Raw genomic sequence first — 104995 nt, forward strand, 5'->3', positions numbered from 1 at the left:
TGTGCTGAGCACTCCAGGTCAATGAAGGGTTTCTGCACTGCCTGTTTGTTATTTTTGCAATAATTGCAACTTAAGAATTGCAGCATTGATAACATTGCTTCTCTTCACAGACTAAACAGACTGCAGACATTTTAGTGCATCTCAGAAGGGCCCAGAGCAGAGGTAGCTGTACTTGAGTTCCATCACTTACACCTTTAAGCAACACCAAACTATTATCTTCTTTTAATATGCTTACCATTCTTAACTGAAGTTATGGATTTGATACAGGAACAGCAGGTGACATCCATCCATCCATCCATCCATGTTGGGTGGGAAATCAGACAAGCTGACTATTACAGCCTCAGGAAAATAAAGTATTGCTTACTTTACTTACTTTTACTGTTGCCCAAAGACATGGGTAGCAATGATTGCCTATTCAAGATTGCTATCAAAGGCATTTCTAGTCTTCCAACCAAAGAAAAATCTTTTGACTGTAGCAAAAAGAAAGCATCAAGCCCACCCTATACTTCAGCAATGGAATAAATACTCCTTTAAAAAGTACAACACATATCTGCCCATAAGGATACTGCACCATGCTAGAACTCCACCTTAAAGAGTATCAAGTATCCTAATTTGTTTTCTTTTTCCTACTCTATTCTTGGCATCTGTAAAACTACCCCACCACACACACCACCAAGGCCTGAAGGAGGTGGCCATAGAGCAATATTCTCCCCTTGGATTTTAACTCCTGATTAATAAAGCAGCTCATACCACAAAGTTGGAGCAAAGAAGGAAGGAATGTGGAAAAAACAAAAGTGGAATTGTTACTTGGCACAAATAATCAAGAACTTCTGGCAAAACCGAGCTATTTACAGCACTACATGTTAAATTTATTTTTAAGTCATCTTTACACTGTAAAAGGAAAAAAAATACTAAAGATGTCCAAGGAGATCTTAAAATTACCAAGTCTTGCAGCTGGTTTGTAAATGGTTTTACTAAGAGCTCTGTAACTGTCCTTCCCTGTCTCTGCCAGTACCTATTTCCCAGCATCAGGAGGGTGCAATGCAGGGCCTATCAGCCAACATTCCCACTAATTCCCACAATGACAAAGGATAACAGATTTCTTTGCATTTAAGGTTCATCTTTGCAACATAATTCTGTACAAAACCAAACCTCACCCACTTCAGGATTCCAAGTTTAGAAGTTTTAATAAACTGTTCTCTAGTTGCAAACAGAGAGGTCATGGGTTACCACTGAACACTTTCACCAACTCAATGCTGTGCTGATTTCTCACCTGCCTATTGTGTGCTTAAAATCTCTTGAGGAAAAAGTAGTGATGAGTTATTTAACTTACACATGAAACCCTGCTCAGGCATGTACCACAACCGGACACATACAATTCCAAGTCAAAAAAAAGCAAACAAGCTGGTAACACCAGGATAGTTTTTATTTGCTCCCTGAATTAAATATTGGCAGATACAGAAAATTCAGATACCAACTATTTCCCCAACATTTACAAGACTGAGTTTGCAATGTCAGAAAACAAGGACATTTATGCACAATCCTGGCAACTGATAGTGTGAGTGCACAAGATGGCCCTGCCTGAACATCAGTTTTTTAGAGGCAGTATCCCTGGTCTCCAGCATCCAATGCTGTCCCCTCACTGACAATTGTGGCACCACGGAACGGCCAAGTAAATATCCTGAGTGGGCAGCTCCAGTGCATTTCCCCCTGCAAAGGATTTATTCCATGCTCCTCCTGAAGGGGCAGAGGCAAGGTCAGCACATCCAACAAATAACCCACCTATGAAAACAAGCTGATGCTTGCTGTACCCTTTTCACTGTGTTCTTTGAGCAGAGGAGAACACAGCACAGTGACACTTCCAAGTAAGCTGTTCTTAATCGCCTTGCTGCAGCCACACATTGCCTGTGCTGGAAGCACACTCACTCCCTGCTGCCTGCCGAGCTGCTCTGCAGCTGCAGAGCCTCACAGTGGGTTTGCAGCACTTTCCCTGCTGTCTGAGGGAAGTTTTCAAATAAATAAACGGCCATGAAGTAAGCAAGCTTATATAACTGGAATCATGTGGATACACAGACCACGTGCTGCTGAAGGAAATACCATTCGCTCCTTTTCACACTGGAGCAGAACTTAGGAACTTGCACTCTCCTCAAAGCAGCTGGTGCAGTCAGTGCCCCCAGGGCAAAACACAAGTGTAGTTGGTGCGGCAGGAAGAGCCAGGCACCTCTGCTCCCTTTTCAGAAAAAAAAAAAATAAAGAAAAAGACACTTCTCAAAAACATGTCTGCTAGGCTAGGGGCACAGAAGAACAATCACATGCAGGATGTGGTGATCCATACAGCTGCCCACCATCAGCCAACCCTGTGGGGGAGCTGAGCACACATCACCCCCAGTTCTACAGCAGGGGAAACACATGGTTTTACCAACTCCACTGTGCAACCTTGTGTTAGATCCTAGCATGGCAGATGGCAAGAGATTTTCCCTTTTGGAAAGATCACAGAAGTGCCTTCTAGGCTGCAAAATGCCTTGGGCATCCTCAGACAACTGCATCTTCTTCAGGCACAAGAACTGAATTCCAGTCCTGCACTCCAGATCCTAATCCACATGCTCTTACTCACCAACCTTGCCAGTGTCTCTTCAGCAGGAGTTCCCTTAGCTCAAGAAGCAACGACTCCAAATACCTTAGCTGTATGACCTTTCTCCCACAACCCTGATGGTTAGATCTACAAGGGCATCATATGCATTTGCATCTAGTCTCTCCCTTTGGATTAGTAACAACGACCTCCCAAACAATAGCTTATAGTACATCATATCCAGGCTCCAGAGGGATGTTAGGTATCGCCGCCTCCTGCTTTTCCCTTACTGTTTTTACACTGGGTTGCAACATAAGGTGCAAGTGAGGGAGAGAGGGAAGTGGCAAAGTTGGAAACACACAACTGAATTAATGATGGGATTGTCAGTCACTTTGATGTCAGGCCCCACATCTACACACCATGCACTGGCATTGATATTGCCCTGCCCACTTGGCCCAGAAAGGCAGTGAGAGCCTCTTCTCATGCTGAGCCACCATGTCAGTCTTGGTCGCCGTCAGACGACTCTTCCTCTGCCTCTTCCAGCCACTGGATAAACTTCTGGAGCTGCAGAGAGAATGAAACGTAAATGGGTAACAACTGACACCTAAGAGATGCTGGAAATGCTAAAAAAATACACTGTGTGAGTGAGCATCACCATCATGCACAAGAAAGAGAAAGTGTTTCCAGGAGAAACAGAAATGGAGGCAGATTGAGGGAGAGAGAGACAATTAGCTGAAAAAACAGCTGGGATGACACAGACAAATGTAGCCTGATTACATTCCTGAAGGAGATTCCTCCAGTGAGACAATCCCCCCAACATTCAGCAAAAATGCAGAAGTTTGAGAGTTTCTCAGAGCTTGGAGCAAAGAGATGGCAGCTGCACCTTAGCTAAGAAATGTTAGGAAAACTCTGGTGGGAAAAAAAAAATACTACCTCAGAAACTGCTATTAAAAAGGCAGCTCATTTTACATTTTAACTGTGCTTGAACAAGCAGCTGAAAGCACTGCTGACCTATACTAATAGCTGACTTTGCAAAGGTTTCAAACAAAGTTGTTTTTCAGATGGCTTTTTTTCCTCTACTCCTCTTCCAGATCCAGGGAGGAGGACTGGAACAGGGCTCAGCCAAACTGCAGCACAAAGTTCTGCCTGATGGAGGAGGGAAGTTTATATGCTCCTTGCAACAGAAGCCAAATGAAACCACTCAGTACAGAAAACACATAGAAATATATGTGAAGGGACTGCTGAGCCAGGAATGAAAGCTTCAAAGGAATTGCATGGGGCCAGCACACAGGGCATTGGCTTAAAGCCCATTTCAAATGGGTGTTGGCTTAGAGAAGCCATGCTGCTACTCCAGAAAGTGCTGGCCTCGTGCTACAGAGAACCCACTAAAAACAATCCTCATACCACCTCCATTCCTCATCCAAACAGGATGAATGTGGCAGAATGCACAGAAATGCCTGTTCTAGAGAACAAAGCTGTGTTGCTTAGTGTTCAGTGCACTGGTGTGTTTCTTGGCCTACCATGTGACAGCAGCTGCTCCACAGAAGGTGACAGTGACACCAAACTTCACTCAAAGTTTCTTTCAGCAGCTGTTGTCTCTCTCTCTTCTCCCACCCTGGCCTCTCCCAATACCTTTGGGACTCACCCGTTGGTTTTTACGAAGCTGCTTTCCTTTGTCAGACGTGTCCCGCAAAGAGAACCAATTGAGAATTACATCTTCATCCAGAATTTCCAGCTGGTAAAATGTCATCAACACCTGCATCAATTAGAAAAGAGCAACAGGCTCTCTATAAGCTCTTTTGGGACTAGCTCACGTCCAAGTACAAAGTTTGCACGTAATCTGTGTTTCTCAGCTCTGTCTTCACCAGAAGGCACTCAGTCTGCTTCATTTTCCTTTTACTGTTAAAAATAACTGTGCTTCTCCTACCAAGCCTTATGTTCCTGACAGATGCTGTGACACATAATGAGTCAAAGTTCAAGCCCCACCACCTTCAGCTCTGTGGATGCTTGGTATGACTGAGAGCAGTGGGCAACAAGGGGTCACAGAGGACATCAGTTCAAGACTTAAGTTCTCTTTTTAAAGCAACCCAAACGCCATCCCCAAAGCAGATCCAACAAGCAACTGATGCAGGCTCACACACAGTGACACGTGCAGAGGAGCATGAAGCTATCCAGCTCTGCCCCAGGCTCCCTCCTCCTGCCAGCTCTCTCTTTGCAGTGCCTTATGGCAGGTGTCAAAGCAATTGGTCATTCATCAGCTCAAGGCCCTGCCCCGTGAGCAAGGGGGAGACACGATCAGGCTTTCTCAGGGTGCCTTTGTGCTCAGGCAGAGCAGGCACTTTGCACTCAGTCTCCTTGCAGCAGAGCACTAACAAAGCTGGCTGCCAACTATGAATATAAAGTGTCACTTCAATTCCCAGCCTCTAGGGAAACCCAGGCCCCTACAACAATGGACACCTGCCAAACAATTGCTGTAATTCAAGGACATTTTGGCTCACCAAACTGAAGGCTTTTGGCTCCAGTCCTAAGTGCTTTGCCATCAGCCAGAAGCACTGGTAGCAGAAGTTAGGATTACTCTTTCTTGAAGAACCAAGAGTTAGCAGGCTCTAGCAGAGCTCTTCCAAAAGAAGCAGGGGTTTCTTGCGTTACTGCTAAAGGAGACTTGCAATCCAAGTAAAATGCTCTCCACGTAATAAGAAAGACAGAATTCAGGGACAAAATATTTGGGAAGGACGGTGGGAAGGAATATATAAAAACTCTCAGAAGCAGGGAGACAGGTAATAAGCCACATGTCAGGTTCCTTTTATTCCCAATTTCATAACTAGCTCAGTCTGAATAAAATCCCACTTTTATTCCCAGCTTTTTTGTTTTTCACTCCAAAGTAGGACAAATCATTTAGCAGTTACATCCCAGGGATCATGGAGAGACAAATGAAGTAAAGCTCTTCCTAGAGCAATTCTCTGACCTCGCCTCTTCCAGCATCACACAAGGGCATCTATGTTGGAAGCTGCAAAATAATAGCTCCCCACAGGCTGCAGGCTGGTAATTAATACTCACCCTCAGCTGTGCTCCCACAAAGGCACAGGCAGACATAGAACTATTTTTTTTTTTAAAAAGAAATCATTATAGATGAATTTTCTACACACCCTCTCCACTGAGACGCCAAAACTCTCTCCCCTAAAGCAGAGAGGCGATGATGCAAACAGGATGCATTCCACTGTGAATCTAGCAAAAACAGATTTGGGAGCAGATACTCACTTTAGCTATCGATGTGCAGAGGCTGTCGTGCTCCAGGAAGAATTCCTCAATGGCACATAAGGCATTCAAGTGATCTGACGCTCGTTTTATGTAGTTCTTAAACAACGGGGTCCAGTTCTTCAACAGCTGCAGGGGGAAACACAGAAGAGCTCCTGAGCTGAGATGGATGGGTGCACTCAGTCCTGTTTCTCAGCTATGTTACACCAAGAAACCGACCCAGGGAAGCATTTTATGAAACCATTCAGCTGACCACTTCAGGTATTTGACTCTCTCAGTCCGTGAAACAGATGCTATTAAGTCTCACATGTGAGGACAGAATCTGGTTTTATTAAGGAGTTTTCAGGATATCCATTATCTTTCTTGTTTTTACCTCTCTATACAGAATACCAGATCATAACAATAAATGTGTTCAGTGGAGTCTGGCATTCAAACAAAATCTCTTCACTGCAGACTGATAAAGAGAGATAGCTACATGCTACTCACAGCCTCCCCCCACAGAGCAGCTGACATTTCAGTGGAATTTTCCTTCAGAGCAGAAGGATGAATAAGAAAACATAGAAAAAGATAATGCCAGGTTAATTACCAGCTGAGTAAAAGTGAACAGTGAAAAACAGCCACCCCTAAAACAGGAACATGTCAGAGCAGCCCCTAAGTGCAAATCACACATTTGCTGTGTGCCTAGAGGCTTGTTTGGATCCTGAAGCCTGCTGCAGGGAATGGGTGGGAAGGATGAAGGGCAAGAAGTTGTTAGACTATTAGCTGTTCTCTCCTCCAAGCCTTATTTTTCTTCAAGTCTTAAGTTTAATGATTTTAGTGTTGCCTCCTCAAACAATATTTCTCTGAGTCCCCCACAGCTTTCACTTGTACATATCTGGGAAACAAGCAGCAGGGAGCCCTTCAAAGCAGCACAGACTGACCTGAATCTGGGATAGGAGGTAATACTCAGATCCCTGCCCATAAAAATTTTAAAAGGTATCAGAACTTGGATAAGATACAAAAATTCTTCATTGGCCACATCATGACCTGACCATCCTACAAAAACACTGTAGGAAATTAAATCAGTTTCACATCTTTTGAAATTGAGTAATTCAACAGCAGACAATCCTGGAACTACATCCCTGGCATGCCTGTACAGACACACTGGTTTGCTGTGCTTTCAGCAGTGTCTCCTTACAGAACACATCTGGTCTGTTTTGAAGGGAAACTGGCAATTCACAGGGGCTTAGGGTGTGACGAAGAAGGTTTGAGCCACCTAAATTCAAGGTTAATCAGCATTATTCTGTCCAGGGTAACTGTTAACAGGCAGTAGCCCTGAGAGAGGGAGAGCCCCAGGACATACAGTTGAGCTAGAACCCAGGCTGTGGAGATAGTCCAGGATAGTGTGGACTACCAAAGGCAGCCTGAGCTAGGAAACTGCTCATCTACTCTGTAGTACTGCACTCCATCACCTCTTCAAACACATTTGCTATGCAACCATGCTGGAATTTGCATGCCTCGAGCAGAAACAAAGAAGTGGATTAGTACAAACAAACTCATCTGTAGAGCAGTACATTGACTGGCTTAAGGAACAACAGTAACAGCACAGAATGATCCTGGTCATCATGGTACCACAACAAAACAACTGAGGATTCTGTGAGGATTCGGTGGCATGTTTCCAGGAAACAAAAAGGAAGCATTTTAGTGTTTAGCAAAATGCTTAATCCTATTACACTCTCCCCTCCTCTACAACAATCTTCTGCATTTTTATTATTCTTCGGAATTTTCACCTCAACTGCAGTAAAGCTACTGGAAAGTTCCTTCCAGGCTAGGAAACACTTTGTAATACCTTTCTATTAAAGCCTTTAATCATAAGCAGACATAAATCTAACCAGAAGCTATTGAGTTTCTGAAAGCAAGTTACTTATAAAGGAAACACTCACAACCCCAGGACTCAAACCATACATCGTAACTATGGCATTCCCTCAATTTCCCCTCCTGAGCTGTCCAGGACTGCTCTACCCTAGGTTTTACACAAACAAGCCATTTTATTTCAGCATCTCTTGGTCAAAGTTGAGATACAAAGAGAGCGAGAAACATAAAACAGGTCTGTAAGGTTCAGTGGACTTCCGACACCCATCATTCTCAGAATGTAACCACAATCTCTCAACAAAGTAACACTTTGCCATAACTAACTCCATGGTGAGCAGCTCTCAGCCCAATACTGCTATTGCCCAGGGCAGTTTTAGCTGCACACCTCAGCAGCAACTGTTTTTATTATGTACTAACCTCTGCCAAGCCAATGCTTGGGATTCATTTGGTGTAAATAAGAATCAGTAAATTAATAGAATGTACTTTTTATTAACTAGGGAATCTCAAGTTCCAGAGAAGCCACTGTTTCAGATGCTATACATCTTCTGCCCAAAGAACTAGTCTTTTCAGAGCACTGCTGGTTATTACTACTTCTCACTAAAGGGGAGTTGATTTGCTCACTCTCTGCTAAACATGAGCATTAACTTTCCTTTGATGAAAAATATATGGACAAAGTTACCCAGAGAAACTCTTCACATACTACCATTGTCTTCAGCTTCTAGGGGTTTGGGACAATTACACAAAACTTCATGCATTTATATGCTTCATCCCAGACTAGAGCATGTTCTGACTGAGTGCTGCAGTGAAATTCTCCTGTCCCACTCATGATAGATTATGACCCTAATCTGGGAGACAAAGAGATACCATATCCCAGTTGGAATAAAAACCCCCCCATACTATACAGATACCAATTCCACACAAGCTGTTGTCTAGATATACTGCTTTCCACTTAGAACCTAACACCTGCTCCAATATTTTCTTCAGTCCTCCTTCAATTCTCTTTTTCTAGGACAGGACATGCTATTCAAGAAAACGGTCTGGAAAAATGAACATAAGCAAGCAGAATTTCAACAGAGTGAGTAGCAAAATCTCACTAAACCATCTGAAGAACAGATCAGTTTACATGGCTGTTTTCTGCAGAAGGCATCTCCACATATCCAAGAGGCGAATTAAGTCTCATGCTTACACCTACACAAATTAGTTTTCCACCCTTTCCCATCAACTGAAAGCACATACTTCCTCAGAGAAAGGATTATGAGGAAGTCTAGCGTTCCTCTTAAACTCAATCTCCTAAAAAAAAAAAAAAGTAGTCTTAAAAAAAATTGAAGTAGTCTGTCCCAAACATATGTCAGACCTACTCATTCTGAAAGAGCATCTTCATAATCTGCAGTTTGTAAAGTCAAATATGTAAATGGACTGCACCAAGGACACAAAAATACTACAATGACTTCAGCTTGGGTGAACAAAACCATTAAGAGAAGATTGCCTGCTTTTAAAAACAGATCCTACCCTATTTTGTCTGCCTTAAGGCAGGAAACTGAAGTTGGTACACCCAGGTATACAACCCATCTCCCTAGAGACAAAGCAGAACTTTATCTTTGCATAAACGCAACAATATTGTGCCCTTGCATTTGGCTGAAAAAAAAAATTGGCACCAACTACAGTATGCAGACAAACAAGACCTTGGAAAGGATCCCACTGGGAGAGGAGTGCTCCCCACTGCCCCAGGGATAGGACTTGAGATGGACTGGAACTGGGTTTCCAGAATGCAAGCCTGTAAAGACACTAACAGACCTTCTCTTTTCTCTTTTACAAATAATGCACTTCTACTGTCTCACACAGGAGCAGAAACAACCACAGGTACTGACGCAGAGCTCCCACACCTAGTCTCAGCTCTGCCAAGCTCTGCCAAGCAGGTACAATAGTTTCAGTTCATTTTTACTTCTATAGAAGACAAAGAGGCTCATGAACTCAAGGAGCTCAAGTGGCCCCAGGCTTAACCAAAGAGACTTCTCAGGCAGGAACTACCTGGGGCACACAGAGAGACTGATACACACTAGGAGACAAGACCAAAGAAGAGTCAAATGGAACAGGACTCACAGGAAGTAACGCTGAGAAGTAGTTCTGGGAGTCCAGGTTTGCATCCAGCTGCTGCAGTGGGAACTCCAGGATCACTTTACTGAGCACCTGCATCATCTCCTTCAGGCCAATGTTATAGGCATACCTACGATGAAAAAGGAAAAAACACCTCAACACTTCACACTATCTCATCTCTGCAGACTGTGGCTATTCACAGAGACAGAGCAGAAAATCTGATTTTCATCTTCTCAACCTATTTTTTATTTGTTTGGTTGGTTTTCCAAATATTCAGACCATAAAACCACCTTGCATTGCATCAGGCCCTGCATAAGGCCATAAGTCCTGAAAATCTGCTATCACAATGGAACAAGCTGCTGCAGGGTCAGCACCCTCACATTTACCAAAGTGCTGTAGGAATGCTCTTGCACAAAAGAAGGCAAACAGGTTTGGATTTGAGAAATGCTAGATAAAAGGCACTCTGATTATGCATTCTAGACTTGCTGCTGTAAAAACACTGTGGACAAGCCACACCACAGCACAGACCCAGCTGCAGGCAGCTGGCTGAATGCTGCAATGCACAGAGCAGCAAACCCTGCATGAACTTCCAGGCAGTCGTGCCAAGAACTGGCTAGTTCTCTCCAGTCCACAGTTATTTAGCAGCAATTCAATCTCTTGTTACAGAGCTGGGGCAGGAAAAGCCAAACCACCAAGGATGCTAGAGATGCAGCTGGTGCTCTCCATCAACTCCTGTTGTCATTCAGTCATGATCTTTAAGCTGCATTTCTCATGCTCTATACTGAAACAAATGTCTAACAATGGGCATCCACATGGTTTCTCCTCTTCTTTTAACATGTCTGCTGTCAATCCCAACTGTTCAGCATAAGGGACAACATCCCTAATGGAACACTCACTTGAGGGAGTTTATTTCCAAGACCAGGTTGTCACAGGAAATGTTTTCTTCTTCGCCCCTTTGTAATGTACCCAGAACCTCATTCTGGAAAACTAATGAAAGAAAGAAGAGGCAGTTAGACATGAGGGAAAAGCACAGATTCTTCAAACTGCTCATTACTGAAGGAATTATGCCCTACACAAAAAAAGCATTCTGACACAAATGTCTATTTGTTCTCCATAAGCTGACACAAGCCCACAGCAACTACACTTACAAATAGTGGGATATAATTCAAACAAAGGAAGCTACCTACTAGATATCATTGATCTATCCACAGAAACCAGTACAAAGCCATTTATCTCTGCAGCCTTTTAGAGCAGTTTCTATTATACTTTTACAATCTTCCCTTTTCTATTCAGACAAACCTCATCTTCCCATAACTAAAGATATGAATTCAAACCTATACTTTATTGGTTTAATTTCCTTTGGGGAGATATTCCAACATGAAAAAGTTTTTAAGTTTTTCCAACTTGGCTTCAACCTCCTTCAGATCCAGGTAAACTCAACAGAACAAAACAGAATACAAAACATCTCTGCTAAAAGAGGCAGCTCCTACAAGGACATTTATTTCTCCAGCATGATTACAGCACTCTGTCCATACAGCAAAACTTGGCTGGACCTTCCCATAGTCTCTAAATTTAGGCAATGACACTGCCATTTAAATAGACAACTTAGGGAAATCTTTTTCATGAAGGTCCAGTGATGAGGAATGAGAAAGATGGAGGCTCTTTGTCTAGTTTGTTATCCTTGACTGGCCTACGTTAACCTAGCAGCCATACAGGGAATACTAAAAAACTCTGTAAAAAATGCAGGAAGTGAGATCAGGAAACAATGTATCCTAGACCTGCACAAATTTTCCAGTACAACCAGAGAAAGCATCACAAACCTCACACACTGCATTATCACTGCAGAATCACTCTACTTCTTCAGAGCCCATCTCTCACCTTTGATGTCATCCAGCTGAGGAGATACTGCCCGACTGTCTGGCTCCTCAGAGCCCATGCTCAGGTCACTGTCAGATTCACTCTCTTCCTCTGAGTGCACAGCTGGGCCTGAGGAAGTAGAAGATGCAGCATTCAGCACTCAAAAGCTGCAAGTATCATATGGATAAAGAATCAGGTGTCCCAGGGACTTCCCAACCAAGTCAGCAACTAATTGTCCTTGCAAGGAAGCTTCTATTTACAGGTCCAGATGATTAGATTTGCTGCAGAGGGAACACTACAGCTGGCACTAGGATAATGGGATTTTTTGAGAGTCTGCAGGCAGACAACAAAGGACAGAAGCAACTGCATTTTGTGCAGACTGCTGACTCACAATGGAGCAATGTCAGCATACACTGTCACTGGCAGGAAGAAAGCCAGAGCACCCAGAACAGCCAAAGCATATTCCCTCTGAGGGAGGGCCTGGTGTCTCATAAAGCAGCATTCCCAGCACAAACAGCTCTGTATGCTAGTGCAAGGCAAATATCTAATACACGCCTTTCACAGAGCACAGGAAGAGAAAATCTGGTCCATGACCTGCTTTTACCTCTCACCTTCCCTCCACACATAGCTGTTACCTGGAGCCAGTCTGCTTCACAAAGCTCAAGTCTTGCTCTAGACACAATTACCAGCATCCCACTTGGCCAGTTTCCCCAACACACACCTGTCTGTTCACCCCCAGGTGATCACACCAAATTTTTCCTCACCCCATAGGCTTTGTCTCTGCTCTTCTTCATCCTCTTCATTCTTGTCATCTGCTTTCCAGAGATAGCCTCTGCCCTCTGAGCCAACGTCCTTTTTATTATAACCTGAAAAAGAATCAGCAGAGTGTGGATGTAGTGGATCTGCTTACAGGCAAACCTGAAAAAGACTGGTATAACCTGCATATTACTGCCCCTAAACAGCCTTCATCAAGAGGGAGCTGGGATCCCTGCAGATACATACGGATTTCAGCTTTTATTTTCTCACTTGCCTTGACAAGTGACTGACTTACTCCTCCCTACAGCAGCAACATTTGGCAGACCATGTTTAGATCCCTTGACAAACACAGACTGTAGAAACAGTACTTCACAAGGACAAAGCCCTTGGACACAGCTGAATATCCTTGCTTGCCCTGATGAAAACACACAGGTTCCAAGCTGAATGCAGCACTAAGCTCCACCCTGCCACTCCAGTGTCTGCAATGAGGCAGGGGAAGACCCTAAAAGATCATGGAAGACAAAACCTTCTGCATAGCTTTAGTGCATGGATACAGAGACTCTCATACCTTTCAGTTTCACTTTGCTCTCCTCTTTGTTCACACCAGAATCATCACTGAACTGGTCATCATCCTCTTCCTCCTCATCTGGGGGATGCAGAGAGATCACTGTGCCCTCAGAGAGAGTGATGCCAGGACCTACTACCACCTGCAAATGTGTGAAATATATCTTAATAAAGAATACTCTGCTCCCTTGTACCTCCGCCAGCAGCTCCAGACAAGTTGCCACTAACAAGTATAGCTGAAGGCAGCACTGCTACACTCCATACCATATTGCCCCAGCCAAACAAAAGGAAGAAAAAGGTTGGAGCAGTAGCACAGCCTCCACCTTTGCAAGAAGGCTTGGGGCAGCCCTGCATTCTGGAATTGTCTAGTGTAAGATTAGTAATGCGCCAAGAGAGGCAGAAAGCAGAACGGACATAAATCAGCTCACCTGAGAGGAGAGGACACAGCGGGGCTTTAGCTTTACTTTCTCCTTCACTTCAGCCTCATCACAGATAACAGAATGGTGGATCTCCACGTTATCTGCTATGTGCACTCTGTCCCACAGAACAGCTCCATCCAAAGTGACTTTATCACCTGTTATACATCACCAAGGACAAGTATGTTGAGCAAGGTAGTCTGCTGCTGTCCCACACTGCTGAGTCCACTAGAAGGCATCTTACTGACTCCCAATGCCTTTGACGCTTGATGGATGTTAGATGACAGGGGAAAATTTGCCTCAGAGGCCTACGGTCACTTTTTACCCAAAGCTGAAAGATGAGTTCATTCTCTACAGAGACTTGAGAGTAACAACTGACATCTCAGTTTTGGACAAACACAGCCAAATCACAAAAAAAAAAAAAAAAAGAAAATCCAGCCAAGGCTAAGAATGAGTGAGCTAGGAGGGAGCAAGGCTAGGAGTTGCAGGATGTTTGTGGGTGATAACTCTGTATCAGTACTGGTCACACATTCTCTACTGCTGAAACAACTTATTCGCATGAAGTACTTTCCAGCTTCATTATGGTACCCTGAAAACTTCAATCCATTTCCTCTGCTGGAAAACCAAGCTTTTCTCCATTCTTCCCATCAACAGTCAATCAGCACCCTCCTATCATCCTCCCTCAGTGCCAAACACACTTTAAAAACTGAATCCCAACAATGTGTGCCCCGGCCCAGCAAGGCTGGCACATCCCCCATTCTAACACTCACCTATCCTGCAGTTCTGCCCAATAACACTATTGGTGATGGAGCAGTTGCTGCCAATGACTGTTCCCTGCCCGATGAGCACGTTCTCTTCCAGCACGCTGCCGTGGCCAAGGCTCACATCCACCCCTCGGTAAATGTTGTGTTTAGAATGGGTGTAACTCTGGTTCTTGTCATCAGTGAAGTTCATCTCTGGAGTGAGAGGATAAACCCAGCGCCGGATGATGTCAGAGCACACAGCTTCATACATCAGCAGGTTGCATATGTGAGCACCATACTCCTCTGTCGTTACATGCATATGGATCTGGTTCCCCAGGACCTGGGAGACAGGCAGGAACACGTCAGAGGGCTCTCTAAGGCAAAGTAAAAGGATCTCCCTTGTAACAACCCTCTCCTTACCTCCTCATTCACCAACAGACCACGCACAAAGTCATCCCGTGTCTGGTAGTCAAAATTGTCTGTGAATAGTTCAGCCACCTGCCAGGAATAAAGTACATAGAAATAATATAGTTAGAGAAAATGTTTCCAGGGAAGCCAGGTAATTAGTGGCTGTTGAGTGGTTCTCAGAGAGCCAAGTTATACAATATAGGAAAGTGATGCTCTTGCCTTGAATAAAGCTCTGACTCCTTCTGCTAGGAATGTTGACCTTCCCATCTCCTCCTCCTCCTCCTCCAGAATCCATGAACAGATTCTGGTTTTCAAAAGGGGCAAGACATTGCTTTATCATTTCAAAGCAATTTGCCCAGCCTTACTTTGCAGTCTCACCCCCACAGGAAGGCTGTAGACAAGCTTTAGCAGATATGGAAGAGATGTTAGCGAGCCTTAGTTGCAATAACTCTGAATGTTACCCTAACACAGTACCAGCTTGCAAGTACTGACACTTCTGCATAGCACAGCCACCACCTCTGGTCCACAGATGCTATTATACCCAAAGTGAACTCGCTTATTTTCTGAAATAGTTTCATTCTGTGACAAATCAGCCAGTCTCTGGATGTATCCACCATGTAGTTCTGCCTGGACTCGAGCGGTGGATGCCAGAAACAGACTGAGCCCCCATACGTTCCACAGAGCAGCACCACATGACCATCCAGGCCCTCAGCTCAGCCAGTTCTGTTTTCCAAACCTGGTACTCAGGCCACACACAACCCTTGCAGAGCAGCAATAACCAAGGGGGCAGACTGAATTTTGGACCCTTGGAAGGGCAGGGCTCACCTGCGGAGAACAGATGCTGATATGACAATCCAGCAAATCATGGCGCACCTCGACATTCTCAATAGAGTTCTGGAACAGACTCTGAAAGAGGAAAAAATTCACATCATCTGAGTGCCTCACACAGTACCAAACCCCAAAAGCCTTCCATAAAGGTAGGGGAAGTATTCACTGAATTATTAAATGATTCTGTGAAAATGGTCTGTGTGCGGTAGTGGTATATGGACCCCAACTGGGGAGCCTCAGCGATAGCACAAATAATCTCCCTCCCTTGTTTTACATCATGAAAGAAAATAAAGGGAAACCTGAACTGTGAGAAATACATCTGCCCCACGTTCAAACTGAAATGAGTCCCAGCATGATTTCACCAAGCCTCAAATAAAGATTAAGGGAAAAAAAAAGACAGTTTACCACAAGTTACTTCCTATCATCTGCTCCTCCAAGAGGAGCAGCTAGGACAGTTCCCCAGCCCTCACTAGAGGGGTATTTCCTCCTTGGATGGGCTGCTTCACCACCACAGCCCATTTCCACCTGCCAGCTTCCACACGCACCATAGGAAAGCGGAACCTTTTCAGCCCCTGGGTTCTCTGGTAGTGAAGCACACGGTTTGTGGCACTGTCCATAGCAATAACAATGTCATCCTCCTTGCATCTGGCATGGTGGCCAGGCGAGGACTCCTTGAATATCATCGTCATCACCGACACATTCTTCTCCATCTTACGACGTAACCTGAAAAAGGAGGGGAGAACTGTGAGAACACTCTTCAGAGAGATATAGCTTGGAGTCTCAGCACACCAGGCAAGCATTCACTCTTTCAGCACCTACTTGTGCTCTTCCAAGGCTTTGGATATATTGAAGTTGGACACCACATCGCCAGTGACAAGAATGAAGTCGGAACGAACAAGGGACTTGGCATCCACGTCTCGCAGCACGTCACCAAGGGAGCGGTACAGGTCCGAAGTGACAAAACGCACCGTGTTGGGAGACGTGTGCCGACACCACTTGGATTTTCTAGAAGAAGAAAAAATCATCAGGAAGGCATAAAGAAGCTGCTCCTATAGACACACTAAGATACAGTGTCCCAGCGCATGCCACATTTGTAAGGGGATGTGAGGATCCTGTGACATGAGCCCACTGTCTCAGGTACACTCAGAAGGTAAACTGAGGAGCAGCCCCACAACACTCAACTGCTTTCATACATTGCACAACCACCTTTCTATACAGGAGGAATGCTTTTTTCTAAATCACGCTGAAAGGAAATCTCCTGCAGTTTTCATTAGAAGGATCAGTGAGGCCTTTGAGATGGTTGGAAGGCAGAAGAATACTTTCCATGATGAAACTAAAAAGAAGAGATTCTTACTGCAAATGCTCTTTTATCTCGGCTGACTTCCAACAGCAGAAAACAAAGGTTTCTTCCACGCCAGTTGCTGTTAGGAATTCCAAGGTATAGTCAATCATGGCCACATTTGCCATAGGTAAAAGAGCCTGAAAAACACCCAAAACCAAAGAACATATAGATAGTTGAACAAACACTCAGTACTCCAACATCAGCAACAGCCCCTTACAATTTGCGGATACAATATCATCAATAGAACTAGAAACATAACACAAGTAACTGCTCCACCAGCATTCATAAAAATATTTTAGAGCTGATCCAAACTGTAAGAGTTAATTTCTGATTTGCTAGGGCCAGATCCTCAGTTTGGAGAGGAAGGCATAAAAAAGTGAAGTTATCACTGAAAATTCTTCAAGAAGACACAGATAAATGACAGAGACAGGAAAAAAAGTGCTGATTCCCTGACTCAGGCTTTAACTGCTTCAAGAAAAACCTGTCAGACATGAATGATGAAGCCACAGGAATATGAGTGTCCAGAATTAAACATGGTGGAAAAAAAACCACCTAAAGTGAAGCAAGTACTCTCTTGACTTGAGATTCAACTCACACTTTTAAACTGAGTTACTGAGTCACACCTGAGTGATGGCATACCATTCTTTAATTCATTTTTGGTGCTGTTTCATTTCAGGTCTGTGCTCATGTGTATAATTACAAGCACCATAAACATTTAATCAGCAAACGAGGTAAGATAATTGTTCAGACCCAAATTTTCCAGAAGCTTCTTATGTTCCTTTAACACACAGCCCTTTTTGAGCTGGATAATTAAAGTGCTTCCCCCATCCATTTTTCTGGCCATATTCTTTCACGCATTACTGCTGGCAAGTGCCAAGATGTTGGTTTTTTTTCTTTTATCAGAAACAAGCCTGTCCAAACCCGCTGCCACTCCTGCACCAGCCACAGACGAGGAGCCAACAGCGCAGTTCGCCACGCCATATGGAAACGGGGACAACACCAACACAGCAATGAGATCCTCGCTGCCTCTCCAGCGGGGGACAGAAACTCCTCCGGGCGAGAGCTGTCGGAGCGCAGGAGGGCGGCAAAAGACGCGGCGGGGGCTGCCCGAACCCGGGGAGCCTCGCCCCCTCCCCACGCAGCCCGGCCGCTCGCCAGACCCGTGCCCGCCCCGGCCTCCCGGAGCCGGTGCACCAGGACAGGCGGCCCCGAGGCACCGGCGCGGCACGGGCGGCAGCACCCAGAGGGGATTTCTCACCCGCGGCCGGTCCTTGGAGATCGGGAAGAAGCGGCGGTTGAAGCTGTCGGCGACCAGCACGGCCTGGAGCGGCGGCGGCGGCTCCTCCTGCGGGTCGGGGCCGCGGGCAGAGCCCGCTCCCGCCCCGCGCCGCGCCGTGCCGCGGGCCGCCATCGCCGCACGCGGCCGCCGCCGCTTCCGCTTCCGCCCGCGACGGGAGCGGCGACGGGAGCCCGGCGGGGACACACCAGCGCGGGGCGGCGCGCCCCGCCGGGAGCGGGGCGGGAACGGGGCGGGAGCGGGGCGAGCGCTCCTCGTGGCCTCCCCATCATCTCTGCCGTGGCGAAGAGCCGGCGTTGCTCGGCCTCAGGAGCGCGGAGAGGCGTTTTATCGCCATGCCCCGGGAGGGAGCGGGAGTAGAGCAGCACAGCTCCCTGCCGTAGCCGGGGACGGCCGGGACCCGGCCTGGGGAAGGCCTGAATGTGCCCTCACAGGCGTCCCCAGGTGGCCTCGGGGTGTGTGTAGTGCTTTGATGTGACCCACTGATGTCCATTTTTGGGAGCAGAGATGTTTTCTTGATACGTTTCCTAGAAGTGATGTGGTTGTGCTGAATTTTCAAATGCCCAGACGCTGCTTCTGCGAAGGACAGCCTTGATGTGAAGCACCCCTTCGGCACACAGCTCACACCTGCCATCAAAAAGCTGTCCCCAAAACCCGCATCCCCTGAGGGACCCCTTGGAGCCCACTCAGAGACCCATTCAGAGCTGAGAAAAGAAAAGAATACTTGGTTTCTGGGTGTGGGGGTGGCGTTTGTCTTCCCGCCAGCTTGGTGAAGCAGCTGGGATGCTGCAGTGGTGCTGTCTGGCTGTCACCCTGCTCGGACACTGTCAGTTCCGCCGATCCTGATCCCCTCCAGCCGCTCCTGCCCCAGCCCAAGCTCTGCCCTCGCACAGCTCTGGTTGTGCTTCAGTACTGTTCTGGTGCTCAGAAAGGGATGGGCTGTGTACAGCACAGAAAACGTGCTCTCCTCCGCTGCCTCTCCTGCCGCCAGTCCCAGGGTGACAGGACTTACCTGGCACAGCTCACACAGCACTGCCACCTGCTCCTTTGTCACCGAGGAAAAGCTGTGTGATAACCCTGCATTCAAAACCCGGGAAACAGGCTGAAAGACATTCCTGGGGAGGTCCTAAGGGGATGGCAGCAGAAGGGCTGTGGGGAATCTTGAGCCTGGCGGCAGGAGTGCCCTTTCCAGCGCTGGCTGCCGCAGGACCTGGTGCTCGCTGCCCTGCCCTGTTGGTACACTCGAGCCCTCTCCACGTGGGACAGGCATTCACAGCCCTACTCTGCCACCTCACCAGCCTCTCTTGCTGCCCCTCAGTCCCCATAAACTGACCCACTGTGACACCCAGCTCTGGTCCTCGCTGCTGTCATCTGTTACTGTGTGACAAGCCAAAGACTCAAAGAGTCTCAGATTCAGTTGTGATCTGAGAGAACACAAGGCGTTTTCTGTGGCATTTCTGTGACAGGGCCTCTCCCAAGGGCAGAAGGTGGCAAGCTCTTATCAGCCCAAGGCACACAGCATGGCCTTTCCATCCTGAGGGAGGGACGTTAAGGGAGGCACCACTCAACCACAGACCTACAGCACTGTCCAAATGTCACCGGCAGTGCTGTGCAGCCCCTGTGGCATTGCTGAGGAGACTTTAGTAAAGGGAAGAAAGCTGTGATAGGCAACATGCAGTATTCCTCCCCAGCAATTGAACTGCAGGTACAGGACTGATATAGCACAAAACAAAGTCTCCTCTGTGTCCTGAAGGACTCTGCAGCATTGGGTATTCCCTGAAATTTCCCTGAGCAGTTGAAATGTTCAGGTGTCACTTACGTGGTGCCATCTGTGCCCAGTGACTTGTGACTGAGCCCTTGCTGTGCCGCACCTTGCGGCTGAGTCGCTTGACCTTAGCTAGTGGTTTGGAAAAAAGCAGCAAGGATGGACACAGCAAGAAAATAGAAAAGAGGCTGCCCATGGCAAATAAATCATCCCCATCCTTTTCAAAAATAGGTATCTGCATACCCTTGGGAATTCTGGTGCCCTGGCAAAGGAACTAACCCCGGAACAAAAGCTCCCAGATGGTTTCAGCTCAGGGGTTAAAGCCTGAGGAGTGATCCAAGAGGTGGATTTGACATTGCCTGAGGGCAGGACAGCATCTTAGTTCCTGCCTATGTAGCACCAAGTGCATAAACAGCACCAGAAATCAGGTCTGATCCAGCCTGCACAGCCACTGCCTGTGTTGGGACCGGGCACAGAGAGGTTGACAGGGGAATCAGCAGATTATCTGGCTAATTACATCCTGTTCTCTCCAAATGAGGTGAGTTTCCAAGACGTTGCCCTGGTAAATTGGCAAGAACAGGGGAAGACAAATCAAGGTAATTGCTAATGAACTAAAGTCAAAATCAGCTTGGTAAATATTCCTCAGGCTTTGCACACACATTTCCCTTTGGTCTCACTGGGAACTTGCAGGCCAGCAGCACCCAGGCCAAACATTTTCTGAAAGCAATGTAATTCCAGAAAAGCTTTTAAAACTGAAATTACCTGGGATCACCAGATGCTGGTGGATGTTCATCCCATGTCTCTGGATACCACACAGGTATGTTAAACTGAGCAGGTTCCCCATGGTGGCACAGTTCTCCCTGGAGGGAAGGAGACAGCAAAAGTGCTCCACTGCTTACTTAGGGAAGGGACACCCATGTGACAATCTGTCTGCCACTGACCAGCCCTGCCTGGAGCCCAGGAACCTGAAATGAGAGGGAAAGCACAGCGAAGTCCCAGGATAAACTTCCCTCTAATTTGCTTCGTCTTGGGACTTTTCCTGGTCCCAGGCTCTGCCCTCATAGACACAGACTGAGCAGTATGATATACTGCCCTGGATATTTTAGATGAGTTTTCAGTCCTTTACAAGCTTTGTTCCAGTTTCTCTTGCTTGGAATTTTTTTCTTTCTCCACATGGCCTCAGCAAGCAAGAGGTCCTTCCAGATTTCTTAGGTAGATCATGGATGAATTCTGTGTGATGTAATTCATCCTTCAGCACACTGCTTCCATTATCCCTCACCAGCAGCTCTCCTGAGAAGAGACACCAGCCCCAGAGTGATGGTGCTCATGTCCAACTAGCAGACATGGTCTTGCACAGGTGACCATGGTGCAGATGCAGGAGCACCTGTGTGCTCACCTTCTGCTATCTCTGCTCACGCTCTGGCTCCATCCTCTGCTGATTCATCCCTCTGGTCACTCTCAGAGACTGAGGAGGCTTTGAGCATGGCAGGCACAGGCTCCTCAGTGAGCTCAGTGAGGACACCCTGTCCAGGGGTGGAAAATGAGTCAGCGGCCACTGGGGCTTGGCATGTGCTCCAGCCACAGGGACAGAAGTCCCTGGAGGCAGCCACCCTGCGTGACCCCAGAAGCTGCTTAAGCCTGAAAAGCACAGCACATTTCCCGTGGGCGACAGTGCTGGAGCAGTCACAGGGACCAGCACTCGCAGTCATGTGGGGACTGCCTGAGCACGAACACCCTGGAGTGAGGCTCCACAGTCTGCAGAGTAACACTTCTGCTTTTTCTGTGTTCCTTATTCACATACAATTTTTTGCACAACTGCTGCACCAGTAACACCTCAATCCCTGGGGTCCCTGACCTTCAAACCCTACCTTAGTCTAGGGTTTACCCCAAGCTTTGTGCTCCTGTTTGGCTCTTCACTGAGCCACGTGAAATTGAGTGGCATCCTCTGCGCAGATTCATTTTCCCAGTTCAGTGGTGCATAAGGTGGGAAGTAGCAGAGCTGCCTCCTGTTTTCCCAGCTAACCCATTTCCAGCTCTGATATGTGTGCACTCCTGTAGCAAGAGAAGCTGGCAATAACCCTCCCAAGCAGGTATGTCAGGGTAGCCGAGAGAGGCTCGTACTTCAGTAATCTCTTCTAGGAAGGGATCTGTGGGCTGAGCCAGAGAGAAAAAATTGTGAGGCTGGGTAACTACAACCTTGGGACTGTGGAGATGGGCAGGGAAATGCCATGCTGCAGAGCAGTACAGGGACAAGACCTGGTGTCCCCTGCATCATGGGAAGGGAACCCATGATGCCAAGTCAGGGCTGCCAGGGACAAGGAGGCAACTCCCTGTTTCTAAACAGCTGGGGCAAATACCCAGGAGAAGACTGGCTGGCCATTCTCTGACTCAAGCCTTCATTTCCAGGTCAACCTATCTGGCTCCAGTCCATCCCTCCTCCACTCCCTCCCACCTGGGGGCCTTATGTCCCCAGCACTGAGCAGGCATCAGCCGGAATTGTTGCTCTGTTCCTGCTCCCTTGCCCTGAGATGGGGCTGCTCCTCTCCTGTGCAAGGGCAGGGTTATTCCTCATCCATCAACCAGTCCAGAGGACAAAAAAGGCTTGTGCAGTGTTCCCTCCCAAAGCAGCCCCAGCTTTGCCTGGAGAAGATGCTGAAGGAGGAGGAGTTCATCCCTCTGCCTTCTCCCTGCTGCTGGCCCCAGATGCCTCATTTCAGGAAGGAGACAGCTCTGCTTCCCACTGCCTGGTCTGCCAGAAGTGAGGGGGAGCTTTGATCAAGGCACAGCTATCTGTGCTCTGATCACTGCCTTTCCTGCAAGGGCCCTGTTCAGAGGAGAGGGCACATTTCCTTTAACCCTTCTCTGCCTGCAAGCCTGGAGCTCCACAGGAAAGCCACACTTTCCAGAGCTTTCAGCCCAAAAGGCTTCACATTTCCAGGCATGCCTGGGAACTGAGTGATCTTCAGTAAGTGCACCTTCTCAAGGATCCATTCAGTTGTTCATGCACCCGGGGTTTTGGTTTAGAAAATTTTTGTGTTGAGGCTGCCTGCAGATCTAATTAATAAAGAGAATGAAGGGAAGCTTTCTCAGGGGAACTCCGTGGCCCCCTTGCACCCCATCAAAGCTGCTGAGAGATCATGTTATCTTGACAGATGTTGTACACTACAGATCTGGTTACTGAACTTATGTTTCCCATGGACTCATTCCAACACTTCTTTTAATTTGTCAGGGATGTATTTCAAAGTGCAATATGCACATGGTTGCAGAAAAGTTGAAGGAAGTTGCTGATTAATGACCTTTTTCCTGGTAGTGTAGATGTGCTCATTCCAGCTGTAGTAGATACCAAAGAAAAGGTAATACACTGGAAAATAGAAAAGATAAGGTCTCTTAGATTAGCAGTTCCTTTTTCTCTGTTTCTTCCAAGTCAAAGCAATTAATAATGCTGTAACACAATGTGCTCAGCCACGTGAGGAGGGTCTGTACCTAAGATACACCAAGGAATTAATCTCAGTGCTCCCACCACTTTTCTGTCACATCAGTGGAAGTGTTAGGCACAGACAGTTGGGATGCTTTTTCTCTGGGAACATCTTCCCAGTCTCCACTTGTCTGCAGGTCTCTCTTTTGAGTGCTGGCTTGGGTGCCCTAAACAGATGTGTTATTTCTACTTCTTTTCACCCTTTTGCAGTCAACCATAGTCAAGCACTTGGTGACACCACTAATCACAAGGTTTGACACCTGCTGTCTTGTAGTTATCAAAGTTGTTTCTTGTCACAAAATGGCAGTCACCTGAGATGAAATGAAATTATTAGCTCCACAGGGCAAGAATACGCCCTCTCCTCTGTATTCAGACAGCTCTTGACCCAGCCAGGCTTGATGCATGTTGTCAGAGCCAGGCTAGATTGCCTCTGGGGCTGTCTGTCCCCATTGGAGGGCCTCTGCTTCCAAAGAGGGACTTCAGACACAACTGCAGTGCCAATACTATATATGGGAATAAACACACTTAGCAGGATCAGTTCTCAGCTTTGATCCTTGGCTCTTAGGGATAACCCAACAGCTCTGATCCCTGCAGTGCAGAGGGTCACAACCTCTTGGGTAGGGGCATCTGTAAGGACCTGCCTTGGACTTTGAAGGGGTGCACCTCAATGACATGAGGTGCAGAACAGGGCAAAGGTAAGCCCAAAACCACCATGACTGCAGTAACTGCTCGGTGCTGATGCAAGAAGAGAGTCCATTGCATGCAGCTCTAAGTACACAGGCAGGGCCTATCTCTTCCCCACACAGCTGGATGGTGCAGGAATCCTCCCTGCAGAGACAGTACCCAGGCCTACTCTTACCTACAGCTGACACAGGTGTTCAGCCTGAAAATTGATCTAAATTGTATTTCTGCCTGCAACCGGGACATCAGAATGTGATCTGATTGATCTGATAAATGCCTGCAGTAATATGTGTTTTAAAGCATCTCTGTGCATCACTGCAAACATGCTGAGTAAACAGAAAAATGACAAATCAACTCTGAGAGTTGAACTTAATTAATACCAGACTGTAGCCACAGTAAGAGTACTGCAAAGAGCAGGGCCTGGCTCTTTTAAAGACAGAGGAGGCAGCAGTAGGATTCACAAAAGCTGTGCAATGCTGGAGCTCATTTTTCCCACCCACATGAGGAGCTGCTGTATTTTCAAGTCAGGAGGAACTGGTGATTGATGGTACATGTGCATCACTTCGAAAAGGAGCTTGGTCTGAACAGTGTATGTTTCATTAGTTCAAACTGGTTCAATCTTTCTTCTTTAGGAGGAAGCCAGATGCTGCTTGCTCATGGGGAAGATCTTCTGCCCAGCAGTAGTTTGAGACCTTGCTCTGCTTTTTGTATTGTGACTCTCCTTTGCCTCTATCACATGGTTTCTAGAGGTCACACATTTTTTAGGAGGAGGAACTGAGCCACAATTTGAAGATGTGGTACAGTTGCGGTCACAGAACAAGCTGCTGACCAGCCCAAGAATTCACCACTGTCTTCCTGCTCTCACCCTGTAACTGCATTCTGGAGGAGGTGGTCCTGATGCTCCAGATTTTTACATGCCTCAGCTTCCACGTGCTGCACTCCCAGACCTGGGGAGAGGGCAGGGGGAGTCTGGAGGCTGGGCTGTTTTCTGATTGTCAGTATTAGGCTGTCTTTGTTATTCTAAGTGTTGTGGGGCTGTGCTTTGAGTTAACCAGGCTGCAGACCCTTGAGCTGCTTCCCACTCCTTGAGCACAGTTCTCATCCCTGCAGCCACAGCTGGGAGGGTTCCCGTCCTCTCAAGTTGATATGAGGAGCAGCACACAGCAGCTGGAGTGCTTTGTTTCCAGTTGACCTAAGCCATGATTACACAGGGGGCTTTTCCTATTTGTGGCTCAGAACAGCTGGGGGATTGTCCCTGTCTGCAGCACATGGGACAGGCATGTGACATGGCTCTGTGTGGCAAAACAAACCTACACCAGACATATGCCTTCATTTTCAGGGATTGCTGCAGCCTTAACAGACAGCTTCAAGGTTTCAGACTGATCCATATTTCCTTTTGGGGTACATCTTCACCACAGGCTTCACCATGACTAACCCAGGCTGTTGCCTAGGCTTTGTCCCAAATTTTTTGGTGTCCCACAACGGCTGTTCCCATAGTCCTGCTGGTTGAAGCAAAGAGAGGAGGTTTGAGTGAGTGCCATGGCCACCCAGACTGAGACCCAGCCTCCTTTCACTGTGACTCTAATCCATTGCTCAAGGGCCAAGAGTCCACCAGGACACATATGTTCATCCACCACTCACTGCACCAGTCCCACAGAAGCCATGTGGGGGCTAGGGTTAGCAATGTTCTGAGGGGAGTGTGGAGCTTCTGAGGGGCCTAGGGGCTGTGATGGCAGTGCAGGGTGGCTGCTGGTGCTCAGGCAGCACTTCCCAAGGAAGCAAAAGCAATTAGCTCAGCAAAACAAAATGTACACAGGGGGATTGTCTGATGAAGCCCCAGGAAACCTTCTGCTCTTCCTGGGAGAAGAAAGCAGGAGACAGCTGTCTCTTCTGCTTTCTCCCCCAGCAGCAGAACAGAGCAAGTCTCCCAAGCCCTGATAATTACTCTCTGCTCTCTAGAGTTCCATCTTGCTTTCTGAACACAGAGCTGCCTGCCTTCCCCTGCAACCCCAAGCAGGAGTCTCCAAAAAACCCCAGCTTCTTGCCCCCATTACCCCTGTGTGCAGCAGGGCACTCTCCTGGAGCTTGGCCACCCTGAGACATGGGAGAGCCCCAGTCCCAATGGCAGCAGCAAGGACAGAGCTGTGTTTGACTTGCAGCTTCCCCTTTTTCCTGGTTTTTAGCCGCACAGCGACAATCCCAGAGGCCCAATGCTCTCTGACCTTGGCTGTCCTCATTTGCTTCTAAAACTGGCTGATCACACTGGCGAGCTCCAAAATTGGCATCCCAGCCGGCCTTTTCTCCACCACGTGGGATTCCAGGCAGCGCCAGGGGCTCCCAGCATTTTTAATTATTTTTCTCCTATTTTTGAAGCCCTTTTTGTTCATGCTGTTTATGCTGTTTCCAATGGGACAGAGTGGCCCTCTCCCCACAGGCTGTTTGCTGTGTGCTTGCTGAGGCTGGCTCATCCTTCCCATGCACCCCAGAGGACACCTGAGAGCATGGAGGCAAATAGAAGCTGGCTGTATTTCCACTGTGGAAAAGCCCCAGGGTTTGAGGATACATGGGGAAACAGAGACCTTGACTCCAGTGGTAGTGGCAGTCCCCACAGTGTTGCCTTCCTCACATTCCCACTGTCAGGCACCAGGCAAGCACCCCATCTTCCCAGGAGTGGGGAAGGACACAGATGTGAGGTAAGTCAACAACATCTCTGCAGAGGAGGAGAGCAAGTGTTGAGAGAGCTGATGGCACCCATGAACTGTGTCCTGTGGGAGGAGAGAGCAGAAAAGGAAGGTGTTGGATGTCACTGCTACGCAGCACCACCAAGACCCTTTGCTGGCAGAGTCACTTCACAAAAAATAGGAAATGGGGAGGACTTGGGGAAATGGGAGGGAAGACATGGCTAGTGGCAAGCTCATCATCTGCTGGAAGATGAAAGGTGGTGTCTGTCCATGTCTGATGTGTAGCTCATGGAGCAGGAGCTGCTCAGAGGAGCTGCAGCGTTGTGGGTGCTGGCAGAGAGCAGCAGGAGGCAGCACTTTGCTCTCTTCCACAGGGCTGTCACTGCTGCATCCACACATCGTTTTTCTGTGGTACATCCTGATGGTGCCCATCCAGCAGGCCCTGCACAGACACATAAACAACCAACTGAAAGAAACCCACATCCCAATACAGGCCAGCCAAGTGACCTTGCTGCTGTCCCTGGCCCTGCTGTTTCCGTGCAGCTGGAAGCAGTCACACTTTCACCTCAGTGCACCCCCAGCTTTGTTTTCACAGAGGCAGGTGAGGAGCGGACAGAGGGTGTTTTGCCCTGGCAGCAGACTGTTACTGTGTCCCTGGGAGCCAATGGGAAAGTCGTGCTGCACCATGCCCTGGCCACCACCTCTGGGTTTGTGAGGTTTAAACCAGTTTCCCCTGCCACAGCCCACATATGGCCCCAGCCATGGCTGCTTGACCAACCCAAAAGCAGTTTCACAAAAGCAAACTGAACTGAACATACCACCCTGACATGGCTGTTTCCCTTTTCTATGGCCTGGCTTGGGGACAGTCCTGGGCTGCTTTTGGAGAGGGATTAGAGGAGTTTTCCTTGCATGCTTCAGGCTAACCAAAGCCACTGCTGCACATCTGCAGAGCAGGGGTCCAGCTGAAAGGACTGAACTCCCAAAGTGAGAGTGGTATAGTTAGAATGCATCCCAGCCCATTAATGCTCATCCAGATACCTCTCCAGCTTTTTTTATCACAGCATTGTTTGTCCATTCCTCTAATTTCATCAAGTAACCAGCCATACAACACAGCCAAGTCTGCTGTGGTAGTGAGAGCAGGCAGACTCCAGCCTGACCCACGCTGCTGATTTCTATCGATTACTCATTAACCGTGGGTGTGTGCTAGGCGTAGGAATCACGAAATTCCTACCCCTGTAGGTCTGCACCGGCTTCTGGTCCCTGGGCAGTGTTTTGTCCTTGAATTGATCTTGTCCTCTGAATCATCAAGTTTATGGAAGAAAAATCGAACAATCAGTCCAGGTATGAACTGCCTTGAACTAGTTTTCTGGACTGGGTTATGCTTCAAACGTTGCAAGAGCTTTGAAACCTTCTTGCTTTTCCCTGTATGAAAAAACAGTTCTGAATAACCTGCTGCTAATTGTGTTGGGATACTTTTATTTGTATCCCACTCTCCCAGAACCCAAAGAAGGTAGCAAGTGAAATAAGATACTTTTTCAGTGCTTTCTCCTCCTGACCTGACTGATGAATTACAGCCCAAATTTAATCTGTGTGATACAGCACAGCATTGCACCTTTTACTTCTGCGCTTTTACAAGCATAAATGCGGCAGAAAGAGGGCAGGATGATCAAAACCTGACAAAAGAGAAATAACACCAAAAGACATTTGTTGCAAAAGGGTGGCTATTTGTAAAAGCTATTGAGAACAAGAGTAAAACACCGTTAGCTTGGCTAGGAAGGTTCATCCTCCCACATGAACTGATGGGAAGGCGATGGGTGGTACTGCTGTAGCCTGGAGTGGTATCTCTGCCTGGATCAGCTTAGGAGCCTCATCCTCTGAAACACAATCACCATGCGAACGCCCACACTGCCAACAGCTTTGCACAAACATCAAGCAGGCACAGTTTGTTTCCAGGAAAGCCAAATGCACAGGTGTATTAAGATATTAATGAACTCCTTCTGCTAAAAGAGGTCAGGAGGAAAATGAAAGATTCCTCTTTTCTCTAGGTCCAAACATATCATATCCCTCTGGAATATTTTTCTGGGGAAAGGGCAGGGAAATTCCGGCTCTCCTCTGTGCTGTGTGAGCTGGCCTCCACTCTCACCAGTTTCTGATCAGTAACACAGATTGTTCAGCACTGAATCAACATAAAGCACATGAACTTGAATGCCTGTATGAGTCATTTGCAGAGCTGTGAGCACAATGAGACTGCAGTAATGAAAAAGTGGGAGCTCAGAGAGTGTCCATTCGGTGAAGTGAGGGATTCCTGGGGTGTTGATTAGGTCTTGAACTTCCCACAAGGTCCTATGCCTCACATGCCTTGAAAATCAGAGCAGCCACATGGAAAAGGCTGAGTTCCAGGAAATGGTTGGCTTGTGGCACTGGGTCTTTAATGCTCTGAATCAGCTAACCCCTCTCTGTGCAGCTATGGCTAGGGCAGTGAGAAGGTTTTGGCACCAGGATCTTATAGGGATGTTGTCAGCCCCATGCTGTGGGCTTGGATGGAGCCAGGCAGGCTTGGATTCTGTATGGTGGTGTGTGCATAGTCTTGTGGACAAGTACCCATGTCCAGCAGAAATGGAGATGCCTGGCACAGCATGGACAGTTGTGTCTATCCAGGAGTTCCTGCAGGCAGCTTGGAAGGCTGTGCTCATGAGCCTCTCCAGACCCTGTGCACAGCAGCAGGATATTGAGGAAGACTCTGATACTAGCAGCACTAAATATGTACAGGGAGTTTTAGAGCCTCTTGTTGTTCTTCAGTTGCAAGCTATGACCACATCCATTAGATACCATAACTTTCTCGAATTAAAAACAACCCTACCCAACTCTTGCTGTAACAAGTAATGACTTATTATGCAATGTTATTGGTGAGTATTGACGTCATTATTTGCAGGAAACTGGGCTGTGGTTTTCACGTGACAAACCCAGCCCACTGATGTCCTGAATTGTTTGTTTTCTAGTGAGATTGAAGAAGTGAATGACTGAGCAAGGCATGGCAGCCTGTGACAGCTCTGCCACAAGTACCACACTGACTTCTGCCCTCCTCCCTGTCTCCTCAACAGGATGCTAATTCTGCAGACTAATGACAGATTAAGAATGACTACCCTCAGTGATCTTATTGATGCTTTTGCCACAAAAATTTTGGGTTTTGGCAAAAGAAAATGAATATCAATGTCTCTGTACCCTCCAGTTGTTGGCAACCTATACCTACCTATGTGGGAAGCTTTTTTCAATCTGCCAAACTGCCCACATGGTGGGCTCTTGTGGCCCAGCTGAGGCTAAATTATTGCTTTCCAAAAGAGTGACCTGAAATAGTTGCACTGCAATGGGAAATTTTTTTGACTGCTCTGAGAGCTCAAAGTCCTGAACAGGCTGTGTGTGGGAGGAAGACCTGGACATGATGGACAATAAAAGATTGGCCACTGCACAGAGATAGAGAATCATGAATAAGCTGATCATGCAATCTCTTCAGACCTCCCTATTTCTGGACTTGTTACCGTTTGCAGTGCTACAGGCTAAATTTGGTCATGGGACTTCTACTTGAGCTGTCCAATTAATTTGTGAGTTCTGCACTTCATGGCTGAGAGCTCTGATCAGCGAGAGAGTAAAAAAGCACTAGCAAGCATAACAACTGTCAGCACGCTCATCAGGAGGGACACTCAGGAAACTCATGCTGAAAATGCAAGTGTCAGCACCCTGGACCAAGCATCCCAGTGAGGAAGGGTAAGAAGATGATGTCCTCTATGTATGAGGTACATAGGAAATGGGATTTGGGAGAGGGGAAAGAACTTCTCAGTGGTGTCTGGATTCGTGTCAAATTAAGACACCTCCTCAAGGACTGTCCATACTGACCAAAGCATATTGTGTTCCCCAGCCATCTCACAGAGCCCATAGGCCTAAGAGGAGGCACATCTCGTGGGCAGGTGGCAAGTCTCATGTGACAGCTCTCCACTCCTGTTAGCCCTCTTGGTACTCTACATAATTCCATGGACATCACTCCAATCACATTGTGCTGCTTCTTTGGGGGACAGTTTTTCCTTCAGGGCAAAGAGACCAGCTGTGTTACCTCAGTGCCTCATTGCAATATTTTACCAGTAGTAAAACACTGGCTGCACCATCCCGTTAGACCCTCAGCCCACCTTTGCAGCCAGGGTCTTCTGGGCTCAGCAGACATTTGCATCTCTTGAGCACACAAGCAACACTCTGCTTCCCAGTCCTGTGTTTAACAGGGCTTCACATGGCTGGTCTTAATTGCAATGAGATGGACCTGAACACTGAGTACTGAGAGCGCCCATGCTCCTCAAGCTCAGATTTCCTGAGAGGTCTGTCTCTCTGTTTCCATCCAGGGTTCAGCTCAGTTTATTCACGTGGGCAGTATGTGCTTCACTTCCCCAAAACGCAGAAACAGCTTGTCAGATTCTATGGGGAAGATGTATCAGGAGAGATAGACAAACGAAGACCAACATTCCCACAAACTAAGCCTTGGTTTTCCTGATCAGTCCGAGATGCTCCATTTTCAGCTCCAATGGCTCAAATCAGTTTGTTTCAAGCATTGCTTTAGATTTGTTGCTAATGTTTGTTTTGGGGTGGAGGGGAGCAAATTCTGGACACCTCTAAGAAAACTAATTGTCAGGTGTTTCTTCCTTGTCCACATGGTCTGCAGGCCTTGGCTTTGAACTGCCACTGGCTCTTTGGTCTGTCTCTGCTTTTCTTTTGCAGTCAGGGCTGATTACAGCAAATCCCAGATCCTGAATCAGGGCAAGTTTTAATACTGTACAGGCCTTGTTTATGTAACAGCTGCCATCCCTCAGGGATGAATCCAGGACTCGCAGCACTAAAAGCATTAGCTGCTGCCACTGGAGCTAAAGATGTAACTCCTCCGACTGGTAGCACCAGTACATTTATAGCCTTTAGAACAAACGCTGGAGGAGACTTGTGACACACTAAAAAGTGGGTTATGCCTACTTAAGCATTTCATCCCACCGTCATACTAAGGGAGTATGTACTCATAGGACCACAGGTGTGAAAACACTCCTGGATGCTGCTGCCAGCCCATTGCCCAGAGCTAGTCTGAGTGCAGTGTACACATCATTACTTACCAGTGGTTTTCTACTAGCACTCATGTCCTCCCTTTCACTCTCAGACCTCCTCCAGCGCTGGAGAAATAGAGGACAGAACAAGTGTAGGCAGGGCTCTGGCTCTCTTGGCTTAAACAACAGTCTCTGCTCATCTTTCTGAACACATTTTGTAATGACTTTGGCATAATGGAGGTTTTTTGTTCTTCTTTCTCTCCAGGCATGTGATGCAGAGCCTTTGGGCTTCAACATGATTGGAGCCCAAAAACAGCCAGCTATCTCCAAAAGCAGCTCTGTTTGCCTCCACAGCCCAGGGGCCAAAGACAGGTTCGCACTCAGAAAAATTTCAGGTCAACACCCTAAAATATCTGTGATTCACCTTGAAGCTTTAACACAATCGAATTTTCCCCATCATCCATACTTTGTCCTTTCTGTTTATGCTGTTTGACTGCATGGCTCAGTATTTGGACATCTCACCCCTACAATCCCGTGTGTTTGGTGCAGACAAAGGTCAGTTTAATGACTGTTCAGGGACTTACTCTAAATTGCCTCCTGGCTTCTGTCTTAAAATTCACATTTTGCTAGGATATAGTATTTATAAAGCGTGAAGTGAACCCTGAGCTTCTTCCCCAATAAAATGCCAGTGAAACCAACCTGAAACTGCATGATTGTGAGTCCTGGGGAAGACACTGCAGAAAAATGCAGCAGCTACATTTGTTCTTGGCTGTTGTAGCATGGCAAGGTATGTCTGTCTGTCTGTCAGTTCCCCTGTCCCAAAATGTTAAGAACACCTGCAGTAAACTGATACTCATTTTTTCTGGAAATAGAGTCAGAGGTCTGCAGGATGTGTGACCATATGTGTCAGGGAGCTCTGCAGGGATTCTCTGGTGCCTTAAGGGTGTCCTTGAAATTTTACTTGTATGGTGACACCTTTTTACCTGTACTGCTGGCTTATGGGCTTGGAGGGAATATTCTGGTCCACTTTTATTTCCAGATTCCTATCTCCCATCTTTACCTGAGTTCATTTCAGCATTTCTATCAAACTGACTCTCACAAACATTCCTGACAGGAGAGCAAGGACTGCGGTGCAAACCGGCACTCGTTACATAAACCACTTAAATGAGACATCAGCCAAATCTGGCTGGTGGAAGGAAGATGTCAGCTGAGGACAGGGTATTTAAACGCAGCAGGGGAGAAGCTACAGCTCAGGGTTTGTTAAGGATATTTACAGCCCTTTGTGAGAGGAAGCGCAGCTGTGTCCATCTCCTCCTTCACTGACTCCCCTGAGGCGGGGGCCGGACACCCTGTGTCACACTGTTTTGGGGACGCAGGACTGCTGGCCCTCAGCCATCACCACACAGGGACACACAGCCGCAGCTTGCAACCCCTTCAGCGAGCAAAGCCTGGCTGTGAAAGCCCTGGGACAAGTTCGCCATCCCTTTAGGTGGTCTGAACAGGAGCTAGAGGGGCATGGCAGGGGCTTGGCAAAGGAATCATGCCCGGCTCGTTGGGAAGCTTGTCGCAGGCCTGCGGCAGAGGCTGCCGGGGTACGAGCGCTGCGCACAGGAGCCGGCACTGCGGCCCCGGCTGCGGCCAAGGTTAAGCCCCAGATAAGGGCACATCGCACTTTCCCCGGCCAGGGGCTGTAGATAACCAGCAGCGAGTGACAGCCCGGTGCGAGCGGCGGGCCGGCAGGGAGGGGCGCACACCTCCTGCTCTGGCCGCCAGCACGGGTCGCCGCTCCGCCTCTGCAAACCGGGCAGCGCCCTGCGGCAGCTCCCGCCGCCGGGAACGCCGCGACGGGGGGAACCGAGACACCCCTCGCCCTCCCGGCACGGAGCAGGCTGTGTGTGCGCTGTCCGAACACAGCGGACCTCGCTTACTACCACCAGCAGCAGCTCGGTGAAACAACCCGTCCTTCCCGCACGGCACGGTGCCGCTCGGTACGGCACGACACGGCTTAGCACAGCACTGCGTTGTGCTGCGTTGCATTGCACTGCACTGCATTGCATTACCGCCCTGCCGAGCGGTGAGGTGAGGAGCGCAGCAGGGAGATGCCGTGCCCCGGTGCGGTGCCGTGAGCGACACGCCGGTACGATGCCGTGAGCGGCGGCCCGGTGTGCCCTCCCCGCCTGAGGGGCAGCCCCGGCGGGCGGCGAACGTTCCAGACCCCCCACGCTGCGGCAGCGGCGGCGGGACGGGGCTGGGCGGGGCGCGGCGGGCCGGGGGCGCGGCCGAACGGAGCTGGCCCGCGCGGGGGCTTGAGGGAAACGTAGTTCGCTGTCGCAGCCAGCGAGTGGCCAGCTCTGAGGCGGGGACTACATCTCCCGTGGGGCGTCAGGAAGGAGAGGCCGCCGCAGCGCCCGCCCGCAGGCGCAGTGGGGACGCCGGAACCGCTATAAGCGGCGTTGTTTGGGTTCTCGGCCGCGGAGCGGAGAAGCTGCAGCGGGGCCGCCGGCGGGCGGAGGTGAGCGGGGCTGGTCCCGGGGCGGGCGAATCTTTGTGTGGTGAGGAGGCGGCTTTGCCATCCCCTCTCCTGTCAGGAGCGCGACCGAGCAGCCCCCTCACGTCGCCCCGGTGAAGGGCTGCGCGGCACCCGCTCCCCTCCCCGCCGCGCTCCGTCCCGCCCGGGCTGCAGCCGGGGCACCTGTGCCTGGGCGGGGCGGCTCTGTGTTCGCGCCAGTGCGGCGGAGACGCGGCAGGCGGGGGAAGAGCGGAGGGGGGCTCCCCCCGGGCTGCTGGGGGGTCCGGCCGGGGGAGGCTGTCCCCATCCCCGCCGCGGGAGAACGCGGAGCCCGCGGGTGCGACATCCCGGCCCCGCGCTGTCCGCGGCGGGCAAGGCGGCGATGCTGCAGCGGCAGAGCTGCTGGTGCAGTCTGACCAGCGTAGCGCAGCCAGGCGTCTCCCATCGCCTTACTGGAAGGCAGGTGGCAAAATGCAATAAAGCGGAGTTATAAAACACAATCTCGCAGTGGGGAGTGCTTTTGTCTTCGGGACTCTGATTCTCCTGACCTTTCAGTGCAGTTTGATAGACTGAGTGGAAACCTGCAGCACTGAAGGTGTGACTCATTCCTGGGCATGTCTGTACTTAATGATAGCTCAAGCCTATGGAGCAAGTGAGCAATGCAAGAGAGGGGATGTAGTTTTCTCTAGAGTGTTTGTGCTGACTAATTTTATCAAGTGATTGCTCTAGAGAGATGAGGTTTGCAAAACTTTGTACTGATAAGTTATTGGATATATGCAATTTCAGACTATGACAGAAGATTTTGGGGATTTGATCTTCCCAGTCAAGTTTCTCAGGGTTTCAACTAAGTGCCGTGGCTATTACTTTAATCTGTCAGATTGCATAATTGTATTTCAGAGATCTAAGGGAGGAAGTGTGACAGCACTCCAGTGCATTGAGGATCATTGTGCTATTTGATTACCTCAGGGTATGTTTAAACTAGGTCATGAGGTGTGAGTCTTGTGTGGACTTCAAAAGTCATGTTATTACAGTCCTGTTGTGATAGAACTCTTTTGCAGTTGCTTACTGATTTTTATTTCAAAAATAAACTTTAAAAATAGATGATTTAAAGTAACTGGTGTATTGGGTACAGCATGTAATGAAGGGGAATTTAATTATTTTTCAGATACTTGAGGTGAAAATACACGTGTAAACCCTGGCGTTTACAGAAGATGAAAGACATCGACATAGGAAAAGAGTACATTATACCCAGTCCTGGGTATAGAAGTGTGAGGGAGAGAGCTGACTCGGTGCAGCATGAAGACCAGGAAGAGTCTAGTTTTCAGCATTCTAAACTTAAGGTCAGTTTATTTTTTCATTGTTTGTTTTTCAGTCTTTATGCTTATTAAATTGCGTGCAGCAGCCTTTTTGCTGTGCCAGCTGGATATAGATTTGCTGCATTGAAGGTCAATAATGAGTATTGCCTGTTGTGTGGAAGAGGTCATTCCAAGGGGTGCTCTAGCTGTTTTGACAACAGGTCTGAGCACCTAGTAAGAACTTTTCACTTTCAAATGTGGCTTTTCACTAACATTTGAACAGAACATACTTTTTTCTAGTATTCAGATGTTGATGCGAATCAAGGAAACATTTTAAACCTTTGTATTTTAGAGAATCGTTACAACTAAGCAAGAGCAGTGAAGAAGTTGGCAAAAATCATGCACCATTTAGTGCTGGCAGCTGAAAAAACTCTTAATCATGTCATGGTTGTTTCAAGGATTAATTTTCTAAAGCAGATGTCTAGCTTGCTCTAGTAGCATGACTTTTTTACTTTTTCCCTCAGGTGGAAGTAATTAGTATCAAACACTTTCTTGAACATCTGTGTATTTAACATGGTGAGGTGCTGTCATAATTTCAGTTTATTTTGAGAGCTGGGTCTTGAAATAACCACTGGCTTAGAGCTAGCCTGTCATTGTTCTGAGCTTCTAATTTTTAGAGCTTGTTTTCACTGGGAAGAGTGCATATACTACCAAGTGCTGTAGGGAAAAAGAAGCTCAGATAACTGGAAACGCCCACGCTGGTGAAAGATATGGTTGGAAACCAATAACCCCTGCCAGCTGAAGAAGGTTAAAGATATTCCAGTGCTCGCATTCAGAGCAGCTAATATTTTCTTGCATATTGTGTTTCTAACCTTTCCTGAAATACTCCATGGACTGATATATCAGTATATCTATCTGTATATGTGTATATATACACACACACACACAAAGTAGATTTTTCTGAAGACAAACAAAGTTAATAGCGCTTCTGTCTCATTTTTGCAATGATGAATTCCTTGCTGATATGTTGCTGGTCATTCCACATATATTGCCTGTGACAGCGCTGGTGGGAGGGGGTTGGAAATAGGGGAAGTTGCTGTATTTGTATGGAGGAATTGTGAAGACTCGTAAAAAGGCTTAATCATTGCTGCTTTGTAGTAGACGCTGAGATACTCTGTATTTCAGCTGAAGGCTTACCTTGTTTCACTGGGTGTGAGGGGTTTTGCCAGCTGTATGTGTGGTCTCCAGTGCTGCACTGCTGTGTTTTGGGATTGGAGAGCTCAGCTCTGCAGCAGGCTGAGTGCAGCGAGCGCTCTCAGGCCCTGCAGCTCCAGTGTCCCCACAGGCTCTATGACTCAGCACAGTGCTGCTGATGGTGTTGGAGCAAGGTAGTGTCTGATTGCATTAGAGCAGGCACTGATGCAGAACCAAGAGCCCTCCAGAGCCATGGTGCAGATTTTTAACGGCCTTTATTATGTTGATATCACAGGCTTGCCACCAACCCTACCCTGTCCAGTAGCAAATCTGCTCTGTCAAATTGCTGGTGACAACAGTGAGGCTATTGGCAGGCAGCTCTGTTTCCTGACCAGTGGAAATGGAGTTCAGCAGTAATCACTGCACGTTATCTCTTCCTTTTGGTCTGCATCATCTAATCGGGATTTAACTTTTAAAGGAAACAATCCTTATCTTACCTGTAAATTTTTAATTAAATGAAATAATGAAGCCAGCATATTTGTTGGTTTGGTGGGTATTTTGTTTTTTTTTTTTTTCTTTTGTGGAGACTGAAAGTAAGCCAAGACCTGCAAGTCTGTACTGCCTGGCATAAAAATCTCTTGACTCTGAGGCAGCTTCAGGTCAGCTTAACTGTGTTGCTGATCTTTTTTACCCTTGTACCACTACCATTTGATATGCTGCCTATGACTACAGGGTAGTACACACAGGTAATTGATTGCAAAACAGCAAAACAGGGGTTCTGTGAACTTGTGATTACTGATTTAAAAAATGGTTTACCCAAGTTCATCCCTTGAACTTTATCTGGTTTGGTCTCTTTGAGTAGAAGATTGAAATTGCTTGTCTTACTAATGGAATCTTCTGGTTCTGATAGGTTGCCCACTTTATGTGGTAGCTATCTTGTTCAGTATACCAAGGTTGAATTAACTTGTAGCTCAGACATTGGTACCATTTTTGTTTTGCTAGACCTGCAGCTTGAGTCTATACAGTCCACCAACACACACAGCTCTGAATTTGTTGCTGCATGCCAGTGAGATTAAATCCTGCTTGCTTGCAGAATACTAAGGTTAAGTAAAAGGGGCTGTATTAATAACATCTTATCTAGGTTAGACATTCATGTTTGTGTACCAAGTTTTTCCCTTTCTAGTTGAAACAAGCTCTGGTTTCAGCAGTGTACTTGGCGTAGGGAAGAGCAAAGATTTCCCTCTCATAAGGCTGAGCTTTATTTGGTTAAGCACTTTCCCTCTGCCTGTAAGAAAAGGGTAGAAGCTGTAAAGAAAATGTGTTTCAAGGGCAGAGAAGGGACTCTGTCCTTTGCTACTGTGTCTTTTACAGAACCTGGATTGGGCTAGATGCTTAAACTGACTTGGCACAGCTGGCGGCAGAACAGAACGGAGGGCTGATGTGATGAGGAAGGGTAGCACCACAGCCCTTCAGATTGAGGGATAAGCTGTAGTGGAACTCTGTCATGTGGACAACAGAATCCAGTGTGCCATCAGTAGACATGTTGTGACTCTTAAATTTCTTGTAGAAAACCTGGCTCAGGATTTGAACTAGATTGACCAGAAAATGACAAAGCTATAAGCATAATTTGTATTGCCAGGAACAAGCTGCAAGCAGATGAAGGCTGTTATTTCACCACTAACTTCAGATTTCTGTGGAATGCAGGTTTGGGACTGTTCTGCAGCAGACTTGCACTGCATGAGGTAGACTTCTTACTAACATGGTGCACAGGTTCCTTCTAGGGTGAGGTAGAATCCTGTATGTTCTGAGGATAGTAGTCAAGGACCACTGGTTTATGGCCAGTGCTGATGACCACTTCTGGCAGGGCTACAAGTACATTTGGCTGATCAATAATATGACTCATTGAAAGATTTTGTTGCCTATGTTGCTGCATTTTCTGCATCCTTCTTAACTTGAAGCATACAAATCTAGTTGATTTTCTTACCATGATCTTTAAAGGTGAAAGACCTGTTTTACTATTGAGCCGAGGTCAGAGAGCTTTTTTTTTTTAATGTCTCTTCTTTGCGTTGCATAAAGGTTATATTCAGCTTTCCATTTTCTGTCCTGAAACCTCAATTCTGGTGTTTATTTCCTGCTGAAAGGATGCTGTAAAGTGTGTTCATGACAATAGTGAAAAAGAACTTGCAGTTCTTTCCTTGAAAGCTTAAATGCTTCTTGGTCACAGCTTGAGAGATCACATCTTTGAAAGACAGGAGCTTTTCAAATAGGCTTCCTGGAATCATAATTGAAATAATTCTGCAATATAAGTAGGTCTAATCCAACATTTCCTGGTGCTTAATGGGAATGTTGCTATAGAAATATGGACCTCTGAAATAGGCAGTCTGGGACAGAAATTCAAGAAAAAATTTATTCAGCTTGTGAATACATATATTCACCTCATGAATAAGTGGCTACAGTGTGTTCTGATAACAATTGATTTTTAAGTCTTTGGAGACATTAATGTAGTTTACAAAACAGGGTCTTAACTACATGTTCCCAGTGCATAGTACCATACTAATTGGGCTTATTGTATGTGGGGTCATGGCTCTGCTGGGGAACTTGTGGGTGCACTTGCTGCCTAGCAATATAGTGAGTAGTCTTCACCTGTAAAAACTATTACGTGACCAGTGAGTAATAATTAAGGAATGTTTTAAAATATTGATTTGTACTTATACCTTTAGAACTTTCTGTTCTCAGAATGCATCTGTGCCCTTCAGCTTGCAGCTGAAGTAATTGCATGTGGTTTTTCTCAGGGAAGCAGTGTGTCCTGGGGAGGACAGACTCTGCTGTGTCCATGAAATATGCTGTAAAATTACAAATGAGGAAGAGAAATAATTCATGCTTGAAATGATTTTGGAATAGGCTCTTCTTAAATGTAGATTTTGTGTTTAGTTGATGGAATAGCAGGCAATGAATTTTGCTTGCCTACCCCATTACATTCACAATGGAGGAAGATATGAGATCAAGCTGCTTTCTATGATACACAGAGCTGATGAGAACTCAATTCTTGGAATTAGAGTTCCTACATTAACAATGTTAAGGTACTTATTTACAAATTTTACTCCAAGCTGTAGTTGGTTCTGGCTGAAATGTACTGTTCAGGATTAGGTTTTTGCTGCTGAAGGATAATGACAGCATCTGGGGTAAATCTCAAGTGCAAATTGCTGCATTTTGAGGCACCAGACAGGGGAACTGTAGAGATTGCTTCAAACATAGAGGAAATGTGTTGCTAACTTTAGCTATCAGAAGCCCTACTAATGCTCCCATCCTCACCTTGGTCTCTTGTTTTTCAGGTTTGTCTCTGACATCTTTTGCCCAAGACAGCAGGGAATGTGATCAGAACTTGCTGGAGTTGATGTAAATCCTTCAAGCACTGATAGCTTTGAAGTGATTTATCACTGAGTATTTAAATAGATCAATTCTGTCTCAACCTCTCTGAAGCATCTGAGGTATCTGAATCAACTGAACAACAGGTTAAAAATAGGGGTGTGAGTGTGGCCTGGGTACTACTGTCTTTGTACTCCATGCTTAGAGCAGTCCTAGACAGCTTAGCTGTAAACTTTTATTTGTATATGAAGCTGCTCGATGTGTCTGCATTTTTCCAGAAGATCACATATTTTCATAACCAAGTAAACATTCCTTTTTTTACTTTTTCAAGTCAAATGAAAGCAAAATTTTAAAATCTGTTTTGTCAGCAGTTCCATGATCTTTGAAAACTTTGAATGCAATTAGACTAGGTGCAGTAACATTCATGGTACTTTCTAAAGATGCATTAATTCCATGATATCCCCAAAGAACTGAATATATTGGTTACAATCATGTTCTGTTAAGTTGTTTTACCATTGAGTTTCTGCTAATAAAGCACTCACTGACAGTGACCTCAGAGAATCAAATGATTCTGTCACAGATCACTTGATAGAAGATTCTAGAATTGTTTGGTGGACTTCAGGATGTTTCTATAACCACACTGAAGAAGGGGTATCTCTGCCTTGTCCTCCATGTTTATATGTAGAAATCATCACCTGAGAAAGGAGCACATCCACAGCCAGTTGTGTATCAAAAGTTTATCTGAAACTTGGAGGGGGTTTTGTGGTATCAGAAACCTTCCACTTAATAGGAAGGACAAAAAGCTGAAATCCTTGACTGGGCAGAGACATTTTCTAGAGGAATATTGATTTTCAGGATAATTCACAGCTTTCATGGGAACTTGACTGCCTTCCTTAATGCATTAGCCATCTTCTGAGTCTTAGCCGTGTTATAAAACCTCAGCTCTGACCGCTTGCTGGTGTTGTCTTTGACTACCTTTGGTTGTTGTTCCTTTGTTCAGAGCAGATTTCTAAATCAGCCTGCTCATGTCCAAAAGTGTGTAAGGAGTAGATTAGCTATCAGTGAAGGAAATCTTGCCGAATCTTTGCCATTGTAGTGCTCTATATTAGTGCTGGAAACATTCTGCCCTATGGCTGTTTCAGCAACTCAGTGTACAGCTGCAAGAGCTGCCAGAAATACTTACTGCATCTATCCCAAACTACTCGTGAACTTAGCTTGAAGCAACTTAAAAATCACATATGTGCAGGAGGTTCTGATGCCTTGGGACACTGAGTTGGTTATTAGTTTTTGAAAATTTGTATCCTAGTGATAAGGAATAATCAGTTGTGCTCTGAACCACATACTGCAGACAGGCTGTTCCACAAACAAAATCTGTGTTTCAGTTGTTTTTGAGGATGAAGGTTAACAAATTTGAAAGTCGACATGCTTAGAGCCCTGAGGTATTTAGTTGGAGTTTCCTAGTTTAGTGTTTGCTGTTTGAGTGAGGTGCTCCTTGTTTTTGGAAGCATCTGTTGGTACAGGAAGGTGAATTAAATACAAGATTGTTTTATTTGGCTTGATAAATGCTGTGGTGTCAAGGCTTCTGCTGTCACTCATTGGTGATTCCACTCAATAGAAATTTAAGTTCAAAGCCTCTCTGGTTACTCCCAGTGTTGTACAAAATTCACCTGTGTAGCTTCTACAGTGACCTGGTTTAGGCATGGCCTGAGTAGAGGTTGTTACTGAAGAACACCCCCAGCACATGGCAGAGTACCAGGGTGGTTCAGGATAGCAGAGCTTACCTGAGCAAGCCAGGAGCCAAATTCTCAGCCTGTGCTGTGTTATGTTGATCTGCTTAGTGAGGAGTTGGTTTCCCCTCTTTGTAGTCTTAGACATGTAGGGTGCTAGTTCTAAAGCTGGCTATTCCCAGTCCCACAGTAGTCTGCTGTCACTGTGCATGAGCTATGTAGCTCCAATGCTGGATGATCAGTGTGCAGCCTTAATTTTGAATGAATCCTAAAACCTTTGCTTACAAGATCATGAATACTGGTTTTAAGGTAAAACAAAAGACAGGGATTCATGGATGCTACAAGCTTAAGCACATAAACAGCTGTTTATCAGATGCATGCATAGCAGCTACAGTTGCAAGATCCTAAAATAAACACTTCATGCCAAACTTTATATTTCTTGGATTGCAGGAGTAAGTGGAATTGCTAGGGAAGAGTTGAGATCATGTCACCTCAATGCTGATGCTGGCCAGAATTCAAGGGCAAGGTAAAATAAGAAATATTCCTTTAAGAAGCTGGTATACATGTTCTCACCAAGTACCTCAAGTGAAAGTGCTCAATATATGTGACTAAACAGATCAATGCCTCCTTTCTCACACCCACTGTCTCTGATCTAGCCCAGTGCCTGCTCCTTGCTGCCTCAGCGTCAGGGAGACAGCTGGTAAAGGTGGATGATACACCAAACTAGTCTTAAATAGGCTTGTGTTTTAATCAGGCAGGGTATTATAAAGTATCCTAGCTACAGAGAAAGCTGGGAGCCTAATGCTGCAAATCCCCTTGTTAATATTTTTGTAGATTGTGTACTGTAGCAAGTCCAGTGAAAGGAGAAGAGAATTGTCTTAGTAGACTATAAAGTTCATGGTGCACTTGCTGCTTCACTAAGCAACTGCAGACTTGACAATGTTTGGACCTGCAAACTTATTTAATTTTCTAGTGTTCCTGGGTTTGGTGGCTTGCAGTCTGAGAAACAGTGCTTTAGGGGTTGCCTGTGCTACCTGCAAAAGCAGTGTAAATGCCCCTTACTACTTTTAAGTGGGATTATGCTTGGACTCAGAGGAAGTTCTGGTAAGAAGAATGTGTTTACAACTTCAGAGAATCCCTTCCTAGACTCTTGTTTTATTTTAGTTGAGCTTAAGCTAAATAGAACAGTTTATTCTTTTCTTTCCCAGTGCATACAAACTAATCTTGTTTTGCAACACCAATCCTTTAATGAAATCTTAAATATTTAAAGACTTAAATATTTTGCTCTCCATCCTGGAGTTGTAATATGGAGAATGCTTTAAACACTGAGCAGAACTGGTGATCATATAACTCTTTCTCACCACATACCCACCTAGTTCTGAGCTTTATTGTGCTGGTCTGTAGGTTTCCCATTTGCCTCTCCTTGCTGGGAGCTTGAATAAGAGGATGAGGAGGCCTGCTGAGCTCTGCTTGCTAAATGCAAGAGGTGGGAGTTCTGTTCTGCAGTGTTGCCAGCTCAGAGTCCTTTACTACTTAAATCAAACATTTTTAACTTTATGTAATAATAAGTTAACCACAGTAGCTTTTGTATTTTATGTCAGCTGCAAGGATTAGTAAAGAAGCATTTATAGGTCTGTTTTCATTTCCTGTCAGCTGGTGGTAGGACCAGAAGAGATGCAGTTTCTTCCCTGCTGTGATCTGAGCCCTGGAAAATGTTCTGCCTTGTGGAAGAAGGGACAATAGCTGTTTGGTGGGTGGGGTTTGTGTTGTATGTACACATCAAATTCTTCCTCTGCAAGATGAGTAAGGAATGGAAAAATCTTTTGCTTTGCCTCTGGTCTTGTCTGATTTGCAGTTGTATGATGTTACAGTTTTCAATTCAATAAATTGCTACCTTCTCTTAAATAGGAAATTGTGATAGGACTGTGTGAAAGGCTGAAATCTCCCTGGGTGGATTTTTGCTTCTAGAGTACCTGACAGCTGCCTCCTTCCTCTTCACCTGTTCCCCATTCTCAGAGATAAATGCCCATGTTGCCTGCTTAGCAGTTTTTCAGGAGTGTGCATGTTCACACATTTGAGTTTGCTTGCCTTTCTGAGTAAGGTTTCTCATGCCCTTCTTGCTTCCTGTGGAACTTCTGACGTCATGTGTGTATGACAGCTTTGTAGCTTGGCTCTTAAATTTTCTGTATTTTCATGACCTCAGATTGTGGATTTGGTATGGCTGTCTCTAACTTAATGAGCAAATAGCTTCCCCTTGCCCTTAAACCACTTATTTTCCTCACCTCACTCAGACTTTCTGTCATATGTCTTGAGCCAGCCATGTAATCTTTCTGACTCAGTCATTACTGTATGTGCTTACCATTGCTGCGACCAATTTTTTGACAAGGAAATCATGCTAAAAGGTGCTGGTAGGGTTTTGTTGTTTTCCTAAAGTGTACAAAGTCAGATGGGGCAGGTGTGCTCTGTGGTAGCAGCACCAGCTGTGCTTCTTTCTCTGCCCCTCTGTGACCTACCCATGGAGGAATATGATGTGTGCAATGATTCTTCCTCCATACTCTCCCTACTCTTGGGGATTGCTCTCAAGATTAAGTGTTTAACTGTTTTCTTAATCTGTTAATTCTTATAGTCATCTATTGAATTGTATCAGTCTGTACTCAGGTGTGTCAGAGCTTCATGGCATGTGGGCTTCAGAACCATTATGCTCTGTTAGGAGATGCCTATGGCTGCAGAAAATTTATTTGGAATCCACCAGCTATTAATAAGATGCTGGATCAATGATTGTACTTGCCTTCTGTCATGTGTTTAAGTCATGATATGCTTATCCAAAGTGAGTTTAATTCTCCAGTGCTTAGTCCATTTATGCATTTGAACTTTACAGTATCCTATGATAGAGAATTCTAAATTTAAGTGTGCCTTCTTCTTTTGTTGCAAGAGCAGTTGGTGGTCACTTTCTAGTTCTCTTCCTTCAGGCTTTATGAACCTCTCAAATACCTGTACCTTTATTCCTTTCTTCTATCCAGCTGAAAAATCTTAAGTTTGTGCTATTCCAAGCCCGATTGTTCTCATTGCTGAAGGAAAGTAAGTTTAACATCCTTTTTGAACTGAAGGGACAGGGGACAGAGTCTGTGTTTGAAAAGGAGGCAAATCCTAGGGTTTAAGTGGTATGGTAATGTTTTCTGCTTTATCCTTTGTATTTTTTGTAACAATCCTTCATTGTTTTTTTTGACCTTTTATTGATGCTGAGCAGTCATCTGCTGTTTTTCAAGAAATGTCTGAATGATTCTTCTTAGCAATATTAGCAATATCTGGTTTAAGTTTTTGTTTCTGTGAACATTTCTTTGGAGTTATTGATACCCCGTTGTATTGCTCAGTTCATTGCTTGTATTGGCATATTAAAACTTTGATGAATTAGAAAAAGTGTATTTTAATTTCTTTTTTATGTTTATTAGACATTTATTTCAATAGCAGAGCTAGAGCCTTTTGTGGCACATTAGTAATGACTCAAGGCATTGGTTTCCAAGAAAATTATACATACATGCAGGCAATCAGGAAACCTAATCAGAAACCTAAATTAACAGTGTTGGGGTTTGGTTTTTTTACTTCAGTCTTTTGTTCCTGAAGTGCATTGTAGAACAGCTTAGGAGCCTCACTTTTTCCTGATAAACTCTGCTTTGAAGATTTTCTAATCTTCAAAGAACTCCGCAGAACTGTAGAGTAGTTCTTAGAATCTTAATTGTACAGTGGTGTGTTGTTTCTTGATAGTTTTGCATGAGGGATTTTGACAACCTTGCAGAGATGGAGATGAGCAATATTCCTGACTCGGGGTTTGTGCTTTGTTTGCTTCTGTGGCAAGACATTATAGATACCTTTCAAAAGCAGTGCCCTAGTCTTTATCAATGCAGCTTTGCCACCTTTGCTGAGAGAATTCTCTTAAGCAGCTCTGGAGAGTTTAATTATTTTTCACAGTGATTGAGCATTATCTTTGGACTGCCTAAAACCCTTGCAATTGTGCTTACTTATTAAAAAGCTATTCTTGTTTCTAAGTGGTCAAAAGCTGCTTTTATGCTAATAAACATAGTGTTTTCTATTTTGGAAGACTTTTTTTTTACTTATAGGCACTTTTTGTGTGCTCTGAAAAACAATGTTTCTGGAGTTTAGTTTATGGCATCACTTAGAAATGAGTGTGTTATCAGCAACAAGATGTTTGGGCAGATCTGCCTGGGGCCTCTTGCAAGGGTAACACAGCAAACCAGTTAAGAATTCTTCTGCTGTATCCAGAAAAGCAGCAGTGCAGAACTCTTCCCCACTACTGACTCCTTTGGGATGTTTATGACAGGTCCCTTACTAATGCTGGTTTGCATAGATTTAATAAGGCAGTGTTGCCTCAGTGAGTCAGTAATTTAATAAATTAAGTGAGAAGTCTTTTAATTCAGATTTCAAGTGCTGTGTAGTTTTGAGTCATTCCATGTGTCATAAGGCTTTAATGTTCTTTTGGTTTTGTGTTATTTGGCTATCTTTTGTTACCATAGCTTTAGGTGATAGCTTAGCAAGTATGGGCGTTTTTTTCAGATATAACCATGGATTGTTGACAACATGCTTAGGCATTATTTAGGTACTTCAGTTAAATAAATAAGGGACAGATTTATGACACAATCAGTTTCCTGTTCTTATCCTTCATGTGGGTTGAAGCTGGGTGTCCTAATATGCTATATTATTACATGTTAACATAGTATAGACAAAGTCCATGATAAATGGTGACATTTCCAACAAAAATTACATGATGCAGAAGTCAGGAACCAAGTCCTAGCATTTAGTGGTTTGCAGATACTATGTTTTTAGGAGGCTACAAAGCATTGCAGTTGCTTCTTTTAAAGGAAATGAGGTAACTTGGCTCTGGTAAGGCAACTAATAAAGGTAGAATCATAGTATCTTTGTAAGACCTCCAGGAAGATTTTTTTACGCTATAAATTAGGGTTTTTTCCACAAAGTAGCCCTTTCAATAAACTAAAATACAAGCAGGTAACATAGCTCTGCAAAAAGTGGCACATTAAATTAGCAGAACCAGTCGAGGGCCCTCTGCCAGCACAGATAACAAGCTCATCTCCTCATGTAGTTTTGCCACATCTGGCTGCTCATCAGAAGATTTATTTGAACTCTGCAACATTTTGACTATCCTGTATTACTGTGGTTTCCTTTCTCCCCCTGGATTAGTATTTAAGTCTGCCTTTCACTGGGGCTGTGAGAACTCACTCCCCCAAGGCTGGTGGTTGTTATTAAAGTTGCTGAGCCATTGAGAAGCTGTGCCTGGAAGCAAAGAAGATTGTCATCTTTGTTCCATTTGGATTAGGAAAAAGAGAAAAAACAAGAAGTATGATAAAAGGAAGTACAATTCTGCTTAGTGCATGGTTTTGTTTTTGTTTGTTTTTAATCTAATCTAAACTCTTTTTGAAGAAGGGACTTAAGTAGTGTTCTGAAAATACTTTTTATTTTCTGTATCTATAACCATCTCTAAATTATACTAAGAGGGTGTTAAATTAATCAAGAAAATGTCTTAATTTCATTGCGTAAACCAGTAATTGATTTCCTGAACTGATGTCATAGGTACTTGATGATGTAATTTTTCCTTATCATATTTCCTGTGGCAGTATTTGTCTGGTCTATCCACTTATCCTTTGAATGCACAGGCACAATACTGGTACTAATTTGCTTTACAAATGCAGCAGTCTAATGCAGATCTAGAACCTGTGCCTTCCATGGCTTGTCTGCCAGGATGAAGCCTGTGGTCTAAGACATTGAAATGACTGTGATTGTTGCACAATAATTTGCAGAAGACAGAGGTGCAAAATTGCTGGAGTTGGGAGTCATGGACTTCAAATGTAGTTTTGAAGTCTGAATGTGTTGTCTTTCTTGTAAAAGCAGATTGAATGCCAGGATGCCTTGGAAGCAGCAGCTCGGGCAGAGGGCCTGCCACTGGACACCTCTGTGCATTCCCAGCTGAGAATGCTGGATGAAGAGCATCACAAGGGCAAATACCACCATGGTCTGAATGCACTGAAACCCATACGGACCACTTCCAAGTACGTCTTTAGGCTACCACAGAACTGATACAGCATTTGCTTTTCAAACCAGTCACAGAGCAGAATTTAGATGCAGATGTAGGTCTGCTGACTGGTACTGGAAACACCAGAATTTGTTTAGCAAGTGTGGCTGGCATGGACCATTTGGTACTCTGAGTGCTTTCAATGAGAGGAGGCTTTGTTTTTCTTGAAGATTTAAATTTCCTGTATCCTTTTTCATTTGTTTGTGGGTTTTGTTTTTTAATTCTTTTAGGCATGAGCACCCTGTTGATAATGCTGGGCTTTTCTCCGCCATGACCTTCTCCTGGCTCACTCCTTTGGCCCACAGAGCATACAAGAAAGGGGAATTGTTTATGGATGATGTATGGTCTTTATCAAGGCATGAGTCTTCAGATGTCAATTGTAGAAGGTAAAGACATCTCGTTTCTTATTATTTTCTTGTTTCCATTTGTTACATGGTAGTTTGCAGGCAATGGTGTCGTGTTTCCCTAGAAAAGCAGCACTGATATTTTGTTTTGCCTTTCTCAGAATGGTGGAATTCACTTTCATCCTTCAGAGACCGCTTTCTCATGCAGTACAGTTTCTGTAGCCTTGACAATTCCAGTGAAATTAGAGGATTATATCTTCGGGAATATTTTGCAATTCTTCTTATTTTGCATATCTTTAATCTGTTTTTTATTAAAACTTTTTTCTCAAGGCTACAGTGAAAAAATCTTGTGCTAAAATAATGAGAAGTAATACTGTCACTAGCAGGGTGATTTGAATGTGGATCAGATCTTCTGATCAGGCTAACCTTCTATGGCTAATGAGAATTTCTGCAGGTTTTGACTCTGCAGCTCTTCTGTCACTTCAGCAAGGAAAGGCTGTGATAAGTCAGTATATTAAGATTGCCAAAGAGACTCCAGGCAAAGAAAAAATGTTTTTCATCCCTCTGTCCTATGGAAGTGACACAACATAGATAATTCTCTTTACTTCATAGAATGTACCATATCTTTATTTCTCTTGATATTTTTTGTTGTTCTGAGCTAGGAAGCACTTGGAGTTTTAACAAAGAATTACCTCTGAGTCTGTGCCTTCTCACATGGTGAAAAATTTATAACAAGCCTTCTGTTTTGATTAGGCTGGAGAGATTGTGGCAGGAAGAACTGAAAGAAAGTGGGCCTGATGATGCTTCTCTCCGGAGGGTTGTGTGGATTTTCTGCCGCACCAGGCTCATCCTTTCCATAGTGTGTCTGATGATCACGCAGCTCGCGGGTTTTAGTGGACCAGTAAGTAATATCCATCCTTTTTTTAACAACCCCAGAGGGCTCCATCTCATGGCCAACTGTAAAATCTTAAGGTTTCATTGCAGAATCACTTAAATGTTTTGACTAGTTAGAAATTTTGGGGCAAAATTCCAAGCGATTCAATAATCCAAGATAGGACTCCTACAGCTGATGGATCAGTTGCTGAATACCCAGGCAAGTTCATGGAGAAGGGAGGGGGAGTTTAGGTATCCTGGAGGAAATGGACTTTTTGTTTTTTTCTCTTTGGTTTTGAGTATAGTTTAAAGTTCTTCCTTAATTCCATGAGCTTAACTGCATAACTTCTTTTTTGTGTAAGATTCTTATGTCCAGGTCTTCTAATTCTTTTTCTCTTTGAAATTCTGTAAATTTATCTTGGAATAAGATTCAGTCTGATCAGATTCTAATTTTAAATTATTGGCATTAATAACAGTCTTCAAGAAGTGGACCGAAACAATTCTGTGAGAGCACTGCTTAAAAACTAATGTGAGCAGGTCTCAAGAAGTCTGTAGGCATAGTCTTTACTGATCCTACAGAGAATGGCCAGACAGGTTTCGTGTAGAAGTATTAGAAAACGTTGTTGCCTCTAGGAACGGCTGCTGTTTGTTGCTAAGGGTCGTATTGAAGATAACAACATGGGACTTGACATTCACACCATTTTTTGTCACCTGTTTGTTGCACATGCTGTGCAGATTTAAAGTTGAAATTTTGACTAAATTTATTCTCTACACATTTCCCTTGAGGAGTAGGAGCAGTATTACTGCTAGTAGTACACGTTTCAGTGTGCTGGTAAGCTGAAGGTTCATTTCTGGGGTAAGTACACTTGGGTGCACTGTTAGGTGAAATGTCTTTTTAAAATGTTTTCCTGCTTTTAAATGTCTTATCAAAATGATGTTCTGTTTTTTAAGTCTTCTTAAAGTTTGCCTTGTTTCATGTAATATGAACAACAATAAATGTTTCTGTGGTATCGTTTTCTTTGTAATATTCTATAGTTGTCTCTATTATAAAATATATGAACATACTTCGGTAATTAACAATAAATCATGATTCAGGTTTTAACAGCACTAGCTTTTCCCAAGAAGAGCTTCTGTCATTGTTTCACTACAGGGCTTGAGGAGCTGTTTTTATCTTTAGCAAAGACCTTGCAGCAGGGTTACCCCTAATTTCTATAGTGCAATGTTCTCAATTTGTCTCAGCAAAACTGCTGAGAGAGAGAGTGAGAGGGGAAAGGAAAAAACAAACCAGCTTGATTAGGTTGGGGGCTACTGCTGCAATTGATGCTCAATATGGGTAACTTAAAATTTTACAGACAGTTGCCCATTTACAGACAACCTTATTCATTTCTCTGAATAAGGCACAATTCACTTTTGGTTCCACCATCTGGCATGAAAACAAGTCTTTACCATCCCTCCTCCCTATTTTTAAAAATGGCATGCCTCAGGGATATGCCTATGCTGTCTCCTCAGAAGTACCAGTGCTTTCTTGACCCTTTCAGTCACCTGAAGCTGAAAAGGGAGATCTGGAAAAGCACTTCACTTGACCTCATGTTTTGGAGGAAAATTATAAAAGTGGAGTTAAACACTATTTTGAACTTCGAAAATTTTAATTGAATGTCTATGATCTTGAAACACCAGCAAACAGACGTGGCTTTACTAATGAGCATTGTGATGGTTATAACCAGAAAAGAGTTGTTTAGGACTTCCTGTATGGACTCTTGTTTTGGGTTTTTTTTGGTGTCAGATCCTTCAAGGGTCTTCCTATTTTTATTTTGATAAATTTTGCATCTGGCACAGAATCTAAACCTATAATCTGGTGAGTCAGTTGCATGTGTCAGACTGCCTTGTAATAACCATCAGAATGTACTAGTATAGGTGATACTATTTATCTCCAATAAATATTTGCTGCTATTTGATCAGCTACCAAAACTTTAAAGTTCTGGTTGAGGAGCAAAGAAGTTTTTTGATTATTAAACATAATCAGTTTAACTCCAGGTCTGAACAATGTACCTGTTTGCAACTGTTCAGAGCCATTCTTCCCATTTGGGAGATGGGGAAACTTGCTATCTTAGTGGAGCACAGCTTGACAGTTTGGTCAGTTATTGGAGGGGGGAGTGGTAAGCTACTGGAGGTAAGTTTTCCAGTTTCCCAGTTGGCTCCAGCTGCAGCCTGCCCCGTGCTGTGGCGCGCTGGCTGCAGCAGGGATGCCGGCACTGCAGTGGGACCAGTGACAGAAGCTGTTCTTCAGCATTTTCAGGATGGCTGTTTTCTGCGTCAGGATGAGGCATTCCTGCTGGGCAGAGCCACCGCCAAGAGCAAAGGTAAGGTAATGTTTATTCCATGGGAATGCTTAAGACAGCCAAGCAGCTTGTACCAACCGCTACGGTAATAGCTACAGGAGCTCTTTTTCCCCCCTTAGCTTAGCTTATATACTGTAATGTTTTTGTTTTGTAAATAACTTTATGCTGGATTGTTTTCATTAAACTAATATGGATTTGAATAATATTTGTTCAGATGTAAATGTTAATTTTCTGTGACTTTTCCCCCTCCCTTTTCAAAATTCTTTAATCTGCTGTTTCCTCTTTTCTTTCTTCTGGAAAAAAAAAAATTGGGGTATAGTGTAAGCTGGTCTCTATTTCATCATGGGAGATGCTGAATCTATAAAATAGTGCTGCAAAATGGCACTAAAGTTTTGGGAGGAATGAGACCCCAGGAAACATCTGCTATCTTTATACATCCTCTCTTGGAGACTTTCAGCAATGCTGTGGTGTGTGAGAAAGTGCTTACAGTCTGCGACCATGCTGAGTTACAGCTCGTGAGGAAAAAGGGGGATTTTCACCCCAATTGCTCAGTGACTCGGTTGCATATGTTGGATTGAATACTGGAAAAAGAAGTCAGTAATCTCCACAGTAACTGCAAACCAACTGTATGCAGTTGTGATCCAAACAGTCGATGTAAAATTAAATCCAATCAGGATTGGAATGCAGTAGATCTGTGAGTGTGAGCTCCTCACATTTGTTCAGTGATCGGTATGTAAATTTTCTCAGTGGCCATTCTAGAACCTGATGGACATCTGGCTTTAATTCACACCTGTGAAAAAGAGCAAAATTATTTACAGCATGTTTCCTTGGTTCTGATGTGCAGAATTATTTTCCTCTGAACAGATGAATTTGATCTCCTTTTTTTTTTAATTTTTATTTGGTGCTGGGCTGTAGCTATCAAAACCTTTGCTGGAGTAGTGGGATTTTGGTTTTTCCCCCTTTCTTCAAACTGCACAGAACTCTTACTTGCAAAACATTATTTAGTCAAGAGGACTTCAACGGACTGTGATGTGAAAGGCTTCTCAAATATTTTCTTTGGTCTCAGATTTTTCTTGTTGATTTTTTTGTTATGGGCAAAGGTGATTCTCTACTCTGTACTAGTATATCAAAAGCACCAGTATCTTAAAACATCATTTGTTGAAAAGCTCTCTAGGAAATCTTTTGCTGTCTGTGAAGCCTTACTGTAGGGTACTGTTGAAACGAGATTTCAGAATTTGTGCAGCCTCGGAAGCCTCCTCTGTTGGTACCTTCAAGTTTGACTTCTTTTGGACTTCGTGAACAAATACCATTCTGTTTTTGTATCTTTATAATGTTGTGTGTAGTTTCAAATCTAGTTTATGTGAGAAGCTAAGACTGACTGTTAGATATTAGCCCTTGATAATTATCTTGTATGTGCAGATTGTATGTTTATACAATGCTCTACCTGTTGTATGAGTGTTTTTGAGATGTTACCATTTAAGATGACATTTCATTACAAATAAAAGCCTATTGTTTCGCAGCTAATAATATTTAATGCTGGTGGTTGTGAATTGTATGATGTTATATTGTGCCATTGGACCACAAAGAACTGGAGTTGGGAACTGGTGGTTCTAGGGGCTCTCCTCTTTCTGCAGGTGATGTTTGAAATGTGATTCCTGAGGTAAAGTGTTTATGTTCTTGGGGGGAGAGGGTATGGGGAGGGATTGAATGGTTAATTTTTTTGTCTTTTTTTTTTTTCCTCCCCTGTCCCCAATGATTTGTGGCATTGCGTACCTTGTGCTTTCTGCTTGTTTTTTTCTTTACTATTAAACTGCTGATGTTTATTTCCAGGAATATTTTGCAAATGTCCTTCTCACTCTTCCCCTCTACAACTGTAGGTACATTGTTCCTTTTTATCAAATAAGCACGTTTGAAGCAAACCAAAGATAAAATAAAAAAGGTCTTAATGTCACGTAAAGGAATGTTTCTTAATGTGTGCAGATGTATAAGTAGTGACTATATTTTAAAACTCTTCTATATGATAATGGATTGCTTTCAGCTAACTGACACATTTATGTTAAGTTAGAAGACACGGAGGATTAGAAGCGTGCTGCGAGGAATATGGTTCCAAATTAAACTCTTTACTTACTAAATTTGACTCAGTGCTTGGCTCTCAGCAGGGCTTTGTGTTACAGTACTTCTTGTATTGACACCTTTTACTTCTGGAAAGAAGATGCTTTCTATTTCAAACGGCTCTTTTAAAAGCAAAGTAGCCTACTTATTTCTAACTTAACATAAAGTTGTTGCATGGTCTTCTGGGATGATGGGGTGTTCATGCAAGCTTGCATTTCTTCCTGTAGGCATTCGTTGTGAAACACCTCTTGGAGTACACCCAGCAGAGTGAATCCAACCTGCAGTACAGCTTGTTTTTAGTTTTTGGCATCTTTATGACGGAAGTGGTGCGATCTTGGTCCCTGGCGCTAACCTGGGCGTTGAATTATCGCACGGGGGTCAGACTGCGTGGGGCTGTCCTGACAATGGCATTTAAGAAAATTCTTAAGCTAAAGAACATCAAGGAGAAGTCTCTTGGAGAGGTAAGCTGCAACTTCATTTTGGAAATTGCAGTGTGAAAAGGGATGTATAATACGCTCCTTTGAGAACGAGTCGTGCCTTAAATCTAAGTAATTTGTTCTGTCTGTTTTTCAGCTCATAAATGTGTGTTCCAATGATGGTCAGAGGATGTTTGAAGCTGCAGCAGTTGGCAGTTTGTTGGCTGGGGGCCCTATTGTGGCCATCTTGGGAATGGTTTATAATGTGATTATTCTGGGTCCAACAGGCTTCTTGGGATCTGCTGTCTTCATCCTCTTCTACCCGGCAATGGTGAGTTGGAAAGAGCTAAGACTTGCTTCATTTTTCTTAGGTCAGACAAATACATACTTCTGAATAAAAGGTGTTGAAATGTGCTAGATTTAGCCAGCTTATGGCACTGCGCATTACTGAAGGCATTTATAAGATAGCGTATGAAGCAGAGATTTGGAAGCAGGAAGCTCAAAATGATGGAAATTGGAAAATGGGAATAGGAAAGCTGATAGATTTGTCTAAGACTAATATGCACAGCTGAATGAAACTGCAGAATATTCAGGTGCTCGTGGTCGAGGTTGGAAAGACATTAGGCCTCCAGCTTGTGTATGGGAGCTCAGTGTTAGCATAAGCAGTGTTCTTGATTTCTTGACTCAACGCGAGATGTTGAAAAACACCACATCTGGCACAGCTTGTTCCTGATGAGATACTCCTGCCTCTGCTTCTGCTGAGCTGTGAAACAGGCTAGTTCAAGCCAAAATCTTCTTGCCTTTAAAATGCCTATAAAACTGCTGAAGATTTATCACTGTATTCATAATACATGTTTTATAAACCATGGAGGCTCAATACGGTGATGTTCACTGTGGTCCTATTTATCTGGCCAAAAGTAAGGATTATGTAGTGGGATTACATTTTAGAGGGGAATGATGAGTGGAGTTTGAACATGTTTTCCAGTTCTTTTCAGCAGCCATTCTCTATTCATGGGGGATGTCAAAGGAGTTTGCAGGAATATGAAGAAGGGCAAGGAGTTAAATTTCCTAAAGTAGCCTGTTGGGTTTGAATTTCAGACCAGGAATGGGATGAAAGTAGGAGCAGCAGATACTTAAAAACATGTGAAACAACTGTCTGGTTTTAGGTTAGTTTAGTAAAAATGTTAAAACTGTTTTACTACCTTCGTAGCACTGGCATAGAGTAGAAACTAATCTGGCTGGGCAAAGTCCTGATTGCTCTTTTGCCTTACAAGAACAGGTTAAAAGGCCAGCTAAAATGGGTTCTAGAGCTCATTTACCATGAGGGTCAACTTAGTGTGTCTTTAGGTTGACTGTGTGCTTCAGAAACTCTAACAAAACTGGTTCTATTCAATATTGGTGAAAGTGCACACCTTTATTTTCACAATTTTTTGTTGAAATTTGCTATCATGAGTGTCATGCTTGGATGGGGCAGAAGGAAATGAATGGTATTTCCAGCCTAAGTTGTATGTTAGAGCAGCAGGTCCCTGGCCCTATCCCTGAATCCCTTTTTCAGATTAAAAATTAATTTTCTCTGGTAATTAGGAATTGAATGTACTTGCTTTTTCTGAGTTGCCATTAATGTTTCATGGTGTTGCCTTTTGTTTCAGATGTTTGTATCACGCCTCACAGCTTATTTCAGAAGAAAATGTGTAGCAACAACAGATGAACGTGTGCAAAAGATGAATGAAGTTCTTAATTACATTAAATTCATTAAAATGTATGCCTGGGTCAAACCGTTTTCTCAGAACGTTCAAAGTAAGTTCCCACAGTCTGTAAATGTCTCCTTTGGTGCAGATGCCCCATTGCTTTGTAGCTTGGTGCATTCTGACTTTGTGAAGGTGCTGATGTACGAGCAGTGTAAGAACACTGTTAACCTTCAGGCTCCTCTGTGTTATGTACAATGAGTTGGATAAACAGATCTGCTTCTAAAATTTCACTTTCTAGTATAATGATATTTGTGGCATGACACTAGTCTTAAATTTTTAAATTTTGTTTTTCTTTTATCACTTAATAAATGTGCTGGCTGCTCTGTTGATAAGAAGAGTAAAAAAATCCCTTTATTTGTATGGAGATTTACAGACCTCTGTAAATTTAATTTCCCCCTCTGTAATCGCTCTCTTTATGAGAAGGTTTATAACATGATAAACACTGAAGTGTAGAGTTAGGCCTCTTCCTCAGTGTTTATAGTGCCATGGTGCTTTCTGTTGTGGAGGTACCCCCTGAATCACAGTTCAAACATGGTACCCTATCTGTATTTCTAGAAATACGTGAGGAGGAACGTAAAATCTTGGAGCGCGCCGGCTACTTCCAGAGCATCACTGTGGGAGTGGCACCCATAGTTGTTGTCATTGCCAGTGTGGTGACCTTTTCTGTCCATATGGTCCTTGGCTATGACCTTACAGCAGCTCAGGTAAACTGTTGAAAATATTCTTTATGCTATTGCTTCTGTAGCTTCTCTCCTGAGCCATTTCTCCTGTGCCTGTGAGGCTAGGCTGGATCCTCACTCACAGAAGGGAACATCTGATGGCTGTGACAGCAGCAGGTGTAGTCTTATATTTTGCACAAAAGGCTCTCGGTGCTCTTTTGTCCTCACCTTCCTCATAACAGTTTTTGGGATGAATGTAAATGAGTCTTGCTGTTTGCTGTTTGGATGGGTCATTGGGGATTAGTGGATGTTTTTGTTTTGCTGTGTGCTTGGATGCAAACAGCACAAATGTCTAAAAATAGGATTTGAATTTGAGCCTTCACAAGTAGTAGGTTAGTGCAGAATTTGCTGGCTGCTGCTTTTGTTAGACCTACAAACAGAACAGATCTGTCTCGGTCTGTTAAAAGCACTAGAGAAGGAGTTGGATAGATCTGCTGTTTTCTGCTGTTTGAGAATATGTTGACTATTTAAATAGTTATTCTTGGACTGGGCCTTTTCTGCAGTTTTGCGTTGCTGCTTCTAAAAGCCATTTCAGCTTTTAGTAGGCTGGAGCTGTTAGAATATTCCATCCAAATGTAATGCTTTTTCTTGTCTCGTTTTTAGGCATTCACAGTGGTCACTGTCTTTAACTCAATGACTTTTGCTCTCAAAGTAACTCCATTCTCAGTGAAGTCTCTGTCTGAGGCATCTGTTTCTGTTGACAGATTTAAGGTAAGCAGTTATTTGGCCTCAGTTTTCACTGTAAGTGTGGAGTGTTGTATGTGTTTAGTAGATGCAGAGAGAATACTTGGAAGGTAATATGGTTTTAATGGCTGAGAAGTTTTTTCTTTACACTTAGCATTCCAGGTTATTGGATTCTGCAAGAGATACAAATCTAGTGAAGGAATATTAGCAGTTTAAGAATAATACCAGTGTGAGAAGCAAAATAGTCTGATTCAATGACTTTATGTTTTTGATGTTGGCCACAGGAAGAAATAAGAATGAAGGACTTGGTGGCTCACTGTATAATAATTTTTAACTCCTTTTTAAGATCATCTGTATGAAAAGTCTGCAACATATCTACAATGAAATTTCATGTTTTGCTAATAAAACTTTTTGAAAATATCAGGTGTTAGGTAAGCAGCTTGGCAAAAAACAAGCAGAGTTTTCTGTGGTCATAAAAACCTGAGGTTTTATATTTCCAGATCAGATTAAGTGACTGAAATGTCACTATATCAGTAAAATGGAGCTCTGACCTGACGAAACAAATCTATGCCACAAAATGTAAAACCCTGAAAATGAAGAATCTTATCTCACATCATGGATGAATACACTGTGTGTACTTTATGAACTCAGAGGGGAGGCCTTTATTTTGTCTTGTCTCTTGAAGATAACAGTGTATTACACATTGTGGAAATTTCCAAAATGGAAAGTAGGATTTTCCAAATAGAAACTTTCACAAGCAGTGACAGATACGTGGATTATGTGTAGTGCATTCTTGATATAAACCTCGGTGTGAGAAGGACAGGGTCTACAGAGTGGTTTTGAGATACCATTGCTTTTGAGCAATTTTGCTTCTGCTTGAGTCACCCTAAAAATCAGCCTTTCTTAAATCCAAGTGCACTAAAGGGAATTTTCTGGGAGGGAAGAGCAGGAAAATGGAAATTGAATTATCTCCCAGTTTGACTATGAACTGTGTAGGAAATGTAACATAAGGTGGGGATACTCTAACATCACAGTAAAAATTTAACTGACTTTTTGGCTCTGTAAATGAGTATGAGCTTTCTTATGAATGTGTGATTCAGACGTAGCAATTGCAAGAATAAATAAGGCTGGGAATTGAGAAATTTTTAGTCACAAAAGGCTACTTGTTTCAAAACAAACTGTAAGTGGCAAACATTTTATCTTGTAATTAAACTGTGTGAAAAATGTCTTCCTAATCTGTTGATTGTAAATACTGATGGATGTGGTGGAAAACATGATACAGTGGACTTAATGGTTTACTTCTTATTGTCAGCATGAGATAGGTCAGCTACTCTTGTGCAAGATGATTTTTTTCCCAGCAGAAAAGTTGATGGGTAAATGCTCAAGTTAAAATAATTCTGTCTCCTTCCATAATGAGCTGGTGTGCAGGACAAGTCAGTCACTTTGTCACAAAGTGATCTCTTCTCTCCAACCTGTGTGTTCTGCCCATGTGTTTTTAATCTGGAATGTGCGGAGCTGCAGTTGCAAACAGTGTCAAATGAATAAGCCCCTGTCAAATCACATCCAGAGTATTGCAGTTCTGTGAAAGTCGAGTGTATCCAAGTGCTTCCACCACATCCAGGAATGCCCCAGCCACTTAGCAGACCTGGAGTTAGTTTACACTAATGAGCTACCTTTTGCTCTTCAGCTTCCTCCTACTATATAGCCTGATGTGTTTTGCTGCGTGAGTGTGCCGTAGGCTTGTCTCCCAGTCTTGATCAGGTGTCTCATCTTTACACCTCTCTCACAACTCCTATCAGAGTTTATTTCTAATGGAAGAGGTTCATATGATAAAGAAAAAACCAGCCAATCCTCACACCGCGATAGAGGTGAAAAATGCTACCTTGGCTTGGGACTTCTCCCACGCCAGCGTCCAGAGCTCACCAAAGTTGACCCCCAAAGTGAAAAAAGACAAGAAAGCCACCAAGAGCAAGAAAGAGAAAATGAAGCTACAGAATGAGGGACAGCAAGCTGTGCTGGCAGAGCAGAAGGGCCATCTTCTAGTGGACAGTGATGACCATCACAGCCCCGAAGAGGAGCACAAAATCATCCACCTGGTTAACCTTCGGCTTCAGAGGACTCTCTACAACATTGACTTAGAGATAGAAAAGGTAAGAAGAAATGCAAGGAGGAAATCTGAGCTTTCAAAAGGCCTAATTTTAGCTGCCCCTTGGAACAGAGAGCTGTGTGCTGTTTCATTTTGCATGAAATGGAGCATATTGCTTTTGTGCACTCCTGTAATATCCATGGCAACTGCTGTATCCAGGATGCAGTGTCTGATCTTGCTGTAAACAGCTGTGCCATTTTAGCAACTAGATCTTTGCAAACAGCCTGTGAAACAAGGGCAGGCTGTATAGCTTCCACATCCAGATGAGGGGTTTGTAGCTCCCAGGACAGTGTGTGAGCCACTGAGCTCAGAGTGTCTGCAGGGGCAGCAGGTACTGGTGGGGTGTTGGTGAACAGTGTGTTCCTGCAGTAGTTTGATAATTTTGCAGAGTTTCAGCTATTTTCTGGGTGAACATTTTAGGTGATTAGGTGTTCTAATGGAGTGTAACAGTGCTTTTCATTGAAGAATGTGCTGTTTTCTTCCTTGAAAATTTTTGTGCAGTAGAAGGATGAAGGTTTTCAAAAATTTGAGGCGTTTGGAGTTATTTCTCCAAGATAGATACAAACATGAAATATGTGAAAGAAAAAGCACTGAACTTAGTACATGACATCATACAAAAGCTTTGCAGGTTGGCAGTTGGATGTTGTAATGGATGTATCCATACATTTATGAAGATATTAATGGTTAAATTGTGTTATATAGTTATACAAATAGAGGGCTAGTTTAAACTACTTTAAACAATAAAAATACCTATATTTTAAACTTTTGGGGAGAATGCATATAGTTTTAAAAAACTGCTTCAAAAAAGAATACAGTTACTTGAAAACGTAAGAACTAGTTTTCTCTCAGAAGTGTGCTAATAAGAGAAGGCCAGCAATATGTTCCAGAAGTGTCTGTATACCTTTTTTGGTTCACTTTGCTTTTACAAAAGGAACAAAAATAGTTTTTATAAATTCATTGTTAAATGAATTCATCACCTATTTTATTGTAGAGAAATTCTTCAAAGTGACTGAATTCTAGTCTTTTTTTGGTACATGTTCTTTCGCAAACTGCATCTAATAGGCACAGAGTTTTACTGGACCCAGATATGCTAAATTCTGCTTTCCTTTCAGACTTTTCCTCTTTATATCTTTCCTTATCACTCTCAAAAGCATCTTAGTTTATTGATCCTCTGGGCCTGTATCCCTAGCAAGAAGGAAGCTGATCTTCAAATACCTTTATTTTTACCTGTAGAGTTGATTTCAGTTCTATTTCACTGTGGGATTGTGTTCGCTCTGTACAATTTGACAGTTAAAATGCTGACTTTTGCTTTTTTTTTTTTGTCTGTTATGTCACTTCAGAGCTGTCATTCCTATCTAACTGTCCTCCCAGAGGTACTAAAGGTAGTCCAAATTCTGAAAGGGATGAAGAATGTAAGAAATAAGTACTATAATTTTTTCCTCTCTGTCTAGGGAAAACTTGTTGGAATTTGTGGCAGTGTGGGGAGCGGAAAAACTTCACTTATCTCAGCAATTTTAGGACAGGTGAGAAATCCTGTTTTGAGTAGTTCTGTTCTTCTTTCCCATCTCCTATTTTACTTATTTGTACTGTGTAGAATGAAGTCTATTCTAAACATGAAGTAGCATAATCTCACAGCTGGTCTGTAATTCCAGATGACCCTGTTGGAGGGGAGCATTGCAGTGAGTGGGACATTTGCCTACGTGGCCCAGCAGGCCTGGATTCTCAATGCCACACTCCGGGACAACATCCTTTTTGGCAAGGAGTATGATGAAGAAAGGTTTGTCAGACTGTTTGCTGATTTTCATGAAAGCTTAGTTATTCTTGACTCAAGTGTGGGAAAAATTTAATACAGAGTACACTGCAGATAAAGCCTTTATATCCTTCTGGAGTCTGTCTCTAAGTCTCCTCTAAGGTCCATATAGGATCCTGCCTCTCATGCAAGTGTCCCTGTGGCTGGTCACTGTCAGTGTGCCTGTCACTGCTGGCCTGCAGTGTCCACTGCTGGACCTCATCCTGGACCTCTGGTTTTAGCAGCTGCTGTGAGCAGCACTCAAGTGGTATTTGCTCTTGCTGTCCTGGCCTTGCCCTCTTCAAACACAACTGCTGTGTGCAATGTACTGACACCTTCCATGGCCCCCCTCCAGTGGGGACTTTCCTGTGGCCCTTAGCCATCTATCCCTGGAAAGAAATTGTCTCTTTATCCTCACAATGCTTCTGAAGCAGGTGATTATTACCCTTGGTTTTCTCCTGGGAATCCAAGGCAGATTTGATTTAGGCTGCTGGAATATCTGCTATTAGTGTAGAAAATGATATGATGCTGTACTAGCTAAATAACTGTGGGGGAAATCAGTGTTCCTTACTGTTTATCTGCTTGTTCTTCAGATACAATACTGTGCTGAATGGTTGCTGTTTAAGGCCTGACCTGGCCATCCTTCCAAATGGGGACCTGACGGAGGTATGTTTTGCTTCTATTAATAGAGGGAGAAAAGAGTTTTGGTTTGGCAGACTAAACTTGAGTTGAGGGTACATGAGTCTGGGGTGCATATGAGCCAAGCTGTTGAATGCACTCTCTTGAGCTGAGCTTATCTGTGCAGGCTTTGAATTGTTGAAAGTTGTATCATGTTTTTTACTCAGATGATGCCTGTTTGGGAATTTTTTGTGTTGTAAATTTAGCTGCCTTAACAGCACCTATTTGAACTTGATTTAAAAACGGCTAACAAAAAGCATGGCTATGTTAATACATAAAAGATAAAATAAGCAAAGAAAGTACTGAAAGTACTGCCACATTTAAAGTGTATTAACTTTGAGTTTGAATGTATAATACCTGTCACAAAGTGGACACCTAAACTAGAACATGTATATGTATTTATATATAATGTTATGGGGGAATATATTTATATAAATACATATAAATAAATATTATGGTCTACTTTATTCTGGTCATCTATGTTGCGTGGTGCTGAAGAAATAAAATAATGGGTGTGTGTCTCTGCAGATTGGTGAACGAGGAGCTAACCTGAGTGGGGGACAGCGTCAGAGAATCAGTCTGGCTCGAGCCCTGTACAGTGACAGGGACATTTACATCCTTGATGATCCCCTTAGTGCCTTAGATGCTCATGTGGGAAATCACATTTTTAACAGTGCAATAAGGAAGCACCTGAAGTCAAAGACTGTCCTTTTCATCACACATCAGCTTCAGGTACTGAATCTCTCATAGTTTCTTTTTTGGACTTTCTTGAAATGGTTTGTTAATCAGTTGCCTTCATACTGGAAATTTCTGCCTGAAAAAATGCCCTGACCTGTGACAGGACAACCTGGTCTGTCAATAGAATGTGTGGTTTACATTTATAAACTGGGTTTGAAAAAATGCACTGAGCACAATGTAATTGTTTAATACCAGTACTACTTGGTGTCTGTTTTGGACTGGTAACACTGGCTAAAGAAAATTTACCAGAGAAATAAATATCCTGTTCAAAAATAATTTTGCCAACTTGCTATAAAGCTATTCCATCACATCAGAAAACACTTAGATTTGGTGTCAGTAAATCAGAATTGATATATCTGAGGTTTTTTGGTGTCTTCTGTGCATAGAAATGTCAGTGCTTAGTCTATCAGTATTTGCAGTGTTTAAGTATCCTGAGTCATGTTTTCCATACGAGATTGGCTTTGCTAGAACATAAAAGCTTTTTATTTGTTTAGCATGAGTAATCATGGTGCTCTAGTCAGAGGAGGACCTTTGAAAATCAGATGTCTGTTATGTTGGAATAGGTGTGCTGTGTGCCAGTGTCTATAAGCTGCTGAGAAGGGTTGTGTGGGAGTGTTTGGTTATTGAACATCGTGATAGAGACTTGTTCTTACTGCCATTTTCTCCAGTATCTTGTTGACTGTGATGAAGTGATCTTCATGAAAGAAGGCTGCATTACTGAGCGAGGCAGTCATGAGGAATTGATGAATTTAAATGGAGATTATGCAACTATTTTTAATAGCCTACAGCTGGGAGAAACACCACATATTGAGGTACTTGTTTAAAGTGCTCTGAATCTTGCCTGTTCTGAGATGAACCAAGTGATATTGTTGGAAAACTGGAAAATGGCTTCACACATTTTCATGTGTTGATCTGACCAATAGATTTCCTATAGAATAATCTGTGCTTCATTAGCACTTTGTCACTGTTTGTTTTTGGGGAATGTGTACTAGAGAGGACTCTGCCAATGAGCTCATGAGTTAATAATGAAAATATTACAGTGTCTCCCCTGGTGATGCTTAGAGCAGGAAGTTTGTCCCTCTTATTGTACATCCCACTCCTTAATTTACCTCCAAATTAACACAGATCTCCAACAACCTTTGTCTGAAAAAATCTAACTGGCTTGTTACTACTTTTTCAATAGAGTGTGACTGAGACACAGCAGATGTGACACAACTTGTCAAAAGTTAGATGTGACAGCATTTTGGAAATATAACAGAAAATGCTATGTTTTGGGGGAGTTTGAGAAAAGAAGTTGTGGCTTGACACTACTTCTGTTATGAAAAAAGTCTATAAATACAAACATGTGCTTTAGTACTTCAGTTGGTGCGAAAAATGTAAATCTAGATAATAAAGAGAACCATTCAGTACAACATAATTTACATTTTCAGCAATTTAATTCTTCCCACCCTTCTCTTCTCTGTTTCCTTAAGTTAATCTCTGGTGTAAGGATCTTAGCATTTTGCTTTATAATAACTTACTTGTCTAAATTTTGTGTGTATTTGCTCTTAGAAGAGATTAAAAGTATATCAGCAGTTTATTTTTTAAGAGATGAGAAGCTCCTTACTCACAAGTTGCAGAGATTTAAAAGAAAAAGTTTCTGAGAAGGAAGCATTATAAGAACTACAGATATAGAAGGTGCTTGGTGACACATTGTCCTGGGAGATCTTTGTGAAAGAAGCAAAAGAATATAATGTATTGCTCTGCATATCCTTTGAGGCATGAAGATTACAGTTCTGCCATTTTAAGATTAATATAATGACAGTTAAGAGATTCTCCAGTCTTCATGCTTAGCTGACCTTTAGTGTCTCTGTAAACACTAGCCCATGGAAGGACCATTAAATTGCATTCCCTGTGGGATAAGAGGAAATGGATGATCAGTTGGATTCTCTGATTTGATCTCATGTAAAGTGTGGGAAGGCAACCCTGTGCATGGTGTGTAAGGGGTTTTAGTCTGTGTAGGCTGACTCTGAATAGGGAGTAACTCCCAGTTGTGTGAAGATGGCTGGGTTTAGAACAGTGCTTGTGTGTGCATTTTAGTGTTTAGACATTTGATTTCTGGAAGATTAGGTTAACCTGACTTTTTAGGAAAGCTCTCATGAAATGTCTCTAAGTCTAGGGTGTTTGGGGAAAAAAGCCTCTTTCAAATATTGTGAATTATTTTTACAAGGGACAGGGGGATTGTATCTTTCTTGCAGTAGCAGGGGTATCATTCTTCTACCATGTACACTCATAATGTCACTGATTCTGGAAGATAACTTTGCAATCTACCAGTACAGGTTGGGAGTAGTTCAGATTAATAGAGGAGGAGAATTTTATCCACTAGAGTTGGCAATCATCTGTAATAACTGTGAAGTTAATATCCTCCTTGATGTGAATGCTGAGCTATTGAAAGCCTTTGTCTTCAGGTAGCAGCTTATTAAAAGTTTGTTCTTAGATGTGAAAATGTCAAAACAAACTACTCCGATATGTTTAGTGTCATTGTTTTCCTGCAGATTAATATAAAGAAGAACACAAACAATTCACTGAAAAGGCCCCAGGATAAAAGTACCAAAACAGGGTCTGTGAAGAAGGAGAAAGTTGTAAAGAAGGAAGAGGAGGGTAACTATGTAATCAAATTTCTGGTTGTAATTATTTTGTACTCAAACAAGTTCAAAACATGTACTTCAAAGTACATTGTTAATGTACCTCTCAGATTTTGGAAGCTGTCTCAATCCTAGTCACTCAGTGTGGTTGATAGGACACAGGCAGTGGGCAAAGAAGATCCATTAATTCATTAAATATGGGTGCCTGTACAATGTTTTTAAGTTCAATCAGGCTCCTGCTGGTTAGATGCCATCAGCACAAAAGAGCTGGTACTGCCTTCTCTCTCATACCACCTCTGCCTCCTGTCCTAAGAGGGCCATGGGTACAGCTTGGCACTCAGTCCTAGGCAGGATGTGGCATTTATGGATGAAGAATTGGAAGGTCTGACCTCTGTCGTTCTCTGTTTAATGATAACTTTGAACTCTGGGATTTAAAAAGCAGCAGTGAGGCCAATCCCAGCCTAACAGTTAAGTCTGTGCTGATGAGGCTTTTTCAGCTGTACCGTTACATAAATGATTCTGCAGAAGAAATGTGACTTTTTGAAACACTCTTTGAACCACTGAGTTGTAAGTGTGAAGTGTGTGTTTCTGAAAGTACTCTGTGCAGTTTAAAAGACTAATTTTTTGTGTGTTCACAATTTTTTTTTTTTTCACAGAAGAGGTTTCTTTTAGTCATTCCCTCTTCATCCTCTGTTTCACAGGCCAGTTGGTTCAGTTGGAAGAAAAAGGCAAAGGCTCTGTCCCCTGGTCTGTTTATGGTGTCTACATTCAGGCAGCTGGAGGCCCCTTTGCATTCCTCATCATCATGGCTCTGTTTGTGCTGAATGTGGGCAGCACAGCTTTTAGCAACTGGTGGCTGAGTTTCTGGATCAAGCAAGGCAGTGGAGTAAGTTAAATAGCTTTTCTACTCTTGTGCCTAATGGGCTGGGGGTTTGCTCTGCTAGACTAATTCCAAGCAGTCCTGTGAGACCAAGTGGTGCTTCCTAATTTAAATAAGTTGTAGGGCTCCCCAGGAGGTGGTATCACTGGGGAGTTAATCTCCAAGAATAAGAGAGCTCCAGTAATAAGAAAGATATAACTCATGTGGTTTTATACTGCCCTCTTGTTCTTTATCTTGGTTAGTCTAAGAAAAGGAAGTGAAAATATGAAAGGGGCCAACAAGCTGATTTCAGTGTTGTTTTTTGTTTAAATGCAATCTTATACCTAACAGGATTGTTTTTGTTGAACTACATCTTTGAGTCAAATGACTTCTGGAAATTGCTTTGAAGATTTAATGACCTGGGGTGGTTTGGGCGTTTTCCCACTGTCAGGGATTTGATTGCAAGTCTTGTTGCATTTAAAAATTCAAATATAACTGCAAGGCTTTTTTGTGAGGCCACAGAGAGCAAGCTACTAATCTCAGAGATGAACTAATGAAGTGCAGATGGCCAATAATATTAAAATAAGCCATGAGGTCCTTAAGCATACTTAAAGATTAAAAGAGAGAATTAGAATGTATGACAGTGTGACAGTAAAGAATTTATTGCATACTGGCAGAAGACAATAAGGGTGTTTGATAAAGAGCACTATCCAAGGTGAATATTGCTGTGTAATAGGAGTGGTGATATGCAAGTATCTGACATTGTTCAGAAGAGCACAAAAAATAAGCATGAAATGAGATTAGGAATCAAATGAAGTAGGCATTGTGTAGGAAAAAGGCCAAGGGCTACAAACCTACAAGTCAAGTATCTCTGCCAGGGAAAACTTTCTGAAGTATTCAATGGTCACTGAAGTACTTTAAAGAAGAAATATTTAATGTGGTGGGAGAGGACACAAGGCAGTTAAATTCTAACAAAAGTAATGTGTACATGCTTCATCCTTGTCCTAACTAACCTCTGAAACCTTGAATTTTCTGCAGAACACCACTGTGACTTTGGGAAATGAGACTGTCATAAGCAGCAGTATGAAAGATAACCCTCACATGCATTACTATGCTGGCATCTATGCACTGTCTATGGCAGTTATGTTGATCCTGAAAGCTGTTCGTGGTGTGGTCTTTGTCAAGGTATGTGCCAGTGCTGGTGTTTGTCTCCCTCTCCTATTTCTGCATATTGCTGTCACTGTGGTTCTTTTGTTCAACTCCCAAGAGAGACTTTTGAACCGGAGGAATTCAATCATAGATTGTGATGTTTCCATAACTTGAGGCTAAACCAAGTTTAGTGTCTGCTAAACTTCTGCCCAAATTAATAGCTTCCTCCATTGGTTGGAAGCACAGAATGCAATAAAAAATCCCTTATGATTGGATAGAGAAATAAAGTAGAATGTTTTGATGCCAGAGGAGATGCAGTGGCAGGAAGACAAACACTGTTTTATAACACTGCAATGTTTTCTGCATTGTCAGGGAACTCTCAGAGCATCCTCAAGGCTCCATGATGAGCTCTTCAGACGGATTCTACGCAGCCCCATGAAGTTCTTTGACACTACACCCACTGGGAGGATCCTCAACAGGTTTTCCAAAGACATGGATGAAGGTATCTCTCACTGTGTGCGCTATAAATCCCACATTCAGACCTCCCAGTTAACTGCTGAATACTCTCTAGTCTGGTGCTGTTGGAGTGATTGTACTCAGTCTGTTGCCAAATGTGCACTTGAAATAAACAAAGTGGGAATTGGGACATACCTGGGTTATGATTCTGGAAGGCAGCTGATAGCTAGGTCTGTCGATTCACTTATAAAGAAGGAAATGTGCAGCTGCTGTTGTACCTCCAGGCTGCACGTGGGCTTTCAGCAGTTAATGCAGAGGCAACTTAAAACATTAGATTGAAGCTGATGTGCAACAGAGGTGGTAATTAGGTCAGAGTTCCATCAATGCTATTTCTGCAAATGGGAATAATTGGACTACCAATTATTGATGACTCAGAAGGTAAAAACACCCCAATGAAAATGTACATTTAAAATTTGAATAAGCCAAGAGAAATCACTGTCCTTGTCAGTGATGTACAGCTGGACTGAGTTGTTTTATATAGGTTGTTTTAGCTTTCTGCACTCAAGATCTTCCTCTTTTCTTTCATTCTCACCAGTTGATGTTCGTTTGCCGTTTCAAGCGGAAATGTTCATCCAGAACGTCATCCTTGTGTTCTTCTGTGTGGGGGTGATTGCTGGGGTTTTCCCCTGGTTCCTGGTGGCAGTGGGGCCCCTCATTGTTTTGTTCACAGTTCTGCATGTTGTGTCCAGGTAAGTGCACCAGCTGCTTTGGCTAAAAGTACAGATACTTTCACCTGCAAATACAACATAGTGGTTGGCATATGGTGGTTCTGGATGAAACTGAAAGTGCTTCCTTCTTTGCTTCCAGAGTCTTTATTCGAGAGCTCAAGCGTCTGGACAACATCACTCAGTCTCCATTTCTGTCTCACATTACATCTAGCATCCAGGGTCTCTCCACAATCCATGCCTACCACAAAGGACAGGAATTTCTGCACAGGTTGGTCTAGATGTCTGAGAATGGTGGAGCACAAAGCTGGGTTATTACTGGGGTCTGTGATGGCATCATTGGTTCCATGAGTGAAAATGACTTTTCTGGGGAAAAAATGGGGAGAATAAGAGGGGTCAGAGAAAACTGGGAAGAAGAGTGGTGGGGTCCCAGGTAAATGCCCTCCTCTGCAGTGCAGCAGGTGGCAATAGTAGTGGTGAGGACAATATTTTGGCCATACTTTTTCCCTGTCAGTATGTACTTTTCATCAGGTCCTGCTCATCTTTTCTGTGGATTGTTTCTCCTCATGATATTACTAACGTTGCTTAAGGCATGCTAACCAAACTTCAGTGAGAGTATTGAGCTGATAGTCTCTGTGCAGCTGTGCAATTGGAGAGCATTTATCAATTACTTTGGTGATCATTAGCCACCTTGTTCACTGTGCTTGGTTTGCTTTAGGATAAACTAAAATCTTTAAAACATGTTAGTGAGGGAACGTGAAACATTTTTCATGTGTGGTAGTTGCTTCCCATGAGAAGCTGCTGTAACAGTAGTATCAGGGTTTTGCAGATGCAAGATCGTGAGACCAAGGGTGTTGGGAGCAAAGGGAAAATAGCCACAGGAGCTCTGAAAAGACACTGCTACACCAGCAGGGAATGGTGTACTGGCTTTGTGGATCTCTAGTGTTTCTCCTTAAATATGCTTTCTCAGCTCTGCAGTGTCAGGATTGTAAATTAGATAGTTACCGATGTGTTTTAGTTAGGCATCACCAGTTCTATCAAAATTTACTTTACTTTTACACTTGTATATAAAATAACACATTCTGAAGCAGTGCTGCTGTTACCTGTGGAGTAATTTGTAGTCATTGAGCATGTTCTGAAAAGTCTTGCATAGGTGAAGAAGTGGTGAAAGTTTGTGTAATGTCCCTGACTTTGATTTACCTCAGCATAATTCATTGTTGTACACAAAGACTTGGTGATTTGACTTTGGAGAGTTAGAGCTAAGTACATATCTGACATTACACAGGCAAGTTTGCAAACCTTGCCATCATGTTCTGGTTTGAAACTTTGTCAGTGATGAGTCTTCCCACTCTGAATCCTGATACTAGAACAGGGGGTTAAGTAGCTCTGATATTTGTAGAAGACCAGGCTCATGGAATTTACTAACCTTTCCTGTGTTTGTTTCAGGTACCAGGAGCTGCTGGATGACAACCAGGCCCCGTTTTACCTGTTCAGCTGCGCAATGCGCTGGCTGGCTGTGCGCCTGGACATTATCAGCATTGCTCTGATCACAACCACTGGCCTTATGATTGTCTTGATGCATGGCCAGATCCCTCCTGCCTATGCTGGGCTGGCCATCTCCTATGCTGTGCAGGTGAATGTGACCACATACTGTAATATACCTAACTGCTCTTTTAATGTGGATTTTGCTAATAAGCAAGCAGCGTCCAGCGCTGGCTCAGATGGGCTTGGAGTGCTTGTGTTGGAGCTGCTGTTTGGCCTCTTCTGCCTCCTTGTGGTGGCGACGTGAATTTAAAGAGCTTAGCTACCTCTTATACTTAAAAGGTGTTACTCTTGGGCAGTATTTCTAAGCTGCTGGTTTATCAATGGATTCATAAATTATGGTGATTTTAAAATGAACTATTAAATTAACTTGCCCTGAACACTTTAGTTATATGGTACCCAATGCCAAGAGTACTTGTATCAAATATCATAGAATTGTTTAGGTTGGAAAAGACCTCTAAGGTCATTGATTCCAGCTGTTACCTCAGCAATGCCAAACTCACCACCAAACCACGTCTCCAAGTACCACATCTACATGACTTTTAAACACCTCCAGGGATGGTGACTCCACCACTTCCCTGGGTAGTCTATTCCAGTGCTTGGCAATGCTTTTGGCAAGGAAATATTCCTAATGTCCAATCTAAGCTTCCCCTGGCACAACTTGAAGTTGTTTCCTCTTGTTCTATTGCTTGTCAAGTGGGAGAAGAGAACAACCCTCACCTGGCTGCACCCTCCTATCAGGGGGCTGTAGAGAGTGATAAGGTTGCCCCTAAATGTCCTCTTTTCCAGGCTGAGACCCCTCAGCTCCCTCAGCTGCTTCTCACAGGACTCCAGACGCTTCCCCAGCTCCGTTGCCCTTCTATGGACACATTCCAGCACCTTAATATCTGTCATGTAGTGATGGGCCCAAAACTGTATTCAGGGTTTGAGGTGTGGCCTTACCAGTCCCAAGTTCAGTTAAGGCTCTGATGCTGCTGCCCTGTTCATCTCTTAATTCAATAATAAGTCACAGCTCTCTAAAAATTTGTTTTCTTTCACCACTTCAGTTAACAGGGTTATTCCAGTTTACAGTCAGACTGGCTTCAGAGACAGAAGCTCGTTTCACCTCGGTGGAAAGGATTGACCACTATATCAAGGTAGGACTGTAATGCATTCAACAATGCCTGTTGTGAAATTTTGTGTTGCATGTTACATTGCTGGCCTCAGCCATAGTCTGCTTTTGTACAGAATGTATATTACCCGTCTTGGAAGGGCACTAAAGCATGTGCTGCAGCACGACAGAGTGAGTTTGCTTTACAAAGCACATCTATAGAGGGGATGAGTGGCCCCAGAGCTGGTAGGTAACCAAGCTTACAGGCAGCGCTGGAGTTACATAAGGATATTGGAAGTTTGCTGACACTCGCAGTAAAGAGTGGAGTGTGCGAAAGGGGTAACTGGGGATTCAAAATATTATTTTATAGCAAAAGGATGGTGTTCTGGCCTCCTTCATTCCAAACCTAATGAAATTCCTTCATTTAAGCACAGACACGGTTTATTACTTTTATCTACGAGTAATTCTGCTGTGTTCTAATAAGCCTCCTTCTCCGCAGCTGTATTATGTAACATATTTCTATATGTTTGAAAAGTCAAGGGATTGCTATTACTGCAAACATGAGAAATGTGCTCAGCTAAACGTGAGAAATGTGCCAGGCTAAATGCTTAGCAAGCTGCTCTGATTATCTGTAACCCTTTCTTTGTAACTGGGATTTGTGTTTGCAGAGCTGGGCATAGGTCAGTGGGGAAAGCATAGCCAGGAGAAAGCCTCCTACTGGGTCTAGTGTGTGAGGTGGAAGACTTTCATTTAATGTGCCCTGTGAATTTCAGAGGGAGATATATATATATTTATTTGTTAAATCTGGGCTATTTAGTAGATATTTGTAGCATTTTTTAGCCTGTGGATTTAATCTGAAGAGAAGAAAAAAACCCAAACCTGACCACTCCCCCAGTTAATAAATAAATCTTCTTGAGACATCTAAGTAGAAAATTTCTGTGTATGGAAGACTTGGTGACCACACAAGTTGACAACTGTGCCAGATATTGCAAATATTACACCTCTCACTGGGATAAGATGGGTTTATCACTGTCAGACCTTTAGTGGCAAAACATACTGTTGTAGGCTGTTGTTTGGGGTTTTTTAAAAGTTATGTCTCTCATTCTAAATCACTATAAAACAACACTATCTATGATTTTTTTTTTTAATTTGAATCTCTAGACAGCCATTTTATTATTAAACTGTAAAACTAGTTTGAAGCTGAAGTGAAGGGAGGGGTGAGCAGTGAATCACCATTCAGGTCCTGGGTCTTACCAAGGCCTAGGCTTGGCTTTTTTCAGTGGGGGCTCAAGATTGCTGTTATGAGCACCAAGCTCAAAGAATTGGAGCCCTGTTGCAGCAGATGGCTGCTTTTTTCTCAAACCCCTGGTGTACAATTAATGTGCCTCTAACTGGATGTTGCAGATGTCCATAGCTGACATCCCTGTGGGATCTCTCAGTGGTCAGTCTAGGAAATGGGTGTCTCCAGAGGGCAATTTATTACCTTTTCTGAGTGTTTATATTAGAATGAGGAAAAGCCACACTCCAGAAATGCTGTTTTATAGCATTTGTAGAGATCTCTCTCTTTGTAAAGATTATGAAGGAGTTGTGCAGGTCTGGTTCAGTTACACAAGGTGAATGCCATGACAGGATTGCTGCCATTCTTTGAGGGTGCTTGTGCCAAATATGGGAAAGTGACCTTGACTTCACTCTAAACATGCTATAAAGCCTTGTTTGGCTTTCAGATGTTCTGCTTTTCTGTTTAATCTGAACTGCTCAATAAGGGGCAGAGTGAAATAGTGAAAGTGGAATAAAAAATAGCTGGAAGTGATTGACTCAGTGATTCAGTAGGACAGGGGAACATGAGGAGAAGAAGGAACAGGGTGGTATTTAATGTGTTACTTGGGCATTCTCTTCTGTGTCAAAATCAAGAGAGGTGACCCCAGCATGGCATGGCAAATGAGGCATAGAAATGCAGCAGATTTTGCATCCAGTCTTTGGAGTGCCTTGAAACTCAATAGGATTGTGCTTATAAATAATAAGCCTAAAATACATTTTGAATTCCATTGATGGAAATAATTGTTGTAGAGAAGGACTGATGTCATTACTGAGGCAACAGGAGGGGAATTAACAATGTGGTCAGTGTAACAGCAAACTTCTGGACCACTGGGCCCACAACCAGCTAAACAGCTCATCATGAAACTGCTAGAAATGATCTGGGCTGAGTCTACAGGGAAGAACTACTGAAGTCTACAGCTGATAATTTTTTTTGGTGTTTTGCTTATTGGAAACTGAACTTCTGTATTTTTGTTAAAAGACACTTTCCCTGGAAGCTCCTGCTCGAATTAAGAATAAAGCTCCTCCTCTGGACTGGCCACAGGAAGGTGAAGTTGTTTTTGAAAATGCAGAGATGCGGTACCGAGAGAACCTCCCTCTAGTACTTAAAAAAGTGTCCTTTACCATCAAACCAAAGGAAAAGATTGGCATTGTGGGAAGGACAGGCTCAGGTAAGGAAAAACACTAAGCAGAGTTAAATTATTACTTTTACAGAATAGATGGGCCAGTCATATTGGCTCTCTTCTGTGTTTGAATAAATTGTTGATTGCACAGGAGGGTTTGAACAGTCTGTCAGTGGTGGATTCTGTTCCTGTGTGTACGTAATAAGCAAGATACCTGTAAACAATAGTGAAAACGAGTTTCCATTTAAAGCAGAGGGATATCCTACTATGCTTAAGCCAGTATTTTCATAATTTGTAACTCCCTAAGCCACTTATCAACACAGAATGGTGCCTACAATGTGCTCGTTGCAGCTTATCTGACTCTTTGAAGTTTTTGTTCTGATGCTGCAGCCAGGTTTGGCTCTGAGCCATCTCAGAACTCTGTAATATGAAGAATCCAAACCCCTTTTTGTGAGATTACTTAAATCAACCTCTAAATGAGTTTCTAAATGAGTAATTTATATTATTGTATTGGGTTCTCATGGCAGGGTTTTGGCAGTAGGGTTGGGGCAGTACTGCAGGGGTGGCTTCTGTGTGGAGAGATTAGGAGCTGCCTCCACCATTGCTCAGTAGTTTAAATGCTGAATCTCAGCACTTACCAGCATTACTTGCCAGGACTTTTTTGGTGTTTTGAAACAGTTTTCTTAGATACAGACAGCTTTTAAAATGCTTTCTCATCTGAAAGCTGCTATGATTCTGTAGAAACACCAGTCTTGTTTTTCCTGTCTCATTTTTAGGGAAGTCTTCCCTTGGAATGGCTCTCTTTCGTCTTGTTGAACTGTCTGGAGGCTGCATTAAAATTGATGGAGTAAAAATAAATGACATTGGCTTGGCAGATCTTCGGAGCAAACTCTCCATAATTCCTCAGGAACCTGTGCTGTTCAGTGGCACTGTGAGGTTAGTGAGACCATACCAGCCTATACCTGAACTGCAAAGGTGCCTGGTGATGTGGCAGCTCTCAGGCATTCTAGCTTCTGTTCTGGTTTTGAAACAAAAAAAAAAACAAATGATGTTTGCTGGCCCAGTGCAGCACTGGGTGTGATCATCTTGTATGGAAGTTTTGCTTTCCTTTAGATGTGGTTGAAGTTCCAGGCTCTTTGTCTTCCATCTCCCTTGGTTTTTTGGCTCTTCTAACCATGGTGTACTGGGAGCATCTTATTTCCTTGGCCAGAAAACTGTCAGTGGAAGGCCAGATGGGAATCACCTGTCTGGATGAATTAGCACACACAGGTTTGCCATTCATTGCTGGATTAAAATTCTGGTTGTTTTCTGCTTCCCCTTCCAGATCAAACTTGGATCCTTTCAATCAGTACAGTGAGGAACAAATCTGGGCTGCTTTGGAAAGGACTCACATGAAGGAGTGTGTAAGTATTATGTGCCCTGGGAGATGCATGTTTGTATTTGGCTTCCAAACAAAAATGTTCTGTTAGTAGCTACTTTAGAGGTCTTTAGATAAAGTTCTTTCTCTGCATTTCCCCCATTGTTCTCTATGCTTTATTTGACTGATTTTTTTTAAAAATTTTTATCCCCAAGATTCTATCAGACTGATATTTTTTGGTTTTTGGGAACATACTGTATTGTGTGTGTATTTTTTTAGTATATAGCATAGCAGAATGCTGATTCATCACAGGGATTCTTAGGGTGTTAAAACATTTCAAGTGGTATTTTTACACTTCAAGTGATTTTTTTTTTTTTTTTTCCTGTATGTGCCTTAGGTGTGCATTCTGCATTTCCTTTTGTGAGTGTACATGTCACATGTGCAAATTTATACACAACTTAAAACCTGCCCTTTGCAAGGCCCTCTGCAGCAAATCTTGCTGCCATGACATTTCCAGTTCTTTTTCTCATAAGTCAGTTAGCAGGTATGGCTATGGAACATAGGCTGCAGGAATTCCTGCAGGCACTAGGTTCACTCTCTTCTCTTGGTAACAAAGATTGTTAGTAGATCTGTGTTTGTGTTTATGTGATTTTGTGCAATATGCTAAGATTTTTGCCTCTTCTTTTCTGCACAGGTTGCACAGCTGCCTATGAAACTTGATTCAGAAGTGATGGAAAATGGGGAGAACTTCTCTGTTGGAGAGAGACAGTTACTGTGCATAGCTAGAGCTCTACTACGTCGTTGCAAGGTGAGCACAACAGTGAGAGAAATAGTTGGAGATACTAAAATTATAGGATTGAACAAGCCTTTTTTTGTGCTGGATTCTTTCTGTCTGGCAGAGGAATCACACCAATGATTATTGCAACCCAGAGAGGTGTAAGGTTAGAACAATCAGGAAGGTATCTCCAGCTAGCTCCTGTAATGTCCTGCCATTAGAAAGGCATTGCTTGCAAGTGTTAATAATGTGTCAGACTGGCCTAATCATTTTTCCAGTGTCCTGTTACTGGGGAGCATCAGATTCTTCCCTTCTTCCATCTTTTTCTGAATGAGCCAGGGATTTTCCTTCTATGTGGTGCTCCACTAAAATGTGGTCTCCAAGTGGAATTTAGGACCATGCTATTCCAGCCAAGTGAAAGGTTTTGCAGGAATGGAAAACAAACAATAATTACAATGACAAAGGACTTTAGGATTGAGATTGACCAGGATTCTGATTTTGACATACTTTTTTTCTGAAACACAACACATCATAATATTTTGAAGTTCACTCTTCATCTGTTTTTGAAGTCAGACTACTCAGCAGAAGTTACTGCTGTCTCTGCAGTACCCGCACAAAGCATGTCCAGTTTAGCTTTGACAAGAAATCATTCCAAATCAGTTTACATCTGAGAGGAGGAGAATTTTTAACCAGATTAAGAAAGCTATTAAGACTAGTTAGAATTGACTCATTCCAGGAGGAATGTCACCACCAAGAATGTGTCAAATTAGTTTACTGATAAAATTTATATTTGAGATTCATCTACTGAATATAAAACTGAAAGTATGGAAACTTGAGGCCCAGGTCATAACCCAGATGTAGCTCTAGGATGTGACTATAAAATGTGAGTGTGATCTGTAGGCTTTGTTGAAGGCAATTACATAAAGAAAACTGAAAGGGTTTTTGTAGAAACCACCTTTGTGCCCACAACTCTGTAAGGATTGCCAGCTGTGACAACTCTTAGCCATGGCAATTCTGCCCACTCTATTTTTATGTTCAGGGAGGGGAGGTGTGACCATGGGTAACAACCAGCATTCTGTGCTGCTTTCAGATATTGATCCTGGATGAAGCAACAGCTGCTATGGACACTGAGACAGACTTACTGATCCAGGAGACCATCAGAGAGGCATTTGCAGACTGCACTATGTTAACGATTGCTCACCGCCTGCACACGGTCCTGGGCTGTGATCGGATCATGGTGCTAACACAGGGACAGGTGAGCAGGGAGGCTTCTGTGGCTCCAGTCTGGTAGTACCATGTGTGTAGACTCAACTGAGGGAACAGCTGCACTGCAGGGTAGAAAATCCTCTGTGTTCATTCACATCCTTGGTAATAATACTCCAACAGAATCAGTTGCAGCCTGACTGTGACAAGATTAAAGATGGCAATATTTATTTTTCATGCCAAGAAAGTACCATAGAATAACAGCTTATCTTTAAAAATGTTTTTGAAACTCCCTTTGTAGGTTAATTCTGAGATGGAAAATAACATAACCATCCAGGCTGGGGCTCAGTGGCAGTGTCCCATTACTTTGACAAAAGTACTGTGCCATCAAGCAGCCTATGACAGATACTTTACTGATTTTTCAGGCTTTGACTTGGGAGTCATAAACAGTTAAGTTGGGTGCAAGAACATTGGTCAATACTCTCAAAGGTAGAGAAGGCAAAAGCCCATAGCCTCTGCCTCTGCCAGAGCCCCCAGAGGTTGGTTGCTGTTGGGTTAGTTCTAGTGTTTGAGCCAGTTTGAAGCATTCCAGGCTATAGCATCCATAAATGCATGTACTTTCACTGCCTGGTGTCTGATCTAAAGATGAATGATGTGTTTTCTATTCCTTTCTTTTGCATCACAAGTCCAAGGAGTGGGAGTCAATTTTCTGCTGGATTTTACTGATGTACTTTACCTGACTTGTTTGGTTTCAGGTAGTGGAATTTGACACCCCGACTGCCCTTCTGGCCAACGAGAACTCGCGCTTCTATGCTATGTTTGCTGCTGCGGAGAACAAGGTTGCTGTCAAGGGCTAAAATTCAGGGCAAAGTCACTTTAATTTTGGAGAGCTATGCTCCCTGCCTGTGGCAGGCCAGCTCTTCCTCCTCCTCCTCGCAGATTATTGCCTTTTCATCTTTTAATTTTTAGCACAATGTGTCAAGCCAGAGAGTTTTTAAAACCATGTCAGAAGAACTCTTCATGTTTTTATTATTGTATTTATTCCATATTACTAATTTTTTGTTATTAAATGCACTCTATAAATGGCTCAGGGAGCCATAGTTATAAATGTATCAGAGGCCTATAATGAAGCTTTATACATGTAGCTATATCTATACATAATTCTGTATATAGCCTATATTTACAGTGGAAATGTAAGCTGTTTATTTTATATTAAAATAAGCACTGTATTAATAACAGTGCATATTCTTTTCTATCATTTTTGTACAGTTTATGGTACCGGAGATCTGGCTTTGTTATCGGACTGTATCAGACACTGTTTTGTCTTTTACAGTTCGTCTTTTCCTAGTGCCAGATTTTCTGCGTGTCTGAGTGGAAGTGAAGCTTTGCAATAGTGTCCTTTATTGTCACATCTTTGTCTAGCGCAGCAGAGAAGAGCTCTGTGGTGTAACTATTGCATTGTAATTTATCAAAGCTATCTGGGGCATTGCTAATGTTCACCACGGCAGTGGCTGCTGCTTCCCATGATGCTTTTCCAAAGCAGGGTTTTTGGTGATCTGAATGGAGAACCTCTCCTGGGTCACATTAAGGCCTTGTATTTTCTCAGTGTCCTGACACAGTATTTCTTACTGTATCAGCAGAGTTTATTTTAATGCAAGCAAGCCCAAGCTCTTCCTGCTTCGCTGATCTAACACAACCAAAATCTAACTGTTTGTGGAATGATCTGTAACAAATTAATCATAAGGTTCAAATCATACCCTGTATGCTGGCAGGAAAGCCTTTTCAGAGTTGCTTCAGCTGACTGACTCTTTATCTTGAAGCTGCTAACACTCCTCAGAGGTTTAGGTTGGCTTTCACTGGCATGGGTAACACTAACTCTTTGTTCTGCTCACTTATACTAAGATTAAAGAACATCAATATTTCCTGTTTCTTTCTTGCACACTTGTTAAGGAAGCAGTCCTCGACCCCACATCTTCTGGAACCTTAAAGGGGTTCCTGTTGATCAGGATGTAACACTGGTGTAGGACATGGTTTTCTTACTGTAAATGACCTACCTCAGGTTACTGGGTCCTGTGTAGTGCGTTGCCATGATCACTGTACACCATCCCTGTTTTTCGGGACCTGTGGCCCAGGGGGACGCAGTCGTTCCTGTGATAGCCGTGACTTATTGAATGGTCAGCGTTGCATGTCTTTGTCAACTTGGACATTTTGTAGCCTTAGCATGTTTGCAAAATGTCTCATTGAGGCAGAAATCTGAAAAGTAAATAAAACTATTTTGGGTTTTGTAAATGTTATTGGCTTCAGTGGTTTGTTTTGGGAGCATAACTTCACACAGTTTTGAGCCCTGGGGAACAGGTTTGCAGGTGGTTTTTTTTTTCCCCCCCCTCATCATGCACCATGGTCTGGTCTTCCTTTCTTCAGAGTGAAGGTGTTTCTTTAAAAGTGTAGGGGGTGATTTTTGTGCCCTGCAGCATGGGGGTAGCTTGCAATACATGTATATTGAGTAGTACAGGGAGTAATGATTTATAGTGCAAGTATTCAACCCAAGTAGAAAGGCTGAGGTCGGATTGAAGACCTTAGGCTCAGATTTTCCATTTTCTTTACCTGAAAGCAGTACTGTTAATAGTGTGATGTGACCTGACTGCAAAGTCACAGAAAGAAACAAAGAAATAGCCCAGGCAAATTGTGGCATTGACAGAGCTTGGACTGTAGCTTGAAGTAGCACAAATAGCATTGCTGTGTTTGTTCTGAACTCTTGTCCTAAGCACGAATTAACTGGCACAGACCTTACCCTACTCACAGCCCTGGAGTTTACCCCATGAACTTCAATGTTTCCCTTGAAGGAAATGGGCTAATGTACCTGGTTCTGAGTACTGCTGGGGTCAGTGTGTGGCTTCACTTTGCATCTGAGGCTGAGCTAGTGGCAGTCTGGGCAAAAGGGGAGCCATCCTGATCTTATCCTCCTTCTTCCAGGCTGAGTGTTCCTCTACCATTTCCGGTGCCAGCAGTGGCTCTTGTGTGGTCCAGTTCAGAAAGATAACTTGCAGAAAGCAGGAATGCTGTACAAAGAAGGAGACAGGAAGGCACCACCTGGAAGGGAGGTGAAGTGGGGCTGCTGTTTTCAGTAGGTGCTGGCTGTTACAGTAGCATAGGGGTGAGATGGAACTGCTCAGCATTCACTGCCCCAAACTGCTGCTTCCCAGTTATGCTCTCCTAAAGAGCTGAATCCTTCCAGCGGCTTTGAGCTGAAACAACTCAGCAAGATGTCAAACAAGGGCCTGTGATGGAGCAGGTGACAGCAGGGATTAGCTCAACCATTTTGTTAAACCTTATCCGCAGCACCATTGCTTCGGAATTAAAGGCAGACACTGACAGAAGGAAACGTTCTTTCTGTTGTGATCACTTCTGTGCTTCATTTGGCACTTGTCTCACACATGTACTAAAGTATTGCTGCTCACAGAGGTAGCTGTGATTTTTTTTTTTTTTTTTTTTTTACTGACTTTCATCCTGAACCACAAGAACAAGCTGAGGCCTGGCCCCTGGCCAAGGGCCCTGTCACTGAAGTGGAAGGAATAAACATCCATATTTACAAATGAGTCTGAAATATCTGTGTCTTTGAAGCATTCTACAAGAGGTTGATGATGATTGGAATTTTTGGGAGCTGGATTCTGCTTTAGACTTTACAGTGTGATATCCAGAGAAGACCTCATCCTGTGAGGAAGAGAATAAGACATTGGGATTGGGACAGAGGCTTCCCTTAAAGAGATCCTACCCAAAATAGCATGGAGGTAGCACATGCTTCTGGTCTAATGTCAGTTGGCAACTAAGCCCCACACAGTCCTGTGGGATGGGGGAGAGAATTGGAAGGGTAAAAGCTAGAAAACTTGAGAGTTGAGATCAAGACAGTTTAACAGGGAAAGCAAAAGCTATACAAGTAAAGCAAAACAAGGCATTCCTTCCCCCCTTCCCATGGGCAGCCTTCTTCACAAAATGCAGGGCTCTATTGTATTTAATGGTGACTTGGGAAGACAAAGGCCATCATTCTGAATGTCCCCTCCATCCTCTCCAGTTTATTATATTCCAGCCTGGAATATCCCTGTGGTCAGTTGAGTCTGCTGTCCCTGCTGTGTCCCCTCCCATCTCCTTGAGCACACCTAACCTCCTCCTTGGTTGGGTGAGGAGCAGAAATGGCCTTGGCTCTGTGCAAGCACTGCTCAGCAACGAATTCTCAACACTGTTTTCAGCACAAACCCCAAACTCGGCTTGATACCATCTACTGTGAAAAAAATTCATTCTAGCCCAGCCAAAACCAGCATACCTTACAGCAAAGGCTGTGGCCCAAGACCAGCAGGTATGCAAGAGGAGAGAGGTTTGCCTGGGATAACTGGTTACTGTATTGTTCTCTGGAATTTCCACTACATCAGTTTTGCTTATTCTGTCCAAACACCGCAAGTGCAGCTGATCCTGATTCATTATCAAAAGCTTAGAGCCTCTTCAAGAGAATGTGTTCCTGCTCATCTCGTCTGTCTGATGAGTGGACACACTGCACTTGCTTAGGACTTCAACCAAAGCACAGGTAGGATTCTTCTAAAATTATCCAATTCAGTTAACATGGAGGAGTTAGATTGCTGTAATTAAGTCCAAAATCAGGCCCTGAAGTTGTGCTGGCTTGAACACTTGAGGACATTTTACCCTTACCTTTGGTGAGGGTCACATCCTCAGGTTGCTGGGGCTGTGCTTTGCACATCACCTGTAGGTGAAAGCCAGGTCAAACAGGCTTATTGCATCAGTGGGAACAAAATTTGAGAAACCAGTTGCCTTTTGAAAAGAATTGGCTATGAGTGAGAGGAGGTGTCAGAATGATACAAGCAGAATGTTTGATTTATTAAAGGAGGATGCGGGCAGCAAAGATGGCAGGATGAAATGTTTTTCTTAGTTACAAGGGGATTGATTGCAATGACAGAATTGCTTTTTGAAGATGCTTCAAAAGAACACTGAGAAAGTGCAGGGTGCTGTACCCAGCAACAGAAGAGCCTGAGTCCTATCTTGTTATTTTTTACCGCAACTGTAGCATGTGTTTTACTATATATAAGTAATTACACAAAGGTTTTCTTTAGCTTCAGGTCGGTGGAGGGTAATACTGTGATTTGTTTAACCCTTGCTTGAGCTGGTAACCGCAGCCACATTGCGCTGAGGCCGCAGTTTGTGCCTCTGGTGTGATGATACAGTGGAAACAGAGCTGGAATTCGGTGCAGATGCTGCAGTCATTAGTGTAAGGCTTGGGAAGCTTTTACAGTGTACCACTACGGGTTCATTAAACCCACAACCATGTGAGAAATGTTCCTGTCTTATCCAAAATATGTGCCTTGGAGCCTCATCAGGCAGTGAGGTAGGCAAAGCATAACAGTGAAAATTAGAGTGAAAATAACTTTCAGAAGTGTCATTACATGGGGTAGAGACTTCCCGTATGCTGCTCTTGGGCTGAGGCGGGGGGGAGGGTGTAAATCACAGTTACTTGCACACACCTCCTTCCTTCCAGCTTGCTGACTCCTGCTGTTGCCATGCAGAGAAACAAGTGCTTGTGCAAAGCTGATAATTTTGCGGTTTCTGTCCTTTCCCATTTAGGAACGCAGCAGTAGAGGGTGTGTGATTGATTGCCTCGAGTTCTGTGGAAGAGTAAAGTACATGAGGTCTGAGCTGGGCTCTGGGGCCAGTTTGCAGTGAGAGTTGGAGGCAGGAAACTACGAGCAGCCCAGCTGGGAGGGAAGGGATTAAAAAAAGGGTGTGTATGGGGTGCAGGGAGAAGGGAGGCTATTTAGGGTTAGCTGTGAGCTCGATGTGGGGGTGTGACCAGGAGGAGGGAGGAAGCCAAAATAGGTATCGGTGGGATGAGGGTGCAAGAATCAGCCCTGCTGGGAGCCGTGGTTTGGAGGGTTTGGGGGTGTTTGTCGTGGATCTGGGGCGGGGAACAGTGAAAGTGAGGCATTCAGGCGGTGCCGAGGGGACAAGAGCTGGCTGTGAGGGGACAGGAGTAACACGAGGGGGACATTGTGGCCATGCTAATGGCCATCCCCAGGACAGGAGGGCCAGGCAGCAGGGCTGGGGGTGCCGGCTATGGGGAGAGGAGGGAAGCTCTGCGTGAGCCGGTGTAAGCGGCCCTGTGAACAGGAGCACGGCTGGACGGAGCCGCGGATGCCCACGCGTATTAGTGAGGGAATGAACGAATGAATGAGAGAATAAACGAGTGAACACTGCCCTCCCGGGAGCGGTGCCGATATCCGGGACTATCCCACTGCCCACCTTTCGTCCGGCCCGGCCCGCGCTGAGGCGCTGAGGGGCGGGGCGGCTGCGCGCGCAGCGGGCGGGCGGGGCGGGGCCGCCCTCGACGGCCCCCCCGGCGCCCCCCGGCGGCCGCGCCCGCCGCTGCTGTCCGGGCCCGGGCCCTGCGTTCTCTCGGCCGGTCCTTTCCGCCTCCCCCTCCCCGCCCCGGCTGCTCCGGCCGCCGGGGCCTCCCTCCTCCCCGCCCGCCCATGGATTTCACATAGCAGCCGCCGCCTCCGCCGCCGCCTCCTCCTCCTCCTCCTCCTCCTCCGCCGCCGCTCCATGGCGGCTCCGGCTCCGCGGCCGCCTGGCCTGTGCTGCTGCCGCAAGGGCTCCGCGGCCGGGCCGGAGGCGCCGCCGGCCCCGCCGCCGCCTCCCGAGCCGCCGCCGGACGTGGCGTCGGCGTCCAGCTCGCAGCTCTTCAGCCTGCGGCACCTGCACTTGGGGCTGGAGCTGCGGCCCGAGGCGCGGGCGCTGGCGGGCTGCCTGGTGCTGGAGCTGTGCGCGCTGCGCCCGCAGCCCCGCGCCCTGGTGCTGGACGTGCACCCGGCGCTGCGCGTCCTCTCGGCCGCCTTCCGCCGCGCCGTGGCCGGAGAAGCGCCCTGCGCCTTCGCCTTCTCGCCCGCCGAGGCCGCCGCCGCCCCGGCCCCGCCGCCCCCGCCGCCCTGCCCGCCGCCGCCGCCGCCCTGCGCACCGCCCTGCGCCGCCAGCCCGCCCGCCACCGCCACCTTCCTCTCGGCGCCCTGCATCGCCGCCGGACCGCTGCCCCCCGCCGCCCCCCCGGAGGACCCGCCCGCCGGACCCTCGCCCGCCGCCGCCGAGCCGCCGCCGCCGCTGCCGCTCTTCGCCCAGCCGCCCTGCTCCGCCTGCCCGCTCGGCTTTAGGGTGGACCCCTTCACCGACTACGGCTCGTCCCTCACCGTCTCCCTGCCCGCCGCCCTTCAGCCGCACCAGCCCTTCCAGATCATCGTCCGCTACACAACGGCCGACGGCCCCGCCGTGAGTACCGGGCGGGGGTTGGTAACGTAGGGAACCGGGTCCCGAGGCGGCTGGCAGAACCCTCCTGTGCCTCCCATGTCTGTCGTACACGTTTGCTCCTGTTACAAATGACCGTCGGGTAAGCGCCCCGGCCGTGCAGCAAAGGCAGTGGGACGTATCTCACTGCCAGCCCCTCCGGTCCTGTCGCTGGCCCCCAACTCCTGGTAGCGCCAGCCCGCTGGGCAGCAGCATCTGTCCCCTGCCCGCAGGGGCTCTCGGTAATGCCAGCCCCGCGGTCCCCCACCGCACTCAGCAGCGGTGCTCGTACCGACCCAGCCGCTCTCCTTCCTGTCTTCACCCATCGCATGGACCCGAAGGCTATTCATCCCCCACCACCATAGTAATTTAAAAGCTTTTCGTTTTTTAAGGGCATTGCAGTTGTTGGCAAGGAGAGTGAAAATTTGAGAACTCCTGTCTTGACTCTGTCCTTCAGGACAAATTATGTCATCCACAATACAGGAGTTTCCCTGGGGCTTTTTGCAGCTGCTTACAAAATCAGGCCTTGCACACCTAGGCTTGTGTTCCAATGAGCCGTGGTCAGGAGCTTTGGGGAGAACAGGGGTGATTCCACATGTTCCTACAAGTTATCTGCTGAAAAAAAGGATGAGAAACGGCCCAAAGCACCCATTTGGATGTGGCCATGGAGGTGTTTCCATGTCTGTGGATTAGCTGTCTTCAACCATGATATACTTTGTAAATTCTGTCACTTCTTTTAACCCCCTCGGATATTTAGAAGCACTTTATTCCCAGCCTTTTAGGCCTTGCGTGACAGATCTTGTGTTTTTAAGAAGTTATGACAGTGAAAATATGAAGTTACCACTGGAACATCAGTTCTTTTTATTACTGTACAGTCTGTTCAGGTTGGGAATTAAACTCAGGTGTTTTTCATCATGTGGTTCTTGACTTTATTTGCAAAAGAAATAGGTTTTTTTTGAGAGTCTTGCAACTTTGTTGCCTTTATCTTGCCTAAAGGCATTGGCTCTCAGTCCTCCGATTTTGTGTTGCTGTTGCACTGGTCAAAACCAGTAAGTGTGTGGATCTATTTGACGTTTACAAGGTATTTAACAAGAATAGGAATTTAACATAAAAGCTTCTTGCAAAACAACCCTCAGCAAGTAAACAGGAGGCCTTTCCTCATGATAGGAACGTGTTGATGAATAGAATGAGTTTGCTGGATGTTTCCCTGTCTAATTTTAATACTGCATTGAAGCTCACAAAAGTGATTTAATCCTTGGAATGATCTGGGTAGTCTTAATACATCGGCTCACTTGGAATAGTGAGTGCCACTTGAAGATTTTTATTGACAGAAGTTTCCTGTATTCATATGGTGGCTTTTTAATGTTCTAGTCCTTCCCCTAAAGTGCAAAAATGAAGTAAGATTCTGCACTTTTAAAGTTCAGATCCACTTGGATATTGTTCCTTTTCACCTTTGGAATTCCTGGCTTTACTATTTCCTTGTACAATACTCTGCCATGTAGCTCACAGTGTGTTCAGAAGATTCCGTTCTTTTTTTTTTCCCTCCCAAGGTTTATGAAGAAACCTGTTTCTTTTGTCCACTCTGCCTTGTTTATGAGAAGGCTTTAAAGCTAATTTGGCACTGCTGTGTGCTCTGTAATCGTTCTCAGGCTGGCTGAGCCACACCTCCCAAAGTACATGATAACGTGCTTTCCTCCTCTTGAACAAATTGTTTTATTTTAGGCCAGCCTGTGCTTTACCCTGGATTTTGCCAGCCCTGTTGCCAAAGAGGCAGCCTGTCCTGCTGAGTCTATGGAGAAATGATCACAGTATGATCGGAATACTGATCTGGCTTTGGGAATGATCTGAAAACCACTGAAAGGTGCAGGGCACTGATTGATGTGATGTCCATTTAGTCTCAACTTGTATTAATGTGTTGCCTTCTTGGCCCCACACACAGTGCTGTATGGATCTGCATATCTGAGGATGCTGAGAGCAGGGCATTTCTTTTATTCCCTCTGCTGTTGTCTTGCTCTGCATGGATCAGAGGTCTTTTAAAGTCTTTATTGTACCTTTAACAGCATGTACTGCTTCAGCTGTACATGCTGCAAGGACTCATGTCAAGATTATTGATGGTCATGGCATCGAGGACATGCACTGCCCTTCCCAAGTGATACTGGAAAGCAGAAGCAGGCATTCTCACTGACATAAACCCTACTATGTTTGCTCACTCACTGTTGTAGGTTTTGGCTGGCAAAATATTTGTCCTCAAGTAGCACCTGTTGTAGCCCTTCATGTTCAGCATGCTGAACTATTTTGTTTGGATCCAAAGTGTCTTGGTGCTATTGTGGTGCTCTGTCACTGCTGTTTTTTGGCCCAGCATTGCACTTCAACAGGGACGAGTAACCCATATGTGTATAAGGGTCAACTGGTTTATACTCGTGTCTTGTAAATATTCTAGCAGTCCCTGTCCTCTGTAAGTAAGACACTGCTTTACAGTGTTTGACCTCTCTCTTCTAAAAGTTCTGTTTTCTTTGGCTATTCTAGGAATATATTCTCCTTAGGTCAGGGCTTATTTTCTGTGGGACTTTTAGCATACTTGTGGAACCTATGAAACAGTAAATTCATGTTACAGTGCAGTGTGAATGTGTTGGCAGTAAGATCAGCAGCAGAGATAGTGTGTTTAAAATTGGAAACCTGTTGTCTTGATATACTTGCTTTGAGCCATCTGGACATGTTATTTGACTGTCCCATTATTTCTCATGTGGAGGAAGGAGCCAAGATCTTTGGTTGTTTGATGGACATTGAGAGACAGCTGAGAGATTAAATCTGCCTTTCACAGAGCATTCCAGCTCCCTGTGCTTTTAGGAAACCATATGTTCAGTATGGTTTCCAACTGTCACAGTCACTGTGTATCTCTCCTGCTGTGGGCTGAAGGCACACACTGATCAGGTGTGTTAGGGACAGTAGTCCTGCTCTTCTGCCCCTTCTTCTCCCTCATCCCTTACTTCTTGGTAATACTCTTGTGGGATATTTTCTTTTTTCCTTCCTTAAAGAGAAAAATTGACACCTGTCTCTTGCCCGCAGTGTCATTCCTCTGATTTGGCAGAGGAACACATTTGCACGTCTTAACACCAGTGTTACTTTCTTTCCTTAAATGCAAATCCTGCTGTGGGTTCTGGTATAAAAAATTATATTATTTCCTCATCTTCAAGATTTAGCAGAAAGGACAGCCCTCTTTGCAGTGCTAGAAACTTCCCTGTAATTCCTTATATTCGTCTTGATTCTTCAGTCCCCCTTGAGTGACTTGCTGTCCAGGTGTGCCTTGCTCCTGTCACGTGCTCTGCATCTCAGGTGTTTTGTTTACTTTGTCATCAGATAGAGCAGCTTGTTTGCTGAGAACAGAAGCTGTGGCTTTGCAGCTCTTCCTGTGACCTTCATCAATAATGCATGTAGAAACATGGAGAGGTTTAAAATTAAAAGAGGCTTAGCTAATTGTCTTTGTCATTTGCCAGATTTGGGCAAAAGATTATGATCTAAGTCAATAAAAATTATACTCTTGGCAGGTGCCTTATAAAGTGTGAGCTTTGCAGTATGTGGGCAGGGGAAAGCCTGGGCTGCCCAAAACCTTTGTTCATCAGAGGAATCATGCAGCATTTCTTTTTAATTGAAGTGCACCACAGAACAGCTTTAATGTGTGAAACAGCTTTTCTGTATACATGAAAAGCTAGATAAAAATGAAAAGCATGATGATGATGTCACGTGTATTTCCCAAAGGGAAGTTCAGGAGAGATTTGGATGTGGAGTAGATGATCCAGCCCCAGATACTGCTCTGTCTCTATGCACTACTCCACTGCCCATCCCAGCAGCACCCTGTGCCTCACACTCCTTTCTGGGATGCTGCTTATAATCATTTTCCCCAGCCCGTAGCCCTGCCTCTGTCCAGCAGCATAGCCTGGTCTATTTATATTACAGATCTATTTATATTGTTTCAGGATAACTTTCATCATTGTTCCAAGTGCGTCTGGAAAGAGAGACAGAGGCTTGCCATGTAGCTGCAGACATTGGAAAACAGGGGAAAAAAATACTTCATCCTCTGCAAATATTTTCCCTCTTGGCTTGTGGGGCTGGTGCTTCACTTAACTTCAACCAAATGTTGGATAAAGCAGGACTAGTTGAAAAGAAGTTGTCCTTAATTTATGGAGTTTCTTGTAAACAAGAATCAGCTCTTGGTTCCTCTTCGCTTCCTGCTTATGTTTTCCTCCTGCGCTGCTCAGGGAGAACTTCCCCTTATCTCTCTGTTCGAAAGACGTGGTCTGTCAGCCCTTTTTCCTTCCTTCTCAAGTGTTGCAACTTAGGTGTGGTGGTGCCCTATCTCTTTTTTCTTTGTTATCCTTTTCTGTCTCTCAACAAGCAAAGGAAACAGAATCTTTTGAAGATGAATCTCTTCAGTAGGGCCAACTATACAGATTGGAAGTCAGACTTCGTGATACAATCACAAAGCTACTGATCAGAGGAATGTTTTTAAAAGGCATTAGGACAGATCTTTGAAATTTGATTTCTGAGCCTTTTCCCTGTATCATTAGAAAGCTATTACCCTGTATTAAAATACAGCACTTTTTTTTTTTTTATAAATGTGTATTCTGGGTGGAAGTTATTAGCTCTTGGTGTTTAATGAGACATATGTCCCGAAATGCCTTCTGGAATAGTTGTCTCCAGTTCCATAACATGACACTGAAGAAATGATATTCATTACTGTGAAATGCAGGTATCCATGAGAAATGTAGTGGAAATCTGGAGCTATGTAATGCCCCAGGGCTGTGACCCAGGGCTGTTGGCAGTGCTACAGTGAAATGCAGCACATGGATGCGAACCCTCACAAGTCCTGCTCTAAGCTTGTTTCTGGGCCCTACACACTTGAAATAGAAGAGGGTAATCTTAAAACAAATTTCAAGAGATTAATTTTACCTCTAGCTAAAGGTTTTTAATTTTGTAGTGCCTCCCACCTAAAAAAACCCAAACATTTGCCAGTGAAAGTGTGAGCCTCCATGGGAATAATTGAAAGCTGCTGACTGTGTGTTTTCTGTCCTTACCTTTCACTGATCCCTGGGGGGGCTGCTGCAGTGGATGATTTGGGAGAGGAACACACTGGCATCTGAGGAAAAAGGTCTAAAGGCAAGGGAAGAAGATATTAAAAAGTAACCTTATAGGACAGAATGAGAGAGAAAACTTTAACATCCAGAAGTTAACTAGGAGAAGGAGTTGTAATATGATGTTGAAATGTGAGCAGACTTAGTACCCAGGCTTCTCTTCTGTGTTTCATAGCTTTCCCCTGAGGACCAGAACTGAAGTAGTGTTTGCACTAACTGCTGTTCCCTGAATTCTGATTTATTGGTTGCTTTGATCTAAGAATTCAGCAGACTCAGAAGTTTTATTCCTAGTGCTTGACTTTCCAAGACTTCCAGTGGTTCCAGTTTTATGGCAAGTTTCACAATATTTGATATTTTCCATCAAAGTTCAGCTCCAGAGTTCTAGGATTACAATAAAATCCTTATTTAAAATTGCTCCTACACTTCAAAGTTGGAGGCAGGGAGTGTGTGAAAGCACAAACATTTGAAACAAAAAAAAAGAAAGGCAAATAATTGCACTTTTTCTTATTATTCTTAATCTGTTCTAATTATTTGCTGAGGGTCTGACTTGTGATTTATTTGCTGTTTGGTACTGAAAATTTACATACTCAGTGGTGTGTTTTGTTGGCTTTTCTTTTGTGACCACCCAGAATCTCCTTATCCATTCTGTAAAAAGGGGCCTTCAGTGTCCTTGACCAGATGTTTCTTACATATACTGACTTTTTTGCGTAGTGTCAAAATGTTTGATGCTTCAGCCAGGAGGGCAGTGTCAGGGTCACAGATAATGTTGTGTACACTGTTCAGCTTCAGGGTTTTTTGGTTTGCGTATTTGGGTTTGTTTTGGGTTGGGTTGGTTTTTTTTTTCCGGCTTGCGTTACCTGACCCCTTCTATCCTGTTCATATTGAGTTATAAACATGGAGATATCCAGAGTACTCCCTTTGAGAGAAGGTTGTGTGGTTATTAACCACGCAAATCCATACAACAGAAATAGTGAGTGGCTGGAAGTCACTATGGTCTGTATCACTCAGTGTTCAGACAGTAAGAAATTTTTATGAGCATTCCTGGGAAAAAAACAGGAGTACAAAGATGTATTGTTAGAGATGGAAATGTGCCCTGTGCCAGGTATTCATCCAGGGAGCCAAACAGCTGAAGGTGGTGCTTCTCCCCCTCAATCCTCTTGATTTCAGGTTTTGTTTTTGGCAGTTCATCCTTGTGTTGTTGTCCCTTTCCCTCACCTCTTTTTCCTGTTGTGTTTCAACAGATCTGGTGGCTGGATCCAGAGCTGACGTACGGCAATGCCAAGCCCTTTGTCTTCACCCAGGGACACTCGGTGTGTAACCGCTCCTTCTTCCCCTGCTTTGACACCCCTGCAGTGAAATGCACCTACTCAGCTACTGTCAAGGTAAGGGATGGATTTGAATGGTTCATGGAGCTTTTAGTTGCTCTTAACCTATGAAAACATAGCTACATCATGCGTATACACCTGCTAAAAATATTGTGATTCAGTGTTACAAAGAATACTGGATTATTTAGGTCCCAAATTTGTGTTTTGGACCACAAAGGCAGCTCTGTTGCCTATCATGCTTGGGTCTTGCCTTCCTCGTACTCAGCGCTGAAAGAGTAATTGTAAAATGGAAATGTGAGAGAGAATTTGACCGGTCACTTCCAACAGTGGTTATTGAAGATAATACTCAACTGTATTGTACCAGTTCTTGAAAGAGAAAAATGAAGTTTTTTGAAAGCAGCATCAAATAATGTTGCATTTTGTAGTGTAATTTCATTTTGTAATTTTGTAATTTCATATGTGGGTGATTTTGGGGCAGCTGGCGTATAGGAGGAGTAATATTTTTGTTTGGTATGTTTTCATGGACTGGGCAGATTGCAGTATAAAAACCTCACAGAAATCTTACATTTTGTGTTATCTAAATGATTGTTTAAAATGTACATCATCAGGCATAGATGAAAATGAGCCGGAGATCTGAGGTTCAGTCATTCAGCTGTGGTTATCTGGTGAGCTAATGTGTATGATGTTGATCTTCCAGGCTCCAGCAGGCATACAGGTGTTGATGAGTGCCACCCAAAGCTCCTACCTAGAAGAGGAAGGTGTATATCAGTTTTACATGGAATATCCAGTTCCTGCCTACCTAGTAGCCCTGGTGGCAGGAGACCTCATACATGCAGACATAGGTCCAAGGTAAGATTTGCAGAAAGATCGTTCTGCATGTTGTGTCTCTGTACAGTGCTTCATACTGTAAAGTAGCAAAGATCTTGAGTCATTGATAAAGGAACAGTTGGGTCCGTGAGCTGTAAGCACTGAGAGACTTTGAAGTGCAGTTGGGTGTAAAGAAATTCATGGCACTGCACTGGCAAAAATATGTTTCTGTTTCATAAATGTTGCGTCCTGTCCCCTGCACTCATTACAGCTGCTTTCTTGTTGCCTTGTTGAAGGAATCTTTGGTTACCTCTTGCCATGTTCCATGGAGCATTAGCCTAGGAGGGCCCAGGTCTGATGGGAGGTCCCCTTGCACTATTACCATACATGGAAGTGTTGTGAGCAGTCAGGCTGTTTTTTCTAGGAGATAATTCAGTTTGCTGAAGTATCACCTGATGTTTTCTGTTTTCTGACAGGAGCAGAGTGTGGGCAGAGCCTTGCCTGCTGCCAACAGCCATCAGCAAGCTTTCTGGCATTGTCGAACGTTGGTTGACTGCTGCAGAGAGTCTGTATGGCCCCTATATATGGGGAAGGTGAGTTTAATCAGTCACCTGGGAAAGTGCAATGGGAACAAAATAAAACAGTATTGAGAAATGATGATGCCTTCTCCCTGTAGCAGAGCAAACAAGCATTTCAACTGGCAGCGCTGTAGTAGTTGAAAACAAACTCTGTAGTTTTGTCTCCACAAGTGGCAGGGAGGACCATGGAGACATGGAGGTGTTTAAGCTGGTCTGCAGGGCAGAACTGGAAGTTTCTAAACAGGGGATCTTCCCTGAGGAGTGAGGGCTTTTCATACTACAGTGTTTTGTGATGCAAGTCCAGCACTGGGCCAGACACAATTTAAAATGTATGGTTGTTTTGTTTATCTTATTTATTTCTGCATTTATTGTGGTAAGCCTGAGAATACTGAAAATCTCAGTACAGAGTCATTGAGTGTCCAAGTCCCAAAAACCAACTTCAATAGCTCTTTAATAGCTTGACTGTGTATTTAAAAAGAGTGTTTTTGAGAGAATACTTTCATTCTTTGGATAGGAGAAAATGTTTACAAAGGCTTCCTATATTTCTTTGCTAAAGGTAAGCAGGAAGATTGCATTGTTTTTAACTTATAAAATATTGCTTGAAATAACCTGAGAACATGGCCCAGTGTGCCACTGCTGATCATTGATAAAGAAATTTAGGAAACAAAACACGTATTACTGTCTTGTTCTGAAGCAGACAGATTATAGTTGTTTTGCTGACACTTCACGTATAGGAAATCAATTAATTTATTGACAGCTTCCTAGTATCTCTCTTTCCTGGGAGCCTCTGTGGACTCAACACTGTGTTACACTATTGTATATAATATAAACAGTTTTTCTGTCTCCCAGATACACAACTTGTGATGAGTTTGTGTGTGTAAAGGGAGCTCAGCACTTCTGGGATGTGCTGGATCTGCTGCACAAGAAAAGGCTGTCAGGTCTTTATGTCCAAACATAAGCAGGTCCTTGGCCAACAAAATAAATTCTTCTTCTCAGAAGAATTAGACACCACTGGTCCAGAAAGTTTGTTCCTGAAGTCACGGAAAGGTCTCAGAAGAGCCTTCCCTAAAGAAAGAAAAATGTTACCGCTTGTCTTCTGAAAGAAGAAAATGTTACTGTGTGTCTTCTAGCTGCAATTTACTTATCTCCTTTCTTCTTTCTTCTCCCCCTAATTTTAGATATGACATTGTTTTTCTTCCTCCATCCTTCCCTATTGTTGCCATGGAAAACCCATGCCTGACCTTCATCATCTCTTCCATTCTGGAGAGCGATGAGTTTTTGATCATTGACGTCATTCATGAAGTTGCCCACAGCTGGTTTGGGAACGCAGTCACCAATGCCACGTGGGAAGAGATGTGGCTGAGCGAAGGCCTGGCCACCTACGCTCAGCGCCGGATCACCACCGAGACCTATGGTACAGCTGCAGGAACTTCTCCTTGTGCTCCTTCTTACCATAACTGACAGCTGGCTGCATAGACTATTTGCCTTGGAAGCTCAGAAGTCTGTAGGGAGCTGGTTTCCAGTTAGGTTTTATTTCTGAGCACACACCCACACACTGCCCCCAACTTTGTGCTGAATATCTTAAATACTTAGAGTTTGATGTTGGCTTGGCTTTGGCTGGCTCAATACCTGACATGGTAACAGGGGCTTTGAGTGAGGGGTGTTAGCACAGTGCTGTGGGGACATGGAACTACTGTTGGGTACCAGACAGGTGTTGATATGTCAGAGCAAGGTGAGCAGAGGATGCTTCAGAGAAAGATGTTACAAATCTTAGCACAGTTACGTTATGAAATAACTGTCCTCTGAACAAGTGTCCTTTTAATTCTGATCAGTTACTAGCTACCTACTGTTAAAAAGAATGATGGCAATAGCACTGAAAAAAAAGTACAGATTTATGTAGCTTTCTGTTTACCTGCTGGAGGCTTCCTGCAGGATTGTAAGCCCTGCCTTTTCTTGTGTCAGTGAATTTCACAGGTCAGTTTTATGATGCTGTCTTGAGAATATGTAAGTAGTGAATTATTCCTCTGGCTTTTAAGTTTAATTGGCTTTTTATTGAAGTGAATAATGAGAACGTGTGCTTTTCTAGTTTATCCTGTTATGTGCTTAAAAACCAGTTCCATGTTTTCTCAAGCATCCATTGTAAACAATCTTGGAAAAGTTCCTAGAAATCTTGGCAGCAAAAGTGTTTAGAAGAAAGCATTTGTTTTTATTCATGTATATTGTTTTTGGACATGAACTGATGATAATCAAGTTTAGGCAAAAAGTCATCTGAGCATCTATGGAAATGTTACATTGCATATTATATGTCTTTGAAAGCTGTTCTATGTTGAATAAGTCTCAGTGGGTGGTACTATCCTAAGTCACATTATACATAGCAATAATATGAGTAGGTCAGAAGATATCAACCTGATCATCATCACAATCTGTCCATCCAACACGGAGCAAGATCCTTGCTGATTTTGGTCAGTTCTCTAGAACTGGGTGTTTCAAAAAGCATTTGTTAGGAAACTGGAAAATGTCTTTCCCTTTGCCATTCTTTAGTAAGCTCTTTTTCCATTCTATTTTGTTTCTAAGACAAATCTCTGATCTATGTAACGAACTCTATCTTCAGGTTAAAAACTTAAAGAAGTTCGAACATTTGAAAAATGTTAATAATTATTGATGTTAAGTATCTTCTGAATCTGAAAGTCCGTTTTCTGCGGCTTCTAATGTCCACAAGGGCATAGGAAAGATCTCTTGACTTGGCAGTGTAATAGAGCATGGAATGCTCTGCACTGCACTTAGGGAGAAAAGAAGGAGTAGTTTACCGAGTTGCACCTGTAAAAAGTCCTAATGAAAAGAAGGTAAAAACTTATGGCAAAATATAGGTAGGATGATGGATTAAGCTTAAAAAATACAGGATCTATAATACAATAGCCAAGTCCAATCCTTTTCTCTTTTCATTCAGGAAGTGACATTTGCTTAGTAGTATCTTTGGCACCGAGGATGAAATTGTCTACTGTTCTACTAGTGTTTTTGTAACACTTGATTGCTCCCTGAAAGTTACCTGTACAAAACTTTTTCCAGTGCTGCTCTCCTTATCTTGCAAGAGCTGTTAAGATGATGCCAAGGATGTAAGGATGTAAACTTTAGCATAGTTTTCATGCTGCTTTGTTTTTCAGTACAGTCTGCTCCATAATCAGAGTGAGGAAATGCACTGGGTTAGGCTCTGACTTCCATTACTAATCACAAGGATGTTCTGCACTCAAGTTTCTCTGCCATTACATTACTGTTATTCCATCTCGCTGTTGTGTCTTTTGCATCTACAGCAGCTTTTACTTTGTCTCTGTGCTAGTCCTGCACAGGTCAGGTTTTGCTGGTCATTTTCGCATGACTAACAAGTTACTTTCTGGGGTAGGAGCTGCCTTCACATGTTTGGAGACTGCATTCCGCCTCGATGCTCTCCACAGACAAATGAAGCTCCTTGGAGAAGACAACCCGGTCAGCAAACTTCAGGTTAAACTGGAGCCAGGTATTGCTTTTGGCTGAAACTGCACTACACAAAATTGTATACATCTGTATATCAATGATGAAATAGTGACAAAAACCATCTAATTTTTACATATCCTTTACTTAAAAAAATAAAAAAGAAGAAAGAAATACTGGTTTGTAAACCAGTTTAAAAATAAGTAAGGAAGCTTGACTTCCAAGCTGTTTTTTCAAAGTTGGATAACTCATCTGTATAGATACTGTTCTGTGTAAGTACAGAACAGACTAACTGAGCAGAAAGAGTGTGAAAAACTGCCTTGAATGCTATGTGGGTTTGACATTCTGAATATGTAAAAGAAAGTAGTTTATAATGGAAATACTTGGAAATATCGTATAAAATCTTATGCTATTAAATGTTCCTCTCTTTATGTGTTCATATAAGAGCTATGTGTGTATGTATTTAACATGCAGATAAACAGGTACTTGCTCTGAGTTGAGCTGTGCAGAGGCTGTTTGGTTATTCCCTGGGCCAGATGCATGATTGCACTCCAGATTTACCTGTCTCCTTCACTCATGGTTCTCTGGTTCTGTGGTCACATTGGGTAGGTGAGGCAGTCTTCAATCCAGATGATATTTAAAGCAACCTAAAATGAAAGTGGAGATGTTATTTGAACCAAATGGAATGGAAAAGCGTGTGTTGGAAGCTGCAAAAAAGGAACAAGATTACCTTATCCTGATATCTTCAAAAATTTGTGGTACGGTGACTCCCAGAATTTGGCACTGAAAAAAGAAGAAAGGATTTGTTTTCCAGTACCAGAGCTGTTTTTAGTGACCTCTAGTTTGAAGTGACTTATCCCATTGGGAATTAATACTTGCATTACTATGACTGATTTTAAAAAAAAAAATATTATTTTTCAGGCTGTATCTTTGGACTGCATCTATTTAATTTACTGCAGTAACTTAAATGCACTGACAACAGGCTTGTTTTGTTTTCAAGTCGCTATGTCTTGCCTTCATCATCTATAAGGGGTCTGTATACACAGAAGGGCTGGAAATCATCGTCCTCATTAGGTTTCTTATCATGTTGTCTTCTTTCAGGTGTAAATCCCAGTAATTTAATGAACCTCTTCACCTATGAGAAAGGCTACTGCTTTGTTTACTACCTGTCCCAGCTCTGTGGCGACCCAAGACACTTTGACTCCTTCCTAAGAGTGAGTGTAAATATGCGTTTTCTTGAGATTTAGAGCTGACTTTTTATTGTTGTTGTTTTGGGCTCTTTCCTCAGATTCTGTCACTGTGGCTAATTGTTAAGGGTAAAGTTGAATCCAAGTGTGTTTGAGATAGAGGAACATTATGGGCCTATCTGTCAACCTACATGAATCTTTCTACAAGATTTCTGAGATTCTGAGCTTATGAGGTGCTACATACAGAGTAGTAGTATATTTTTGTTGTCTCTTGTTCTGTGCTCTGAGTAATAGAAAGCTGTTCCAGGACAGATTGCTTGTGACTGGAAAGATGGGACTTGATTCACTACTAGAAAGTGTTAACTTGGATTTTTTAACCAGGGTGACAAAGGGTAAGGGTTACTATATTGGGGCAGGTTGGTGCCTGGAAGCACATTTGCAAAACCCATAGAAAACTGTCAGCTACTGACTTGTTTTTGAAAAGCAAAAAGAAATGATATTCAGCTGTTAATGTATTTGCAGCTACTCATATTTTTTTCTTGTTATGGTGCTTCTTTAGTTATCTGGGTGAGGAGGGAGAATATTTTTCTTCATCTTTTTCTAAACCTTCAAATACTTGTTCTTACTCTTATGTTTGTATTTTTGTTGCTGTTGTTGTGGCATGCAGTGGGTCTACATCAAAAGGAAGCTGTCTTGCTCCTAATCATAATTTGAACTTTTTACTATTTTAGGCCTACATTGAGAAGTATAAATTTACCAGCGTTGTGGCTCAAGATCTTCTGGATTCCTTCCTGAATTTTTTTCCAGAGTTGAAAGAGCAATGTGTTGAGAGCAAAGCAGGTAGGAGATTTACTTAGTTAACTGTAAACACTATAGAAAATGTGGATGATAAATTTTGTGCTTGGTTTGGAGGATGCATAGGGAAATGCTAAGGAAAACAAAGCAGTTTGGCAACAACCAGGCATTCTTGACAGAATTTGTGGTTACTGTCTCTGTGTTGGGGAATGAGAATATCTTAAATTGCTGATAATTTTGGCATTAATTAGCTGAGTGCCCCTTGGTTAACTTTCTCACTAACTCACTTTTCACTTTGCAGACAGAATGATCAATGCATGTGAGATTTACACATGCTTAAATGCCAGGAAAAGGTGAATACAGTTTGAAATATCGTCTGTTTTAATAACAGAAAACATGCTTTGAGAACCCAAGGTTGTACTCATACATATAAAATCTGTTCCCTAACGTTTCACTCTGCCTTATATTTCTTATTTATAGCTGTTGGTGGATTTATGGAAGGTCTGTGGTCTACCAGGTGCTTATTATCTCGTTTGCTTAAAGTAATGAGACTCATTTTATCCTGCCACGTGTCCATCCTTGCAAATAGCTATTGGTCAGTTTAAACTAGACTGGCAGAGTGCAGCTCCTAAGGACACTGGATGCCTACAGGCTTTGTGGAGAGGAAACTGCCTGTGGAGAGGTGTAGATGAATGAGTTTACTGTGGGAAAAGCTGCAGCATGAGCTCAGTCGTTCTGTGTTTTACTTGGCCCACTGGTTGGCTGATGAGTTAACCACAGCATTTGTGAATTTTTGCCTGGCTAATATTCAGGGGATGCAGAAGATAGGAGTTTTGGTGTAGATGGTGTGGAACAGGAAGTATTGCCATGGGTTAGGGAAGTACTGAGGTAGTAAAAGGTTAAGACGAAGAGTTCTGTTGGAAAGCAAGCTCTGCTGTTTGTAATTTTTTGTTATTAGTTGTCTAAATAAATTTAAATTGCTTGGCTTTACTGGTGGGTAGGAGGAGTTTAGTCAGCCCTCTCACCTCTCCCTTTTTTTCTTATAAAGTGGGTTTTCTTCATGTTCATCAGTCTTCCTCAAAATTCTGAGAGGGAAAGGCAGGCACATAAATATTAGAGCGTAGTTTGAACATAGTTATTTGTCAGCCTGGCTTCCTTAAGAGCACATGTGTTTCTTGTACTTACGGTACTGTTGAGCTCTAGAAAACTCATGGTTAGGTTTGGAGACATGTTGCCAGCACTCTTTCAGGTGTTCCGTAGGCTATCCCAATGAGGCTGCTAAGACTATTCTGTCACTCTATCTATTGGTTGCTTTTGTTAGAAGCTCTCTTCCCTATGCTAGAAGCAGTCCCGGACTTTGAGGCAGCCAGGCCACCTACAGAGATCCCTGCTCCACATTTTTGGTGCTCCTCATTCCAGGACTGGAGTTTGAACGTTGGCTCAATGCTACAGGACCTCCGTTAGCTGAGCCAGACTTATCTCAGGGATCCAGTCTGACCAGACCAGTGGAGACACTCTTCAAACTCTGGACCACAGAGCCTCTGGACTCTGTTGCTGCTGCCAGCAGTGTTGACCTCACTAAATGGAGAACGTTCCAAACTGTGCTTTTCCTGGACAGATTGCTGGATGGATCACCACTGCCACATGGTGAGTACTCTTACCAGGATAGTAGAAAATTATCCCTGGAATAATTGATTGAATTCTAAAGATCCCTGCCTCTGGTTGACATTATAATTCACATAAAATCAGGTTGATGTTCCTGCCCATGGCAGAGGGGTTGAAATAGGTGATCTTCAAAAGTCCTTTCCAGCTCAATCAATTCTCTGATTCTGTGATTTTATGAATTGTTATTCTCTAATGACCCTCAAAGTTGACAAAATAGGTCACAGTTCTCTCTCTGTGTATGTGCTCTCTTCAGAGGTGATAAAAAAGCTCTCGGAATGTTACTCCTCTCAGCTGGATTCCATGAATGCAGAAATCCGTATCCGCTGGTTGCAGATTGTAGTCCGAAATGACTATTATCCAGACCTTTACAAAGTCCGTCGCTTCTTGGAAAACCAGGTACTAACTGCTGGATTAAAAACACTGCACCTCTCAGTGCATGAGCCATGTGCATGAGACATGCGACGTGAAAGACCTTGGAACTTCTGCTTCCTGGCCAAGTGTAGCCCAGGTGTGTTGCAAAAGGGCTGAGCATGGCTCACCTGCTAGCGGTGGGGAGGAACGGGCAGATGTAATTTCAAATGCCTACAGATCTCTGCTTTTTTAGCCTGACTCAATACCCTTGTCCCAGCTCTGCCCCATGCATTTTTTGTATTGCTTTGTAGCAGCCCTGGCTTTTACAGACCACAAGTTTTTGCACTACTAAATCATGTGATTATTTGAGTATTTACACATCAAGCAAGGCTAGGGCTCATTGAGTTCTTTTCAGTAGCTGTTATTGTGCAGGAGCAAAAGGTTAATTCATGTGTTCAGTGTGACCTCTTCTATTTGGCCTTTAAAAAATAGTTCTGTTATTTGTGGAAGTAGCGCAGTCTCAGAGAGCAGATGTTTTTTTATTACCATTCATAAAAATCCTTGCATCAGACTTAGAATAGACTCATCTGTCTTTTGAGGAAATGTGTTGCTTGTCTCCAGTCTGAAGTTATTCAGGGCTGTTGGAGTGTAGCTGTGGAAGAGCTGAACTTTTTTACTTTTATTGAAGTATTCTTATCCTGTTTTCCTTTTTTGCAGATGTCTCGGATGTACACAATTCCACTTTATGAGGACCTTTGCACTGGCACCCTCAAGTCTTTTGCCTTAGAAATTTTTTACCAGACCCAAAACCAGCTGCACCCCAATTTGCGGAAAACGATCCAACAGATCTTATCCCAGGGCTTGAATCCACTTCCTGCCATAGACACTACTGCAGTCACTACAGACACACCAGCAATGGTGCTTGAGGACAAAGTCTCAGAGGCCACAAATGGTGCCATTTCACTCAGGGATGTCAACGTGTCTGCTTAGATCACCAGTTCATGCCAGCCATGAAGCTTGAAAATGGGGACAGGAACAGAAGAAAGATACCAAGCATTGCCTCCTTTCCCTCAGCCTTGCAGCTGCAGTGTGTTGTAACTGGATTTCTCTTCCAAAACACAAAGCAAACGTGCCTTCAAGTATCCAGCGTGCGATACTGCCAGGTTTCAGAGATCTCTGTCAGCTGTGTGATAAATATTTTGATTCAATTTTTATTTGGCAGGGACTCCTGGGCTGTTGCTTCTCCATGGAAAGTGGATAGTTCCCTTTCCTGAGGCTCTTCTGGATGGTTTCTCCGGATTTGTTGTTTGGTGGGGGAGGGGGTGTTCTTTTTTTTTTTTTTTTTTTTTTTTTTTTTTTTGTCTGAGGCCACTGAGGCATGTCCTACTTGCTGTGTGTATGTTGCTGGGGAGTGTGTATGTGTCAAGCTGTCAGTGTCCTGATATTTGGGCTAAAGTTCTGCAAAGGAGAGACTCAGGAATTGTTAGTGGCAGCAAACGTTTTCATGTTATGCTCCTTCCTGTGACAGAGGTATTGTGATTTGGGAGGAAGGGGACTAATGCTTAAATAAGAAACTAATTTTAAATAGCTCCTGTTCCCCCTGCCCATAGATGGCTAAATAATAATAATAATAATAATAATGCTCTTTATATATATAAAAAGATATATAAAAAAGAACAGGGAAACATGATGGATTTAAAATCCTTCTGTAGTTAACCCTATCCTCAATTTTCCCTTTGCACTCGATGGGACAAGCAATAAAGAAATGTGTAGGCATGAATTTTCAAAAAAGTTAAAATTAGGTTCCCAAATGCCATCAATTCTGGTACTAGCTGGATGCCTAAATCTTTTTAACTGTTTTGACAAGTCTAGCTGCAACCTTTGCTAGTGTTTCAGGATGTGTGGCACATGCATCAGATGCACTCTGTGTGTCTTTTATTTTGTCCTTTTGGAGGAATTAACAAATAATTGTAATTTTTCTAAGATCCCCAGCATATCTTGGGCTATAAGTCAACCATGACAATATCTGTGCTAAGATTTTACTGCCTTGAATAATGTTTACCTGAATAACAGTTGCCCTGTTGTATGATAGTCTGAAGGAAGCACCATCTTTCTTGATGTGAAACTTTTTAGGTCCCACTTTACCTGAGTCAGTTTTCTGACTTATGGTGGGAGTAAGGTGCCATTTAATTTCCCTGGCATGCTCTTTCTCTGGATCACTGGCCAGCCATGCAGGATGGGGAGTCACTGTCTTCCCTCTGTGCCATTTGGTCTCAGGAAGCCGAGGGCAAAGCGTCCTGGGGTATTGCAGAGTACAGGCGATGGTTCTTAGACTCAGTGCCACAAACTTTTTAACGTGGGTAATCGTGTGCTCTCTGTGACCTCCCACAGGGCATCTCTGAGCTGATGCATCACCAGGATAGTGTGAATAAAAGGCAAAACATTTGGAAGAGACTCAGCTAAGAGAGATGTGAGAGAGAAACTGTTTAATACTTCAGGGAAAATTTTAGCCCTTCTATGGGGATCTGCACAGACAGGAAGAGGGGGAAATTTGGGAGGGTTTTTTTTTTCTTCACCAAAAGTATCTGTTTACACCCATGTGTGGATGGGGACTTAGGTGCTGTTACTGGATCTGCATTTTCTGGCTTTAAATTAATTTGGACTTCACCATAGCCTTAGCCTGGGCTGAACTGGGATAAAGCAATAATAAACTCAGGCCTCTGTAGTGCTTCATTAGTTTCAAAAAAGGGCCATCAGCATTGTTGGGCTTCAGAACTCCAAGCTCTGCTCTTTACTCCTTGAATGGGATTATCTTTTTAATTCTGTTTTGTTTTCCCAGAAAGGATGGAGAATGATGTTTTCTGCACAAATCTCTTTCCTTTTCATTTGTCATTCTATTGAAAGAGATTTGTACAAGCTGACTTTACACTTCCGGAGTTGCTGCTGTTGGTGCTGCGTCTCCTGGACCCCACTGCCAGCAGCAGCAGCCTGGCTGAGACCAGGAACCACTAGCATTTTTTGGAATCACGGGCCTCTGTTTTAACACGTTTTATTTAGTGGGAGAATGTTTGTTACCCTGGTGGGAATTTTTCATTTACATGGATGCCTTATGATGATTGTCAAATTAAACTAAGCATTGTGACAAGTTCAGCCTTTTGGGCAGTTTTTTGGCGTCTCTGCTATGGCTGTGTGGAGGAGCTCATTTGCTATATTGTCTTTGTTCTGTCCTTTTCTGGGGTGCAGCATAGGGGGAGTTTGGAAGCTATTTCAAAGCTGCACAGGAAGGTGCTGGAGAGGTGGTGAAAGCAAATAATCAAAAGTAAATATTATCTATTGTTACTAGAACTGACAGAAGTACATCAGATCAGTTGTGTGTTTGCATATACACCCGTCAGAGCAAGGAAATGCTGGCTGAACTGAACAGACTGTTTCCGGATTAAAGAACACATGATGTTAGTGTTTCTGTTCTCACCTCTGTGAGATCCTATGAAATGGCTTTTTTTACAGACTTGTTTTCTGAAACACACAAGCAGAGCAAGATTTTTTTTCAAAGCATTCCATGCATCCTCCTCCAGGTACTTCCATTTCCGCTGTGAGTGAGGAGTGCATTTTTATTTTGGAGAGACAAAAAATTGGCAGCAAGTTTGTGGAGATAAGCCTTCCTTTTGTTGACAGAAAATAAATTGGTTCTTCAGGTTACTTTCTGTCTTGATTTGCAGTAGACTCCACATCGACAGCCAAATTAGACTGTGATTAAATAGAAACTATTTATTTGCGTTATCTTTGGTACATTATTTCTGATCTGTTTAAGTCAGATTAGACAGCAAATCGGTTTTATTTAAACACATGCCAAGAGATCAGGTTATCTTATTTTGAAAATGAAAACTATTACTTTATTTCATTGCAGCTTTGAGCAGGGCAACAGAGGATCTAGAAATACCACTTGTGGGAAAATTCCGAAGAGCCAAACCTTTTAATAAAATGGAATATTTCTAACTTAATTTTTTTGCATTTTATAGCCGCATTTGTTGATACATTAAACATAATTTTTCTTAGCTACAGTATTACTTTGTTAAGCCTGTATCAGCAATTTTGTTGTCATGGTACATTGCAACATCTTAACCACACAATCAACCAAGAACAATTCTAGCAAGTATCCCAAATATTCTTTGACCACAACTCTCTCATGTTCTTGCACTGCAGTGCCCTTGGCCGTTGCCTTTTTCGGATAACACAGGACCTTCTGTACATCTAAGCTCATGTGCTGCACAATTCACTTAGGTCAAGTACACTTCTTCAGTCTGTTTTTCCTGTTTATCCAAAGATAGAACAACAGAGTATACAGTCAACACTCTAAAATCACATCACACTTATTTTCACACTTTTTACTATAGATTGATAAAAGCCTAAAGCCACTCTGTCCACAATATCAGACTTGGTGTATAAAAGAAATAGCACTAGAAATCACAGTGTGAGATTTATCAAGCCACACTTACTTATAAATAAAGTGATAAATCATACTTGATTTATCAAGCCAAGTCCTCTGAGGCATGGAATTATTGTCTATTGTGAGGACACAGTTTGACACTGATTTTGCCAAAGCCCCAGGTAAGTTGGTCTAGCTGTTGATTATGAATGCATTAGGTATGAATTCCTGAAATGCATATCTAATGTCTAGTTTGGATTTGTCTAGTTTCATCTTCCAGCTCTGGAAACTAGTGCTTTTTTTGGTGAAAGTTAAACTACATACTCGCATATAAACTACTTACCTCTTTCTCATGTAAATACTTCTTAATTCTTAAAGAAAACTGATTGATTGGTTTATTGCTGCAAGGTGTCTTCCACAGCTTCATGTATAGATTTAGCTTGGGTGAAACATGATGTTTCAGTATCCTTTAAAAGTGGAAATTGCACTGTTTCACCCAAATTATCTCAAATGCTGCTGTATATTCCACATCAACTTTAAAATAATGTTTTATTAATATTGTGGATTAATCCTGTTTTTCCATTAATTACAGTAGTAATTTGGGCATGTTCGTGCATGTCTTACCTGGACATGAGAACCTTTTATAGATAAAGGAGGGTCAAGAAAAGCTATTCCATAATCTGGAGATGACTTTTCACTCCATACAGAGGGAGACTAGGTAGTTGCAATAAATGATTGAACCTGTGTGAACAATTCCCTTCAGTCATCTTCCTGCACGTACCTTTTGCACTGGAAAACTCAAGTCTTAAACCCTGATTTCTTGTCCAGAGAATTATGTTGAACACAGTGTGCCCTTTGCCCCACAAGGAAGGTGTTCTAATACACTAGAGACAAGTCTCTCTCTAAAACTGGAATGGCATTAGTGGGGTTTGCAGACTATTGGACCCATTTCCAAAATCATATTTACTGAGATGCAGTGTCTTGTGTGCTGTGGTAGCCAGGCTGGAAATACGGAACTGTGCTCTCTCTGTGTGTGCCTGAGGTAATGAGAGAGACCTATAACTCCAAATACCCACTTCAAAATCTCTATTAAAAAGACACTCTGTGCTGTTCCTTTGATACAGCTCTGACCACTGTCAGCTGGGTATTGCCTGTGCCTTCCTAATCCTGGTATCGGAATTCAGAGAATTGGAAGAGCTCCCTTGTGAACAGCTCCCATGTGTCAGCTTGCAGAAACAAACACATACATTGGGCCCAGCCACTGCTACTCGATTACTTTTACTCTT

At 43.6% G+C, this 104995-nt stretch overlaps 3 protein-coding genes and 2 long non-coding RNA genes across 11 annotated transcripts; 3 read left to right on the plus strand and 2 right to left on the minus strand.

Moving 5' to 3' along the window:
- Positions 1-1408: 1408 nt before the first annotated feature.
- Positions 1409-18094, minus strand: EIF2B5 (eukaryotic translation initiation factor 2B subunit epsilon). Its single transcript, XM_085069242.1, has 16 exons — positions 17942-18094; positions 16696-16820; positions 16161-16346; positions 15887-16064; positions 15339-15419; positions 14526-14603; positions 14133-14445; positions 13375-13520; positions 12951-13089; positions 12391-12492; positions 11648-11755; positions 10666-10756; positions 9776-9899; positions 5828-5953; positions 4215-4325; positions 1409-3133 (listed from the first exon to the last, which is right to left on the minus strand). The coding sequence occupies exons 1-16, from the start codon at positions 18092-18094 to the stop codon at positions 3068-3070; spliced, it is 2127 nt and encodes a 708-aa protein (XP_084925368.1). The 3' UTR covers positions 1409-3067.
- LOC146433189 (uncharacterized) lies at positions 16816-32371 on the plus strand. Its single transcript, XR_014854016.1, has 3 exons — positions 16816-17414; positions 17587-20283; positions 31917-32371. It is a non-coding gene; the product is annotated as an uncharacterized LOC146433189 (long non-coding RNA).
- A 1674-nt stretch (positions 32372-34045) lies between these two features.
- Positions 34046-79751, plus strand: ABCC5 (ATP binding cassette subfamily C member 5). Of its 6 annotated transcripts, none has more exons than XM_085069226.1 (31): positions 34046-34163; positions 35326-35500; positions 47659-47819; positions 48073-48228; positions 48940-49087; positions 53738-53971; positions 54084-54257; positions 55576-55723; positions 56230-56378; positions 56997-57104; positions 58877-59227; positions 60675-60746; positions 60876-61000; positions 61606-61678; positions 62219-62422; positions 63097-63240; positions 64963-65068; positions 65754-65938; positions 66950-67096; positions 67433-67562; positions 68112-68265; positions 68384-68512; positions 69688-69874; positions 70830-70919; positions 73170-73359; positions 74088-74247; positions 74636-74714; positions 75363-75476; positions 76534-76698; positions 77402-77485; positions 79620-79751. In XM_085069226.1, exons 2-31 carry the CDS (start codon positions 35372-35374, stop codon positions 79749-79751), a joined length of 4428 nt encoding a protein of 1475 aa, XP_084925352.1. In that variant the 5' UTR covers positions 34046-34163; positions 35326-35371. The 6 variants fall into 6 exon arrangements, with proteins under 6 accessions (XP_084925352.1, XP_084925353.1, XP_084925354.1 ...); XM_085069227.1 differs by having other exon boundaries at positions 47662-47819; XM_085069228.1 differs by lacking the exon at positions 79620-79751 and having other exon boundaries at positions 77402-78935.
- LOC146433191 (uncharacterized) lies at positions 76697-82992 on the minus strand. The gene is made up of 4 exons (XR_014854015.1): positions 82947-82992; positions 79507-82312; positions 77383-78899; positions 76697-76846 (listed from the first exon to the last, which is right to left on the minus strand). It is a non-coding gene; the product is annotated as an uncharacterized LOC146433191 (long non-coding RNA).
- Positions 82993-83061: 69 nt separating this feature from the next.
- RNPEPL1 (arginyl aminopeptidase like 1) lies at positions 83062-102428 on the plus strand. 2 transcript variants are annotated; one of them, XR_014854014.1, is made up of 11 exons: positions 83062-83966; positions 90352-90492; positions 91133-91284; positions 91719-91835; positions 92999-93234; positions 95218-95331; positions 96387-96499; positions 97204-97312; positions 98687-98914; positions 99186-99440; positions 100001-100139. XR_014854014.1 is itself a non-coding variant. In XM_085069232.1 (11 exons), the coding sequence occupies exons 1-11, from the start codon at positions 83250-83252 to the stop codon at positions 100271-100273; spliced, it is 2343 nt and encodes a 780-aa protein (XP_084925358.1). In that variant the 5' UTR covers positions 83064-83249; the 3' UTR covers positions 100274-102428. The 2 variants fall into 2 exon arrangements, 1 of the variants encoding a protein (XP_084925358.1); XM_085069232.1 differs by having other exon boundaries at positions 83064-83966; positions 99186-99328; positions 100001-102428.
- Positions 102429-104995: the final 2567 nt, after the last annotated feature.

The sequence above is a fragment of the Lichenostomus cassidix genome, chromosome 9 (assembly GCF_008360975.1).
Source record: "Lichenostomus cassidix isolate B80296 chromosome 9, HeHo_3.0, whole genome shotgun sequence".
NCBI classification, from domain to species: domain Eukaryota; kingdom Metazoa; phylum Chordata; class Aves; order Passeriformes; family Meliphagidae; genus Lichenostomus; species Lichenostomus cassidix.

What these genes read in the sequence shown, in the direction of transcription:
- RNPEPL1 (XM_085069232.1), top strand. Translation starts at nt 83,250, where the DNA reads ATGGCGGCTCCGGCTCCGCGGCCGCCTGGCCTGTGCTGCTGCCGCAAG. An exon ending in CAACGGCCGACGGCCCCGCC is followed by an intron (nt 83,967 to 90,351) that starts GTGAGTACCGGG and finishes GTGTTTCAACAG; the next exon opens with ATCTGGTGGCTGGATCCAGA. An exon ending in GGCCCCTATATATGGGGAAG is followed by an intron (nt 91,836 to 92,998) that starts GTGAGTTTAATC and finishes CCCTAATTTTAG; the next exon opens with ATATGACATTGTTTTTCTTC.
- ABCC5 (XM_085069226.1), top strand. Translation starts at nt 35,372, where the DNA reads ATGAAAGACATCGACATAGGAAAAGAGTACATTATACCCAGTCCTGGG. An exon ending in TCCTCTTCTACCCGGCAATG is followed by an intron (nt 54,258 to 55,575) that starts GTGAGTTGGAAA and finishes CTTTTGTTTCAG; the next exon opens with ATGTTTGTATCACGCCTCAC. An exon ending in TCTCAGCAATTTTAGGACAG is followed by an intron (nt 60,747 to 60,875) that starts GTGAGAAATCCT and finishes CTGTAATTCCAG; the next exon opens with ATGACCCTGTTGGAGGGGAG.
- EIF2B5 (XM_085069242.1), bottom strand. Translation starts at nt 18,094, where the DNA reads ATGGCGGCCCGCGGCACGGCGCGGCGCGGGGCGGGAGCGGGCTCTGCC. An exon ending in GCTGTGTCCTCTCCTCTCAG is followed by an intron (nt 13,090 to 13,374) that starts GTGAGCTGATTT and finishes ACACATTTGCAG; the next exon opens with GTGGTAGTAGGTCCTGGCAT. An exon ending in TTGGAAATAAACTCCCTCAA is followed by an intron (nt 9,900 to 10,665) that starts GTGAGTGTTCCA and finishes TTTTCATCGTAG; the next exon opens with GTATGCCTATAACATTGGCC.